The 112,482-nt window shown below is 43.2% G+C and overlaps 3 protein-coding genes and 1 pseudogene across 21 annotated transcripts; 2 read left to right on the top strand and 2 right to left on the bottom strand.

Annotated features, from left to right (window-relative positions):
• The first annotated feature begins 237 nt into the window (after nt 1-237).
• On the top strand, nt 238-16,930 carry LOC308398472 (annotated as a pseudogene). Its single transcript, XR_013974803.1, has 11 exons — nt 238-772; nt 5,057-5,197; nt 6,482-6,582; nt 6,766-6,931; nt 7,029-7,934; nt 8,082-9,137; nt 12,554-12,633; nt 12,795-13,565; nt 13,811-14,355; nt 14,448-14,501; nt 14,587-16,930. The product of XR_013974803.1 is annotated as an uncharacterized misc_RNA (transcript).
• A 470-nt stretch (nt 16,931-17,400) lies between these two features.
• On the bottom strand, nt 17,401-88,102 carry LOC308397822 (bromodomain adjacent to zinc finger domain protein 2B-like). 14 transcript variants are annotated; one of them, XM_080883977.1, is made up of 38 exons: nt 87,869-88,102; nt 74,294-74,336; nt 47,530-47,709; nt 43,669-43,860; nt 43,406-43,567; nt 42,750-42,946; nt 42,435-42,647; nt 41,581-42,207; nt 38,432-39,185; nt 37,709-37,978; nt 37,115-37,175; nt 36,886-36,994; nt 35,922-36,023; nt 35,137-35,359; nt 34,547-34,639; nt 32,790-32,851; nt 32,450-32,515; nt 31,691-31,756; nt 31,429-31,473; nt 31,156-31,182; nt 29,180-29,245; nt 28,711-28,851; nt 28,142-28,396; nt 27,554-27,777; nt 26,082-26,156; nt 25,773-26,004; nt 25,618-25,680; nt 25,075-25,219; nt 23,920-24,743; nt 23,573-23,825; nt 23,277-23,432; nt 22,933-23,093; nt 22,500-22,828; nt 21,046-21,181; nt 20,804-20,950; nt 19,992-20,293; nt 19,134-19,277; nt 17,401-18,966 (listed from the first exon to the last, which is right to left on the bottom strand). In XM_080883977.1, exons 3-38 carry the CDS (start codon nt 47,705-47,707, stop codon nt 18,810-18,812), a joined length of 7,257 nt encoding a protein of 2,418 aa, XP_080740103.1. In that variant the 5' UTR covers nt 47,708-47,709; nt 74,294-74,336; nt 87,869-88,102; the 3' UTR covers nt 17,401-18,809. The 14 variants fall into 14 exon arrangements, with proteins under 14 accessions (XP_080740103.1, XP_080740113.1, XP_080740115.1 ...); XM_080883987.1 differs by having other exon boundaries at nt 22,605-22,828; XM_080883989.1 differs by having other exon boundaries at nt 21,046-21,178; nt 22,605-22,828.
• On the bottom strand, nt 58,087-60,094 carry LOC308397823 (uncharacterized protein). Its single transcript, XM_080883991.1, has 4 exons — nt 60,085-60,094; nt 59,913-60,005; nt 59,506-59,788; nt 58,087-59,373 (listed from the first exon to the last, which is right to left on the bottom strand). Exons 2-4 carry the CDS (start codon nt 60,002-60,004, stop codon nt 58,705-58,707), a joined length of 1,044 nt encoding a protein of 347 aa, XP_080740117.1. The 5' UTR covers nt 60,005; nt 60,085-60,094; the 3' UTR covers nt 58,087-58,704.
• A 13,428-nt stretch (nt 88,103-101,530) lies between the features above and the next one.
• marchf7 (membrane-associated ring finger (C3HC4) 7) lies at nt 101,531-111,547 on the top strand. Of its 5 annotated transcripts, none has more exons than XM_080885430.1 (11): nt 101,535-101,703; nt 103,413-103,627; nt 105,693-105,836; nt 105,984-106,155; nt 106,376-106,567; nt 106,684-107,815; nt 108,010-108,179; nt 109,346-109,449; nt 109,853-109,957; nt 110,670-110,718; nt 110,855-111,547. In XM_080885430.1, exons 2-11 carry the CDS (start codon nt 103,436-103,438, stop codon nt 110,944-110,946), a joined length of 2,352 nt encoding a protein of 783 aa, XP_080741556.1. In that variant the 5' UTR covers nt 101,535-101,703; nt 103,413-103,435; the 3' UTR covers nt 110,947-111,547. The 5 variants fall into 5 exon arrangements, with proteins under 5 accessions (XP_080741560.1, XP_080741556.1, XP_080741559.1 ...); XM_080885433.1 differs by lacking the exon at nt 101,535-101,703 and adding an exon at nt 101,765-101,904; XM_080885432.1 differs by lacking the exon at nt 101,535-101,703 and adding an exon at nt 101,918-102,136.
• The last annotated feature ends 935 nt before the right edge of the window (nt 111,548-112,482 follow it).

The raw sequence follows: 112,482 nt of genomic DNA, 5'->3' as shown, positions 1-112,482 counted from the left end.
AAAAAAATATCAAAGAATCAAAACACCATAGAAAATAAAATGTTGTTTTCTCCTCTCAATTAAAACAGGCTGTAAAAGCCAATATCAATAGAGAAAAAAAATTACAATCCGTGCCTGCATAATTTGAGGCAACAATATGAAACAGTGACAGAAATGATCACCTACGTATTTGCCCTTTAAGTTCACACGTGACAGAGATGCCTGCAAGCCAAATTACGGGGCATCGATCACACACGATATAAAAACCTGTGAGTCAAAGCGCAGGGCACAGGATTCTGGCACACAGCTGCAGAGAGGAGGCGGGAAAACAGCGGCAGCAGAAGGAGGAGGGGTGGATCGCGGATTGGCGATGTGACGGGTCAGCGGCACCAAGTGTAACCGGTGTGATTCTGCGTTGTGTCTGATAAAAAAGGTAAAAGAAAGAAAGACCTCCAAGTAAATAATTTGCCCACTCCAGCTCCTCTCCCACAGGGGAATTGTAGAAAAAGGGGAGAGGCAAAAGGGGTACACTGTATTTATAGTATTGCACCAAAGAAGAAGAAAAGAATGAGGAGGGGCTCTAACTGATAATGAACACAACTACAGGCTTGGAGGTCCTAAAAGTCAGGTATAAAAGGAGAAGTTTGGGGGTTTAGAACACATTTTGTGTAATTATAACAATGTTATTTATGACTCTGTTACACAAGCACGAAAGACAGCACCGCAGAAAACATTTTTTCGGCGAAAGATTAACAAGTTAACATAGCTGGACTAGCCATCGGACGTTTGCATGGTGGGCTGATGACTTATTTATTTATTTATTTATTTATTTATTTATTTATTTATTTGTAACGGCATGAACAATGAGAAGTGGTGGATTGACCAGATGCTGGTTATGTGTAAAAATAACTCAGTTGTTTGGTGGTGGCTATGGGAGAGCTTCCACAGAGGCAACAGGTGGATGAGGGAAGGTGAGGCAGGAGGAGAGACACGAGGCAGCCGCCGGTCCAAGTGTCAGGTGAACTGAACTTCAGGTAAGAAGTTATGACCTGCAGTCTATCTGGGTCTGATATAAACCAAGTTTAGGTGCAGTTTATTTTCGTTGTGCTGACTTTTTACAGTCAGTTACAATACCTCATACTGCCTGAGCTAGCATGAGGAGTTTCTATACAGCTGTTCGGTTGCTATGATGTTACTGATAGTGAACTTTGTTTTATTCATAAGGTTAGTTAGTAGAGTTGCCAACAGCTCCTTAAAAAATGGAATGGTCCCTCATTCAGAGAAAATATTATGTGTTTCGTATTGAGCTGAGAAGAGACGCAGTTTGTCCCGTACTTCAGCTAGGATGGAAAAAGACACAAAGCTGGAGTTATTCTGTCTTTACAGCTGCCTCTTCTATTGCTACTTCAATCATGAAACTGATCAATGATCAGCTGATGTCTCTCTTGTTTGTTTATCGCCCACTTTGCGCCAGAAACAGGAAACCAGCGGATGTCGCGGTAAACAACAGCAGCACGTTTAAGCTTGATCAGCTGTTGTTAGAATGTATTTAATATTAATTTCTAGTATCAGCTGATGTTTGCTGGAGGCACAGCTGTAAAAGCTGCTGGTCATGATGTCGGTTTGGATATGTGGTGAGAGGGAAACATGAGGATGAAACCAGGAGATGTTCTTACTGAATCATCAGAGCTGAACAGTGATGGAGAAACAGGTTTACCTTTTAGGCGACATGAATGAGTTGAAGGGAAGTTATGAACTGTTTCTGAGAGACAAATAACACCAGGATCCTTTTCTAAGTAGCTGACAGCTGGTAACTGTGCAGGGGCGGCTCTAGCAAAGTGTTGCCAGGGGGCCAGGTAGGGCATTAACAGGGAGAGGGGGGCACAAAGAAATACTTTTCTTATTATTCTCATTTAAAATATTTAGCTTTTATTAAATAATTATCTGAATCTTGCGAACAAAGTTTTTATCTGATGTAAAATGTATAGAAATCAAACATATACCAAAAAGACTGTACATCACTGTCACAACAGCACTTGTTTTCATTCAAAGTCTTTATGGCTTTAATACCTGGTGGGCCAGTCTGTAGTCAAAATGCCCAATTTTCTGTCCCAGTCCAGCCCTGCAGGTTAATACTGGCAGTGTCACCATGCCAGCTGACTGTATTTCATCATCAGCCAGTGTTGTTCTTTATACATTAATATTACCAAAGTTTACCATAAGGCAGCATAGAATGTATTTACGTGCTTTCAGGTTTTATTCAAATGTTAGTCTTTTCATTTGTTTCCCCACTTTTTTCCTATTTCAAAATCAAACACCAGTTTGTGAGAAGATTATCTTCTTCTTTTTTTAACAGGCATTGGTTTTGCATTGGCATTGGCTAATTTGCCAATTGTATGTTAAAAATGTTCGTATTTTAATATTCAAAAATGTTTTTGCCCAAAACATGTGCACTACATGTCAGTAAAAATACTATGCAAATATTGATGTCCTTGAATGCTGAGTAAACACTGACTGATTGTATCTCTTGTACTTTATCAACGCAGTATCTAAAAACTTTGCACCGTAGTGGTTAAAATCTCATTCTAATAAGAGTTAAAAGCGCATTTGGTTATTAGGTTTACAGGGTTATTGAATTATGGTTAACGGTTGGTAGAATTGTTTTTAACATTATCTGCCAATTACATCTGCCACCCTTCTCCAAATCTGTGCCCCTACCTGGCCCCCCCAACAAAAATTTTCTAGACACGCCACTGCCGACGTCAGCCAGCGCATATCTGGTTGTTCAATGATGACACGACGAATCCTACTTCCGGGCCTAAAGTAGTCTGCCTTTAATATGGCTTTTGTGTTGTTAACATGTTTAATGTTATGTATTTTCTTCTATTTAATCTCAAAAAGCTCCTAAAACAGTCAGTGATCATTGTTGACCTCCCTCGTCTTTTATTACCGCTAATCATTTATTTAAGCTCAGTTTTTAAAACCTTAGGATGTAACTACAGCCCAGCCCATGCAGCAGTATATGAATGACTAACCTCGTATTATGGATGGATTATCTCAGTTGTTCTCCTGGCTGAAGTTTGGTCCTTTTACAGCATCCTGCCATGCAATTACATTTGTTCCTGACCACCAAGAACACTCACGTTAACTTTTATCGAGTGGAAAAAAAGTTAGCTTGTTTATATTATGCTAACATAGCTGTGTCGCTAGCGGTCACGTAGCACATCATTATATACCAGCTAGCCCAACTTCAGTAACCCTACAAACGTCACTGCTGTTTAGTTTTCTGTCTTCATTTATGCTGGAAGTGATAGCAGAGCTGTACGTTTTAATTTGTTTCCAAAACCCCACAGTCAGGACATGCTATATTGTATTTAGATCGAAGCTAGCGAGCTAACTCCCTGCTAACTTCTAACTCCGTTAAATGTCATAAATTCCGTTTTCATGGATGCCTGGATGTTAAACTCAATTGTTACACCTGGTAGAGCAGAACGCTGATCATTTTATTAAAGATGAAAGACTTTAGACAGTTTTTCAACTCTCAGTAATGCCATAGTGATCGTTTGATATATGGACCTGCAGCGGAGTTTAGGTCCAGACACGGCTAGTGACGTCAGACTGAACAACCGGATTGGGAATGGCATAGGCACCGATCAGTTTTCTATCGCCCATTTGCTGGGAGTAAGGACGCCCTTCGTTTGCGAGGTGCGCCTGCTTAGGGCTGGGTATCGTCACTGATTTCTAGAATCGATTCAATTCCGATTCACAAGGTCCAGGTGTAAGCGTCACAGCAGATGCTTTTGTGTCAAAGTAGCTGAAGATAAAACACAGAAAAACATGATGGTGATTTTCCTGGCCTGGAATTTTATAAAAATATTCTGCAGTACATCAAAAACGAAAGAAAACCATTAATCAACATATGAACATTACCTCTGATGTTACAGCGGTTTTAGTAGAGACACGGTTAAGCGTTTTGCATTTTGAATAATTTTAAAAAGTTTAAATTTGTTCAGTATTGAACAGCAGAAATGAGGTTTTCTTTTCGAAAGAATGTAAAAGGGAAAAAAAACAGCAGCCGACAGCGCTGTAAACAACAGTAGATTTGTGCGTAACAAGCAAGAGATTAATGAAGAAAGGGAAACTGTTCTTGAAGTACAGAGAGAGAGAGAGAGAGAGAGCTGTGCATCGCGGTGGAAGCAAAACAGTAAAAGTCAGAGTGAATTCACGATGATGTTTATGTGAAGCGTTTGGATCTTCTTTTGCTGCTGGTTCGGTCAATACTGTTTGGAGAGAGATCAAACTAACAGCTTTAGAATCAGCGCATAAAGGGCGTGAACACAAAGCGCGGACCCGCCGACAGATCAGAATCAGCGAGCTGTCGGCTTTCAGCCCCGACTGTGAGAAAGGCGACATCTAACTGATTCTGATCCGCGGGTCGCGCTGTGTGTTTAAGTCTATGTGCAGAATCCGTGTACCTGCTCTCATTTACTGTCTTAACTCTTTGCTGGTTCTTGAAATTTTGTGAGATTTCACCTGAGATTCTGGCATTTTGGGCAAAATAAATTTATATAAAAAAATCGATTCAGGATTTTAATGAATCGATTTTACGTTATCCAAGCCAGAATCGATTTTAATCGATGAATCGATTATAAAAACCCACCCCTACGCCTGCTGCTTGCGGCGCAGAGAGGAGAGGGCGGGGCGGCGGGGGATTCTCTGGCTGGCTGGAGCAGCATCCAATAACCAACTCGCAAAATAAAACAAAATAAAAACAAACCAACAAACACGAAAACACCAGACATTATAATACAGACTTATAATTTGCACCGATGTTTTTTCGAAATGCTATACACGAAAAGTGAGCGCGAGAGCCCTCGGTGCACCTGCTTGCTGCTGAAGTCAAAGTAAACTTTATTGTCATCTCCGCTACAGTCCAGTATAAAGAGAGACGAGACGACGAGGCTCCAGTTACAGCAGTGCAAGTGTTCGCCCAGGGCGCCAAATAGGCTAGGACCGCCACTGGCTATCCGGTTGTTCAGTGATGACGTGACGAAATTTTTTGTTTGGTGGTCATCAGGATGTGAAGTATTTGGAGCATCTGGATCTGCGGCCCTTCATGTCTCAGTCCCACGGGGAGCCCCAGCTCTACAGGCTGTATGCTGTGCTGGTTCACTCTGGATTGAGTTGTCATGCTGGACACTATTTCTGCTATATTAAGGTACTGGCTGTGCCCGAATCTCTTTGAATGCTGCTGTTGCTTAGTACAAACAAACACACACCATAAACAACACATTTTAGCAGAAAACTGAATGCAAATGTCACGGGGTGAAACGGGACAAGTTATTTGGAGTTTTTACTGTGCATGTTTTGCGATGTTTTATCTGTTTAATATTTTAATATTGTATATTGGGTTTGTTTGTATGAGTTCTATTGCATGTTTTTATCTTATTTAATTGAACAACTGTCCTGTAAAGACTCCACCCTATCTGATTACTAACTTGATTTCACCTGAGAGGTACCAGAGAGGCCAATAAGAGGGCTGGGTAGACGACAGAAAGGAGCGCTTTTTGAGGACGAGTGAAGAAGGAAAACTTTGCTTTGAGGAGTTGCGCTTGAAGGCTAGAGGCTGAGCGCCTCGGCTTCGGGCTGGAGGCTCGAAGCGGAAGGGACGAGAGAGAGTGACCGGAGTGACTGAGAAGCCGAGCCAGAGATATGGAGAGAAGGCTTGGGCTGTAGAGCTGTGATTGACGGCTGCGCTTGAAGGCTAGAGGCTGAGGGCCTCGGCTTCGGGCTGGAGGCTCGAAATCGCCAGCGGGGAGTGACAACACCAGCGGGGAGAGCGGAGACAGCACCAGCGGAAGGCACGAGACGGCTGTGCCGATTTGCAGTTTTAAAGAAGCGGCGGGCGGAGTTGAGAGCTCTGCCCACCCGGGGTAAGTCTCTGACTTATCCCTTTTTATGAAATAAAACTGTCTAGAAGAATAGTGACTGCCGCTCCTCCCTTTCTCCAGCATATCGGGACGCGAATGCGGAAAGGAAGGAGAGGACTCCGCTGGGTTTCCCTTTTTATACTACTTCGCTGGATTTCTTAGCTCCCTGGGACTTTTAGGTCGTGGCGCAGGCCACTGGACTTTTAATGTTGTGTTTTATTGATTTTTATTGTGTTACCCCTTGGCCAAGGTTGTTTTAATTCATTTTACATTTTTAACTATTTAAATATAATAAATTATATTTTAATTATACAGATTTTATTCGTGTGCTTTCCCTTGGCGGCTCCACTGCTCTGTCCGTTTGGAGGAAGGTTTCCTTCCTTCGCACAAAACCCACTGTGGAAGTAAAACCAGCCTTCCGCCTCCGTTTACACAAACAGAGAAAAATACTTTGTATGCATTGAAAGAAAGAAAAAAAGACCCCTATATAACCATAAGATTCTTCTTTTTAGCTCAAATTCAATTCAGAAACTGAATCTGCTGTGTCACATCTCTCTCATTCTGTCTCACAGGCCAGCAATGGGCACTGGTTTCAGATGAATGACTCGTCCGTGTTAGTCAGTGACATTAGGACCGTCCTAAACCAGCAGACATATGTCCTCTTCTACATCAAGTGAGTAAACATCGGTATTTTTAAACATTCTAGGCTTATTCCTTCAGTAGAACTTTTCCCATCATTATTTAATAATGTAGACATGTTTATTCCCACTTTTCTTGTAGAAAATGTATTATTATAACCTAATTTTATAATGTTGATGCTTTGTCATGGTTAATATTCTTTTTTCCATGTGATCAGGTGCACAGATGTGAAAAAAACTGGGGACTACAGCCACTTGAACCATAACGCTGGCATATCTGGTCAGTCATCTCCCCGGCCGGTGGTGATCCCACGCACCATCGCCACCATGCATCACAACAGTGTTGGCTTCATAGGCCCCCAGCTGCCACCACACATGAACAAGGTACTTCCTCACCTGAGGGTACTGATAATGTTGTTGTTTTGTTAAACCCAGTGTTTCTGTTCTAAAAACCTGTTGTTGTGACTTCTTGTTCCTTCAGAGTTCTCTTCAGCGGCAGTGCGGTGGGGAAACCAAACCATGGACTAGCTTCTTCCGCTTCCTCTGCTTCCATCTCCCACTCAGTAAGCCGGCCCACAATGATTCCAGAGAGCGACAAACAACAGAAGCTTTCATTTTCAGTTGGGCTAAGCAAACCAATTTGCCCATCTGCTTCTTCCTCCTCTTACTGCAAGCCGTCCTCCGCCAGCAGTTCCTCCAGCTCTTTGTCCTCCTCCAGCTCTTTGTCCTCCTCACAGTCTACCTCAGACGTCCAACCAGACGTTCGTTTTATTCCGCGTCCACTAAACCAAGTCAGCGGCATGCCTTTCATCCTGCTGCTAATGAAAGCCAGGATTTCTCCACTCCTGTCACAAGGGCTAAAACTCCATCTGAACCCCTGCCTCACTGTACAGAATCCTCCGCTGTTAGCGCTTCACCCTCAGCTACTGAGGGTCCACTAAACCAAGTCAGCGGCATGCCTTTCAGTAATGGGGATCAGAACCCTGTAGGAAACGGGGCGTCCTTCCTGGTGCCGTACAGCCAAGAGTCTTCAGAGGAATCAGACCAAGAGAACTGTGGCACTCTGGATAACGGCAGTTCATCCAAGTCTCATCCTAATGAAAATAAAGACACAGGAAATGTCTTTGGCGGTTTTGGGAGAATTATCAATGGGAAGTCAGGAGTGAACCATAATGGCAATGGATTAAATGGACAAACGTATGGAGACTTCAAATCCAGCCACAATGGTCATCACAAAGTGAATGGACACAGCGGCCCTGACAAGGTAAATCTTGTCTTTATTTTTATAATGTGTGGCGGAGGTGTGGTCCAGGGCTCAGCTGCAGGGGAGGAGTGGTGCAGTGAGCTCAACGGGGCGGTGCTGGTGAGAACAGCTGATGGCGATTTGGACTGATGGTGGTTTTCCTTCCTTTTATATAGTGAGGTGGAGAGGAGCGGAGGAGGAAGACGCTGCGGGAACCGACCGCTGTCAGACGGTGTTCTGTTATAATTCCGTGGACACTCTCAATAAATGTGGAATCTGATGATAACAACCTGTGTGTGGGTGTATCTGTGCATAGCCTACGTCACAAGTGGTGCCGAAACCCAGGAGCCTGCCGGTGTGGGGATGTCCGACCCGCAGGCTGCGCCGCCCGCCCAGCCTTTGCAGCTTCTGGCGCAGATGCTGGCGGAGATGGCGAAGATGAGCCACGACCATGCGGCAGCCCAGCGAGCTCACCTGGCTGCGCTGCAGGAGCAGACGGACCGGCAGACTCTGGTTCTGGAGCGGCTGGTTGGCGCCGCTGCCCCGCCAAAGTCCCCGCCGCTGTCGGTGGTGGTGCCCCGGATGGGGGACGGGGACGACCCCCAGGTCTTTCTGGAGACTTTTCGTGCCACGGCGGAGGCCTGCCAGTGGCCGCAGGTGGAGTGGGCTCCGCGTTTGCTTCCTCTGCTGTCGGGGGAGGCTCGGACGGCGGCCCTGAGTCTGCCGCCGGCCTCGAGGGGCAGCTTCCAGGACGTGAGCCGGGTGGTGGTGGACAGGTTGGGGCTCACCGCTGAAGATCACCGCCGGCGGTTCCGGGCCTGTCGGCTGGCTGCGGCGGATCGGCCGTTTGCTTGGGCCCGGAAGCTGCATGACGCGGCCGTACGCTGGCTGCAGCCGGGATCATCAGAGGGCGAGACGCTGCCTGCGGAGACGGCGAGATGGGTCAGGTGCCACCGTCCCGCGAGTCTGGAGGTGGCGGTTACGTTGGCGGAGGACCACCTTGCCGCTAGAGCGGGGGAGCCCGGGGACAGCGGCCGGAGGCCGAACAGACAAGCCCCGGTGCCGGCACCAAGGCGCCGGGTGCCTGCACTAGGGCAGGCAGAGCGGGCGCCGGCGCTGAGCCCCACTAATCCTTTTGCTGCGTTTGTGCCTTCCCAGGGATCGGACATGAGCAGTGCTGCCCCTGAGCCACGGAGAACAGCACAGATGCCGGGGCAGGAGTGCTGGAAGTGCGGACAGCCGGGACACCTGAGGAGGGACTGTCCTCTGATGGAGGTGGGGCAGGTGTTCCACGTTGCCGGTGCTCCAGCGCCCTCTCCCGGTCCGGGAGGGACATACAGCATTCCGGTAAGGACTCGAGGGGGTATACGCCAAGCTTTGGTGGACACAGGCTGCACGCAGACCCTCGTGCACCAAGGTTTGGTTCGCCCCGGGGCATTGCTGGAGGCAGAATGGGTGGAGGTGAGGTGTGTTCATGGTGATGTTCACAGGTATCCCATAGTGCCGCTGTTATTAAAGTATAAGGGCAAAACGCATAGAGTAACGGCTGCGGTTAGCCCGCGCCTGTCGCATCCCCTAATTCTGGGCACGAATTGGCCGGGGTTTCATCATCTGTTGGGACAGTACGCGGGGGTGCGATCACGACCGTTAGTAGCATGTAGCGTCTGCGCGGCGCTCAGCGGTGACGCGGGGCCGTCCGACACTGACTCTGGGGAGGGGGAGACGGCGGGTCCTTCACGGGAAGCCCCGCCGGCTCCGGAAGTTCCCCCCACGGGCGATTTCCCACTGGAGCAGGTGGTGACATACACCCAGCTGTTGGTGCCGCAGGGCCGCCGGGAAACGATTTTCCAGGCGGCTCATTATAACCCCATGGCAGGGCATATGGGATACGAAAAAACTCTGGAGCGAATAACGGCCCGATTTTATTGGCCGGGCATCCGAGCGGATGTGCGCCGCTGGTGCGCGTCCTGCCCGGACTGCCAACTTGTTAATCAGCCGGCCATACCAAAAGCGCCTTTGCGTCCGCTTCCACTCATAGAGGTCCCGTTCGAGCGCATCGGCATGGACCTCATCGGGCCGTTTCACCGGAGTGCACGCGGCTACCGCTTTGTGTTAGTCCTGGTGGATTATGCAACGTGGTACCCGGAAGCAGTCCCGCTGCGCACCATCTCTGCAAAGAGTGGTGTTTCAGGTCATCTCCCGAGTCGGAATCCTGAAAGAGATACTGACTGACCAGGGCACGTCGTTTATGTCTCGTACACTGCGGGAACTGTACGAATTACTGGACATTAAATCTATTCGGACCAGCGTCTACCACCCTCAGACGGACGGGCTGGTGGAGCGGCTGAATAAGACTTTGAAGTCTATGATTCGTAAGTTCATTAACGAGGATGAACACAATTGGGACCACTGGCTAGACCCTCTGTTATTCACAGTGCGGGAGGTGCCCCAGGCCTCCACGGGATTTTCTCCCTTTGAACTGCTGTTCGGCAGGAGGCCACGTGGGGTGCTCGACCTGATTAAAGAAAGCTGGGAGGACGGTCCGAGCCCCGCCAAGAATGAGATTCAGTACGTGCTGGACCTGAGAGCGAAACTCCACACTTTGGGGAGGTTGTCACGGGAGAATTTGCTCCAGGCTCAGCAGCGTCAGCAGCGCCTGTATAACAGAGGGGCTAGACTCAGGCAATTTTCACCGGGAGACAAAGTGCTTGTGTTACTCCCTTCCTCCAGCTCAAAGTTGCTCGCCAAGTGGCAAGGGCCCTTTGTGGTCACACGGCGTGTCGGGGACGTTGACTATGAGGTCGCTCGGTCGGACAGGGGTGGGGCCACGCAGATTTATCACCTCAATCTCCTTAAAAAGTGGAGAGAGGTTGAATCCGCGTCGCTGGTGAGCCTGGTTAAGGAGAGAGATGAGTTGGGGCCGGAGGTGCCAAATTCCGTCATCCCCGCCTCCCTCCCTTGTGATGACCATCTCACACAGGCCCAGAGAGCGGACGTTGTCGCGTTACAACAGCGTTTTGCTGACGTGTTCTCCCCCCTGCCCGGCCGGACGTCTGTCATTGAGCATCATTTTGTAACGCAGCCTGGCGTGACGGTGCGTTCACGGCCCTACAGGCTTCCTGAGCATAAACGGCAAATTGTGCAGAGGGAATTGGCTGAAATGCTGAGAATGGGAGTGATCGAAGAGTCGCACAGCGCCTGGTGTAGCCCCATCGTTCTGGTGGTGAAGAAGGATGGGTCTATACGGTTCTGTGTCGACTATCGCAAGGTGAATGAAGTGTCACGTTTTGATGCTTATCCCATGCCCCGGGTCGACGAGCTCCTGGATCGGCTGGGCACGGCCCGTTTTTTCACGACACTGGACTTAACCAAGGGCTACTGGCAGATTCCCTTGTCTGCCGAGTCCAAGGCGAAAACGGCCTTCTCCACTCTGTATGGGTTGTACCAGTTCGTTACGCTTCCGTTCGGCTTGTTCGGGGCCCCTGCCACTTTCCAGCGCCTCATGGACCGGGTGCTGCGCCCGCACGCTGCGTATGCTGCAGCTTACTTGGATGACATGATCATCCATAGCGACACCTGGGCGAAGCATGTGCAGCGGGTGGCCGCGGTCCTGGAGTCCCTGAGGAGGGCGGGGCTCACGGCCAACCCGAAGAAGTGTGCGGTTGGACGGAGGGAGGTACAGTATCTGGGGTACCACTTGGGGGGCGGGCAGGTGCGTCCACAGGTGGAAAAGACGGCGGCTATCGCATCCTGCCCGCACCCAAGACTAAAAAGGAGGTGAGACGGTTTCTGGGGCTGGCAGGTTACTATCGCCGGTTCGTGCCAGGGTTTGCGCAGCTGACCAGCCCCTTAACCGATCTTACCCGGAAGGGTGCTCCAGATCTGTTTCAGTGGACGGGGCCGTGCCAGGCGGCGTTTGTGCAGGTGAAAAAGTCTCTCTGTGGGGAGCCGCTGCTTCACACTCCTAACTTTTCCCTCCCTTTTGTTCTGCAGACTGACGCCTCGAACAGGGGGCTGGGGGCCGTTTTGTCCCAGTAGGTGCGGGGGGCCGACCGTCCCATTCTTTACATCAGCCGGAAGCTGGCAGAGCGTGAAAGACGGGAAAGCACCGTGGAGAAGGAGTGCTTGGCTATCCGGTGGGCGGTCGACTCCGTTCGCTATTACTTTCTGGGGCGCTCATTCACCCTCTGCTCGGACCACGCCCCGCTGCAGTGGCTCCACCGCATGAAAGATGCCAACGCCCGGATCACCCGGTGGTATCTGGCTTTACAGCCCTTTAAGTTCAAGGTGGTCCATAGGCCGGGGGCGCAGATGGCGGTGGCCGATTTCCTCTCTCGCTCGCGGGGGGGGAGTAGGTTCGGCCGGAAGGCTCCCCGGCCTCAGTCGGGCGGTGGGGGTATGTGGCGGAGGTGTGGTCCGGGGCGCGGCTGCAGGGGAGGAGTGGTGCAGTGAGCTCAACGGGGCGGTGCTGATGAGAACAGCTGATGGCGATTTGGACTGATGGTGGTTTTCCTTCCTTTTATATAGTGAGGTGGAGAGGAGTGGAGGAGGAAGACGCTGCGGGAACCGACCACTGTCAGACGGTGTTCTGTTATAATTCCGTGGACACTCTCAATAAATGTGGAATCTGATGATAACAACCTGTGTGTGGGTGTATCTGTGCATAGCCTACGTCACATAATGCTTGTCTGTTTGGGTTTTTGTTTGTTTTTCTTAAAGGGACATATTATTAATATTTCTTTTATTTATTTTGGGCACATCAGATCTCTGGCAGTAATCATGGCAGTTTGACGTCTACGGCTCCTGTTGCTAATGGAATAGGCAGAGACCATAGCCAACCAAAGTAAGCCTAACACTGAACTAAAAAAAACTTATTGCTCTGCTGTCCATTTTATGCATTTAAATTTTTAAGTTTAGAGGAGTGATCTTAAAACTGTGCAGACTTTCCTCTCTGCCAGTGTGACAAAGCATTGCTCATATTGCTTTTGTATTTTATTTTTCCAGCAAAGATGCCTCATCCCAGGCTAGTTCTTCTCAGAGCATTCATCCTGCTGCTAACGAAAGCCAGGATTTCTCCACTCCTGTCACAAGGGCTAAAACTCCATCTGAACCCCTGCCTCACTGTACAGAATCCTCCGCCGTTAGCGCTTCACCCTCAGCTACTGCTACAACTACCCCTTCTGTTGCAGCTAAAGAATCTGCTTCCGCTCTTTCTTCTTCTGGGCAAGATGGCAACCCTGCAGCCTTACCCCCTCAGCCGGGCTGCTCTCAAAGCACCAGTGGGGCTTCTGCAGCTCCACAGAAAGTTAGCGTAAGCAAGGATGAAGCCAAGGATCTACCACAAGATAAATGTGCAACAACAGGGACTGAAGGACGTAAGGATACTAAGGAGCAGTATCAGTCCAAGCCTAGTTCTAGTTGCAATGAAAAACGATCTTCCCGAGACAGGCAAAGACTGTACTCTAGCTCTGGCAGAGATAGAGAAAGACACAACAGGGATAGGAGTCACGAACGAGAAAGCGACGACGATCGTCACCAGTACAGACGGGACTACAAGGAAGGAAATTTCTCACCTTCTACAGCACCAGAAACAAACAAGTTCAAGGGCTCCCCGCCACGGGCTCGCCTTTCCTCTCCAGACAAAGAGGATCAAAATCGCAAGAGGACTCTCAGCAAAGACAGGGACGACAGCTCTGATGCCCGCCACACTAAAAAACACAAAAAGAATAAGAAAAAGAAGAAATCAAAGGATAAAGACAGACACCGTGAGAGTGGGTGAGTATTGCCATCTTTCTCTCGATCCTTTAATGAAAACAGAAGGAAATGTGTTTGTTTTAAGCTAGATTTTGTTTGAAAATAATATGGGGTTAAAGCTCACTATCAGTATTATTATTTTCTTAAAAACGTAAAGAATTTTCATCATTTTATTGATAATGGGTCACTTTTTCTGTCTTAGGCTGGCTGTAAAGCTTGATCTCGGTTTTGTTAAACAATGTCATTGGTTCTCTATCATCCCGTAGAAGTTCTGACGGAGATTCGGACAGAGCTGCGGAAATGAAGAAGAAAAAGAAGAGACATCGGGACAGCGATCCCGACCTGCACAGCCCAGACGCAGCTCGGAGCCACAGAAACAGAAGCAGAGAGGAAGGGGAGAGCTGCAAGCGACACCACTCTGACAGAGACTTTGAACATGACAATGGCTTTCCACCGGAAAAACGTCGCTGCACAGACTACGCTGACGGCAGCGTAGTTCATGTTAATGGGAATGGATCTCTGAGGGACTATCCCACAAGCTCCAAGCCCAGCGGCAGTGCGGTGGGGAAACCAAACCATGGACTAGCTTCTTCTGCTTCCTCTGCTTCCATCTCCCACTCAGTAAGCAGCGAGGAAGGGGAGAGCCGCAAGCGACACCACTTTGACAGAGACTTTGAACGTGACAGTGGCTTTCCACCGGAAAAACGTCGCTGCACAGACTACGCTGACGGCAGAGGTGGCCATCTACTACATTCCAATCAAACCACACCGGCAAACGGTTCAAGTTACGGCCATCTCAATGGACAGCCAGGTATTCATTTATTCTCCAAAATCACAGGAATGCTGAATTAAATGGTGCTGACAAGTTAGTCCAATTTTAAAGCATCAAACCCTGTTTTGTAGGTTACAGCGAAATCAGCGGCAGTGGATTTCCCAGTGACCTGAAACACTGACTCTGTGAGTGGATGTCTTTTTAAATGGTCAGCGTTGATGTAGCTACTAATACTTTCTCTTCACTAAGACCTCATCTTTGTCATTTCAGATCCATCAACCGAATTTTAACAACAGCAGAGGAATGACATCAACTTTTTTGACGTGGTGCTTCTTCATTAGGAATAATATTGTATCTTTACCTTAAGTAAAGTGTTTTAAAATTTAAACTATCCCCCTTTCTTTCTTTTTTTTCTTTTGTTTTCTCAAATGGGCTTATTTATTTGCCGTAATTTCTCCTAGCTATCGGTTAAAGAAACGGTGTTGAACATTTATGATGAAGAATATTAATATATACCGTAATTGTCGGGCTATGCCGCTACTTTTTGCACAAGCTTTGAACCCTGCGGCTTTTAGTCAGGTGCGGCTTTTCTATGGATTGTCCAGGATTTTTGTGATATCGTAAGACGATTTGTTTTGTTTGTTCCGCTGTTGTACGGCACTACGTTGCCTGGCGGAAGGGCATGTAATCAGACACACAGTATCGGGGTTCAAGAGTGGTATGTTGGTCACATGTCCATCCGCCAGGCAACATAGTGCCGTACAAGTAGCGCGAAAAACAAACTTCAAAGTAGCGCTACGCGTTCAGCGGGAGTCGTGGATGACGAGCGGCAATAAACTTGCGAAAAGCAAGTTATGCTCAACTCCACCGGTGGATTCTGACAGCGTGGAAAAGTGTGAAAACATCCACGATCACCAACGGATTTCGAAGGGCTGGACTGCTGCATGATGGCGAGGAGGACACCGCCACGGCCCTTCTGAGGGTGTTCGACTCCGACACTGACAACGAGGATTTCTTTGGTTTTGAAAGTGACAACGAAGGAAAGAAGCTGAGAGTGGATGACGAAGCCATCCTGAGCCTGTTCGTTTCCGACACTGGAGGAGAGGACTTTGGTGGTTTTAGAGCGCAGGAAGAAGAGAAAGATGGTGGTGAATGACTGACTTTTCTTGAGCCTAAAAGGTAGTCCGAATCTATTTTTCTGGTGTGCTGTAGGTTATTGTTATGTACTACATTTGTTACTCATTTATGAAGCACAGTACATGTTTCGTACTTGTAATTACCGCTACTTTTACATATACCTAAAAAGTTGTGCAAATATGTACCCATAACTTGTTTTTCAAAATATTAATAAAAGGGGTGTGTCTCCAAACAGCCATCTCTTTCCTGACAATTCCCTTTGTGCATATTCTCTTACATATGATAAGTCAACATTGAAACACCTGCGGCTTTTAGTCAGTGCGGCTAATGTATGTACAAAACAGGATTTTCCCCTGATTTTAGCTTGTGCGGCTAATATTCAGGTGCGCTTTGTAGTCCGGGAAATACGGTACTTGTATGAACACAAAGCCTGGAGCTTAAACATCTCAACTGCTGCACACTCCACAACTGCTGTGTGTGTGTGTGTGGCGGGGGGGGGCAGAGGGAGTGTTCGCCCAGGGCGCCAAACAGGCTAGGACCGCCACTGGGTCTGGACCTCAAATTGAGAGTTTCAGTGAACAACCACCAAATGCAAATTTAAAATTTTGAATCAGTTCTAGATCTTTTATCTGCTTAATTTGTCCTCAAAATAAATAAATATTAAAAGAAAGAAAGAAAAGGAGGGAATGGGCTTCACAGTGCTATGAAAACTGGTTACCAGTCAATTGCTCAATTACTTTCAAGCATGTGACAATGAAGGCTTGTGTATAAAAATGGCTGTAATTACGCAGCACTTCATGTAAAAGCCTTTTGTACAACCTTTTGAATTAAAGCTGAAAGTCACATCTGGAGTTTGGTAATGTACAGAGGTAAAACTACAAAACACGTCATTAACAACATGCTTATGGACCTAACTGTATGCGTCTAAACTGTGTAGTGCCTCAGGCTATACATACTGTAGCGTGCGGCAGGGTTCATGATTAATATTTTCCCTACAAGAATAAAATGTATAGAAACCTTGGGAATAGGCACTTGCTAAACTTGCACTTGCCAACTGTGTACGGCACACTTAACTTTCCTTTTTATTAACGGTCTTCATTTTATGATCTGTGTGATGGATGCATGCAACCACACAACTGAGATACTTGGGTAATATTCATTTGGTCTTTTGTCTTATGTTTACGTTATGCTCTAAAGCTTCTGTGATCATAAATGCAGAAGCCAATAAAGTGGACTGGACCATCTATTGTGATCATGCAGGGGGAATGGGGTTCTTCTTGAATGATGGTTAGCTGTTATCTCTTTAGTTTTCACCTTTGGTGTATATAATGGTTTATTCATTTGCTATATAACTGGAGCTGTTTCTCATTTGGGCAGGTCAGTTTGTTGAGCTATGTTTTTGTTAAGTGACTTTTGAGTAGCGTTCTGTTAAGTTAACCTCTTTTATGGGCCCACTTGATTCTTAAAAACTTTATTTTTTGTTATTTTGAATTTTTGTAATCGTCTTGTCCTTTTTGGGGGTATAATAAAACCCATTTTTTTGAAGATTACATTTGTGCCTGTGTGTTCCTGGCTGCTTGGATTATGACAATCTGCCACTCGATGAGACAAATAAGGATCTGCTCTTTCTGGATTTTATTGTTAATTTACAGATGTTAAGTTGAATTCAGTTTTGAGACACCGTTTCTGAGATCCTTGAAAAATGTATGTTTCAGAGCAGCTTCTCAGGATCCTGAAAACATTTTACAGTCTGGTCATGAAAGAGGCATTTAACACGATGTAAAGTACAATTGCAGATATTTAGCTAAAAGCACAAACAAAATAAATTTCTCTTTAATCGGGTCACACGTGCAACTTTACATATGACTCGCACTTTGACAGAATAAAGAGTTAAACCGCACTTCTACAGCTGCAGGTCGGACTTGAAATGAAACCAGTTTGAGTCACTTACGTTGAAAAACATCCTTTTAATAGGTCCGTGCCACACACTAGTGAAAAATAAAGCTCCTACAAAAGAATGATACTTTTATTCCACAATATCTTAAATAAAGTAACTTCAAGTACTTTTGACTTGGGTACAAAAAAATCTAGCTGCCTCCATCAGGCCACAACACACAGCAAGGTTCAACACAGTGGTTAAAAATGGCCTTAGGTCCTTGTATTGTGGCAGATTGTGAGGAAATGTATCATGGAAGCATAACTGAATGCTTGTTGTTCCTTTTTTTCTCTTTTTAGTTATTATTATTTATGGGGAGGAATGATTTCTGTGTCACTGTCCAACTTTGGAGGCCTTGTTGGATTGAAATCATATAAAAAAATAATTATCATAAAGAATGAAAACTAAAAACGATAACATCCCCTACATGCCCCTGTTGGAAGGGTAGGCACTACCAAGATTAAGGATACCACAGTGTTTGCAGAGGATATGTATATACTGTACAAACAATATTTATGATAATGTTTTCATCACGTTCACTAAAATAGAATGCTACAATCATTCTAAGGCATAAACAATATCTTAATATTCTTAAACAATTTTTACACATTGTTCCAAACAAGACATAATATAGACATTAATAAACAGTATATACACATGAATCACCACAGCCTAACTGTTCCTCTGCAGTTGCTGTAAATAAATGCAGTTTTACAGATCGAACAATTGAATACAGTCCTCCGATGCCCCAAAGCACTGAACAGTGTAAACAGCTCTTTTTTTTTTCTTTTTTCCTTTTCTTTTTTTTTTGTCTTGGCTTTGTTTGATATTTGGGAGAGAGAGAGAGAAAAAAATTATAACACAATAACACATTCCTTTTCAGAAGTCAAAGCAGTTCGGCTGATTCCTCCTTTTTCATAGAAAATGAAGTGGACCTTGATTCATAAATAATTATTACAAAATTAAATACATTCACTATAATACGATTAAATAACAAACGAACAAAAAAACCCAAATAAACAAAAACAAACTATTTACAAGTAGTGGAAAGTATTCTAGCGCAGACACATCATTGACATTTTTGAGGATTCATTCAGTGCAGTGTTCTGAGACAGGGAATGGTATTGCACTATGACACCCCATTTCTCTGGGACTCTTTGGGGCTTTCATCCCTGTTGTAATAAATCCAGTGCACCTAAACAACTTTTTATTTTTCAAGGTGACACCTCTCCTAAGCACACCACAGGTTCCTTATTAAGGAGTTGGCTTCTTCTTCTACCATCCTGCAAAGCCACGTTCTCCATCACAAAATAAAAAGTAACACCTGGTGCTCCGGTACGAAAAGTTGAATGGGTGTATTGGAGAAGAGTCTGAACAGACTTTTTTTTTTTTTTAATCTTAAGTGTTTTTTTTATTTGTTTTAGTTTGTTTGTTTCAGAAGCTCAGTCCAGCGCTTCTCAAAGAACTTCCTCATGTTATGACCAGCTCGACCAATGTCTGAATTGTCTTCATTGAATTTTTCACAGTTATCAAAGACCAAGTTGACATCGATGATGAACGTCTCCAGGTTTTGATACCTGAAATTTAAAAAAAAAAAGAAGACATATTCAGGTTAGAGAGAACAGCAGACACATCACATAATTCCTGAAAAAAACTAAACAAAACTGAAAACACTGGTCTTGCTTTAACTTCTGCGCGAGGCTTTTAGCAGAAAAAAGAACCGAGAGAAGCGATGGGAACTCACTGGCTGCTCACAAGCTTCTCACGTATGGTGGAGAAGTCCATCGGTTTCTTGATGACCTTCCTGTAGCCAGGCACCGATTTCAGGTTGACAGGTGTGAGAAAAGGCCATGCATCCTGATGCCGCTCCAACTCAGCAAGGAGTACTCTGTAGGACACACAAACACACAGTTAAACTCTGGCCACGACTTTGTGTAAATATAAGCTTTGTGTGTAACACAGAAAAGCTTTCTTTCATAATTTCCTCTTATGTTTAAGCAGCTATAACCAATATTTCTGGATTGACAAGGGATCGGTTACATGTGGGTGAAGGGTGTGAACGAGGCTCCCATTGTGCCTGAATACTGGAAGTTTCTTTTAAATCATTGTTTTGGGTTTATGGTACACAAAGCTAGGACTAGCTGGTGAACAGTGGAGCATTAACAGCTGGAGAATCAGATATTTCCCCAGAAAGCTGAGTAGGCTGAAAGCTGAGGTAAAAGAAAGCTAAGATAGTGCTGCTTTGCCCTAAGTGGTTGTGTAAACAGCATTTCCTAACCAGTTACAGTTTGTTTCTGCTGCTGGTCAAAAATATGTCCATGGAGGTTTAAAGTTTGCATTTAACCCATAATCTTTAGGGTTTTATGAGCTAATAAAACCGCTAAAAAACAAAAGAGAAGCTGACTTTGTGCTGAAAAATTCCAGGAATGAAATACTGCAAGTAAACGTTGATCTGAGGTTTTGTGGCTTTAAACACAACAGAAAATGTAAAACACATCCTCCAACCTTTCCATACAGCTTTGTAGCAGGTGGAAATTACTGTGCAACTACTGAGAAGAAAATGACACAGAAAGACAAGTGCAAACATGCCATGGAGACATACCTGCATAATCCCAGGTCCCTGTTGTTGTCTCGAGCCGTCTTGGCTCGCTTCACACACCCAGTAGTCTCCTGATTGGATGTCGTTAGAGCAGGTGAACTCTCCTCCGTTTTCCTCTTCCTGCTGGTGTCTTTTGCTCCTTTTTTGGGCGTACTGCTGGCACTTGCTGAGTCATCCTCCGACACTTCCCCGTTACCGGCCTGCTTTCCATTCTTCTTTGCCTCTCCGCCCTTCTTGCTACTCCCCCCACTAGATGCTACTGGTTTGGCTGGAGGCTTTTTGCTTTTGGGGGATGGACCACTTGCCTGCAAAAGTACCCAAAATTGCAGCATTTCCTTAGTTCGGGTGCTATTCAAACTGGAACCATTTAGTTTCATCCTCCTAATATTGTCCTTTCCTAAAATGTCATATCAATTTGCCATATCTTAGACAAGCAATAATATTTAGTCCCTTTGCTGACCACATCTGCATCAACACAAATTCTTTAAAGCCTGCGTTAAAAATCGTTACTCAGCTTGTATCAGTATGAGTATGACTTATGAGTTTTACTGTCACTTAATGGGATAAATCCATGCTGCAGACAATAAAAGTGAAGAGCAAGCAATAAAACTCTAGGGGAGGAGCAGCTGATGAGATTTCTTTGAGCGAGCAAGTGTCCTTGCGGTTTAGATGCACAAGATATACTCTACAATGTGTCCTTTTTCTTCTTGCCTTTCTACCATCAACTTTACAAAACAGGAGTAAAATAAGTCCTGAGATGAGTCTAAAAAAATGCACATTAAAAAAAAATCATAAGTAATAAAAGGTTCAGATACCTTGGATATGCAGGCCGGGCAGTACCAGTCTCCTTCTGGGATGCTGGTGATCTTGGGTTTGTGACAGTAAGTGTGGCAGCCTTTGTCACAGCCATCACACAGCAGGAGGAGGTCCTCATTATCCCCCTTCTTACAAATCTGACAGTACTACAAAATAAGTGCGTCCATTAAAAACAAGTACAAACTTTCCTAATAGTTTTCAATTAACATTGTGGACACAGGCTGTTCTTTTATTCTCTTACCACTTTCATTATCGACCTCTCCCAGGCAATGGACTTCTGCAGTTGCTGGATACACATGGCCAGCTGGGCGGCGCTGCGCACTTCGCTCAGGGCCTTCCTCCACACTTTCATACCGTGGGCCACCTCCTCCTCGCTGCTGAGGGAATTTAAGGGAAGGTTATGAGAATCAAAATAGATACACATATGGGAACGTGTGGGGTTATTTACACACAAACTACAACCCGTAACCAATAAAACTAAGGCTGCTGTGTAAAATGTGAATAAAAACAAAATGCAGTGACTTGCAAATAATTTTAAGCTCGTGTTTATAACGTTCAGGGGCATGATCACAGCATTTTACTGTTTATTTTAAGCTCTATGGTCATTTTTGAATTTGATGCCAGCAACATGTTTTAAAAAAAGTTGAGACAGGACAAAGACTGTGTGTGAGACGCTGTAAAGCGTCGTTAGGTTCAGTAGTGAAAAGAGCGCTGATGTGAGGCTGAGTCTCTAAGAAGTCATTCAAGATGGACTGAGGCAAAGTACAAAACTGGTCTCTGGTGTGACAAATCTTAATTTGAAAGTCAGAAATCACTGACTGCAGGCTAAAGAGGGTAAGACCTACCCAACGTCTTATGGTATGGGCACCATTAATGCTAGGGAAAATGCACACAATTTAGAGCAACAAATGCTGGCAGTGTGTCATTCTCAGGGAACGGTTTGCTTATTTCACAGCTCAGAATCAATCTGTAGTAAGATCCTGGCTACAACAATCCACACCTGTCACCCGCTGAAAACATTTGGTGGGCCTGAAACAAAGCTAAACTTTATGTCAAGCAAAAATGGAAAGGTGTAGAAAAAAATTAAGAAAACAGACAAGTTTCAAAATGTGAATTTATCAGTTTCTCGACATTTAACATGTTCCGTTTTTAACTAAACAAATTCTTTTTAATGAGTTTCAAAACACGGCATTTTGTTTTTATTTAAAGTCCACACAACTTTTTATGAAAATGGGTTTGTAGTAAACTGTGTCAGTTGAACCAGATGCTGTAAAAAGCTCCATCTGGGCAGAGACAGGCATGACGTTTTTGGGAGTATAGAGTGCTGGGGAGAGGTACACACGTTTTTTTTATCATGTTAAGGGGGACGCTCATGCAGGAAGGGTAAGTGTATGCTGAATAGCAGGAGCTGTAAGTAAGCCTATAACTGAGGTTGCTGATGCACAACACCATGCAGATGATTTTAGGGGGAAAAAATGGCAGTGAGTGGAGCCCCTCCCACACAAAAAGCTGCACAAGACAAAAAGGAAAAAAAAAAAAAAAAAAAAAAAAAAGCAACAGGCAACCACAAAAATCTGCTGTGAAATCAGCAAAGACCCTCACCCTTTGAGTAATATGGGAAACAAAAAAAGCACACATAGAGAGAGGAAAGGGTCTTAGTGGGAGAGTGGGGAGCTGGTTGGAGAAATGACCTACCCTTCCCTGTCAGCACTAGTAGATGGGGCGGGGGCAGGGACAGTGACCGTACCCACATTATCCAGCCTGATCTGAATGGTGGTACCTAAGGGGCTCCTCAGGTACCTTCTCTCGATGTTGCGCTCCAGATCAGCCAGACGTGTCACTGCAATGTCCAGCGGGTTGTCCGGGTGACGCATCACCCCGCCCTTCTCTCCCCGCTCCTCCAGATGCTCCTTGGATTCCTTGTCTCCCGTGTTTGTCGCCGAGGCCGTGGATTTGGTCAGGGGCTTGTGCTCGTAGTACACCAGGTCCTCACGCTCAGACTGAGGGTCCGGGTACGTCCAGCCCTGTGAGAGGAAATGAGCTGTTGAGTTTATTGGCCTCTAAAAAAAACATAAATTTCACAAACAAAATATGTAGAAATATTTGTGCTAGTGTGTTACTATTTCACCTTAACCTGCAGGCTGGCTGCGGTGACCTTCCTCTCCAGTTCCTCAACCTGCTGCAGTATAGCGATGTCCATTTCCATTGCTTGCTCCTCAACACACCAGCCCCGCACCGACTCCACACTGACCTGGCTCTCCTCCAACTCATGGAGCTCAATCATGGCCACTAGATAAATTACACAGCAGACACATGGGTTAGGCAGTGAAAGACAGTTGTTCATATAAACTTCAATAAACCTCACTGATACAGTATTAGCAATTTTTTGTGGGATTATAAGGAAACGCTTCTAAGCATGAATGAATCTGAGGCACATCATTATGTGCTCAGAGGAGCTGTTTCCAGACTTACCGTCTCTGTGTTTGGTGCAGACCTGGGGGATGATCTCCATGTATTTCTGCATTTGTCTCTGGAGGGCCTTCTCTCTGATTCCTCGGCTGTGGAGAGCATTGACAAGAGCCCTGAGCTCTTCGATGTCAGACACCCGCCACCAACCTGTCAGCATCTCTGAGCACATGGGTGTGAAAGAAAGAAGATGTTTTGTTCAGTTAAGACATGTTACAGTCAAATCAAACTGGGCTTAAGTAAGGATAGCATTGGCTGATCTCATTATATATATACAAAATAATACATCGAGTGTTGCTCACCTTCTGGGATGGGTCGTGGCGTGGCGTGGTCGAGGGATTTGGGCATCTCCAAGGCGGGAGAGGGCATAGAGCAAGTTTTCTCAATGCGAGGTAAAGGCGATTCACTTTTACTGGAGACACTTGCTGCTGTGTTGCCCTCTACAGAGTGACTTGGCATGGGGCTAGGGCTGCTGCACAAAGGCAGGCCGGGACTTATCATTCCACTGGGCCAGCTTGCGAAAGAAACTCCTAGCAAAGAGACACCTGACTTAACCTGTGGAGAAAAGAGGGACAATAGAGGGGTGAGGAAGGTGGTAGTGCACAAAAGGAAATATAATAGCAACATGTTTACCAGCCAGGATTCTCACCTGCAGGGTGGATAGTGGGTAGCTGAGGATGCCAGTTGGGTGGTGTGGGCTGGCAGAGGCTGAGGCAGCAGAAGGGGTGAGAGGGAGAGCAGGGGATGGAGGTGGGGATTTGGGTCTGGCTGGGGTGGAGGATGCCTGAGGAGACACACGGGGCGGTCCTGGTGGTGTTGTGGTGAGGGAGGAGAGGTCACAAGGGTTGCGAGGGAGCAGACTGAACCAGTGCCCGCTCCTTTCTGTTAGCACTCTGAGCAGCTGGTCGTTTGCTTGGAATGAAAGGTGTGGCGATGGAGCCGGGGATGAGGTTGGAGGAGTGTTCCCTGGGCTTTCACGTGCAGCTGGCAGGCACGGGGCAGATAAAGAGGATGAAGCCAGGTGAGGGATGTTTGTTGTGTCGTTAGCAGTCACCATGGAGGGAGCTGTTGCTGCCGCTGTTGCAGGCTCGAGGGTATTGTGAGTGGGGGAGGACGCTGACATAGTGGTTGTAACAGGAGTGCCTAGGGTACTGCCATTCTGTCTCACATGGGGACTCTCCTTGTCTTCTGCCTTCACAGATTCTTTACCAATGTCCTTGCTGACTTCTCTGAGAGCGCACAGCTTGGTTACACAGCCTGGTTGCTGGTAGAAGAGGGTCGGGGAGTTTTTCTTCCCCTCGTGTTTCTTCTCCTCCTCTTTCTGTTGCTCCAAGTCCTGTGTTCGAGTGCTCTGCCCATCGAGGTTGGTGGGTTTCTCCTTCTGCAACTCAATCTCTTGAGGTTCTTCTTTGACCTTGACCTCCTCTGCTGCTCTCCTCCTCCTCTGTCGCTCCTCCTCCAGTTCCTCTGGAGCTGCAGAAAAAAGGAGAAAAACGTACTCCAGTTAGAAAGTGAACTACTGTAACACTGAAACTGGATCCTGATTATTGGACATTACACTAATTCGCTTGCTTTCGGAAGACAGACAGAGCTGTGTTATTAGTGTTGACAGATGCTATCTGCGTATTTCACTCGGCAACAAAACAGCTGAACATGCAGCTACACGAATTATAAAAGGTCTTTCTTTGTCTTCTTGCCGAGCATGTTACCATTACACATTCATTTTCCAAATATTCTCTCAGATAAGCAAAGTGAAGCGTATACGTATTCAGAAAAAAAAAAGTGGGCGGTGTACTGCAACAACCTTCTCCACTCTCCATGGCTTCAATGAAGACCCCTCCACAGTGGGGCAGTACCCAGTATCGGCGGCGGTACCGATCCTGTCCATACATCATAGAGCGTAGGGAATGGGATATCTCATACAGCTTTCTTCTGGTCTGATGATGTTGCTGCAATTGTACAAAACATACATGGAAATTACAGACCTTCAAAAACAGAAGAAATCTGCCCTACCGGTTTTTGTTTTTTTCTGTGCGACATATGAAGCATCACATAAGATGCTAATGAGGTAATTTATCAAACTAATTAGTGCCTTCATTAGTAAACAGACCTATGGCAACACAAATATCCACACAACGTACAAATCACATTGTAGTTTTCGACACATTTTGCAGCTTGAATTCCAAAGTCTAGCATTGCAGGTGTCTGACGTATTACTTCTATTGCAGCAGGAGATTTTTCTTTAATCTCACTTTGTATATTCGAGTATATCCCACATTAACTGGATCAATCAAACACTGATTTTCATGCACTTTAAAGCATTTAAACGTGTTCAAGAAAGACATACCTTGGCCATTTTTTCTATTTGCTTCTCCAGTTCCTCGACACTAGTAGCATGGTCAACTTCATCCTGATAGAAGGAACAAACAAATACAGGAAATGTCTTTGAGCAACTGCACAAACATTTAGCTTCTTTTAATGAAGCTGGCTCTATCACCTTACCTCATCATATGTCTCCACTTTTCTAACCTTCTTTAGTTCTTCCTCCTCCTCTTCCTCCTCTTCCTCCGGTTGGTCGTCACTGTCATCGTCGTCGTCGTCGTCATCTTCGCTGTCTCCACCCAGTTTCCTCTTGCGTTTGGTGGCCGAGGATGGAGTGCCAACAGACTGGTTCTCTTCCACACCCATGCTGGCTTCCCTCTTTCCAGTTCGTTTGGCATAAATGGTTCTCAACCTGTATAAGGACACAGGAGTTTAGTCTGACCTAGTATGGAGAACAAAAACATTATTTTTAGGGTTAAGAAATCTTACTTCTTCAGTTTTCCCTCCATAATAATCTTGTCTTTCCTCATATTTGCCATCTGATCCAGGTTCTTGTCAATCTCACTGCACGAGGAAACACAATTCTGTTAATTATAGCTGTGGCAGTGTACATCCATTGTTTTAGGTAATCTCGGAAACTAATAAATATAATGAGTAAAAGTTCATGGGGGCTGGCTACCATTCACAGCTCAAAAAAAAGCTTAATATAACAGCTGGTATCCCAGAGCACAAATTAATACTTTTATTATTTCCCTACAATAAAAAGGACTGCAAATTACTGCTCCCTGCTGCAGCTTTATTAATTGTTCTCCACCGTATCAATAAAAAAATAACATCACTGGCTCAGATATAATTTCAGCGTTAAACAAAATAAAACCACATATACCGCATTAACTAATTTTTTCCAGTGTGTGGTTGGTGAAAAGGACTGTTAGATTTTTAATTTTGTCTCAGAGGAAGAGACACATCCTACACTGACATATGGTAATGTGCAAAAGTCTTCTTTCTTTTATTCTATTGAAACATGTGCAAACATACATAGAAAAACGGTGTATGAGGCAACAACAATTCTAATGAATGACCACGTTTATTCATTCTTTAACACAGCGTGAACTCTCTTTGGCAGATTTCTTGTCATTTCTTTAAGTTGTCTTTAGGAATAGTTCTCCAGGCTTCTTGTAACACATTCAAAGTTAATCTTTGGATGTTGGTTGCCTTTTGTTCTGTTCTCTGTTCAATAATGACTAATGTTGAGATCCAGGCTCTGTGGAGGCCAATCCATGACTGTGTGTTTTTCGAAGTATGCTTTTACTGCATTGCTGGTGTATTTGGTGTCACTGTCATCAAAGATTATGCTGCTGCCCATCACATCCTTTCCTGATGATACTGCATGATGGATGAAAATCTTACCATACTTTTCCGTGTTCATAATTCCACCAATTTTGGGAAGGGCCCCACCAACACCATCACTTCATCAAACCCGTTGACACTGATTTTCAGTCTAGTTCTTGTGTAATTTGGCAGACCATAGCATTTTATCCCGATTCCTCTTTCTTAAAAATGGCTTCTTGACAGCCACTCTTCCACTGAGACCTTTTTTGATGAGGCTTCAGTGAACAATAGATGGATCAACTGAAAGGCCAGATACACCCCTCAGGTCCTATTCCTTGAGGATATGACTTTCAGATACTGTTCATTTTCTTTAGATAGTTTGTTTGGGGATCACCTTGTTGATGCAAAAAATACTATTTTATGTCATTAAAGGCGTGTTACCTTTGTCATTTAACTAAAAATAAGCTGCTAGTCTTTTAGAAACCCTGGAGAATTATTGCTCAAGACTACTCAAATAAATAAATAAAAGAAAGCTTGGCTCCTTGGAAGTGAAATATGGAGTATTTCCACAGTATTGTGCAAGACTTTTGCACAGTACTGTGAAGTACTCAAAGTGGTCAGTTACCTACCTGATGACAGCTTTGCTGCAGGCCAGCTCATTAGCCAAGAACCCCAAAATTGAGGCCTTCTGAGCAGGCGTGTGAGCCTGAAAGGCCTTTGTCTTCAAACTGAGAGCCAAAGGAGCCAGATCTGTATTTCCACAATGGGCTCCCATGTACATCTGCAGCACCTCGGAGACATTATCTCTGTTGATGCCAACGTTAGTCAGGTGGTCCCCCAGCATGGTTTTTGTCTAAGGATAGGGAAGTTGATGATAGCAAATAAATTATATATATATATATATTTTTTTTTTTAAATAGATGAAAATGTACCCAAGCCTTTAACCTAAAAACAAAAATATCACATTGCTAGTAAAGGCATGGAGGCATCAGCATTAAAATAATGTCAAGTCAAGTGTAAAAACACTGATTTTGAAGTCATTCTAAATGACTTTGTGCAAGATCTTTATAATCCTAAAGTTAGTCCTAAATGTATATGATAAAGCTACATATGGTGGCATTGTTAATGTTTTGTATCTTATGGATCATATTTACTAACTTGATTATGTCTCAGCTACAGTCCTAAAGCAGAATCAGTCAGTTCAAAACGCAGCTCACCTTTTGTCCAGGTGGCAAACCAGGATCACAGACTGCCAGAGAAAGCAGTTTGACCAGAAGGTCTTGAACTTGGCCCATGCTGTCCCCCACATTAAGCAAGCCCTCCTGTAGCATTCCCAGCGTGGGCACATCCGTGTTCACATCGAGTCCCAAAACCTTTCCAAAGCCTCGCAAGAACTGCATAAGCATCAGGCAGTCCGACACGGCACGTCCTGGTAGGATGAGTCCGGGAATCCTGGAGAACTCAGGGAGAGCCTGGATGCAGCAATATCAGTAAAATTATGACTCTTTTTGCTCATATTAGGATCGATTAGTGAAGCTAAGAAAAACATGTGTGTCACATGTTATGTGTATGTTCTCAAAATAGTAGTGACAGCTTAGTTTGTGTATTTTGCAGTATGTTATTTTAACCACTTGAGGGCGCACATTTCCACATAAAAATATTCAGTAACGTGGTCTCAGGAAAAACAGTCCACTCAATAATAATAATAATAATAATAATAATAATAATAATAATAATAATAATAATGATGATGATGATAATAATTATAATAATAATAATAAGATACCTTATGATCAGACAGACACATATCTTCATTTGGTTTCTTCAGTTCCCTCGCTATCTCCAGCTCCAGCCTCCGTTGCTCCAGTTTACGCTCTTTGTTCAGACGCTTCTCATCCCTTTTCTCCTGCCGCAAGCGTTCACGCTCCTAGAGAGTCCAAAATTCAAGGGAGCATTAGGAAAGAAAAATGTGTGTGTGTGTGTGTGTGAGAAAACAGACAAGAAGGTTTACTTGACTTTGCTGAGCTGTGTTAGAATTCAGCCTAATGCTGCTGTGCATTCAAAGGAAAAGTGCTTGAGGGCCAGAATCTTTTGACTTGGTAAGTGTGCAGAAAAAAAAATGAATGAAGGGAAAGAGCGCACATAAAGGAGAGGAAGCAGGAATCCATCGAGGGAATAATGACTTAGGCTCTTTTTATGGAGTGGACTGTGCGCCCGTGTGTGTTTCTGCATTTATTTGCGTGCATATGGGCTACCTCTGCTTTCTTGCGAGCCTCAACAGCCTTCATCAGCATTACATGTTGCCTCCTCCTTTCCCTCTCCTAAAGGGGCAAAAAAAAACAAAAAACAGGCAAACATTAACAAGCACACGTTGTACATACAGTAGTCAAGGCCAGCCTTAGTATAATTGTGCATTAATGTAAAACTGTGATGCACTAAATTCAGTAGAGGCACCATACTTGAACAAACACAGAACAATGCTTCACATGTATACACTTTCACATGTATGGTGGAAGCATAAGTGAAGAGTACAGTAGTACAATGACAACCAAAAAGCAACACATAGATGCGGTACAAAATAGATGTGATGACAGGCTCAAAAAGAGAAGCAGCTGGAATCGGTGACGGCGCCTCTAAACTAGAGCTGACACAACAAAAGCAACAAAACACTAGTTGCCGGAAGTCATCTGACATGCCACATGTCATTAGAGTTATGATAAAAACAATCAATTCTGCTACATGAATCAATGATATCGCCTTTTTTGGGGGGGACACATCACACCTGTAATATTTAGTAGGGGGTTATAAAGAGGAATGGATTGTGAGGTGTAACTACAAACTGAGCAGTTTCACTTCAGTGGTTTTGGCAGCTTAAGTGTTAGCACAGTATGTGACTGCTGAGGATGAGACGTCTGTGTTGTTCTTTGGTGCATGATACACAGTCTACTGCCAAAGGGCACAGGAATCACTGGTGACTGACTATCATTTTATTTGATCTCTTAAGGTTTCCCGCTCCTCCATATCAGGCTGTCATTCCCTCTGTGATCCACCAGAAAGACACAATTGCCACTATTAGGGCTTGCCAAGGACATTTCCAGTTCTCGCTGACTAAAATGGGCTGTTTTGTGAGGACTGTTTTGTCATTGTGATAAACAAAACAGGCTAGATGCCAAGCACTCTGCCGCAATATTTCTTTGTGCTTATTTGTTTGATTTATCTACAAATGGAAAACTTGAAAAACGACAGAAAGCCTGTGGCATTCAGCTTCTTCCAATTCATCAAAAACAACGAAGACGTTAAAGGCTTTTATGATAATAAACTGCAATAAATCAAGTGCGATACGGCCACACGAGACAACTTTAAACACATGGGATTAAACGCGCTTCCTAATTTCAAACACTGTAGTGCACGTGAGGTTGATGCAGTAATCGGCCTGGTCCACGACAGGAAGGCGAACCTTTAGATTCAGCTGCGACTGTGTGTGTGAGTGTGTATGAGTAAGAAGGGCTACAAGCAGGAGAGCCAGGCTAAAATAAAAAGCTACATAGAACCATACAGTCCCCATGGTGAAGATGATTGTATTCTTGTTCTGTTTTTTCCCCCCCAAAGGTCTTTTTTTTTTTTATTCCAAGGTGCCCGCACCAAACTGGTGGGAAATCTGCCTGTAAGTGTCTCCACCATGAAGACGAAATGACTCTCAGTAGCTGTTTTCATTCATTGTGCAGAGTATAGGAACAGTGAATGACAGAGAGGCCGGGATGGGGCAGGTTAAAGTCCAGCACTCTGTGGACTGCAGAACAGATGCACGGACGAACAGACACAAGCTCAACGTCTGAGCCGAAATCGTCAAGCACTCACGGGTAACACAGGCTACTCCAATACAACAGTTAGACAATGTATGTGATGGATGGAAACTCCTCGAGCGCACTTTGAGACAGTGAGTGTGGATTGGCTAGCAGTCTTTGCAATGCATTCTGAGTAGAAGGGGAGGATGGGGGGAGGGGGAAAGAAGCTGCCTGGCCACCGTGACAGGGTCAGTTGTCCCTCAGGACGAGCAGATGGAGGCAGCATACTGACTCTTTCTCTCTTTTGTTGGTTTTGCTGGAAAGCCATGCAGAAGAATGTAGTATGACAGCAGCCAGTGCTACACTTAATGCATTGCTATGACAACCATAACACAACCAGTTACACGATGCAGGTGTTAGATGTACAAAAATAAACATACCCATACCATATCTAGTCTATGCCTCTCCAACTCCTGGCAGAGAGAGTTGGCAAAATATTATGGAACAGAAGTAATATCCAATACCAATAAGCAAGGCGTTTTAAACAGAGAAATACTCACGTACACACACTCACGCATGCCTATATTTAAATTCACAAAGTATAAACACATCCACACGCACACGCACCTTCAAATTTTTATTCAAGTCTGAGGTAAATGGTTTTATTCAGCAGTAACTATGAGGTTCAAGAGGCTCAGTAAGTTGTTTAGAGTGCCTACCTGTTGTTTGAGCATCTCCGCTTGCTGTCTCCTCAACTCTTTCTCCTTGAAGGCGAGAATGAGAAGATGAGAGAAAAATCAATATGCTTCCATTGTATTAATATCGTGAAAAGTACAAATACAGGCTGATGGAAAAGCCCCACAACACGGTAAATGAATTATACAATTCAATGAACAGGATTTTTGAAGACAAATGAATAAATAAATAAAGGTATATCACAGTTTTCCATATTTTTTCCAAGAGTTTCATTTGTAAGCATACCTTTATACGCTTTTCAGCCTCCAGTATTTTGGCGTTGGCGGCTTCTTCCTTCTTTTTCCGTTTGGCCTTTGAATAAAGATTAAAGTCAAGAATCACGGAGATGTATATCATTCAGGCACATCAAGTCCAATCAGACTTGAGCTCTGCAGCACTTTAACTGATTGTTTGCAGTTTTCTGGTTTGAGCAAAGATTTCATGCTCCTGAATGCCAGTCAAATTTGTAAAACACAGCAAATGAATAATGTATCTCTTTAACACGTAATTGTGAAAATGTTGAAGCCTCCTGTTAAGAGTGGCTTGCCAACCGTGTCAACTCAAAATTGATTTAGTCCTGCTAAAACACTTTGAAGCTCCTACAGTATAATTGTGTGGCCCTGCATATGTGTGTGTTTGTGTGAACGTGTCTGCATCCTTGGATGTGTGTTTGTGTGTAGAAAACGGCACCTTTTTTTCCCCCCCTCGACCCACTTATGCTAAACTGTTACTGTTGTCTGATGAAAAAAAAAAAGACTTTTCTGTCCAATTTAAATAAGGTCTGAAGAGGCAGCAACAGCCATTTTAATATTCAACAGCCGTCAACCAAGACCAATTTAGCATTAGTTCCATGTGGAATTATGCCTAAGAAGACGCAACTCCCTCCAATGCATGCTGCTGTTCAGTAATGAGCTTTAGGAAGATTAAAACACTATAGACTGAGGGGCTGTAGCTATCCAGGAATGTTCTGCTTAATCAGAGGTGCTGCTGGATCAGATTCTGTACCTCCAAAATTTGCTGCGCTCTGAGTTCCTTCTCCATCCGAATTTGCTGAATACGCTTGATCTTTTCCTGTAAAAAAAGAAAAACATAATCTCTTAATATTTTAGACATCCCCAGATAAAATCACTTTCCAACCACTCTATTCCAATTGGGCCGGGCAGAAAGTCACAACAACAAGTTTAGCACTACAAGTAATAATGGTAATTGAAAAGTAAGCTTTAAAGGATCAAAAAATAACAATTCAACATTTCCCGCAGTGCTCACAGGGAGTGTGTGTGTCAGGACACTTAGATAAGGAAAAGACGGGAAAAATGCAGTCAGCACACCCACAAAGAAGACCCACCTGCTGCTTGAGAATCTTGATCTGCTCTTTCTGCTTCCTTCTCTCCTCCGCTGCCATGATAGCTACAAGAGTCAAATCAGTGTTACATCAGTGTCTAGAAAAGTGACCTATAAAAACACGGGCTTCCAACTGTATTCATATCTGAGAGACTCGGAGTTGTTCCGCTTTATTTATTTAAGAGGTCTCGCTGAAATCACAATGTATTTTTTTAGCAAGGCACGGAGAAATTCAGGGACTAAATTAAAACAGAGTACTGTAAAAATAAGGCCGTGACTCGAAAACAATCGACATGCATAGACGACCTCGCTAAAATGGCACATTTTATTTAGAATCTAAACAACACTTTACATCTATGGCTTTAGGGTACAGCAGGTCTCTCACTATCATGTCTCAATCCTAATTTTCTGGACGCTGACATTTGTGCTTATTTTTGGTTAATTTGTGAACATTCATGCTTCGCTTATGCAGGAAATCTCAGCGACCTCATGATCACTTTTGTAGGTCAGGTCTGATAATTACAGATGATAGCTCAATTCATCATGAATCGCTTAACTCAAAACAACTCATACAGACACATGGCCACACCGACTGAAAGAGTTACAAAAAAACCTCTCAGAGCTCCTGGAAGGAGCTACAGCTACAGCTCATTCCAGTTTGAAAAGTTATTTTCCGCTTTCATTTATTTGCTTGCTGTCTGTAAACATTAAAACTTGGCCCTGGCTCCTTGTACGAGCCTTCTTCGGTCTGTTGTTGTGGTTATTAGCACTGAAGGGAACTAAGGGTGTTAAATATCCCAGCAGCCGATGCTCTCTTCACGCCAGTAATGACCATCCAACTTTTTCATCAAACTCACAGCAGTAAGGTGGATGAAAATGCTGTCTTGTTTAACAAACTGAATGGCACTGTGATTGGCTTTGTTTAATGCTTTTAAGGAGATCTCCACAATCCAATATAGACAGTTTGGGGGATTTATTGTTTATTACTGTTGTCAAGAGACAAACTGGAGCCCAGCTAGTGCCCAGATCGCCCAAGACATTCTGATCCATGAGAGATCAGCAATCATCGCCCCAACCTAGCTAATCAGTATTCAGAATTACCTTTGAACTTGCAGACAGATACATACACATGAAGGAAAACAAGCTGCCTCAGCGGATTTCTAAGCATTTACAATACTGGACTGCATCTGTCAGATATTATGACATTATGTACAAGGTAAATATCAGCGGGCCTAACATGGATCCTTGAGGGACAAATTCATTAACAACTGGCCCCACACAGATACACAGCAGCTACAGGGTACATCCACAGTTAAGTCACAAGTGGCTGGTATTCATGTTTGGGTCACTCGTGTCAGCACATTTACTCGATGGATTTGAGCTGTCTAGTTGGAAAACTTAAATTAAAAAAATCTAAGTGATCTTCGGGATTGGGATCAAAATTGTTTTCCACTGTTTAAATGTTCTGGTGCATTATACATTTCTGAATGTATAACATGTCTAGCTACATCTCTGAATTTAAGCGAGAGCTAAGCAAACAGTCTTGAGATTGGATGCAATAAAGATTAGAGGAGAAAGAAGATTAAAGCTTAAAAAATGATGAAAACAGTTTTGAACCTACATGCAAACAAAGGCTATACAAGCAATATGAGTTCTTGCTGGGCTTTATACTCTGTTGATTTAGATCAAAGTAGTCTGAAGTGACCGACTGACCAATTAAATAACCTCCGCCAGCATGTTTACAGCCCTGTACTCGCTTACCTTGCTGTTTCCGAGCTTCTTTGGCTGCACGTGCCAGCGCCTGCTTTTCCAGTTTTCTCATCAGTTTCATCTGTGCCGCCTGACGGGCTATTTCTGCAAAGTGGAAACAAAAGCGGTGCCGGTGAGAAACCTCTGTAGTTGTACTGGACATATAAATAACTGGGATCGTTCCTAAGGTTTCATTTATAAAGTTTAGCAATTGCAACAATAAACTTAGAGTGATATATTTATCCGTTAGCATTTTTAAAATACTGCAATACATGTCAAATATTTTTTACATAGGTAGGGCTGAAAAATCAGGTTTGCAGGGCTTTGCTAAGCAACACAAAGGCACAAAAACAAGACATGTTAACAATGGTGATTCATCTTGACAAGTAATTGTTGTTAGTATTATTCAGATAAAGTAGGTGGCTCAAACAAAAAAGCCTGACAAAAAAACAGAAGACAGAAAAAACTTGTCCTTGTGCTAAAAAAAAAATATTTGAAACTGTGACCCCTTCGCTGTCGTTAGCTACCCGAATAATAGCTGGTTGATGAATGGCACACACACTTATGACAAACATATTTCAGGGCTCATTTCCTCTGCTAACCTTGAGCCTCTAGTTTGCGCAGAAGTTTGACCTGACTGGGACTAGGGCCCTCAGGCGCCAGTGGATCGCCTACATTAGGGGGTCGTCCCTTCCTTCGTCGGTTACCTTTGGCACCTTCGCCTGCTAACTGGCGCTCCGAATTTGGGGGACGACCCCTTCGGCCTTCCATTGCCAAAATACGAGGTATGACCTCCTCCTCCTTCAACAGGCTCCACTGTAAACCCTGGAAAAAGGGACAGAAAATAAAGTAGAGAAAGAGAGATTGGGAGGGATGTGGAGAGATGCAACAGTGAATGACTTGCCAGCATGAATCAGTTCATGTGACTAAAGGACAATTAAATCATTAGTTGCTAGGCTCTGCATTCAGCAGAGACTGAAAATGATATATCATTACATTTTAAGTGATTCACAATAAAACACAGGCTAAATAGCAGATTAAATAAGAATTCTGTTTCTCTTGCCCCTCAGCACTGCTGTATTTCTATATTAGCACTTCCTCTATTCTGCTTCCAATTAGAAACACACATCCATTTCCTAGTTTATCTCTTTGTGTCACACACTGACATTACATGGAGTATATCAGTGGTCACCTGTGGAAGTAATGTCAGCTGATTATTACATTTCTCCATGCACAGTGCGAGGTCTATGAACTAGGACTACTGAGGGCTTTGGCTGATTCCTACTCATGCCCTGACAGTGACTGCTGCATGAAGCTTTGTCTGCCGCTAGATGAAAAGATGAAGAGGGATCAGGGAAAGAGAGAGAGAGAGATGAAAGGCAGTCACCTGGGGTCCTTCTCTGGCTTCATAGAAGTCACCAACCCTTATCTTTGCACTGAAGCTAAAATTATCACGCGTGATGCCACTTATTCCATTTCTGGATAGATACTACAGAAGAGAAAATAATAATGGCGTTGGTTTAGGCAGAAAAAAAAGGAAAAATGTGAAAATTAGCGACATTGAAAAGCAACTGGGAGGCACTAGATGGAAGGGAGTCTACGGTTACAGTGCATCGGTGCAGTGCTGCTAATCTTTATAAAAGCCAGGGGACAAAAAAAAAAAAAAAAAAAAAAGAGCAACAGCTCTCAGGAGGGAAAAATGGTTCTGACCTTGGGGTGCACAATTCAGGCCCTTTCTTATTTATCTGTGGCATCGCCAGGCTTTTACTGCCTACTGCCTGCCTGACTAGCAGCGAGTGGATGTTACTGCATGGAGTTTTTTTCTTTTTTGTGTGTGTGTGTGCGCGTGTGTTTGCACGACAACACTCAAAAGGCAGTTCAGACAATCTGTGTGTTTGTGCTTTTGATGAAACAAACAAAGAAGGCCGCAGGTCATATTAAATTGTACAAATGGGGCCAAAGTCGTGCATCCCAACACTAACCATTAATCATTCGGCGGGGAGGGAGAAGGAGAGGTGAAAAAAGTGGCACAAGAAGTGAATCTAAGAATATCATCTGTCACTATTATGGTCACAGAAAGCAGGGAGGGTGGAGGCATGGGGTGGGGGTTTGGAGGGACAGCTGGAGCAGTAGCATAGATAATATAGAACAAATCCTGATACATAAGCATTTCTTTGAGCAATGTGGATGAGCGGTTTTGCTGTTATTAGAGGGGGGAAAAAATCCTTCCGTGATAAATCATAAACCATCCCGCAGTAGTCGCTGTTACAAACAAAACTGCTCATCTTTTTGCCCAAAAGAATCTGTATCACGGATTCAAAGCGTGCTGTGAGGCCATGAGGCCCAGGTACCTTCATCACATCTGGGTACTGCCTCAGTTTCTTGCCACAAGGGGCATAGTAGGCCACCTCGCCCTGCGGCCGTCCAGCCACCGATTTGATTCTAGTTTCCCTCCGCCACCTAGGTTTGGGAGACGGAATAAATAACACTATTTTAACAAAAACAAAAAAATGAGTACATCTGTGGCTGAAGCAAAATGTAACCCGAGTGTGTTTGTTGAAATCTGTCACTTATACGTACCCTAACTCCAGAGGTATCATCAACTCCTTCTCATCCATCACCCTCTTCCGCTTTCCTAAACCTGTGGAGAGATGGTTTAAGTTCAGATTTCCTTAACTTAAGAAATTTACTAACACCATGTCTATGGTATATATATTTACACACATTCATAAGTGTGAGCACAAAACACACATAAGAGAAAATGTCACTTAGAGTAGATGACTGGAAATGTCTGCTTGAAATATTTCTGGCAAGCTGCACTTATATCCTATTTCCTCTGATCTGGGTAATCTCTTTGCATTGAAAAAGGCAGAAATCAACCTTGTTGCTGTACCAAACAAGTTGTCGAGGCTCTCGAGCATGGCCCTGCAGGACCTCAGAGCTCTGGGTAAGCTAAGACAACCAACTGCTTTCTTCCTGCCTTCCTAAATGTAACAATCACTTCATATGAGGCTGATGGGAATATACTCCCTCTGGGAAAAAGAATTTACTCCAGCAGCATACTACAGTGTTGTTTGTGAGACTGAAAAGATCCAGCAAGAGAGAGCCTACTAAAACTCATCCTTCACCTCTTGCATTAATACTTTTCCCAATGCAGCATTTTGAATACATTACCTAACGGAGAGGCTAGGCTGCAGGAGGAAGAGCCTGGAGAGCTGTGATAGGCCAAGGCACTGGAGCTGGTGGCAATGGTGGGAGTCTTGATGACCTGGAGGTTGAGTGGTGAGCAGCTGGTGGTGGTGTGATTCGTTGAGGTGTTCAGTAGTTCTGGGCCTTTGGTTAGCCTGTGGGGAGTCATCTCCTTCTTAGATGATCCAGATGGCAGCAGCTTTAACTCCTTCACCTTCTTCCCAGAGATGTCACTGTCCGAGTTGGTGTCAGACTCTGAAATTGGACACAAGTGTGCAAAGAGAGGTGAGGAGTTAAAAAACAGAGAGGCATCAATTCACCAAAGTGGATTAGCATTTAATATCTTTTTTTAATGACTGGGTTTTTTTTATTTTCTTAACTGCACAGACATAACCAATTATTTGATTAGTTCATCTGCCAAAACAAATTAAACAAGTTATTTTTTTTGTTCAAGCAAAAATGCACACTATTTAAGAATCACAGCTTCTGAGCTGTGAGATTTTAACACTTTTCTTTGTCCTATATGATAGTAACTTCAGCTTGACCTGGGTTTCCTCTCCAGCACTGGTATTAAACTTACTGACTAATCTAAATAATTAGAAGAGTAATCCGTAATTAATATAATGGTTAGCTGTCAGCCCTGATTTTTATCTTTAGCTCCTTTTTTTAATTATGAAAGTTACATTCACTGCCGTAGAAGGTACCAACCTGACAGACTATCATCTGAGTCCTCTTCATCCTCTTCCTCCTCAAGATCATCATCCTCCTCATCATCATCATCTCCTGAGTCATCAGATTCCTTGTTGGCTGGGAGCCCAGCTGTGGGGTTACATGTCCCAGGGATCCCCACTCCAGGAATTCCAACTCCAGGGATACTAACTCCAGGAATCCCAATCCCGGACTCTCCTCCTCGAAACAGATCTACTAGAGACTGCACCAGATGGTTCTGAGAGAAGCCCTTCCAGGCAGCTAAAGGGTCTGCTTGTCCCTGTCCCTGTCCTAGCCCTGGTGTCTGTCCCTTCCCCTTGGCGGTCTTGTTCTTTCTGGATCCATGGCCTGTTGTAGCATGGGGTGAGGTAGTGGAGGGCTGTGACGGAGGCCCAGCCTGGCCGGCTGCCTGGGTCCTGTTTGCCCCTGTGCTCAGATTGACAGGCATCGACCCAGCATCAGTGTCACGCTGAGGGGACTTGCTTTGAGAGGCAGAGTCTTTGCGAGGTTTGGAGATGAGGGCCAAAGGTGCGTCCTGAGTGGTGCTTTGGATGACTCCATTTGGGTGATGGGGTTCAGGGAGCCCCAGCAGGGCACTTGAGAGGAAGAGGTTGGAGTGATTGTTCTGGGGTGGAGGAGGCGGGACGAGTGGCAATGGCGATGAAGACAGAGATGTCCTCTTGGGAGATTTGTTTGGCCCCTGCTGCTGCTTCTTTAGCTCAGCTGGGAACGTCTGCCCTTGGGACATGAGAGTCTGGGAACAGAGGAGGAGGAGAGAGGCAGAGAACAAGGAGAGGTATGGAGTCAGAGGGAGGGACAGAGAGGGAAACAGAATGGGAACAACAAAGAAAGGTTAGGGAAAAAAACAGAAAAGAAATGGGACAAAGTAGAGTTGCTTTAGCTGTCAGTTCACATCACTGCTGATTGTTTGAGCAGGTGACAAAACTACAATGCTGAACACTGGTACAGTTAACTGTGTCTAAGCTTCTTTTAGGGAAACAAAAAGAACATAAATGCAATAACCAAAGGCATTGTTCTCGGCCAAGTTTACAGAAAAGAGACACTGTGTATCTCTCTAAAATTGTAATTACTTGTCTGCACATTTGAAAAGCTCCATCATCATTATCACCATACAGCTAGACATGTTTGCCTTTTGTTTTGGCTTGTTTTTTTTATTTTTATTTTTTATTTTTTTCATAGCGAGGACCAGCTTGGCTCAATCGGTGTTTAAGCAAAGGCAGGTTAGACTTTAATGTTGCACTTTCAACTGGATGTGATATGAAGTGAAACAAATCAATTTCACAGACCATGAAATACAGTAACAGTGCTGAAAACCACAGGGGGAATTCGGCTTGCTGTAAACTTCTCTATACTGGTAAAAACAAAAAGGGAAATGAATACGCTGATCCCAATAAGTTTAGCTTATTGATCACGGTGCTGTCGTTCATATTTCATCTGGAGAAATCGAATTTGTGAAGTGAAAAGTACAAATGTCAAATGTCAATTTTTACAGCATTTCATCTGAAATCAGGAAACCCATAAATAATACAGTGGAATCCGTGCACAAGCAATGGTTGCCTCAGGAAAGTAACAAGACTAAAGGCATTATCTGTGTCATCTCTACAGGAGTATGCTAAACGTACCCAATGCAAATTAGTCAGAAAATTCTGAAAAATCTGATTTAAAAATTTTAAAGTTTAAAATTTTAAAAAGTCAATGTTCATAAAAGAGGAGATTTTAACTTAATAAAGCATGCTTGGCCAGCATCCACTGCAAACTACTGGCTGCGGAAGTGATCATCAAATAAACCAACACACTATGAAAGCTGGAAGGAAATCTTTATCAACATACGTGCTAACTTAAACTGAAAGGTCTCCTGTGCTTTTACTATAACACTGTAGGATAACAGTAAAACTCCTGCATAAAAAATGTTTTGAATACTTCTGATGGTCAGTATAACTGGCAATTACCCCTTTGTACAAATATCATGATTCACAGTAGCAGCGATGACAATAAAGTTTGATGCAAGCATTTTTTCCTCTCGCCACATCATAAGAGAAACTCGTGACATTCGCACAAAAGATAAAAAAGAAACTTCTGGGTAATAACACGAAATAATTGGAAAAACTAGCATAAAGCTACCATAAAGCAAACACTTTGTGCTAGGGTCTACTTAAAAGAAACTCACATATATTCCAAAAGATATTCCACTATTTGGTGTTTTGCACATGTCAGCCCCAAAATCCTTAGAGTTATTCATTTCGATTGAGATCTAGTGACTGTCAAGATCACAGCATATAATTTCACATCATTTTCATACTCTTCAAACCATTCGGTGATGCCTTCTGTCCCATCGAGTGAGAATTGCCATCCTATTCAATTTGTTTTAATGATAGGATAAAGATAACCACTCACAGCAACTTTGTATTGACTCACAGTGACCTTGACGTGCCCTCTAGAAGGACAAGTGGACCACAGTGCCAGCAAAAACCTTCATACCATAAGAGGCTGAACAGATTCCCTTACTGCACAGAATCAATCCCCGTTTTTTTGTTTTCCTTTAATTTGTCACATTTGTATCCAGATAGCTTAGATGTTTAGTTGTTGTTCTATGACAATCCCAGTGCAAAAGTAAAAAGAGAAAAAGAAAAAAAGTAATGCATCTACTATACAAAACAAAGATGCTGACTGATGTCCATTTGCAGCTGTGAGATTCAGCTCCAGGCCATGTTAATTTTGATGAGGCTGTTTGGCACTTGTTTCCCTTTGATATAAAATCCCAGACTGGTATGTAAGAGAAACTGTAACAGTTATGATTTTCTTTTTAATTGACTGCGCAGCTACACTAACAGATCTGTAGCCGTCTGGAAGCTGTTTGGATTCTGTCTTAAAAAAAATTTGAAAACAGCCACCAGATTTTTTTTTAAAAAGAGAGAGAGAGGCTGGTTATGGTATGGTAATGATGAGGGAAAAGAGATAAACAGAACTGCAGATCTGACTGCGTACTCAGCTCCACTGAATAATGTCATTATTGTCAATTTGTTATTAGTAACTTTGATCAGTAAAGCGGAGTGTGAAGCAATATTTTTCTCACAGGATACTGTGTGCGTAAATGACATTATTTAACTGATGTTATCAGGCAGGCTTACCTGTCGCAGCCTGAACTCATTGATCTGCGCTAGTGAAGCTTCCAAAAGTTTCCTTTTGTTGGATTTGGCGGTGCCAGAGACAGAGTGCTTTGGTGGCTTCAGTGAGGACTTCTGGGAGCTTGTTAAAGATGAGGTCAAACCAAAAGGTTTTGGGGAGGTAGGCATCGGGAGAGTCGAGCGGGGTGGAGAGGGAACTGAGAGAGGCTTAGGGGAGGAGCAGAGGGAGAGGGGAAGGTGCGGAGGGGAGTTGGAGGGCAGCAGCTTGGGAGGTTTGGGCGAAGCGGTGCTGGACGGTGCCTTTGGAGATGTGGTGAGAGCTATGGGGGAGGAAGACGGTGACGACTCCCTGCGGGGTTGAGTGAGGAGTGCCAGGGGCTTTGAGTTGGCAGCCAGGCCAGTGGACTGGATCACACTAAAGTGTTGCTGTGGTCCCTCTGTCCGGGACCTGGAGCTGTGAAGAGCCAGCGGTGAGGTTTGGGACAAGGCGGGAGGAGAGACAGAGCAGGGTAAGGGCACAAGGGTCGGGGGATTGGAGGGGACCTTTTGGGCCTGGGTGCCTTTCTTTCTGTTGGCATCCCCAGAGAGTGGTCTGTCATTCTTTGCAGTTCCAGTGCTGGGTATCAAAACCTGGTGCGGGCATGAAATAAAGAACTGTTTGAACAAAGGCTTTCTCTGTGGTATGTGATAATTTATTTTAATTCATTCAACATTGTGGGCACTATTTTAGTGAATGAAAGCACTGCGCACCAAGTGCAGTCAAGTGCACCATGTGGAGCAGCTGAGGGCGCAGTGGCCTCCTTCTTTTCACCTTCACTTTCCTAATGTTTTTACTCATTTTAACTTTTCCTCTTTACCTTTGTTTTCTTCTTTGTCCGCTTCTCTGTGTCAGACAGTTCGCTGTGTTTGTCCTCCTCTTCGTCGTCCTCGTCATCGTCATCATCGTCTTCATCATCCTCTGCTAGGTCTTCCAGATCACTGCTGAGGGACCCATCACTTGAGCTGTCTGATGATGTGCCTGATTCACTATTGCTCACCACAGAAGTGTCAGCTGTCTTCTTCCTTGGTTTCTGAATTGAGAAAAAAAACAAAACATTGTAAAAATCAGCTTCACTATGCAACACAAACTGGCTTATTTCAAATTAAGGAGTAATTTTGATCTCAGCACTGACCTTCTCTTTAGGTTTCTGAGTCGTCTTTTCCACCATCTCTGTGGGATTGTTCTGAGGGCTGCGACGCTGGCTATTAGCAGGATCTGAATTTTTGGTTGGCTTGGTTGGTGCCTGAACAGGAGCTGGACTCGCAGAAAAGCTCCCTGATTGTGTGACAGGAGGGCAGGCCCCGCTTCCATTCACTGCACCATTCACCCCTAGAAACACAAATTCTGCTGTATTACTAATCAGCTTCATCTCTCCTAAGAACTTTCCAACAAGCGATAATGGAATATGTGGAACTAACAGCAGATTGAAATAAGGCTAATAAAAATATTGATTTATACATGTATCTCATCTAACATGCGAGCTGTGCGAGGCACAAGCCCAACACGAGTGGTTTACATAATAAAAGATAAATTAAAAGATACTGTGAAATTAAAAGAGTGCCAGAAACAGAGATTACGAGAGCGAACATGAGGGAAAGAGCGGGGAGATAGAGGTTAACAGAATCACTAAGTGAGGACTGAAAGTCATTAAATCTGGCTCGAAAAAGAGAAATCTCATCATAGGGCAAAGTGGATTTAGGTTGTGGAGGAAGATGCACAGATAGTGATTATGGGAGGGTTAGGGGGAAGACTGAGCAATGAAAATAAGCTCCCAGGACAGCGCTGTACCTTTAGGTGCAGCATGGCTATTCTTGCCGGGCATCCTGATCGGAACAGGACTGGCGCTGTGATTGGACTGAATGTGAGGGGCGAAGAATGGGGGAAAGCCGATGAAAGAGGGGAGAAAGGCAGCAGCTCCCCGTCCATGGGCTTCGGCAGCTCGCCACCACTCTGTCGGGTCAGAAAGTAGAGGAGAGGAGACGAGAGGAGAAGATTAAAGGTATAGTCCCCTTAACCAACTGCTACCCACAATTCAAATGTCATCCTCTTACCAGAGAGGGCTCCTAGTTGGGGATGGGCAGCCAGAGCAGCTGACATGCCTAGAGAGCCCAGGCCTCCAAACTCCGGCCTGCCTGCTCCGGCAGTGTAGAGGGCTCCAAATGCTGGGTGGTTGACCAGAGGGAAGGCACTTGACAATGTGGAGCCAATGAAGGGCTGCTCTCCTGCTGCTCCAAACAGACGGCCTAAGATAGATCCGAACCAAGAAGGACATGTCCAAATGTTTTAAAGTACACTACAAAAGGGTGTGGATAAGAGCTCAGTGGCACAGTGAAACAAAGCAACAGGTGCAGAAATGTTTTCACCATTTGATCTAATTTTAAGTTAAAGATTGACATGTTCCCTTTACCAGAAACTGTCCTGTAAAAGGAGAAATGATGCACTTCCGCCAGATCTTCAGATGTTAAAATAAAACAAAGTAAGTAAACAGCTGTTAAGAGGACAAGTTGCTAATTCGTTACGGGTATTATTCTGTTCCTGATAGCTGATAGTATTAAACAGCTTTTTAAAGCAGTTGTTTCAGTTTGAGATAGTGACAAACAACTCCTATACGACAGGATTAAAAGATGAATTCCACGCAGAAGAATAAATTTTGCTTTGAAGTGACAAAAATGCTTAGGACTAAATTTTTCTACTTGTACATATTTAATACTTTGTGTTACGTAAAGTTCAATTTTGACATTACTGCACAGCTGGTTTGACAGTTATTTATTACACCTTACTGCCCTACTGTTAGCTCTGTGTATGTTTATTTGCACAGACTGAGAAGACTATTCTCAATTACATCTCTGAGCTCTTGATGTAGGAATCGACAGAGTGTAAAAACTAGATTTAAACAGCTTTTGAAGATGTCGCTTCTTATCCACCTGACTATAGAGGAATTAAATACAGAACAACTGCCTTCTGAGTGTGTGGAAGAATTAACTTCAAGTTTTGCTTTCACAAAGTGCTCGTTGCACCTAAATTTAAACGGCAGCCGTACTGTTTCTGAGCCTGACACACCAGCACTTCAATGTGACTCTCACGCATATACCATGAAACATGCACATTTAGATTACAGACCATGCTGTCATAATCCTATTCTGGCATAGAGCCACTTGTTTATAGCAATTTTTTTTTTTTGGTTTAAAATGACTGTCAGAATATGTCACACGGTAACAAAGACTGGATAGTCCCGGTGAGAGAAAGAGGAGCATGCATACGGTGTAAAAAGCTAACCTCCTTCTATCCTTTTGGCATTCAATTTCAGCAGAGAAGAATACTTCATCAACATCATCATCGTCTAGCGTTTTCCTGAGCACAATCATTTCTGGCAGGGGCGACTGCCACGTATTACCTCCTCCCAGAGTCAGATGCAATTTGGTGTGAGCATATTTCATGCAAATTCAATTTCTATTCCAGAAAAGGAGAGCAAGTCTGCTTGATGCCTCTGCATAAGCCAGGTAATACACATGCAAAAAAAAGAAAGAAAGAAAAAAAGGAAGAAAAAGTGATGACTGAAGAAAAGGAAAGTGTTGTGCACAGTGCGGATGAAAATGTCAAACTACTATACACATGCACACAGAAATGTAAAGCAGAGTGACACGGAAGAGGAGTGTTTTCAGAGCTAATGCAGTACATGGTCTATTAGTATGGCCAGTTACATGTGCTTTATAGCACAAAAAAAACAAAACAAAACACTGGAGAAGACTATGAAATGAGTGTGAATCAAATTGTTTGCGCGTATGTGGCCATACCAGGAGAGCTGGCAGGATGAGAGTATAGCCCTTTGTGTTGGTGCCAAGGCCCTTCTCTGCCACAAGACAGCAAAATCTGCCTTTTGAATGGCATTAGAATATGCTGAATATGTAGAGCCCGCCTTGCCAGTGTCAGCTAGTGGATACGAAGATAAACGACTGCAATGCAACCCCCAGAAAGGCCAGCCACAGCATTCGCTTATGCCTGGGGTGCCCACCTCTCTTGCCCCCCCTCCCCCCCGCACACCCCCTTCTTTTCTAGGCAACACAAAGTGACATCTGCAAATGCCTTTTCAATATTAATGCGGGCTTCCAGAAGGCGAATAATTAAATCTAAAAATTTGAATCGAGAAAGAGGCACGGGAAAGACATACCTTGGATTACCTACTCGCTCTTCCTCACCCCCCCCCCCCCCCCCCCTTTCTCCCCCCCCCCCGCTCCCTCGCCCTCTTTCTCATTCTGTTTCAATCCTTCCTCCACTCTGACAAACTGCACCGCCTGCTTTTTTCATGTTTGGATGCTGCCGAAGGGGGATTAATTTGTTGTTTGTTGCAGTCAATCAAATTTCCACAGACAGATTTAAGTTAATTGCATCCGTGAGTTGATCCCAGAAGGAGAGAGTGCTACAAGCGCAGATCAGCTTTTATTCTCCAAGTGATATCCTCATCAATGACACATGCACACACACATAAACAGGAGTCCATGTATTTCTTTTTTTTTTCTTTAACTTTTTCATGCGCTCCTAAGATTCTTTTTCGTAAGTGTTTTTGGCACACAGGCAAAGGACGATGAATCGATGCCCGCACAGTCTGTGATGATTCTATATCGGTATTAACATATATTTATACCGATGGTATCTGCTCACAATATACACTTGACATGTTCTTGCTGTTCTGCATGAGAATGTTTTTGCTTTTAATTGTGATTCAAGTTGCTTTACTCCACTACAAGTTTGAGCTAAAGCGCGCACACACTGAACAAGGCGCTGTGTGTGAAATGAAGACGAACTGCTTGCTTGATTTCCCACAAAGCACAGCAAAAGTTCAGAGCTAACAGTCTGCCTCTCAGCATTTCATTTGATGCTCAGTCCAAAATCGCTTATCTAGAAAATCTGAGCACGCGTAATGGCACACAGGGATAAGAGGGATTTATAATGCATAAGAAGGAGACACTCCTAATGGCTTCTTCTTTGGGGCAACATTGAGGATATGGAGGACAAAACAACAGGCTTCATTTTCTATCCTCTCTACTTCTTCCTTTTCTCGTAACAGAGAGAAAACACGACAATCATGGAGAAAGCTAGATATCCTATTCCCTACTCAGTGCGATGGTGGTTTTGTTTGTGCGTGTGTTTGTGTGTGTGTGTGTACATAACAGGCCTACGAAAAAAAACAGCAAAAACAGCAAGACATTAAGAGATGAGGAAAACGAAAGTATGAGCAAACGATTCACTCGCACACAAGGGATATTTGAAAAACACACTGAGATACAACAGATACACACACTCACACCATATATACACACTCCTCTTTGCCTAATGGCTTTGACCAATACATAGAAAGGCGGCTGGATGCTGGACAGGGATGACTAGACACTGAGTGGCTAACAAATGTTAAATCATGCAGGCAGAGGCTCTTTCTCTCTCTCTTTCTCACACACAGACACACACATACACACATGCATCCATGCACAGTGGCGTGCTGAGCCTGACTCCGAGGCAGCTGGAGCCAGAGAGCTGAAGGTTGTCAGGAGACATGGCGAAGCATGTGTGTGTTTCTCACACAAAAGAGCCCCCTAATTGTTTGGGATTCATTAATGCAGCAGCTTTTCAATTGCAACCCAAGCTGTCAGGAAAAAAAAAAAAGAGAAATCCATGTAACTGGAAGAGAGGTGTATTCACACCGGCTGCAAAATAACTGTGTAATTAACACTGGAAATAACTCATTTTTCATGGTAAAGAAATGAGAAAGATTCTGAATGCTATCGAGACATGAAGGCGGCCATATTTCGGGGCATCTTGTTATGGTTATGTGAAAACTGTTTGCACCATGTGTTGGTATTTTTCCTCCTCTGTACGCACGGTTTCAGAGACAGAAGATTGACACAACTGTTTCTTACCAGAGGCGCTGAGGGTGGATCCCAGTGCTGAGGGGCTCGGGGTCAGGCTGCTCTTAGAGTGCGGAGCAGGTGATGATGAAGAGGAAGAAGAAGAGGATGAGGAAGAGGCCGCAGGGGAGGAGGTGCGAGCAGCAGACAGGGTGGGCGCAGGGGAGACCAGCCGCTCTCCAGACTCCATATCTGTCAAACACAATCCAATCAGCAGGGTTACAATAGGAAAGAACACCCACCCGTACACTGACAAACACACACTTAAATGCGTACACACAACTGCATACTGTGCCCCCCTCCAACACACACATTCGAGCACGCCCATGCACAAGCAACCACACACACACACACCTCCTGACACTTTTCCTTTCACATCTCACTTCCCCTGAACAATATTTCCATTTAGCCATGCTCACTGGCTCCCAGCCTCTATTGATTCAATATGGGGTAGGACGGAGGATGACATGTTTAAGGACTCTGATAAGGGACAACAAAGCAGGTTTCACATTTTGATGCAGGAACATGCCCCTGCTGAGAATCTGTTCCACAGCAGGACGGCCACTTTTTACAAGAAACTTGCTCTGGTGAGTTTGAAGTGGGACAGTTGAAATGACAAAGGTTAGGCAAAATGTCAAACACAACATAGACGAATAACATATTTGTCACTTTTCCTGTCACTCGCGGGGACTCAGAAGTGTGTGCAAACTCACACATGTCTGTACCTGCGTTTTACAAACAGGATCCCTTTACACATCCCTGATAAAAAAAGTTTTTAAAAGTCATTCAAATTAAAAGAGCTCTTTGAGGCCTTTAAAGACAGCATTACTCTCTGCCTCCTTTCACTTGGAACCAGAACTAAATGGATAGGCTTTTAGATGATTGGTGCATTAACCAACACGGTAGCTTTTTTCCCATTATCGGTTTCACAGAGTTACCATGCCAGCCATTATCAACCAACCAACAACACAAACCCTCACAAGAAACATTTGGCCATTCTGCAGTCAAATATTTTACTTACATTATTCAGCTCTAATCCCCTTTTGCTTACAACTGAGAACACAATGTGGCTATGCCCACACAACCGCTGACTTGTGGAGGCAAACAAATATAAAACACACACATTGACACACACACACACACGTTCACACATTACAGCCCCCACTGCAGACAGACACACACATACACAAAAATCACCTCCCCTGTCTATCACATCAACCTGACTCTTTTTCTCTCTTCTCTTTTTCCATATCCCTCTGCCTGACACTAATCCAGGACTGAAAATCCCCTTCAAAAGCACAGTTTGCAGATTGTGTTTTACAGGCAGGCTTTGTTATTGTGTCATTACACATAAACAGTCTCTGCCTCCATCTCTCTTTCCCTCTCTCTTTCGCCTTCTCTCTCGCTCCTGCCACCCCTCCGCCACCCTCCCTCCCTCCCTCTCTCCTCTGCAGTGGGAGCAGAGCCACTGATTAAATCTCTGAGACAAAAGCTGCTATCCTCTGAATATCAAGTATCAGCCTTTCGCCAGGAGCAACACTGACAAGAGAGAGAGAGAGAGAGAGAGAGACGCGGATGACAAGAAAACCTGCTGCAGTCCACAGGGAGGAGGCTGGTGTGCCATCGGACTTGGGCAGCCATCCCCGCCACTGCTGCAGTGAAAAAGAGGTTGGCTGTGCAAATAAGAGCAAGGTCAAAGGTCCTTCGAATTGTATCTCACGCGAGGTGACAGGATGTGGGTTAAAGAGACAAATTATCAACCTAAACGGGCAGTGAATGAATGTTACATGTTAGTTACAAGAATACGTTTCCAGCTGAGTGAAGATGGGGAGTTTATCCTAATTTCAAACCCACCCCACCCGCACCAAAAGAAACTGTTACCTCTGTGCCACACTTTGTTGCATGAATGGCTGTCACACTCTATGCTCCTTCACTCTGGCTGTCACCTTTTAAATGTCAGGTCAGGGTGTAAAGAAAAAAAATGGAAAAAGGATTCTTTCACAAGATTTAAAGAAAAAGTGACTTTTCTGTATTTGCGTCTGGCCAAAAAAAAAAAAAAAAAAAGCAAGTATCATCAAAAGTGTTGTGAAAATGGAGAGGAGCTGTGGCCCTTCATAATTATCATAATGCACATGAAAACAAAAGGCTTGTGTCTCGGAGGACGATCAGGCTTACGTGGTGTCAGCTGGTAAGTGAAGCGGATCATTTCCCTACCTTTTCACAGGAAGGGAGAAACATAGACAGAGGGAGGGAAAGAGAGTTTGAGAGATTGAGAAGGAAAAAGGAATAAGCAAGACAATATACTCTGATTTTGTTGTGGGGTGTAGAGGGGGTATGGGGGGAGGTGGGAAAGGCAGAAGAAAGGGAAAGAGTGGAGAAGATGAAGGACAGCCTGTAAACCATTTCTGTCGTTTCTCAATATCTGCACTTAATGCCTCGCCTTGTCAAAACGTGATGATGTGAACAGAATTGATTTCCCCCCCTAACAAACAACAAAAAAGCAATCCCTTCTTTGCAGAGGTGTAAAGCAGAGCTACCCTCCCCCTCATCTCCTCTCATCTCTCACAATCTCTCAAAGGGCCTCTTCCTGGGATGAGAGACGGAAAGAGAGAGAGAGAAAGGACAGCGGGGGGAAAGAAACGACTGCGGGGCGAGTCCATCTTCCTCTGACAACTACAAACTGATCACTTAGAGCAATTAAATCTAATAACAATAATAAGATTGGGCTCAGCAATGTACCACCAAATGCACAGCAACAACAATGATTGTAACAATAATGGAGCGCCAAGGTATTTAAGGATCCAATCCTGACTTAATTATGAGAAATTAAAATGGATTTAGCATCAGAATTAGCTTGATTTTATAGGTAATTAACGGCACACCACAGTGGCGGTATAAGGCAAGCGTTATAATCTCCGTGAACGGCTAAATCAATTTGACTTGAACAACACCAACCAATCAACAGAGAACGCCGCAACCAGAAACAGCAGGTCTCGCAGATGCAAGGAGAGGGAGAATTTATGCTAATAGCTGAACTATGATTTATAAGATGTGTTCCAGCACCGGATTCGCAGTCACGTCCACAAATACAACACAGCACCCAGCTGTCAACGCATGCGGCTAATAGTGGTTAGACGCAGCGGCCCTTCAGGAGATAGTGTAGCTATAAACAGCTCTGCAGTTTTATGATTGCACTTGGCCTTCATATAGGAGCCTTCACATGTCAGTGTGATCTGAAAGGAGGGCGGAATAGCATAAAGGAGAGATAGTGTGAGTGCATTTGGTGGCCCGTGCTGCTCGGTATCGCGGCCTTACATCATGCATTTGTTTTGTGGTGTTGTGTGTCTGTGCTGCGTGTATGTAGCGGTGCTCTGTTACACATGCGGCGGTTTAACAAAAGACTCCCAATGCATGTGCCTATGGAAGTGTTTGTGGGCACGTATGTGTGTGAGTGTGTGTGTGTCGCATCTTCAAACTATTCAACCTCCTGTGTATGTGTGTCTCCTGCCCCTTTTCTCCTCACCCCTTCAATGCACACACAAAACACACACATACGCATACACACAGTAACAGATGGCTGATACTAACTGAGATAATCCGCCAACAGAGTCATCAGCATGGATCAGTGGTAATCAGAGTGTGGACACAATGTCTCTTCTCCAGCCGTAATGGAAGGAGCGCCTGGCGCAAGAGAAGGGAAATGCATTATTCCCCATGATGCCCTGACCTCATTCAAAGACACACACAGCGGCTCCCAGCTCCCTTTCTTTTTTCTCCTCACCATAGACAACAAAGAGTATATCATCGCTGCTTCTACAACATTCACTCTCCCCTCCAGATCTCTCGCTCCCTACCTTTTATTGTGATGTGCAACTGTGTCTAAAGCAGACCTCTGTGTTCAGTCAGCCAAAAAAAAGAAAGAAAAAATGTCAACATAGCAAGTGTGTCATGATGAAGGTTGTTGGTAACAAAAAGGATTGGAGTGAGTAATCATCAGTTTTACAGTGTTATTTTTTCCTATTATTGCTCAAAACAACCATACTGACTTATCGCATAGCCAGTCAAAGTCTTTCTGAGAATTAATAATGCTTGTTATAAGTCTAATATCAAGACACGTTGGTTATCAGGTAGGGGGAAAACGGCCAGTAAGTAAGTGGTGAATCACTCACTCCAAAAGGCATAGCACACACAAAGCAGTACTTTCTGTTGCGCTAGTGTTCGCCAAAGTGAGATCATTGACACTGTCTGAATCAGCAACAAGATCTCTTATTTCTGATCTTGTGAAGCTGCTGTTCAGCCTCACTGCTTGAACTTCCCATCTGTCCGTGTGTTCCTATAGGTTCGTGTGGGTGTATGTTTTTGTAGGCACGACATGTTCGTATGGATGTGGATGCCTGCGCTTTGCATGCTTGTTGGCAATGAATGCTGACCGAATGCACGCACAAGCTTGCTTGACCCCATTTCTCCTCCCTTTGCTCTCCCCCACCACCACCCCTCCCCTTCCTTCTCCGCATACATACCATCAGCCAGGAAATGACATAATCAGGGATCTTGGCAAAAAAAAAAAAAAAGTGACAACCTTTGTCCCATGTCAAACATCAACTCAGAGAACATTTAAAGAGACAGTGTGTACTCTGTTACATCATGGTTTAGCACTGATTGTGTGGCTTTATTAATCAGCTAATTGTTATAGCTCTATTTTACTTGGAGTGTTTTATCACTGAGACACTCCATTACACACACTTTTTTTTCTTTTTTAATTAATGAAGTACAAAAAGTAAAGAACACTGAATAACTGAATAATCATATTAAACTGGTTTTGCACAAAAACTGCATAACTGCATGGTGAACTCACAGAGCATTGTGCCAATGCCTGAAAGGGAGTACAAAGAGACAGCATGCCCCAGTGTGGCCTGTCTAGGTGACAACAACTAGAGTGACTCAGACCCCTCCCTCGGCACCACTCCTGCCCAGTGACAGATGGCAGAGCGGGGCATGTAGGGGATGGGCACCATCTCTCACCCTTCCTCAGCTAGCCTTGGCAGTGGTGCTGGCCACAGGTCTTATTACAGCCACACCACTGCCTGCCTGCTTTCATGTAACACTGAAGCTTACCACGCTAGAGCTGCTTACTGCCTGCCAGGTAAAAAAGGTAATGATATGGTCCTGTGTGTAACAAATGGTAGAGTGTGGCGTGTGACAGAAGAGTTTCCAGACTTAGTATTTACCAGGCCCTGGTGTAACCTCTACACATACGCGCATCCATGCAGTGGTAAGAGGCTTTAGATAAAATATAAAACCAAATGGCGTGCCACACGCATTCTGTATATTTTTGAAATGACAAGAAATCAGCTCTTGCCAAATGGCTTTATTTGCCTTTTCAAGCATAGTGTAGATGCCAAAGGCTGGAATCAACACCCCTACTCACCATCCGTCTCTGCTGGGTTCCCAGTGACAATAATGTGATTTTGGGACATGGTGATGACTCGGTGGAGAGGAATAGGATAGGCTTGTCACTTGTGTTTGATGTCAAACCTATGTGTGACAGAATAGTGTTACTCAGCTCAACCAGACATAGCACTACTCCCATTTCCTGGCCATAAATAGAAGAGAAAGAGATGATAGTGAGTGTGTCTATGTGCAAGTGTTGCAAAAAAAGAGGATAATCTGTGTGTATCTGTGTGCACACAAGCACACCCTTATGCACCATTCTAAGTATCATAAAGTAAGCTCAATAAGAAAATTCCCATCTCTTATGCTCATTCGCATCTGCATCCACCCAAAGCTAATTATTCTCCCCATGGTAACCTAGCAGGGTCTTCACATCAAAAAACCAGAAGTGTGTATCAGGCAATCATCCCTGATGAATCTGCCCTTCTCCCTCTGCTAGCCACTCACACTCATCTGCCAGTCTCAATGCTCATTACTGTTTTTCTGTAGACTGAACCAGATCTGCTCGCCACTGGCTGCATGTGTCTACAAGAATCTATAATGACTTCGAAGGACTTTGGAAGCACAGAATAACAAAAAAAATGCAACGCACATGCACAAACAGACACCCAACAGATGCAGCAGAGGCAAAGTGAGTAGTGAGCCAATGCCTTTTAAGGTTAATTATGATTTAAAACACTTTTTTAAATTACATTTGTGCTAGTTCACCTTTCACTACAGAGCTTTGTATGTAACTCAGTGCACAGCCAAACTGATGATGTGCAAAAAAATGTACCTCGAGGCCTAAAACATTGAGCTCAGATTCTAGAATAACAATTCACTTCACAAAATACATCCTGCATATCAAATCCAGCAGATGCAATTCTCCGGTATTTAAAGAGACCTTTGCAGACGTTTGCACAATTCTGAAGTCGCAAACCATCTCAAAATCTAATAATCATATCTAATTTTTCTCACGAAATTTCCAAAGAGAGCAGTGCAAAAATACTATAATTGCTGTAAATATTAACTTTGATTGTAGTTAATGCCGTTAAATCCTGTGTTTTGAATGCAGAGAAAAAAAAACTACAGCAAAACTGATCCAAAACAGAAGAGCCACAGCAAACCGACGCTGAGTAGCAAAGTATTTAAGCAGAGATTCACCATTTATTGGGCCAGTAAGTGGAATTAGCTCAACTGTATTGCATTCTCCGATGATCTGATTGGTCAACATCCTGAAAAGATGTTTCTACCATAAAACGAAATGGTATGTATACATAAAGGACTTTAATTTTATCTGACCTACTTCGTAATGCTAATGCTGCATCCAATAATCTGTCAGTGAAGCGATTGGTGGGTTCCCTGTTTTTACACTTATAAAAATTCATGTATGAACAGGTCAGGTTTGCAGGAGGATCTCTTCTTCAAACTTAGCATGATCCCAGCTCAATCCACACTTTTCAAGGTACAAGAAACAGCTGAACACAGTCTCACAGTGACCCACCCCCCTTAGTTTTTGGGGGTTTTTTTTGTTTTCCAGATTTATTTACAAACCTAAAGACACTTTACATGATAGAAATGGGAGATATTGCAGTTCATTTTCACCTGGACTGAGATGTCTAGCCTCCATTCAATGCTTTAATATTAATTATTATGAACAGAAAGGTCACAAAAATGACTGCAAATGCTGTCAATTAAAACTTCTAGAACGAAAATCAGAATCAACCCAGGAAATTGCAAAGGCTGTAAAATCTAACATCCAGTCATTTTTCTTTAATCTTAACAGACACTGTGTCAATAGTGCAATGTGTAATCTCCCTCAGACTAAGTTGATCAGTGCAAGCTTTGATTCTCTGTTTTGTAATGATGGCATTCCTCAATAACATGTGATGTAATGGCTTAACTGAATACAAAATGTAATAGATGAGATTGCACGTATTTTAAAAGTGTACTATTTCACTGATTTGTTGCATGTTGTTGAGCTCATGTTATGTATGACACCAGTGATGTGAAATGACACACAATCTATGCCATAAAACAAGGTTTACCCACATTGACTACTATTTAACTGACAAAATCTTAATAAGACAAACGTACATATTTAAATGAATGCAGGAAATAATTTTAACTACCAGGAAATAACATCAGTTATTAGAGAATAGCAAGCAAAAAAGGAGCGCGTGAGAGAGAAGAAGATGGGGGGAGGAGAGAAAATGAGCGCAGTACTCCAGATATGCATAATGCAAATGACATGCATGTCAAATAGCAAAACAAACTGACAGTGACAGAACAATGGAATAGCCAGAGAGCGGCCAGTCGTGCTAGAGCAATTGTTTGAGGCCCTCCTGTCCATTTCCATGGGAAGAAAAACATTTAGAGTTCTGTTCGGCTGAAACTTTACTTGCAAGAGATAACTGATATCACTGTGCAAATGTGACAGAATTCGGATAAGTGGTGCGATGGCTGGAATAGCTTATCCAAGACTACCAGTCACTTTTTTTTTGTTTAATGCTGCTACTGCAGCACATAATGTGTTATTTGACAGAAATGAAAAGACATGTATAGTCACAAACCCTAATTTTTCACTCTTCCTCTCAACCACACAAAGCTGCTGCAGTCTTCAGTTTCCTTCCTTTGCTGATTGCAGGGCTCAGAAAATAAGTGTCCATGAAAAGAATAAATTAATTTGGTTTAAATGACCGTTATGGCCAGTAAAAACTAAAAAACTCTTATGGGTGAACCATGCAGCCAGTGGCATCCCAGATCATAGATTTTCTATATAGTTAGCAGCTCACTTAGCAATTACTGCTTAATGAAATGACTGCTCACATCTCTGGCTTATCTCTTCTCCAAATCCCCACCTTAACACCTTTCTCCTGCCCAGTCCTTCTCCCCTTGTGCTCCACTGTTCACACTTCCTCTTATTTCTTGCTTTTATTAAAAACATTACCAACACCTGACAAATTGACTTCATTAACTGCTTTCTTCTCAACACAAACAGACAAATGCTAAAGTGCAAATGAGGTTCGAGGTGCTCTTAACAGAAGGGAGCAGAAAAGAAAGCATGTTTACAGGTATTTAAAGTGGCGAGCAATCCATGGTGTTGCATCTGTGTTTGAACACTGCAATCAGGTGAAGGTCTAAAAAGCCACAGAGTAGTCTTCAGAGCAACAATCTGGCAACCTACAGTAAGCTGTGATGGGAGAAAATCCACCAGCATTAAACTCAATATGTCAATCAGCTGTATTCCTCTGTTCAAATGTGTGCTTTACTTAATGTTAAACATGTGAAAATGACTGGCTGGAGGAGAATGGTGCTGTATTGACAGAGAGGGAGGCAAAGCAGCAGGCAGTCAGCCACTCTGTTCTGCTTCACTGCAACATGGGAGGGAGGCCAGCGTGGACACATACACACACGCACGCACGCACGCATGCACACACGCACAGATGTAAAAACACACATACAGGCATGTACACAGGAGCAAGCACACGCTCGCACAAATGAACACACACTTACACTCTTCCTCTCTCGCTCAGTCTCTCTCTCGCTCTCTAACAAACACATGCACACACTCGCACACAGTGCAGCAGGTGAGGTGCCAGCACATCACAGCGCTGCCATTTTTCAGTGTCTTGCTCAGGGAGAAGCGCTCTGACATTTTATGAAGCACTCTGCAGAAATCAGCAGCTTGTAATGGCGGCTGGACTGTCACTCCTTTCCACTCTTCACACTCCCTCTATCTCCTTTCCTCACACTGCTTTTAAGATATTATCTCCACTGATTAGCATAATCTAATCAATTTTACAAAATTGGCTTTTAATTACAAAGAAAAATCTTTCTTCTCACAGTTACTGGTTAACCCTTTGTTTTTGCAAAAAAAAAAAAAAAAGAAAGAAAAAAACTCAAACTGAGGCAAGAAGTAAAACCTCAGCGAAAGGTTAGAAAATGCTACCTATCACACTTGAGTGGGAGAAACAGACTAAGACTGATGTGTTAAGGGTATAAGTGGCAGAAATATCACCGGCTCATCTTCAATATGCTAGACAGCATGACAATATGAAATTAATACATTATGATTCAACAACCTAGTAAATGTCCCTGGTTGTACATGTAATGGTAAACAATTCTTTTAGATATGTGCATTTTAAAGCAGCTGTTTACTCGCTTCTTGTTTTTCTCTCTCTTTTTGACCCTTGGAATCATGGCTGCTAATATGACTGTACGTGCTTACTGGAAAGGCCAAGTGATTAGAAACTCAGCTGTTAAATATGTCCTCTGCATAAAAGAAGGGATCTATAACTATGATTAACTCTCTGGCATGTTGTTGTGCCTGACAAGCTCTCTGTTGAGCAATGATTAACAGCTTGTGACTCTACAAACCGCTGCTTGCACATTACCACAATGTTTACATTAGCCAGACCCTCACTGAAGCCATTACTGCTGTTGCTAAGCTAGCACTCATCATTGGAAGCTGAGCAGCGGGCAGCCTGTGGCCCAACAATTTACAATGATGACAAAGGTTGGCAAACGTGGCCTAAAGTTTACCTCTGAAGTTTCACTCAGGGCCAGTTTAACTCAGAACTGTATGCCCACAGGAAAAAAAAATGTGATTCAACTTGAAATATGTGGGAAGTGTCAAGGCCAAATCTCTCAGTGTAGGCTACGCTATAAACCTTAAACTAAGCCGATTTCATTAATGTGACATTAGCATTTGTAATGAGAAAAGGGGGGAAAAACCCTTGGGACATCTTTGTGCTGTTACCACACACACATGAATGTGCATGCCCACGTACAGGCACACACACACACACACACACACGTGCAAACACAAACACACGCAAACACATAAGCTGCGATATCAGCCACTAATTTACATCCATATTACACAAGAATCACAAAATGCAGCCAAAGCACAGAGGGGAGAAAATGTTTGTATGTGCGTAGGTTTTCTAATGAACACCACAGATTAGTTGCTGTAAACTAACTGTGACAGTTAGTTCAACCTTTCCTGATGAGCTGGGCAAATAGTTCCAGACAAATAAAGCCTGGCATTCATTCCCGCTTTATCCTGCTCCAGACGGAAAGGAAGGAAGGAAGACTGTATCAAGAGCAAATCTTCAACAATCCCATCACTTTATTTATAACTTGCCAACGCACAACTCGGAGCTCATGTGATGCGTGACAACACTCCTTGTTTTTTTCTTTGACAAACCAAGCAATACATTAAGCTGACTTGTTTTCTATGTCCCTTTTACAGTTTTTCTCAAATGCTAAAACACATGTCACAAACGTTACCACCAGGTCCCCCAATGTCCAAACACAACACCCTTCTCTAAAGCTACATAAACACAACCACACCTTCCCACTGCAAAACTCAAACTCCCACACCAAGAGAGCAGCTCGAAGCTGTCAAAACTGTAAACACTATACACAGCATTACACACTACAGCAAAACAATTGAAAACACAATGCTCAATTTGTGAGAAGGTTCTTTGGTTCATAACTGCCAATGCATATTTTTATAAACTGTACAGTAACGGATCGTCATAGAACCCTGCAGAGGATTAGGCATTTAGATTTGTGAGTTTCACATGAAGACTATAAATCTATAAAAACATCCTGCATGTACGTACACTACTGTAACACAACTCAATGCAAAAACAGAATCTATCGCACACAACAGTACTCTCGGAAACATGATCAGGGTGTGAAGTCTTTTTTATTGTCTACACGGTCATTTTACAGTATTACACACAGTCACTGTGCGGCATCATGTCGCCGAGCTGCATTGGGCCACATCACCTCATCCACATCACAGGCTATATTGTCCCTTGCTAGGCACCGCGGGAAAAACGCCCTGGAATGGCGAATCCATCCCTGGAAGGCCTCCACTGGGATGTCAGCACAGGCCAGCTCCATTGCCCGTACGAGGTTCTCTCTTGTGTATGGCTGTCTGTCATACACCTTCCATCTCCATGATGAGAAGAACTCCTCTATAGGGTTCAGGAAAGGGGAGTAGGGTGGCAGACAGACGTTTAAAAAGTGGTCACTGTTTGTGGTGAACCACTCTCTGATTTGGTGTGTCTTGTGGAAGCGGACGTTGTCCCAAATGATCACATACATGTGATGTGCTAGCCTAGGATGGTGTTGTTGACGGTCCAGGAGGATGTCTTTTAGCTCCTCTAGGAAGGTGAGGAGACGTTGGGTGTTGTAAGACCCAAGGACAGCATGCCGGTGGACAAGCCCCTCCGTACCCATAGCTGCACAAAGAGTAATATTACCCCCCCGTTGGCCAGGAACCTCAGTGATGGCTCTCTGGCCAATGATGTTACGGCCTCTTCGCCTTCGTTTCTGGAGGTTGAAGCCAGCCTCATTCAGGAAGAGGTACTCATGGGGTCTGGCCATCGCGTCCAACTGCATTATCCTCTGTGAACATGGGAAAGCGTACAGGTGTTCAGAACGGTCAATCAGGTAGCACAGGTAGTCCAGAAGTAATGTAGGCCACTAAGCAACACAGTATGTCCACTAACTGTACTGTGGACATGGATGTATACGTACTTGCACATACTCGTAACGTTGTCCTATGTGTCGCGCAGAGTTGCGCTCAAAGGGAACCCTGTAGACCTGTTTCATCCTCATCTGTTGGCGCCGGAGAACTCGGTCTATTGTGGACACGCTGACAGCATCAATGTTCTCAAAGTTTACATTATCTGCAATGACTTTGTCTCTGATCTCTCGGAGTCTAATGCAGTTGTTCTCACGGACCATATCTGCAATGAGGGTTTCTTGTGCCGCTGTGAATATGGCAACCCTCCCACCTCTATGTGGCATTCTTTCAGCTCTAAAGAAAGAAACATGTGTTGTCAATTGACTGATTTATATGTAAAACTACATGTAAGGTAACAGACCACTTTCACAGGCCTGTAAAACTGTAGTGTGACAAAGAAAGCAATAGCGTACTATACCTGTTGTGTTGTCTAAATGCCTTGATAATGGTGGCCACGGTGGACCTACTCAGGTTTGGATGTACTCTTCGTCCCGCTTCAGCCATTGTCATGCTATGGACAATGACATGATCAATTACTGTTGCTCGCATATCATCTGTTATGATGGAGCGAGGTTGTCTTCTTCTCCCACCTGGACCTTGTCTTCCTCCTCTACTCCGAACTCCTCTTCTTCTTAGGCCTTCACCTCTTCCTCCTCTGATCTCAACCCCTCTTCCTCTTTGGCCTGCAGCTCTTCTCCTTCCGCACGCTCGAATGCCTTCATCCATTGTGATTGTTTGGCATCTTCACCAAACTATGCTTTCATAGGTGGGGTCACATCATTAGCAACAGGTGTCTTCAATTTTGAGTCGTTGTGTGTAGTGACTGACGCCAAGTGTGTTCCCTGTGTTCACAGATTGGTGACTGTGGCAAGCATTTTGCATCACATGAGCTTTCATTTGAGAATATGTGCAGAGTTGTTTTGCAACATGTGTTTTGGCAAGGAAAAATGTGTTTAGATTTATGAGTACAGAGGGTTGTGTTTTGTGAATTGTGTCTTCATGTGACATGTGTTTATGGTACTGGTATATGGTGGCTACATTTAGTAAATGTGTTTAGACTACTGGTCATTTGGGTTACAGGATTGGCTTTTGTGTTTTAACATTTGAGAAAAACTGTAAGACTTCACAGATGTCCTGGCAAGCGTGTGCATGTTGATTTGCTGGGCAAGTGACTGTAAGGTTTTTGTTTATTCAATATTGAGCTACATGTTTTCAGCGTAACTTTAGGGACCAACGGCCCTGTGCAATTAATGACTGGGTGAGCTGGTTAAAAATCATTTTAAAAAAGCTTGTCGAATCACAATGACATGACACACAATAATATTATTAATAGAAGAATATGCAACTTTGTATTTGTAGAAGTCTTGAGCCACCCCTCGTTTCTTTACATTTTGTTAGAAAAAATAGAAAGTAGGTGCAGTGATTTATAAGCATGTGCCAACATAAATATAATTACAGCACAAAGGAAAAAAACAAAAAAGGTGTTGTACAACTGTAACAACCTTGAAAGTCAATATCTAGTTTAACACAGCCTGAACTCTCATAGAAAAGTCCTCTGTCCTCTAGTTTCTTTAAGTAGTCTTCAGGAATAGTTCCCCAGGCTTCTCGAAGGATATTCAAAGCTCTTATTTGTATGTTGGCTGAGTTTGTTCTGTTCTTTGTCGAGATGACTCTTTCAATAATGGTGAGGTCTGGACTCTGGGAAGGTCGATCCATGACTGAAATTGTTCCCTTGTGTGTCTGTTTCTATCCAGGTATGCTTTTCTGCATCAGTAGTGTGTTTAAGATCACTGGCAAGATGTTGCCAATCAGATGCTTTCCAGATGGTAGTGGATGCTTGATCAAAATCTGACAGCACTTTTCTGTGTTCATAATTCCATCAACTTTTTCAAGATCTCCAACATCACTGGCTGTAATGCAGCCCCAAACCATGACAGAGCCTCCGCCTGTTTTACACATGGCCACAGACATTCACTGTGGTACCTTTCTCCTGACCTTCTTTGTGGAAACTGAAACAATTTCAAACAGAAGTTTAAAATTCGGATTCCCTCCATGAGACCTGTTGTCAGTGATTTTCAGTCCAGTTCTTGTTTAATTTGGCATAGCTCAGTCTTTTCTCATGTGCTGTAGATAGTCTTTAGGCCTGTCAGCCCGTCTTTTGTCCTCCACTTGTTTCGTTTTTTTAAAAGACGCACTGCACATCATGCTGAAGTATCACATGTTTTCAGTTGTTTAACCCTAGAACACTATTGCTACAAATAGTAACACGATCACTAATGCCGGGTGATTTTTACCCGATATAATATAACCAATGAAACGTAATCAAATATATCAAAATATGACAACACATGACAAATTAGAGTGGTCTTCTTTTACTTTCAACTGTGCCATGTCTAACAAAATGAAAAATAAAACTTCTAAAACAAAATAATGACTCTGGAAAGCTGGTCTTTGGTCCACCATTCCTGGGACATTTGAGACTTCCCTGGTGATGGCACAGGCTCCTCGACACGCAAACAGCTGCAGGAGAGAGAAATCATGTAAATGTATTTTCTCGGGTGTAAATCACCCAGCGATAGTGTTCTAGGGTTAAGAATCACCTTTTTGATGCACTAGTAGTTTATGGCTCTCAAACTATTCTTTGGCATTTTTCATAGATTCAACTAAAGAAATGGGAACAAATTATGAGGGCTGCTAGTAAGAAAGTGCCTAAATCTCAATTTAAAAATTGGATCTTTGGTAAACACTTGGTTACCCTTTGTGTGATTCCATTTTTATGCTTGAATGATTCATAGGTCAGTGTTACGTGGCTCAATAAACAAACAAACAAACAAACAAACACATTTTTTAATCTACTTATTCCTTATCTTTTCACTGTTTATATGAGTGATGGATCAAATATTGTGATGTGAGACAACGCTGAAATGGTTTGGCTCTGATGTGCTGTAAAATATAAACATATGGATAAGTACAAAGATATGAATATCTTGCTAAATTTCTGTTTTAGAAGAAAGAAGAATGTAATTTTCACCTTCAAAAAAGTGAAAACTACAAATTATACAACATGGGATATCTGTGGAGATAAAAAAAAAAACCCTTGGTGGTGCTAACACATTATTACACGAGTGTTAACGATGATATGAAAAGATGTTATAAGAGAACAAAAAAACCCACTACTATACTGTAACAACAACACGCTATGTGATTAGGCGAGGTCATGATAACATAAACAGCAATCTAAATATATTTTAATGAGGACCAGGCAGCAAATAGTCACTATGCTTACTGCTGGCTGTAGTGTCATAAAGACTTGTAATGTTGTCTGCTGCCCCCAATAATGAGAGCGGTTTGTAAAGACAAGAGGTTTTTTTTTTAGACTATAACGCCCAAACATATTGGAGGGGGGTTAGATGGAACAAAGGACCCGAGCCAGGATTAAATCAGAGACGTTGTGCACACTTGGAACGCATCTTGGCCATAAACGGGCATCAAGACTAACCAAATGTTGTTTATTTTCACACGTGCCTGTAATTGCAACAATAAGATATGTTGGTGAAAAAAGTATGTGTTTTCTGTTTTTATGACTGTTGAGAAAAATAATTCAAGTTGCTATGTAACTTGCCAAAATGCACGCAGCTGGCAAGCATGTGACCAACGAAAAACAATTTTCACTTGTTCCAAATTCAAAATAAAAGATATCGTCCTTTTTCTTTTCTTTCTTTTAACCACATCAAAAAAAAAAACAAAGAAACTTAGTGTGACCTTCAAGAAACTGTAAAAGGTACATGTTCAACAAAAGATAGCAAGAAACTGACACGAAAACAAGACCATACTATTATAAGACCTCTTTGTTTCTGCATCTGAGCTGGCTTAAAATGAGACAACTCAAGGAAATTCACAGTTCAGTGAGCTGAGATTAAGACCAGAACTGTACAACACTGTGGTCACCACAGTTTGCCTCGAGGCATGCATAATGTTACTCTGACATGGTTTGTTCTGTCTTTCTGTGCTGTTATTGTGACATCTGATGCCATGCAGTTTGGAATAAATGGTCATGGCAAAAAAGAAAAAAGAATCAAGGCATGACATTTGACAAGTGCTATCATCCAATCCTTGTGTTCTTGTAAATGTGACCCTGCCTATACCCTTCCAGTGTTATCAAATGGCAAAATTGGGACATCATGTGCCAAAAACCTCTATTTTTTTCTACACCCAAGCAAAATTTGTACTAAATTTCATTAAACATTTCACATGAATTAGGGGGAAAAAGCACTTTCCTTTCAGTGCAGTTCAAAGTGTGATAAAACATGACACTTATATAACAAAAGCAGTATCATAATGGGAAACAGCTTCATTTTTCCAGTATCACCTTTCTGTGGCTCTATCCAGGACATTTTCCTCCCTCCTGGGGGCAAATGTTGAAGACCCTTTTAAAAGTCCAGCTGTGCCTTAAAAGAGTTAGTCACACCAGCAATGGGGTGCTTTGAAATGGTGTGCAGAATATCCACCAAGTAGTGCTCCTTTTTTCCCCCCCTTGACATGGCCCTATTTCCTGTATCACCACACTTCCCCTGTGTGATTTCATATAAAAAGCCAAAATATTTGAGTCTCCATTGTCGACTGTGTCAAACCCAGCTTTGACATTACTGCGCTGCAACTGCACTCCCCCAGGTGGATCTACACATGACATACGCACACACACTCATATGCACTTGCACACACTCACACTGACACTCGCAGTTACCTGTGTTCAACTGTCTTTTCATGTGAAACTAGACCCATAACTCCACCCTCTGGATCCTAACACTTCCTTTTAGTTGAGCCAATCGCAAAGCTTGCCATCAGCCCCCGTCTTGTTACCTGATATTATTTCAGGAGGAGTTAAGGAGAGCAAAGAATAGTGTTGGCTCTACATGAATGTCTGCTTGTTTTTTTTGTGCGCGTGTGTGTGTGTGTGTATCTGTGCTTGTGTCATGACGAGTAGATTCCTTGTATAGCGAGGCTGAAACCGAAGCTGCCTGGGCCTGTTGTTGATAGCTGTGTCTCACCCACTCAGTGCCCCAGAGGGAGTCAGGACCAAGACCACTGCTCAGGGTCTGTCTGTTCACACACATGAAACACGGGCTTAGATTACACAGAGCTCAAATATGACTCATCCCAAGGAGGGGGTGGAGGAAGGCCTTCTCTGTTGTTTTGCACAAAAAGCGTGCGCACACGCAGACACACACTGCCCGCAATGATAGCTACATCACAGGCTCAGGAAGAAAGGACCTTGTGGTTCCACACACCTGCCAAAGACAGATGTTAAGAATAAATCAGAGAGAAGCTCAGAGTGAAGAGAAACTCCACACAGCCGTAACTCCACTAACTCACTGCACACTACACTAACTGGAGAGCAAACAGCTGCACATGACAACACACACCAGTGATGAAAGTAACAATAGCATGCATGCACCTGACATGCATACAGAAAGAGGCTACAACAAGGGTGGGAGAAAGAGTGTATTCAAAGTTTCTGTCTCACGGGCTCCGCTGGTGTTTTTTAGCGCTACTTTGCCGCCGTGTAACCAGCTCCCGTCCTCTCTGGAACTGAGGGTGTTTAAGTGCAATTGTTCTGGAAGAAGTCAAAATCCTCCAACGACAGACAAACAAGTCACAACAAGGCTGAAAGCGGTGTGGGTGGTTTTGGAGAGGAAGCTCGTTTTTCCGCTGCTGACTAAGTGAATTTCATGATTTCTTCATGTAAATATAGCACCACTGGGTTATGGAGAATCAACACTTACAAAGCCTGCCCTTTAACTAGTTGCAACGCAGAATAATATGCTCAAAATCTATTTTAAGGGCACCGTGACCTCTAAAAGCACAATTTAAACACCTACACAATATCATCCTACATCCTGTCAGTCATTGTGGCATACTTCCTGGTTCCAGAAATGATGTGTCAAAAAAAGAAAACTTAGATGCATTCACAGACAAGACTGCGGCTTTTGTCTGTGCTGGCACCTATGTCTAGGAGCAGCCGTGTTACTCTTTTTTTTATTATCAATTGACTAGCAAAGGCAGAGTGGCGTATGTAAGTGATGCGTACATGGCATGCATGGGTGTCATAAACAGACACCCTTTATGCTCTGTGGCCCAGAAATAGTGAGTTAACCAACGACAATTTGACTTTATCTCTCTGCGTGCTATCCTGAAATTCCAGCCTACTGGTAAACGCCAACTATGTGGCATCCTGTCACACTACAAAATGCATCTACGTGTACACGTGCGGTTGTTCGGACGTGCGCCGACTCAGGAAAGAAGAAGCGAGTGTGCGTGCTTTGCTTTCTCAAGGGGGACTTTTAAATTACGTTTGTGCAGAACTGAAAAACCGATGCAAGGAGAGTTAAAATTCATTCACAAAGAGTATCACTGGAGGTATTTAAATATCCAGTTAAAAAAAAAGTTTACTCCTGTCCACCATGCTTACAATTATTTGGCAGGATAAATCCCAACTCTGTCCCCTGCGATGCCGATGAGTCTAACATCCATGACTCAAGAGGTCAGGCGGCCCATGCAGGCTGGGAATTACGGGGTTAAGGGGATGAAACCAAGTGTGTAATGTGAGAAGACATGCCAACATGGCTTCTCAGGCAACAAACAGAAAGGCGACAAACATATCTCGGTGATTACGGGGAACGTGAGGTATGTTGGGAAGAAAGACTGTCACGTCATCCATGAGGGCAAGCTGGAAGAAGAATTGCAGTGGCTTTTTGAACTGGCTGAGTTTAGACATGTTAATCAGTAACAGCCTGTTGTACTTCAGACGGGAGGAGAGTGAGCACTGGGGTGTGTTTGCGTGTGTGTTTGTGTGTATCTGGCACGTCCAACACCACTTGGATTTGAGCTGGGTTGAAGAAAGCGAAAGCTCCAGACCAAGAGATGATCCATCTGGACTGTTTCTTTACAAAACATATGGAAAAATGCAGAAGCTTTTTTTTTTTTCCCTTTTTCCGCCCACAATAGCTATTAATATCGAGCACAGAGCATTTGCTCATGCCCCACTAAGGATTGGAATCCCTTCTGAAACACAGTCATCTTGGAGGATTAGAAAAAAGTGGCCAGGCATTTTCACACACTCACCACATGTATTCTCTGTGTGCAAATATTATAATATAGTCCCATAAACGCTTACAGTAAACTAATTGATGGAACTAAACATATTATTCTCCCAGACACACACACATACACACACACACACACACACACACACACACACACACACACACACACACACAGACAGGATTTAGGTAAACTGAAATGACGTAATCTGAACCCACAGACATGACATGACTTATTTTGCTCAAGTCATCTGAACAAAGATAGCTTTTCTTTTCCGCTTTGGAAATAATTCTCGCGTGCATCAGCAAGGACCCCTAAATAATCACACCAACTACCTGACAGCAATTGTCCACAGCAGCGCTGAAACCTGTGTTACAATGACAGCTCTGTAAATTGTTTTAATTATAGCCAACACAGATAACAGCCTGTGGAAACATCACCCTTTTCTTCAAGTCTTTTTGTGCAAGATGCAAACATACAGTATTCCCTGAAAATCGCAGCTTGTTATGTGTGTATGTGTGTGCACGTATATGCGTGTGTGTGTGTGCGCGCGCGCATGTGAATACAATATTCATTTTGCTGCAGGAGGACAATCTATGCATAACAATGAGAAGCGCTAATGAAATCAGCCATCAACCTGCGATACATACATATTAAAGCAGGACCTCAGAGTGTCATTCGCTTAGTGCATCATTTGTTCCCAGTCGGTTTTTTCTCTCTGCCACCTGACCTTTAGAGTATGTACCCCCCCCCCCCCCCCCCCACACCCCCTTCACTTCTCCACGCTAAAAATAGGAAGTGTACCTGCAGTACTGTGGCATTAAGCATACACATGTGTGTGTGCATGTCATTGCAGCACTGCACGAACATCATGACAATTCATTTAGAAATGTATACAGCACTGATTTTGGCACAAATGTTCGTTTTTAGGATTCATACACAGACAACTAGTGACTGTCTCCTCCAAGTTGAGAGATCTGACGATCACCTCTTAACGGATGATGTCAGCATTACAAATGTTAACCACTGTCAGAGCTGAATCTTTAGTATAATGTCATATCATCCCAACTGCCAGGCGATCATGCTCCTCCCTTCCCTCTAAGCGTGCTTCGTGGCTATGGTCCCTCTGTCTCTCCCTCTCTCTCCCTAACCCCCACCCCCACGCTGGCAGGGAAATGGATCCCTCCACCTGACAGTGGCCATTTTGAGGCTTCTCTCCTCTCCTCTCTACCCCTGCTTCCTGGTAAACAATGGGAGAGGGATAATTGATCAAACAGCCAGGGAACCCTCCGAGCAGGGGAAGGTCACCGCCCGCCAGCCTAGCTCACTGTGAAGGAGGAGGGGTGTGTGTGTGTGTGTGTGTGTGTGTGTGTGTGTGTGTGTGTGTGTGTGTGTGTGTGTGTTTGGGGGGGGGTGTCAGTATGTGTATGAACATTTGTCTGTGTGTATATGTTTTGTGTGTATGATTGTATTGCATCTATGAATGTTTTGTTGTGTATGGCCAACTGTGCAAAAAGGACACAGAGTATTTAGTGTCTATGTACAGTGTGTGTGTGTGTGCGTGTGTGTGGGGTGGGGGGGTGAAGGGGGTCTTTCTGACGCTCTTGAGCTGCCATTTTTCTTCCCTGACAAAGACTCCATCTGCCACAGAGCCATTTGCTGCCTCCCGAGTCGGCAGAGCATTCTGCACGCCGCGTTCACCTTGATGTCACCTCTACACAGCTCACGCCTTGCTGACGCTGTAGACACACACACACACACACACACACACACGCACGTACACACACTTGAACACACAACAACACACATTACCTTTTCTCTCATCTAACCAAAGATATATATGCTTATTGTCTCTCACTCACAAACACACACTTTCAGTTTTTGTCATGCACATATTATCTTGGCACTCTCTCTTCACACACACACACACACACACACACACACACACACACACACACATTGAATGTGTATGTGTCAAGACAGCGGCCCTCCCTTTTCCTCTGCATGGCTGATATCACTGTGCAACCATCAGCGCTGTGCATTGTGGGAGTGTCTGTTGGGGCAGAGAGACGCGACAGGGGCTGAGGGATTCACACGCCTCTGAAAGACAGCCAGAGGGAGAGAGAGAGAGAGGGAGGGAGACAGGAGGGGAGGGAGGCAGAGAAAAGAGAGAGAGATACGAAGGGGGCCGGTAACTGGAAATGAGAGATGGCATTTTAAAGAGGAAGCTGAATTTCACCTGCAATTACCGTAGCTCCGGGGCACATGGCTCGGTTAAGAGACATTTCATTCCAAAGCCACTGCATATAGCTGCCGCACTGAGCCCTGAGAGGCGCATAAAGAAGCAGGGAGAGAGAAAATAGAGCGGTGGAAAACTCTCCTCTGCCCTAGATGGCCCTCAGCAGATGCAGTGATGAAAGAGTGGAGGCAGTCAGGGATGTTAACTGGTAAATGAAACCTAGCAGAAAGAGGTAGCATAGAAAGGAAAACAAAACAGAACTAAAGTAAGGAAAAACAGACAGATAAAGAGACAGAGAAAAGAAAATGGGTATCACATTCAGCAGGCCTCAACTCAACCATCTGCACACCAGACCAGACGGTTGAACTGGGACTCAGAGCACACACGCACACGCACGCACAAACACATGTACACCCACTGAACAAAGAGAAAATCAAATCCAATAATCATAGACACTCACTCTCTCACAGTTAACTACAGGGAAAGCTGGCTATGTTTAATGATTAATATCATTCTTAGTATTCATTCTACTCTTTCGATGAAACCTAAACCCTCTCCCTCTATCTCTTCCTCTTTCTTTCTCTCAGAACTCCAAATCAAGCCATAATGGTTTCCCTGAGGCTCAGTGTCCTGGCTAGTTTCACCAGGCACACTGCTGTGTTTCATAGGAGAAGTGTGACTGCACAGAAACCGTAATGAGCTCTCACTGGGAGCTGGGGGCCTCCTGGCACAGCTAATGGCTTCTCCTGACTACAGCTGTATCCAGGTTACAACCTGGCCTGGCACAACAGGCCCTGGGATGCACAGGCCCAGTAGGGACAAACTATTCCCAGCCACAGGCACACAACGTAGGCAGAAAACGCATCCATAGCAGTGGACTGTGTTTAGTGTGTGGGTGTTTGAAGTAGAGAAGGAGGAAAGAAGACCTGGGGAAGAGAGTAAGGGGGCAGGAAGTGGGAGAGGATGTTGAGAGACAAGGGGTTGAGCAGAAACACAGACCAAGGAATACAGACAGTTGAAGACATGTGGTTTGACCATAAATGCGGCAGATAGACCCAATAAACCTGAAAGCTTTCATAAGGGAAACAGCTGGTGTGTGTGTGTTGTGTGTGTGTGTGTGTGTGTGTGTGTGTGTGTGTGTGTGTGTGTGTGTGTGTGTGTGTGTGTGTGTGTGTGTGTGTGTGTGTGTGTGTGTGTCTAAGACTGGCATGATATCAGATTTTCAACAAAATTATCATGTCCTATCTATCTATAAAGGTTAATATATGCTTGCATAATATAAACATTAGGTCACCATGTCATTTTTGAGTACAGATCTCACCAACACTCCTTTCACAACCACAATGTGCAGACATGTCTTCCTTATTGGGGACAGAAAGGCAAGTCCTCATAATGTAAATCATTAAATTTTAAAGTGATGACATGTTGTCCAGTTAAGGTTAGGTTAAAGTACAGGGGAGTAAGGCAAAGCTAAGCTTGGAATTACTCTCCAGGAAAAGAATGGAAGTCAATGCAAGGCACTGTGGATGTTTATGTGTGTATGTAAGAGAAAGAGATGAGGAAACTCTGTGTGTGTGTGTGTGTGTGTGTGTGTGTGTGTGTGTGTGTGTGTGTGTGTGTGTGTGTGTGTGTGTGTTTGACTTGGTGGGGGGTGTGGGGGGGTCTGCTTAATTATCTCCATAAGACAGTAACCCTGCATTTTCTAACAGCGCATGCATGCACAGACTAAGTACAGACAATAATGATGGCTTTTTATAATAACAACTCTGCTAATGATAACCAATTACTAATAGTCATATTAACCCATTTGGCTAAGCTTCCAAAATTAAAGCAAAACAAAACACAAAATCAGAACAATCAAGGACAAACAAACATCAAATTTAGAACATAATTGGCTTTAAAACCTTTAAATCTGGTGAACCATGTGACCCACAGAAAAAAAGACAACATCTGGGTTAGGCTGATGAAAGGGCCAAATGCTCTAAGATGACGTCGACAACTTTGCAAAAATGTCTTAGATACCATTTTCTACTCAGGGTGAGGGTAATGTGATTGGTAGGTTGGTAAGTAAGTGCAAGAGATGGCAAAGGATGGATCATCACTTGTTTTCAAACCTAACAGTGAAACAGGCATTAGAGCTGCGTCCAAGGAGCTCAAATTGCAATCCCGTTTGTATGCGGCTAAAAGGTTTGTGATGCATGGGGTTTAAAGGTCTACTCCTAATGTTTCATAAATTACTGGTATACAATTATGTTGCATTATGACACCCAGAACTCAGCATTGTATAGCCAACATCAAGCCCGTACTACAACAAATACAACACAGAGACATACACACACACTCCTGTTGTTGCCCTCTCTAGGAAAGCTCACAGCTTGGGTTCTTTAGCTCCTGTTTTGTCTGGCCTCCATTCAAAATGGCCCCCTCATGACCACGCACATTATGGTCCGGGCAGGCAGCCCCTGAGTGGACTGAGGCTCCCTGGGTGTAAGCAGTGATTCATGGCACAAGTGTCTGTAAAAGAGCAGCCTCACCCCACGCTGCAGCCCTTCATGGGGACAAGAAGAGCAGAGGCTGTTTGGCAGTGGGGGTGAATCAAAAGTCTGGCTACAGGACTGAGCCCTGTCGAGATCCTGCGGGCCAAGAGAGGCAGAAGGGGAACAGCCAGTGTGTTTCCTCATGTGCGTGTGTGTGTGTAGAAAGCATGAGTTTGAGTGAAAGCGACACAAAGACATGGATGGCTAAGCCCAAAGTAATGCTAGAGTGTGTCTGCTGAATCTACTCTGCTCCCTATCCCGAGGACAATCACACAGTAGCTTTTTAACAATCTTAGCTTCGAGGCAAGTACAAAGTACTATATGTTTAGGAGTTATCTCTAACACTTCCCCAATCTAACAGAGCACCAGTTTAAAGGGCACTGGGAAAAAAGACACTGTGAGAAACAAAGAGGGCTCATGAATAAGAGCTGAAAAATGATAGTAGTTGCTAGGATTGATGAAACCCTATTCAGGTTTTGTGACAGGCAACGAGACACACAAATTCTTTCCCCTCAGGCTAGAAGGTGTAATTTCCCCTTCCACTGCCACAAGAGTCATGTAAAAAATTATCTATAGCTCAGTGACTGACTGCTTCGAAGTAATTCCAAGCAGTAATTTGTCCTTCTATCTATCTATCTATCTATCTATCTATCTATCTATCTATCTATCTATCTATCTATCTTTTCAGAGACACTCAGAATAGAAACACTGGCATGCTACTCTGTTGTAACACACGGTGGGATGCAGATGGAAATGCTGGCCCCACAGGACACACACACACACACACACACACACACACACACACACACACACACACACACACACACACACACACACACACACATAAAGAACGGACTGCTGTGGGGCTGACGCAAGACTATCTCTGTCTCACGTGTCTCTCCCCTACGGCCGCCCGCTGCTCCTGACCTTCGAGATGTTTTTCTCTCTCCTTCTCCCTCTCCCTTTATTCCTCTCTATTTCACACTCACATAACACACACACACACACACACACACACACACACACACACACACACACACACACACACACACACACACGCCTCCTTTTTCTGCACAGCTCCCAGCCACTCAGTATTTTGTCATTAAAAAGCATTGCATTTCAAGCTTGGATCAAGCAGATGGGGCTGCGTAAGCATTGCTGCTCCTTCGCACAGCACCTTGGCTTAAGTACAGATAGTTTACATGCAGTACGGCACTCTCGCTTAAACACGCGCACACAAACAGACATGCGAGCGCACACATGCACACGCACAACCTTCCTGGAACCGGAGAATCAGCCCGTTTGTGGATGGCTGCTTCACTCGGGTACTGTGCATCTCACTTGTGTGATGCCTAGCTGATGTGGCTGAATACTTTAAGACATGCTCTAAAAAATAACAGCGCTACACAGCAGACGAGGGTATCGTCTCTTAGCAGAGAAAGCCTCATTCTTATCCTAACATATTTTGTAGTCCTTTCCGTAGACCAGTGGTTCGTGCCTTGCAGTGGCAAAACACTGACATAAATACTCACATAAAGTTCAATGGGTTCATAACACACACAATTACACACCCACATGCGTACGTGAATGTAATATAATTATATCTCTGTGCCATTAGACACATTTCTCTGTCTTTCTTTCATTTTCTCTCACCCTCAACATTTGCATATTCCTTTGGGTGTTTGAGTTGAGCAGCTCTTTCCTTTTTCCTTCTCTTGTCTTCCAAGCAACAAATGTCAGCTAATTACACCATAGCTGTTTGGATGAGCTCCATCTTTCCCCTGTGCTCTGCTGTGCTTGTTCTCTATGGGGCTGCAGGAAGAGTCAGGCAGCCAAGACACCAGTTAGGAGCAGCCAGCTGTGGGGGTTGAGCTAGAAGGCTACCCCCCCCCCCCCCCCCCCCCCCCCACACACACACACACACACACACACCCCACCACCACTACCCACCCCTAGAAATTGATTCCCCAAGAGAGGACTCATCAATACTTATCACAAATGATACAAGCAGCCTGCACCAACCTGCAGGGGATATAATGTATCATTCACAGCCAGAGATGAAGCAGTAATGGTTAGACCTGATAGAATCGGGTCTGCTAACGCACAAGGCTAAAAAGACAGTCACGGGCGAAACAAGTATTTCACTGAGCTCTGCATTCAGCAAAAACCTTCTTTTAAAAGATCCAATTTGATCTGGTGACACACTCACAGGCACAAGGCCATCAAGTCAGGCAGGAGAGAAAGTGCAAGTCATTGTCTGTGTGTGTGGAACAATAAACTGGCACACCACTTGGTGTGTGTGAAGTGAAGCCTTGAGGACGCAGCCGCGCCCCTGAGTACAGCTTGCTCTCACACACAGACACAGCGAGAAAACAGAGAAGGAAGAAAGAAAGGGTCTCAAAAAGGAGAAGATTAATGCTACACGCAGAAAGACACACAAACAACTAAACCCAATCCAAGATCCTAACCCAGAAGCACTGTCGGGCACAGTTAACACCCATTTACATTCAGTGTTGGGTCTGAAGAGATAGCAAACTCAAAGGATGTTTATTAGGCGCGTACGTTTCATACAAATATTCTGATTAGAATGGGAGAAATCTAATTAATTGCTTGATTCACTGAATGAACCCCGAATTTGTAATGTAATCATAACAACTGCTTTTCAAGGGGCTCTTGTTAAATTTAATTGGGGGAGAAGAAAAAAAACATCCTCTTTCGCTGAATGAATGAAAATCAAATTAGGCCTGAAACTGGAGGAGTCTGCAAGTTTGTTCTGTTGCGCCATAAAAAAAAAAGAAATAATTTTTTAAAAACCACTGTAAAAGCAGAAGTGTGTGACAATGTATATTTTCAAAAGTCACGCATCAACTATTTTGTAACATGCATTTTGGGCAGTGTGAGAGATTTTAGAGATGCACTTACTGTTACAGGTGTCTTCAGCTCTTTGACATCACTGCTGTAACACCTGGGGAAAAGCAGAAACAAGAGATCACTGTGGTTCGGGCCGAATACAACAATCTGACTCATAAGAAGAGCAGCATTCTCAAAACGGGCAATTTTGATATAGTACTATGAAGCTTTTTTCTCTTCTTCTTTCATTTCACGACCTGAAAGCTGGCGGAGGCCCTAAAAACTACTTGCACTTCAAAGTTACAGTTACACAGCTTAGTATTTGTGGTTTTCCAGACACATCAAAGGAAAAAAATACAGTGACGTCTGAAACACAGCTGTGGCTACACACACACACACACACACACACACACACACACACACACACACACACACACACACACACACACACACACACACAAACAGAAAGATATTCACACCCACAAAAAGTCTCTTTCTCCCTGAGCCCGTTCTTGCAAAACCTGTTTGTTAGAACTGAATCTAGACATTGGAGCTTCAAGTGTGAGGATATTTTCCCTAAACACAAGACAGTTCTTGCAGAGAACCAAGCCTTACCAGCGTTCTCACGCCCATCTCTCATGCATTGTCTCTAAGGCCCTCCTGTGCACTTACAGACCGGGCTTAATCTGAGCAGCTCACCATAACAGACAACACCCTGCTTTGTATATCACACTACAGTGCAGTTTTTACAACTTTCATTTACGCTGATATAACCTCGTGTTGAATAAAAAGAACAGCTGAAGGACAGCTTTCGATTATGAGTTATAACTGGTGTCAGCAAGGTTAGGTGGGATCAGAATGCAGTACCTACAAATGTCACGGCTCCCTGTACACATGCACACAGACTCAGGGAAGCAGACATTTCCAGACACGGCAACACACAAGCAGTGTTACAGCATGTGTGGGTAGCTATCTAACAAGGTTTTGTTGTCAGTAAACACATCCATCTGGTCAACAGCAACTGAATCAAGTCTGGTGGATGCCTCAGCGGCACGGATGTGGTCAGATATTACAATAATAGTTAAAGCTATCCTTTTTCCTACAAAGTTCCCGTCTTTTCTGTTAACGTCACTTGCTCAAATGGTAAAAAGAAAGGGAGTATGTTACAAGTAAGTAAGTCATTTTGTCTGTCCAGATGCCTTCAAGTGTTTCCAAAGTCTGTGGTACACAGTGCAACGCATGTCTGTCATTACAACTCAATGTATCACTGAACAGAAATCACCTAGACTGACTGTGTTGGTAATAACCGAACTGATCGAACTGTAATGGTTCCCCTCATTATCTGTTCTCTTACACAAACACACACACACACACACACACACACACACACACACACACACACACACACACACACACACACACAAACTACAGGCACACACAAATACTTTGATAACTCATCGCAGTGATAATGATAACAGAGAGCCAGGTAGGCTGAATTCATCTTCAGCTTTTTTCATAAAGGCCTATTAGTGGATGATTAAAGGATCTCTGCTCACAGGACTTCACCACAGAAAATTATTTGCCAGCCACGAGGCAGGTGAATTACACTGGATAAGAAAGCCAGTGCTGTCTGCCATCATTTGCCTCACTGAGAATCAGGCTGTTAGTCTATTAACCTCATTTTATGGTAGGATCTTACCAGTTTTACATCAAAAATTACAAAACACTCTTTTCCTGTGACTGCAGCCTTGTTCCGCTGCTATGTCCTCATAAATTATGTCAGGGCATTGTATTAAGTCTGCAGCAAACAATTAATTAATTATGGATTCATCTTTTTCAATTAGCTAATAGTTAATTTGGCATATAAAATATTGAAAGGGTGTAATAAATATACATTAAAATCTTCATAAAGTCCAATATGACATAAATAAAACTGCTTGCCCAAGCCCTTTAGATGGATTTTACTACAACAGAAAGACAAAAAGAAAGAAGGCAGAAAAAGTACAAAACAGTTGAAGCCAAAGTCAATGCCAAGCAAAACATTAATCAACTACAAGTTTGAGTGAAACATGATGTGAAAACTTCAAAGCGCTATTTACAGTTGAACAAATACAAATCATCACGAATGCAAAAAGGTTCACCTCAGCATTAATTTAGTGTGACAGAATTCACATAGCCGTGCTTTCTGAGTAACACCGAGATATTTGAATGTCTATATATACAAGTGATCCAACAAAATCGGTGCCCTAAGTTATGCCGGTGAATTTATTACTTTTTGAGTAACAATCCGAATGTCAATTTAATAATAGCCATGATTGCTTAGTCATTTCCATTTAATTAATGTGAAGGCAAATAAAACCAAACACACATACACACACAAAGAACTATCTCCAAAGTAATAATTACCAGCATTTAAACTCCAGGCATGCTTGCACATGGACAGCGTACAACCTAACTGCTATGATGTCTCCCTGAATCGTCTTGTTTGGTTACTCTAATCTACCCCTGTTGCCTCAGCCAAACAGATGTTGACTTTACTTTAAGATTCATACAACCGCTCTCAGGCATCCACACAGGGTTAAATAGAGGGGTCAAAAGAAAGAAAGAAAGAAAGAAAGAAAGAAAGAAAGAAAGAAAGAAAGAAAGAAAGAAAGAAAGAAAGAAAGAAAGAAAGAGTCACGTGAGCCTTCATTTATGAACAAGCTGCTGGTATTTGAGCACGGAAAACAAGTGTACTCTGAAAATATACATATTGAGATTGGCCTAAAATCCCCTGCTTTTTAATATTTGATGCATTGTTAGACGAGCGACACTGGCGAGGTGTTTGTCTCTGTTGTCTCTGCTGATCTCTGGCACACCGGGCCCTGTGGGAGTGAGTTAGTGAGACTTGGCCGCAGACATTTTCCTGAAGCCCCCAGAACAAAACAGGCAAGTCTTGACAGTCTGTCCGCCACCGAGTCGTCACACAATCAGTTGCAGGAAACCAATCCCTAAATAGCAGTGATTCATCTCTTCATCACACACAATGCCAGTACACAGTGCACAAAGAAGCTCTCTCTTCCTCTCTCCCTCTCTCTCTCTCTGTCTTACCCTATCTGCCCCCCTTCCCTCCCTCCCTCCCTCAGTATGGTCTCTCATGCTGCTTAAAAATAAGTGCTTCTCCCAGCTTTCTTTGCCCTGTGATTTACTGGCAGTGTTTAACTGCAGGGCAGCATCTTTTATCGTTACATGATCTGGGGCTGAAAGCTGACAAAATGGAATCTCTGCGCAAGTACTTTTGTATGTGAGCAAGTGTACGTTCAGGGGAAAGATGGGAACGAGACGAGGAATAAAGAACTTATGTGAGAAACGTTTGCCTAAGTGCAATTCAAATCCCTCCAGCCTCCCAGTGCTGCGTGTATGTGTGAATATACGTGTGTGTTTATCATTCCCCTAAATGGTTTCTTCCTTGACTTGATGGAGCAAGTGCCATCTCGAGGGAACGGGTTACACCACACACTGGAGTAAAGCCCTTTGAGACCAATGAAAAGCTCTGAACATTAGTGCAATCCATTTGTGTGAGCTAGAATATATATATATATATATATGTGTGTGTGTGCGTGTGTAATTCCAGTCTTGATTGTATGCTTCGCCCTTTTAGTGCCATGTATGCGCGCATGTTTTTGTGTTGCCATGATAACTTTTCTCTTCGCTGCATTAAGCAATACACCTCCATTTCCTGCTTTTCTTTGCAGGATCTGTCATTACTGAGTACTGACTTCAGTTGCACTTTGATACCAAAAATGCAAGCAGCTGAATGCTGGTGCATGCTCATGGTAGCGCAGGCCTACACAACAGGTTTAGCGTATCGCCACAGCCTTGATGATCCATCAGGATGACGTGTGAAGGTCAGAGTAGCCGTGACCAACACAGCTGTCACATCTCCTCCCAGCACCCTCTTGGCTAACTGGCCTTCCAAAACACTCAGCACAAAACATGGCCAACTGGGGGAGTACAGGGGCCAGGGCCAACAGAACATGCCTATAACCCTGACTGGGCTTGCATTCGCACTCCATGCTGTAACACAAGATGCTGCAAAGAGGCAAATCAGAGCTGTTTTTCTGCAACGGCAATGCAACTATGACAAGAGAAACCGGCAATGGAAAAACATTATGACATCTATTAGTAGTGGCTTTTAAAATTTAATTCAACAGCCGATAAAGCCGCAGTTTTAAATGACTACCAGAGGAAGATACAGTGGAGCTGTGTGGAGAGCAGATGTGAATCCACTTTGATTTCCGTGCCTGTGTGTGTGTGCGCGTGCGCTCGTGTGTGTGTGCGTGTAGCTTCTATTAAATGGATCTGCTGTCTCCTTGATCAAGGGAGTCAATAAAGGGCCAGTGCTGTCAAACCCTCAGGGGTAAGTGTGTATGCACATGTGTGTTCATGTTTGTCCATGCATGCATGTGTGGCTGTGTGTGGTTGTGTGTACTTGTGTGTTACGGACAGATTTTGAAGTACTCTGACAGGTGAGTGATTGAGTGCTTTCATTTCCCTCCAGCGACAACAAGACACTCACACACAAACACCTGCGCAGCACACACACACACACACACACACACACACACACACACACACACACACACACACACACACACACACACACACACACACACACAGTGGTGGATGAAGAGAGAAAGAGAGAGAGCTGTTGTTTCCTAAAGGATGCTGCTCCTGCCTGCATGCTTAAATTAGCTCTAAATGTTTGGATTACACACGGGAGCTCTCACAGAGGATTTAGCAGCCATAGCCTAGAGTCCAGGGGATGTGTGGATGTTTCCATCTACGCACACGCACACACGTGCACACACACACACAAACACATGCACAAAACGAGTCCACACACAGATCACAAACATAAGTCACTCAAATATTACTCCATACATTCTGTAAACACTTGACAACACAATTTAAGTTTCATCCAGTGTGGACTAAAGATGGAGGGATGCTAGCAATTTAAAAAGCAACACACAGCTTTAAATGGTGTAAACAGGAACAACACACATCATTTCATTCATCAGGTTTTTTTTTTTTTTGCTATGGGCAGAAAATGTTTTCTCATTACGCTTTTTTTTTAGTGCAGTCTCGGCTTCTGTTGGTGGGGGGAGGATGGAGTATGCCAGCAGACGCAGAGACGGGGAGAGAAAAGGAGGAGAGAAAAAGAAGGGGAATGAGGGAGGTCAGCGCCCCCAGTCTCAGATAAAGGCCCTCTCCCTCCCTTCTGCCTCAGCTTTTCGAAGCCCCTGCCAGGATCGAGAGGCGTCTCACGTTACAGCTGTCTCTCAGTGTCATCGTTCAGAAAGAGAGCGCACAAGCAAAGAGCGGGAGAGAGACAGAGAGAGGGAAGGACAGACAGAGACACAGAGAAAAAGAAAGTGGGACAATGCCACAGACTGAGCAGGGCTAGGCTTTCGTAGCTGGACAAGAAAGGAAAAAACAAACCAAAAAAACAGCAGCAGCAGGTTAAACCGGATGAGGAAACCTTTGTGATTTGTAATGTTAATGCAACATAGATTTTCAGTACAATGTAAGAGCATTTCGAAATCACTGATATGTGCTTTGACCTTTTCAAGACAAATTATTTCAAAATGTAGTGTGAACGCAGCTAGTCAGATCATTTCCTCTATGCCACCTGGGACTAACTGAACACTCACAATTTCCTAAGAAGAAGAAAAGGGGGAAATTATTGCCTTTAATACCTGGTGTCGTGTGCAGTGAGACGAGAGAAAGAGAAACACGCTGTCCTTAAGAAAAGAACAGGGCTATAAGAATGCATGCTAAAGGGCTTTTGCAGATTAGCCATTGGTGAGTTGCCTCTCTGCTCACGAGTATCCCTTTTTAACCTTAAAATGCTAAAAACAGCCGCTTGTTCCAGGTCCAGTAATGACTAATCCAATGACTGCCAGCATTTTCAGCTTGCACTACAAACACTGTAAGGCCTTGCAGTTCAGTTCTGAGTTAAGTTACATTTAGAGTCGATGATCATTTCTTCTCCACAATTTTGTTTTCTGAAGAAAAACACAGGATAGCCCCCTCAATTCATAAAAACTTTATGAAGGAAAAGGTGCTGTATGCGCACATTTTTACTCCAAACTATAGCGCTTACACAGCCGACTCAGTGCGAGGTGATCCTATCAGCGTGTTTTACATAAAACACGGTTCTCAACAAATGCACATATAGCTACTGCACAGCTCCAAACTGCTTTTCTATTTGTTTTTCCTCTCTCCTTGTCATTTCTCATGGCGTTTGTGTAGGAGTTAAATATTTTAAATTCTGGCTTAGCTTCAAGCACGCTTTGCCAGCGCAGCTAAAATAAAAAGCCTTTGTGGCAGCAGTGACCAGATTTTAAATGCTGAAGAAGATCAATAAATGGGGGGCTGTCGAGGCGCAATCTCATGCATTTGTGTGTACACGTTAGTGTATGTGTGTACTGTCCCTATACATAAATGCCTGTGTTGTGACAGCAAGTGTGTGTGCGTGTGCCTGTGTACGTGCGCCTTAACACCCACCGAAGCTCACAGCTCCCCTGCCTGCAACAAGCTAGTCTATAGTATCATCAAAAACCCCACTGACCCAGGAGGCACACCAATAGAGAAACCAATTCCGACATCCGAAACATTCTTCCCATTTCTTTTCCCATTCCCAGTATCCTTCCCCATCCAAGCACAGCCAGCATGGGAGAATGCAAGAGAAATGTGTAAGTATAGGCCCCCTGCTGCAGATGTCAAGGTGTGGAAAACATCAGACTAAATAGCAGGTTTTCCAGACCTCAATGCCAATTCCATAATCAAGTCCCTGCGCAAGAAAATGTTGGTAAGCGAGACAGGGAGGACAAGGTGGGAGAAAAATGACAGAAAAATCCAATCCAGCCTCCTTCAGCTAATGTTAAGAGACTCTGAATGTATCTATTTCACAAAGCCAAGAAACACTGATGTGATTTCTTTTCAAGAAAATAAATGCTTTCATTATGCTGCCATCTTTCTTGCCACTCTTGCTTTTTATAAAGGCCACCTTAAATGGATGCTTTCAGCTCACATAAAGTGATAACCTTCTTTGCTACGTCTTTAGCACATGCAGCACAGACACACAATTATGAGGACTTGCATGCTCGCCGCTGTGTGGCACGGAGATACACACAAAGTACATCTGTATTTTTCGCATCCTCACTAATGTATAAAACAAAAACAGCCATGAAGTGGAAAAATCATCAGGACCTTTAGAGACTTCATTAAAAGAAACTAGCCTGGACTTCCCAAACAAGGCATCTCTTTGGAGGGGGAAAATCAACCTTTTCACCTTGCTGGTGGAAAAACAGGCATCCCAACGAGACAGAGCATGCACAAACAACCTTGACTTTCATCAAGGAAATTCTCACATTGAATGATAAATAGAGGCCCAGGGGACGAACAGCAAAGAAGCAGCTTATCGCCTTTCCCTCCCAAATTTGGCCGCTCTGTCTTCTGTCTCCTGAAAGTCAACGCCGGGTGACCCACTTGCACTTTACACTGCTTATTGTTCGGTAATTAATCCACCATATGTAATCCACACAGAAATGTAGAAAAAATAAAATGGGTGTTGATTTGTTTAGTCTTAATTAAGAGTTGAGATTGTTTACTTGCTTCTACAACAGAAAGGCATATGCCCAATCTCATTAGTCTGTTTTTTTTTTTTAAACGTAGCTGCATTTCTCACTGTACAGATGGATGCAGATAACTCAGCAAAAGGACAGGCACAATATTAGAAGAGGCTCACTTTAAAAGCTGCTGTCACCAAGCATGCACTTTAGACAATTATTTGTGGATCCTGATGACTATCGGGACGTTCAGAGAACAGGCAGTGTTACCAAAATAGCAAGGTAACATAAGGTTAGGTAGATCAACTGAGAGCTCACCAACTTCCCAGCTGAGAGGACATTAACCTGCGAGGCCATGTGGACACGTATCAATAAGTGATCTGCCTGCATGGGCCTCTAACACACGGCTCACAGCACTAGACCGAGACGAGGACAGAGAAGCTTCAATTTGATCTGTAACAATATGACGCATTGTTAATCTAATGCATGGAAGCTTTTAAGGCTTTTGCTAAAATGCTGCTTCTTCTCAAAGGACCATTAGTCTTTCCAGGATTAATGTCTACTTCAAAAACATCTGTTAAAGTCCTCAGTTTCTTGGTGCATTATTTCATTTGTCATTATTTTATTTTTTTGCTTGTGCATGCACATTCACGAGTAAAAGACTGACCGACGACTGGGAGTGTGTCTTGCATTAGTTCTTGAAGGATCTGGTTAACACAGAGCAGATCTCTACTTCCTCTTTAAATTTCACAGCTCTGTGTCAGCGCTAACATGCAGAGATTTGACAGGGCTCCCAGATGGCCATTATTATCGATAGATTGTTTGCAGATCTTATTAATCTCTGACTAAATATAACTTACTGACATCAATGCATTGAAACATTTAGGCTGACTGAAGCACTTCAGACAGAGCTTAGTAAATATTTCAGTAATATACATGTGTATGGTAATGTGAAAGTTTATTTTTGTCTTTCATTATCAGTTCAGCCTCCTGCTGTTGTGGTTAAAGAATGCATAAATCAGCCACTTTGTCATATCTTGTCACACAGAAACTACAAAGCATGAGCCCAGAGTAAAATCATGTAATCAGTGAGGGGAGACGCAGTAACCGAATGCACAATATTGAAATAGTCGCAAGAATTTCAAATAACCCTTTTTTTCTTTTTTCTTTTATCGTCAGGATCTGCATTACCCCTAAAAAACACTGCTTGATTCATTTTAAGTCTTGATTTGAAGCATAACGCCACTTTTCTAAAGGGCTGTACAAACAGGAAGAGACTGGCAGAGATGTGGCAACATGAAATGTCAATGAAATTCAGAGACCGTTAGCGATGCAAAGTGGGCGGGCCCTGAGTTAAACTTATCTCAAGTTTGAGGCGAGCATTACAAGCGACTGCAAGTGAAACAGCTGACTGACATATAACGGGGAGGTAAATTCTGTGTTAGACCTGCAACAGACCGCCGACCTGTCCAAGGTGTACCCTGCCTTTCAGTCTATGACATCTGGGAAAGGCTCCAGCCCCCAGCCATCACCTACAACCAACCATCATTTACAACGTGCAAAGAGCAAAATACTTCATATGTGAACGAGGCTCTGGGATGGCACAATCAGCCAAGGGGACAGGGACACTTTTCATATTTTGCATTAAAGGATTTACTTTGTTAATCACCAATGATAGTGACATCAAGGAAAAAGAATTTGAGGTTAAAATCAAAATCTGCAACTAAAACCCTATTCACACCTGGCATTACTAGATGTTGTAGTGATCCAATACGAAGTGCACTGCTCTAAGTAAAGGTCTGAGCCACACAGGAAAAGAGCACCTTGGGTCACACTGAAGGACCAGCTATTTAACTGATGTCCTCGGTGTAAGCAGAAGCAGGTATTCATTTGGGCGCCAATTAAAATGTGCAACAGCAGGCGCCAACAATATCAGGCAAAATAGATTCTCTTAGATTGAAAACGCTTTGATTTCCAATTGGGCCAAAGAGTCAATCAGCCAGTCGGAAAGCGGAAGATTAGAGACATCATCGAGCTAGACTGTATAGCATTTCTTATTCTATTAATTCCAGCACATTATTCAAGGGAAGTACATTAGAGACGGCAACACATTTCAGTCCCTGTACGTGTTCAGTGTTAAAGTGAGACCTGATCACAAGTGGTCGCATGGGACGAATGTGGAGGCATATTCAAATATACAAGGTGTGAACCTAAGCTGACATAAGCTGCACGATACACTCCTGATATACACACTAAGAAACTGTACATGCTGTAAGTTATAACATCACCCATGTTGTAAGACTTTCATTTTATACACTTGTACATTCTGCACATAACACTATGTTTTTGCACATCGGGTTGAATTATCACTGCATTTCATTCGCTTTGTCCCAGTGCTTCCCACCATGGTGATAAAGTTAATTCTACTCTAATCACACAAAATGCATGTTAAACAACAAGATCTAAGCTCTACTCACTCATCACAGAAGTTTTTAGGAACACAAACAAAATAGTGTGTTAGCTTTTCTCATTCAAAACAGGTTAGTGCTCAGCATATTTAGGAGGAAAGCCGTTAAACTAAAATCTAAAAGCATACATGATATGAATAATAACCCATTTATATTATTGCCCGTTGTAATAAGGCACCATTTAAATTATCAACATATCTCATAGTCGTGTTTGATTTTTGTTCCTTTGCCTTTACTGTATTCACACCAGTCAGACTTAAATGACAGTCTGTAACCGAGGAAAACCCTGGTTTATGCGTGCGCGTTTGTTGTTATTTTGTTTTTATTTCTCCCTCTTGCTGAACTGTTTGTCCAATTAACCAGCATGACACTGATGTGACCCAACAGATAAAGACCAGCCACTGCCATTGGTAAATGTAATCTCATTTGCTGATAGGCTCATATCTGTCAACGAGGCTGTGATTGGCTCAGTGTTCAGCCGATATATGGAAGCATCCCTAATAGAGTGGACGTATTTTTTTTTATCTCATATTAAAGTTTTAAGCAAGAGCTGCCTCATACCAATGACTTGATCATTCCTATCATGCACACCTAATAAATCGCACTTCATTTCATCTGTCAAAGAACACAAGGATGGGTTTCCTTCAAAAAAGAGAAAAAAAATAGATAGCCCCCATATTCAATAGCAAGGGATTATAGAGAATTCAGCCTTGTGTGCACATGGGATTGTCTTCTCAAAAGCTGTCCAAGTTCTGTCAGATTCAGCACCCCCAGACATAGAGCTCGTGAACCTAATTTCACCTAATCAGCTTAGTCAATAGCAACCGTTTGCTGTGACTTTGGTAGACATGCAAATAGGGCTTAACTATGTCTATCCTTAATTCCTGAATGTTCAAGTCAAGCAGAAGTCCTCCTTTATCTCTTCAAAAACAACAGTTCCAATTTGAGAGGGAGAAGCAGAGAAAGAATAAAACTCCAGCCGCGAGTTGACTTTTTTTTCTTCCCCTTGGCCTGGCAAGGAGAGACATCTCTGATTTGAGTGTGCTTGAGGTAGCACAGTGTGCTTTCATTTCAAACCAACATGGCAAACAAACTCTGACAGATTTGTTCCCCTTTTTTCACTTTTGCTCTTGCTCAGTCTCTCTCAAATTATGAGAAAACACGCTGCACAAATATATTACCACTTCTTGTCGGTTTGTATGTTCAGCTGCAGCATTTGCGCGCACACACACACACGCGCATACGTACACGGGAGCACAAACACTCACACATATATTCAAACAAATCCGCACCAAAAAAAAAGATGCCAACAAAAGAGAGTTGTGATAGAAAACTGGGAGACACTGTTCCGTTTCAATTCACTGATACCACTAATGGCTTCTTAGCAGCTCCATGAAATCAAGCAGCTGTCATGTCGATGCATCAGCAGTGAGAGGAGGGAGAGCCATCCCCATAAGGACAGAGGCACCGCGCCTTCATGTTTGGCTAAACATCTGCTCCTCTGCACTCCAGCTTTTGCAGCAATAAACGGGCAAACAAAAGAGGTGGGAGGTGAAATGATCTGATTTTCCATTTCAAAGCATTTGTTCAGTTTGTTTTCTTTGTCCCCCTCCTTCCACTACACCCTCCAACCCTAAACACCCTCCTTTTTCTCAAACTGCTTTACAGGACATGGGGAAGAAAAGTGAGATCAAGTTGTAACTGTAAGGGGCAGGGACACATTTTTTGTGTGAGATGGATGACACAAAATAAATAAGGTCACCATTTTCCAGTCTGCTAAAAGTCTTCAGTCTAAACTGTTGCAAGCAAGTATCATGGCTCAGCTAAGAGATAATCCAAAGGAAGGCTAGAGGTGCATGTGTGCCAGTGTGCACGTCTTAAACCTGTCAATCTAGCAAACTTATCGCTCACAGATCTATTCAGCTAAACCACAACAGCTGAAGGAAGAAGGAAGGACCTGTTTTTTTTTAACATAATACTATTTATATAACTTTTGTGAGTCTAATCATACCTAATCACTTTTTTATACTGAAATCCAATTAAAATCCAATGAAAATTATATTTTTTAAAAATAATCTTCCCTTAATATCATTCCAAGTAATTTGCCCTTATATCATTCCTTCCTTCCTTTCTTTCTTCCTTCCCCCCTCCTTCCTTCATTCATTCATTCATGTTTAGCTGCAAAGACAAACATTGGGCAGCACCGAGTAAACGCCGATCTCACATTTATCAACAGTATTATCTTAAAACATCACAAATGCGCCTGTTTATCGACGCCTGTCTCAAAACACCAGCCTCTCCACTTACGTCTCAAAACAAGAGAATCCTGACATGTAACCACACGTCACTTTGTATTTGCTTTTTTAAAGCACCAAACATCGAAGTAAAACTGCCTTAAAATGATCGTCTGCGACTCTATCAGCCACCTTAATTTCCTTTCAAAAAGGAAAATAAAAGAACACACACGGGACGCGATCCCCCGTCTCGTTTTTTCCCCCTCTACCAAGTCTAAAACTTTGGTAAAACTTGAGGAAAAAAACGTCCATTTCCTTTTAAAGTAGCCTGGATGTTTGTATATGTGTGTGTGTGAGAGAGAGAGAGGGGTGGGGGTGGGGGTGCTTTGGTGTGGGGTGGGGGGGGCGGTGGACGAATTTAAAATAACCAAGATGGCGAGAGGCTTGTTGTTTTGGAAGGGGCAGAAAAAATGGAGGATATTGTAATATACACAAAGGGATAAATTTCAACAACTCGGCCAAGCGGCTGCTAGCTTGCCTGCACGCCTCTCGGTTTGAGGAAGCGACCGCGATAACAGCTCCCCAGCAGGCTGGCCAGCAATACGACTAGCGACACGACAGGGAAAAAAAGCTCAAACTCTGAACCGCTGTACAAAGAGAAATTAATATTATACGTACAAGTTAATCCAAACTGAAGGGGGATATTTATGTATTTGTCGCCTAATTGTTTTATTTTCGCGTCGGGGGACTGTTAAACTGGATGGCTTTTTAACGGACGGACTAGCGAGGACCAACGGCAGTCCAGTGCCTCGTAGTTGCCCCCCCCCCCCCCCCCTTTAGGTTACAACATCCACTACACTGAATAGGCAGCCAAAACAGCCAACAACTGTACATTTTCACGGTTGATAAATTAAAAGAAAAAAAGAACAACACAAACAAAACCACGAAGCTTTCGAAAAAGTTTAATTTCGCTATCAAATTGCGACCGCCGGAGTGAACGGTGCGAGAGAGAAAAGGGAAAAGAGGGACACAAAAGACGATTTCCACTATCAGGTCAACACTCCGAAGAAGGAGAGGAGGAAAAAAACACTTCGTTTTTTTCATAAAAAGGAGAAAAAACTTTAACCAAACGTATCGCTAACGACTACGGGACACACGGACTGAATGAATTACACCGCAACGAGAAAACAGGAAAGTATGTATAAAGCAGTTTACACGAGCTGAAAAAAGCCAAGAAACTAGAAACGAAGCCAAGCGAGCTCTCTCCGTACGCAGCTCATCGCCTGTTCTGTGACGGGGCGAAAACAGCGTCAGTGAAAATAAAACACTTACCTTTTTTTAGTTTCGACACTTTACTTATTTCCAGCGTGGTTTTTTAGTTCAACTAACACTTCGGCTCGGTCTTCTTCTCGCCTCTTTTTTTCCTTGGTCGGTTTTGGTTATGAAAGAGGTCGGGGACGAATGATAAAGAAGGGAATTGGGCAGTAATTGAGTCTCGGTGTGTGAGTGTGTGTGTTAGTTACTAACAGCAGATTGAAGGAGACTCTTCTCAAGGTTTATTCAGCTCCACTTCAAGGAACCGACCTGACGTCAGCTCACTACTGCCACACAAAGAAAACTTATTATTTGTGCAGCGGCCGTAGTAAAGGAAGGATACAGTAATTGACCGTTATTACTTTAAATGCGACATTGTCATTAGGTCCACGGCATGACAGGGATGTAGCGGGAACTTTATTTATGATGTTGTTAGCGCCTTATCCGCTGATGGTGTAAGAAATAAACAAACCTTTAAAAAAATTAAAATAAAATAACTTTTATACATTCTTAACCATTTTAATTAATTACTATAACTTGGATTATAGCTTAAATTTTATGATTTTTTTTTAAAGAAAAGTTGCCTAAATCCTCTCATTTTGTCTTATTTGTGGATTTATTTTGAAAGGTGAAAGATGATTAAAGTTGTAGGCACTTTTAGAATATCGCCAAACCTAATGATAAAGGGTGTTTTTTCTTGATTAGGCAGTATTCAACATAGTTACAGATGATCTATCTGTTTGTCTCTCTTTAAGCCCCCACAAGATGTTACATGATCAAGCAAATACAAGCCAGTTACATAAAGGCTCCAACTTAGGGGAGGCATTTGTGAAACAAAACCAGAAAACGGGGCAGCCCTTCATCGGGTTTGGATCAATACATTGCCTGGCAAAGACAGCCATCTGTGCCTAATTGTATGCTTTACATCCTCTTCTAAACACACAATAAGCAACAGGCTGAACGTAGGCCCTCTGACCCAGACTGGGTTTCCAGACGGGGGAAGATTATTTCATTCAACTGGAAAACAACAAGGGGGTGGGGTGGAGAGGTGGTGGTGGGGAGTTTTTTTTTTGCAGATGGAGTGGGCAACTGTTCTTATGTGCCCCACCCTGATGAGGATGAGGATGGGTCACAGCAGAGCTGACTGGTGTGTGTATGTGTGTGCGCGGGTCTGTCTCTCTTGCTGCGTGTCACATCACCACTGGTTGTATCCATTTTAACAGGTATTATAGTGGATTAACAAACTGTTCACTGTTAGTTTATAGACACCTCATAAATCACACACAAACAATGAACTCATTGTTAGCAGAGTGATGGAGTATTGGTTTACGGGCACATTCATATTAATGCTTCATAAACATTATAAATGACCATAAATGTATCCTGATTCCTCTCTCGCTCTCTCTCTCTTTCTCTCTCCCTTTCTTCCTCTCTCCCCCACCCCCTCCGTCTTTCTCCTCTCTGTTCTTATGTCACAGCGTCTAAAAGTGTCACCCCAGTGTTTTTGATGCTATTGCAAGAATTGCAAAGATGTTACTCAGAAGTCAGTCATTTTTAGGTGTAATATTAAAAGAGAGAAAAAAGAAAGGTGAGGTGGTGTTCAGGTGGAAGATCCGATACGGCATTCACTCGAGTTTTTGGAGGATGGACACAGAACCCCTTATTCAGCTTGTGGTGTGCAGTTAAAGCCATTTCATAAGCGTGCTCTCCATGTTCTTTGGTCATTGATTTTTTTTCTCTCTGCCCCTTTCCATTACCTGTTGAGATTGGGGGGGGGGGGCTCTTCTTCAAACACACACACAAACACACTCTCAAAATCCTCTCTATCTGTCTCTCTAGCCACTGGCACCCTGGTGTATTTCTCCATCTCCTCCGCCTCCTGTAGCAGGAATGACAGGCCATGAGGAATGACAGTGGCTGTGTTTGTCATACAGTAGCAGCAAGAAGCAAGGATTTTTAATTGCATTGGAGAATCTTCATTAAAGAGAGCACATGGGGGCGGGAATGGTGGGCTGGGGGGTGGGGTGGCGTGTGTGCTGGTGGTGGGTGGGTGAGTGGGGGGGCACTCTGAGCATCGTCATTAGGAGAAGGCGCTAGTAGCATAGAAGGGTGGGCCCTCTTTGCATGCACACTGAGAATGCCTGCCGTACCTCGGTCATTTGTAACATAATAAGTGCCAGCACAATGACTGCAATGCGAGAAAGCACACCACAGGGAAGAGAAGGGGGAAGGGAGACAGCATGTCTGTCTAAAAGAGGGACTTTTTTTTTTTTTGTCTTGATTAGAAAGTATAATGAGCCACTAAAGAAACAGGAAAAAAAAAGAGGATCTCTCCTGAGACTGATGGAAAACAAATTAATCTGGTGATTTAAATTTAATTATTATTTTTCTATTAGTCCAGCATGCAAAGACAGGGACAGCCATCACAAGCGAGGAGCTGTGCTTGCATTTATTGATTTTCGCCCAGACACATTCAGGGAATACAGATTGCTCTCTTCCCCACACAATCCGCTATGTGGGATTCCATTAACACGAGAAGCTTCCAGCAACTCTGAGATGTTTAATTTGAACACCATAAATGGAGCTTAAAATAGTGTTCACACACAAGAAAAGTGGCCTAAGGATGTCTTTTTATGCAATTGAATTAGTCCTCACTTATTGTTGTGTCCTACATAATAAGTATTAAATAAACACCCAATAAATTAAATTAAGACAATGTTCTGCTGTATGAAGTGAATCGAGCGCTATTGTTCCTCCCTGCCTCCGATTATCTTGCACTGCTATAACAGTTGAGTTTAATTTAATCTTTTGTTTTGGATTAATGTAAGAACCCTGCAACCGGACAGTAATTACTCTTCCCATCCGTGCAGGATCCTCTCTTTGTAGCATCCTTTCAATACATCAGTGGTCTTGAGCACAATGCTGTGTGAGATGTAATGATTTGAAAAGTCAATGATTTGAACCGCCTGTGCGATTAAAGCACAAGGGACCAATTTTTGGCTGCTATATGTAGAATATCTGTGTGTGCACCTCAAGTAACACTCATATTCCCTGGCTGGCATAAAAATTCAGCAGTTACGCCACGTGAGCGCTGTTATTGATTGCTATCTCTTACCAATAAAGGTTTATCAGAGATATTCTGAAAGCCTCACTATAGAGCTTACGGTATATGGGAATCCACATCCATCAATGCATGACCTTCAGTGCCAGAGACACCTACAGAAAAGGATGTTACAGGTGTTCTCATCCATCCCGGTGTCAGCTTAAGGAAATCCTGTGCTTTTACTTGTACACAAAACTTACCCCAAAAGTGATTTGGAAGATCAAATAAATGTTTTCCTTGCAAGGTTGACTGAAATCCCCACACAGTCTAAATGAGTGCACTCAGAGAGTGTTTATTGTGGCGAATGTAACTGAGCAGAACCCTCTGTTGCATGATGTAATACACAGAAGGGAGAAATCATCATAATAGCAGAGTAGTAGAGTGACTCATTCGTTGATGAGGTACATTCACACTGTCATTCACTGAGGAGATGCAGTCTGTGTGCACATGTTGTCAGTGTGTGACCGATAGAGAGAGAAAGAGAGGAGAGAGAGATAGCATGTTCCTTTTCTGGGAATGAGGAGTCATTTGTGCCAGGAAAAGTGGAGAAACAACTCTCAGCTCCACGGTGATGCATCTCTCCATGAAGAATGAGATCACAAGCAAATGTCACCCCAACCTGAGCAAAGCCAAATGACCTTGAATCAAATAAAAACATCTTCACCCGCGTCACTGTGTACACACGCCACACAAAATGTCAGCAGATTTTCCATTTGCTAAATCTGCGCCTAAGTGCAGGGGTTTAGCTACGGTAATCAACCCAGTACTTTCCTTCAAGTCCATATGAATATCGCCCTGGAGAAACCCTGCTGTTAAATACAGCTAACTGCAGTCGACCTCCTAGTTTTTATAATTTCATCAACGTGAGAACAGCATTTCCCCCTCCAATCATAAGGCCACTAATGACACTAAGACAGAAAAGAAGGGAAAACAGATGTGCACACTAAAAACAGGCGTTACTTGCGTCCTGCGACTGTAAGATTTCTCTTGTTTTCTGCATTTTGTGACAGATGAAGCAGAGGGGGATTTTTCAAGGGAAATGACTTTCACAGTTGAAGGAATTTCAAGCTTCAGTGCCTTGCTTTATCATAGTTTACATATAACTAGCTTTGATTTCTGTCCACGGCAGACATATCTTTGACAGCTGAGCATACGCTGATAGATAACTGACTGGTGCACTTGCCGTTGTTCTGTTATTATTTTAAGTCAGGATTCAGTGTTTTTCCTCTTTTCTCTGACCTACATAGAAAGCCCAGTATTAGTTATAGTTTTGGTACACGTCACACAGTTTGTCTTGTGTCTAATTTTCTTACTACAAAGTTTACACAGCCTTACACATAAATGCACAAACCTTACTTTAATAATGTACGATTAAAAAAATAAAATAAACCAGGAACATTATTGTAATTCCACAGAGACTTTTTTTAAAATCACCTGCTAGTGATTTGTAACTGAAAGCTAAAGCTTCCTTTCATGAGATTCCACTCAAGTGCTAATTCCTGTGAAGCTCTCGGTTCATATTGACAGACGTCACTGTCATCAGATTCAACAGTGTTCAGCTTCTGCATGCAAAGTGCTTTGTTTTGTTTCTCTTTAGGCAGTGACTTTGACAAGTTTGATTTGGCAGATTTACCTGAAAATTTTAGATCAAAGCAAGGAAAATAAATTTTTTTTTTTTTTTTTTTTACACTCCACTGTATTTAAGCTGGAACTCATAATTAATGTGAAAGGAGCTAAGCTTCGTGCTATGTGATTTAATCTATTTAGTGCAAACACTTACTTTTGGGACAAAGCAAAAAGTCACAAGAAATCAGCACCTTTTTTAAATGAAGATTATGCAACATTGTGCAATGCACTTCTGGCATTAAAAAAAATATGAAGACATAATCATTGCAGTTTTGGCAGTGTAGCGTCTCTCACACTATCAAGAAAATTACACAGTGGAAAGAGTCAAGCTGAAACTGCCAACAGTCAAAGTTTTTTTTCTTTTTTAATTGTGAAACTGGCTGGTTCCTTTTATTCTGGAAAAAAAAATCCAGAGAGAAACTTCTCAAATCTTTGAGTTTATCTCGCAGATGTAATTTGATCGGTGTAAGCGTTTGTGCGATATGGATTACTGTTTTGTCAACAGGCTGAGTTTGGTTCGCACGCACCGCAGCAAGAAAACAATATGTCAAACGTGGCTCATTCGCCCCTTTCATTTGCTCCACATTCAGAACAAAACAAGATAACGATAGACACTTTTGTAAATATCTATAAATATATAATATGTCTCATACATATTTGGTGTGACTGCAGTTATGTCTCATGCCTAAATCATGGAATGAGCTGCCTGACACACAAGTGCTTTCAGGACCTACATGTGACCACATCTGAAGCATTCCTTTTAAGGACGAAATACCTCTGTGTATCTTGGTGTGGAAAACTTTAAGAGACCATATTTGTGGCTTCAGGCTTCAGTCTGTCCTCCGTGTTGGTCTCCTTTACCTTTTCTTGTCGCCTCTCTGGTATAGAAATAAAAGCACAAAAACAAATCCGGTGTGCTAAAATGCTACCTTCAGGTTATTTTAAGACCCTAACATCTAATTTAAATACAGCAATAACGTCAACGCATATCACATGAGCTATTTTCAGGTGGTATGTGTCAAGGTCTTCAGAAATCCTGACACCGAATGAGCTTTCATTTTCATTCCAGGGGTGTGTTTGAACTACATAAACCCTTAAGAGCTGTTATAAAATGTGTGAGAAAAAAAGAAAAAGATAGATCCCCTTCCAGGCATAATGTCCACATAACCATGGCTGGCCGGCAACAGTGCTCTTTTTAATCAGCAAATGGATAAACAAAGACAAAATGTTTTGGAGAGCGGGCTGTGGTTTTAGTGTTTGGAGGAGTTCCTGTTGCTTGTGATGTCACACGTTTGCTGTTGTTTGTCTTAAACATCAGAGAAATGTGTGGCTTTACAATTTTGATGTCGCAACATGCGACACGTGAGAGTTGCTAATTGAGCCATTTTTCCCATAACAACATCCATTAAACTTATTGAAGAAATTTCCTACTTTAGGACTTTATTTTCACATTATTTCAAAGAAAATCAACAATAAACCATGCAAAAGACAAAACAAGTTAACAGCCATCACTTGAGTGATAGATATAGTGATAGATAACGCACAGACATACATAGAGAGAAGAGCTTTTTGAATTGGTCACATACTTCGAGCACATTTTACACTGCGGTTGATATATTTTTGGCGATTTCTCCGTAAGAACATCTTTAATGCCTCAGAGAAACAAAATCTTGGTTTGTGTGCGTCATGCACCGATATCTGCCTTTGAGCCTGATTGCTCAGTGTTTTAGAGGACTTCATCCAAAACACTGAGACACTGGGTGTAAAAATACACCTCTAATTGTGCCCAACAGCTTACTCCAATTCCCAACTTTTCCTCAGCTCACAGAGCCTTTATTATTGTTTATTTTTTAAATTGAAAATCAAAATAGAAAGCTTCAAGACTACATCTGTAGTTCAAGAATTTCTGCGTGCTAATAATTAGTGAGCAAATGAAATGACCTTTAGGAGGGGAAAAAAAATCCCCAATTTTCTTTATAAAAAGCCAGATGCTAGAAAAGAACTTCAACAATCAAGTGTAAGTTATGAAGTGTAAGTCGGTTATAAAATGCAAGTAAGATGTGGAATGCTAAAGTCAAAAGGTGATAACATCTGTCGGTTCATCACACCTGCATGTTTGAAAGTTTTGCTATGAGCACAAAAGGTCAGTGAACCCTTAAAGCATGGTGGCGTCACTATGATGTAAAAATAAAACCTGCATTTTGACTCCGCATTGATCTGCTTTACTATACCGATACAAATACGCATCAAATACCTTCCAGGATCACAGTTAGTTTAGCTTTAACACTGAACACACACTCAGACTACTATTCTGTTAATCCTACCTTGCATGTTTGTATTATTTTATCAGAGTCTCGCTTACGTTCCTCAACAGGCTAAATGAATTATGCAGCTCACGTGTTTATACTTAGGTGGAGTCTACCACAGATGGGCAGGAGTAGTCATTAGTTACTCAATAGCCATAAATGCCGAATTCAAGCTTGACGTTATTGAAAGCAAACAGGCAGGAAGCACATGCACAAGTAGTGAGGATATGTCCACAGAAGAGTAGGCTGAATAAATAATTCACTTGCAAGGCCCAGACAAGGAAAGGAAGCCAAACGGTGCCCAAAACAAAGGACCGCGAGGTAAAAAAACACATGCGCAAACCTTCGTCGGCGAGCTCAAATTATGCATGTGTTGATGAGCATGTGCACTTAGACTTAGGTGGGCCTGTGGGGGTGGTCTTAAGACGGATGCAAACAGGCCCTGTGTTAATTAACACTGGCAGGCCGCTGTTCCTCCTGGCAGTGTGCAGGCAGACATTCTGGCCTGCCCTCAGTGACGCCTGGTCAAAAATAGGGCACCACACAGCACAGTAATGATCACAATGGTGACATCATCGTTGCCTTCAATGTGCTCTCCCCTCAGTGCTCTTTTGAACAAAGAGCAGCAGGCATGCAGAGAGCGAGGCAGATGTCACTTTGTGTCTGGGGAACATTAAGAACAACAAATGTTCTTGGAGTTCTCGGTGAAACCTCTGCGTGTTTTTTGTGTTCGTGTGGGGTTAAATTTGTATTGTTGTTATTTGTCTGGTTTTTTTGTTGTTGTTTTTTTAAAGATTTTGGTAAAAGTCCCAAACTAAATCAATGACGTGTAAGGTTTTTTTTTGTTGTTGTTTTGTTTGGCATTGGCGTTTTTTTAGCATATGATGTTGTGAATGCGTGCGAATTAAAATAAAAGGCCTGTTCTCGCTAATTGGTGAAGAGCATGCTGAGAGAAGAGTGTCCACAAATAGCATACAAGTATTTTTGATGTTGCCCCCACAAAACATGTGACCTAAAGTGCTAACACATGTGGCCTTGCTTCCCCCCCCTATTGTTACTGATCTGTTCAGACGTCTGGCAGTGTGTGTGTGTGTGTGTGTGTGTGTGTGTGTGTGTGTGTGTGTGTGTGTGTGTGTGTGTGTGTGTGTGTGTGTGTGTGTGTGAACTAGGCTTTTAAAGCACCTTAAATGCAGCCTACCATCACCTAAAACCAGGCAAACTCTGATGAACTAAATGCAGTTTGGCTGTTTTCCAAATTGTCATTAAATTTGTCACAATTCTTTATGTGGTTTTTGTGTGTGGGAGGGGGGGGCATTCTAAATAATTTCCCAGTTTTAGAAAATAACTTCTTAAAAACTTTCTGATTCCCCCTCTAGACAGCAAGATAAGGGTGTGTGCTTATCAGTTTGTTTGTGTCTGTGAATCCAGCTTTTCATTCAGGCTACAGGGGAAAAAAATAAAATAAACAACAACAACTCAGAAACCTTGGCCTGCATGTTTCCTCCAAGAGGTTTCTCAGAAGGCAAGGACTCTTGCTCTTTGTGCTCTTGACGACACTGGGCTTGCATTGTGCAGTCCTCCTATAAACCAGCCTTTGTGGTGTCCACAAACAGAGGCACAGAACAAGAGAGAGGGAGGAAGGGAGAGAGCACGAGGGAGAGAGAGCGAGAGAGAGACAGGAAACGGATTCTCAAGACCTGGACGAGCCGTGGGAAAAGAGGGGTCTTGTAGAGGAAAAGCAGAAATGTCTCAGGACATTCCTTTGCGATTACACAGTGCTGGACAAATCCAGACATTCTTGCAGTTATTCTGTGCCTTAATTCTCCAGTTAAAGTCAGTCTCATGAGGGGAGTGTAAACATCTGCATCTCCATATTCCAGCAGATGTTGTTAGACACTGTTAATGTCTTTGAGCACTCTGAATTCGACAAACACAGTCCGGAAGAAACCTGAGGCGGAGACCCACCGTCAATTTGTAATAATAATTTGCATTTCCTTTCTACACCATGAAACTTTGATGTTGCACCAGCCTGTAGCGCTGGGTAAAGAACGAAGAAAAAGAGCAGCTCACAGAGACAGGTAAGTATCCATCTCATATCCACTGCACACACATAAGAGGATTCAAGAAAGAGGAGGGCAAATCTCAGGTTACATGCATGGGATCTGAAAGAGTTAGCTGCCCCCAGTGGATAGAAAGCATGTTCCTCCCTTGTCACAGCCACCATGAATGAGAAACAGCTCCAAGGAATGCTCCATTATCATCCTATCAGCAGCACTGGGGGGGATGAAGAGCTTCAAGTCTCCCTTCACTTAGCAGTGTGCAGAATCACGTGTGCGAAGGAGCAAAGTGGGGAGAAGGTAGGGGGGACACTGGCCTACAGACCTTCGACTGGGATTGCGAGGCCTCCTCCCCAACTCACCAGACCTTGCACTTTCTCATTTGTCTAGGTCAGGCATCCTTTTTGTCAGCAATTAATCTGCAGCTCCACCCTCCTATATTTATCCCTTTCCCTATATTTATCACTGGTTCTCCTTCACCTCTTGTTCAGTTGGCCTTGGGCAGATTTACACTTGGTTTGATCACTGTTCACCGTTGTACACATGCAAGCAATAATGGATTGCTGGGCCCTTTAAGCGCTACATTTTACCGGGCACGACGAGCATCTTGTTGACCTTCACATTATTATGCATCTGCTGTGCAACAATGCTCCCACTCTGCTCCACGCTGACCTTCCTGGACCCCCCACACACTTAACACGAGTCCTGCGCTCGTGATTTTAAATGAATCTTACGCAAATGCAAAAAAAAAAAAAAAATAAGCAAAAGAAATAAATACAATTACCTCATGGTACAAAACAAAACGAATAAAAAAGGTTTGTGTTAAGGCTTATCTCTCATCAGTGCTTCCTGAGGTCTACTAAATTAGACGTGAGTTAAAAGTATGTAAATCATTTGAATGCTCCTAATCCTGGATTTACTGTGATCCACAATGCCTTTCAAAGCAATTATTCAAATCAATCTAATTAAACCGGTTGAAATTGGCTTTAATTGCCTCCCTGACTAAACAAACACCAAGTTATGGCATACAAACAACAGCGCAGTTCAAAGAGGCCATGGAAGAAAGTGTGAGCTACAGCGCCCCTTAGTGGTTATTAGCTGCCTGTGTGGCTTTCATAATGACGTCAGCCCCCTCTCTCGCTCTCTGTCCGTGCATCATGCGTGTGTATCTCCAAGAAATGATCAACTCTGAAGTGATGGAAACACGACTGTAACTGTATATTTGGGTGTTTATATAAATGTGTGTGTGTGTGTGTGTGTGTGTGTGTGTGTGTGTGTGTGTGTGTGTGTGTGTGTGTGTGTGTGTGTGTGTGTGTGTGTGTGTTACCTCAGCTGTAAAGTAAAGCTTTCAGGCATTGGGAGTAAGTGATGTTTAAAATAACAATTTGTCCAGTACCTTATTAAAATGTACTGTTCTTTATAATTACCCACTTCCTTCTGTGCTCCAGGTAAACAAGAAAATCAAGCTCAAATTCCATCATACAAATGCATGTAAGTGGATCTCAAAGATAAGGAACCCAAACATACATGTAAAAAGAAAGTTTTCATTTGGTCGTATGCAGTCCTCTGAAAAAAAGTCCACCTTTACTGCTTACATATGAATTAAGAGGGTAAGTAGTAGCCATGTGCTGATAATAAAATGCACTTGATCACAGCGGGGAAGCTTATAAGGACATTTGCAAACAATATGAAGTCTGTCATTCCACAGTGCAAAAGATTATTCACCAGTGAAAAATATTCAGGACAGCTGCCAATCTTCCAAATTCACTTCAAGGTCAGATCGTGCAATGCTGAGAGAAACTGAAAAGAAAAACAACAGCTACATCTCAGACTCTACAGGCCTCTGCGGGCATATTAAATGCCCAGAAAAATTAGAAAAAGACTGAACATGTATGGCTTGTTTGGAAGAGTCGCCAGGAGAAAGCCGCTTTCCCTAGAAGCATGGCTGCACAGCTTAGGTTTACAAAGTTGCATCTGAACAAACCGCAAGCCTTCTGGAACAATGTCCTTTGATCAGATGAGACCAAAGTGCGGATGTCTTTTCTTAGTGCACATAATGCATGTTTGGATAAAATCAACCACAGCACATCAGCACAAACACCTCACAGCAACTGTGGTGAAGGAGTAATGCAAGGACCTGGGCACCTTCCAGTCACTGAATCGACCACAAACTCCTCTGCATTCCAAAGTATCCTAGTCAAATTCGAGGCTATCTGTCCAACAGCTAAAGCTTGGCTTAAACTGGGTCACGCAAAAGGACAATGATTTCTACAACAAAACTACAACAGAATGGCTGAAAAAGAAAAGAATCGAGGGGTTGAAATTGCCTAGTCAAAGCCCAGACCTCAACTCATCTGAAATGCTCAAGAGAGCTGTGTATAAACAAATGCCCACAATCTCAATGAACTGCAGCAATGCTGTAAAGAAAAGTGGGCCAATTTCCTCTGCATTGCTGTGAGAGACTAATTAAGTCATACAGAAAATGACTGCACACAGTTATGTGAAAATGTTGTTATTCACAACAGATTAACATTAGTCAGCAGTCAATAAGCTTTATAACAGCTAATACTAACATTTGGGTGTCAAACCATCAATTTAAAAAGATCTCAAGAGACATATTCCTATATAAATATAACTACCCAGTCAAAAGGAATAATCAGAAAGAGCCTTGGCCATAAAAGCCAATCTAGAACTCTGTAGAATCAGGTCCAGATTTCCTTTTGTGGAGGTGGAAGAACATTACAGAAGGACAACTGTTTGTGCATCACTCATTCCAGTCCTTAGTTAAAACCACGTGTCAGCACACTGGGTATTTGACAGAAAGTAATTAAATGACTCTCAGATCACGAAAAGCAAAATTCCCAGGTCTGGAGACACAAAAAACTGACCTATTTGACCCTTATTCCCATCATTATGTGTCAAGGACACTAGGCAATGAGTATCAGCTCATCAATACCTTGCCAGAAGCCAAACACAGTGGTAGGGGTATCAGACTGTGAGGTTACTCTTCTGTGACATGGACTGGGAGACTGGTGAGGATAAAATGTGCATGCAGTAAAATATATGTCAATCTTAAGTGAATACCTGTTTCACAGTACTCGGGATTTAAGAATTCAAAAAAGGTTATACTTCATCAACACAACCTGAAAAATACTGCTGTGGAAACACAGGAGAGGATTTCAGCAAACTCCTGAATGCTAACACAACTCAACACTACAGTGTCAGAGTACCTGAACCAAAACAGAGCATCTCTGAAGAGACCTGCTTATCCCTGTACACTGACACGCTCCATCCAAACTGGTTGTGTCACGTGCACTTCTGAAAATCCCTTTTCCTCCATCTGCCCTGCGATTCTGCCCGCTTCATCTCCAACCCCTGCTCTCCACTTCTTGTCTGCGCCAAAGCTCCTCTGTCACTGGAACAAACACAGCACACCAACACTCAGCTCTGCTTCCCCCAGATAGACTTAACTTTCTGTACTCTCTTTACTCTGCTGTGCCTAGCTCCCCCCTACCCCCACCCCCCTTTCCCTGCTCCATCTGCCCCAGACTTATGCCCAGTCTAAATATTTCTCCAGCAACCTTGCCACCCTCACTTAAAAATAAGCCAAAGTTTTCTTGCAACCATGCCTCCCATTGTCTGTCTGCTTCGTGGCTTATTAGTTTAGGAGAATGGGCTCGAACAATAGTGTTGTGCAATACTCCAAATTTTGGTATCAGTCCGATATTGGCTGGATCTGGAAATTACGCCCCTGGATGAAACAAAGCATCGATCCTATCACGCCAGTATGGTCCAATACAAATACCAGCGTTGGTATTGATACCATCCATATTTGCATATTAATCAAACAATTCAACAAGCTGGAACTAGGATTGCTCCTTAGAACTTTCCCCAGTGAAAGCACTTTGTTTTTGCTTTGTCACTGTGGACCACTCTGTGTGGACCAAGAAACATACATTTCCGTCATTTCTGAGATGAATCTGAAAGGATGTTAAAAACTTGTATGATATGGAGATCTGAAATATTGTTCATTTTTTCTTGACCCTGCCTTGTCTCAGACGTGAAATGGAGATGGAAACATAATTGATGCAAAAACACTTAATTACAAGCAGAAGAAATCATGAGTTAAGTCAGCAGCATTAAATATTAAAGGCTAAAGTGCTCATCAGTCATAACTGCTGAATGATCCCTAGTTGAAACTTTTTTTACAGCGGTATTAGTGCTTTAACAGCATTTTAACATTACTGATTGATTTGTATGGATGTCATAAACAATGGTGTACTGTCTTTAATCATTTATTTATTAATTCATTTCTATTTTTTTCTATGTGCGTCTTAATTTGTAAAGTAACTGTAAACAGATTTTAAGAAGTCTGCTTTAGTGAAGTAAATCTCATTATAAGTAGAGAGAAGTCGTTACATCAGTCTGAGCACTAAAACATTAAAAACAGGACTGAATTGTCGGCCACACGGGGGTGTTGTTCGGCTCTGCCTGGATACTTTTGACGTTACAAAGTCGCACCAGGTTTGATTTAATTAGTGCCATAAATACTCTTGTGTTCTTCTCAGGCCGCACAATTGTAGCTGGCTCAGAGGTGGCAGAAAAAAAGGGGGTGGATGCAGGTGGATGCTCCAACAACCACCTAAAAACAACCTTTCAGTCAGACCACTCCCTCCGGGTCACGGTAAAGTCACTTAACAGTCTGCGTCGACAGCAGACGCCATCGCTCCTGTTGTGCGAAAAGCAAGCTTGAAACTAAAGGTGAGGTGGGAATGTTTTGGGAATTTAGCTGACGCAACCTGGCGTTTAAAACGTAAAAAGAGGGAAGAAGAAGAAGAAGAAGCAGAAAAGAAGAAGCGAGTGACTGTCGTGAAGTGGGGGTTATGGGGGAGCTAAGCAGCTAGCTTCGAAGCTAACAGGGCTGTCTGCTGAGTCGTCGGAAAACAGCAGCTGAACTGCTCGGTAACCGAGTCTGAACGACTGCTAGCGAGATAAACAAGATTTGTAAATAGCCAGCGACGGCTAACCTGCTAATGTAAACACGGAAAGTGACATCCCTTTTAACCCGGGTGTCGGTTAAACTGCTAACGTCGTTTGTCGTGCAAGTGCAGCGGAATGTAATAAGTTGGTGAAGACAATTAGCGACGCGGAGTTCCGAGCATCCAGCGTAAATGGAAATACGCGGCAAGCGCAGGTTAACGGAAATTCATGAAAGTTTGAACGCTACCTATCGCACAGCTAAAGCTAAACGGCTGTCAGACGGCTAACTATTAGATGGATTAAGGGTTTTGGTGGCGAGGAGGGCGTTCCTTGATAAATTCAACAAAGCAAGACGTCAAGCAGTCGGGGTTAGTCATGGCTCATCTCGAAAACACAGGCCGCTGCCGAGTCTGTGCAGCCACACGATTGTTTAAATTCTTTGGTAGGGTTGTGGTGACTAATGAGGTTTTGTCGACGGGTGTTGGGGTTTCAGGTCCTCATTATGCTAGTTCCCCATTTGTCCAAAAACGTAACCTGCAGATAAGTTAGCCATAAATAAAGCGAGGGCCTTGCTTATGCAAACGTATTAAAGACAGATTGGGGGGAAATCCAGCTAAACTGCATTGCCTTTTAATAGGATGCACCTTCACGCTTTTTTTTGTCGTTGTTGTGCAAAATTTGCAGAAAGTTCCAATGTTTCTGCTTTTAGGCTTCATATTTATTTTGGACTGTTTTGGGGATTTCAGTGGGAGTTTTACTAATTAATCTGTTTAACAGGTTTCAGTGCTGTGTTTTGGTTTCAATGTTTTTGTCTTCTGGCCTGATTTACTGCCCTTCATTTCGGACCTGACAGGCTGCTGGCTGGCTGTACTATCTGTGACCACAGGTGCTGTAGCTAATCTCAGTGTCAATACCAGGAAGTAACTCATACTGTACAAGTTTATGCCATGAAGGCTCGACTCTGTTTTTAGGTCGGCTGGTACATCTAGAGTTCAGCTGGTGCTGAAAGTTAAAATACAGTTTATTTGGCTGTGCTCACTGTGCTGCTGTTGTAATGGTGTTTAATAATAAATGAGTGTCTTATAAGTGTTGCAGAGCATCTTGTTTGCTTAGAGGCTCAGCTCACAGTGCTGAATTGGCTCCTTGGTAGTATCATGTTCCTGTAACAGAGTTCACAGTCCTTAAGATAGGCACTGTGTCTTTGATACCAAGACCAGGAAGTGGCTGGGTGGTAAGTTTTTAGTGTTTACAGACACACTGTCACATGTGCTCCATCAACAAATCAGAGGTCTTGCAACACCACCCGGCACAGCATGGTTGCTTAACAGATTGAAGTTGCAGGCCCTTTAAAAGTTTGTGCTGAGAGGTGTGGACTTCATGTCCTGTCTTGTGTTTAGGTGGAATAATGGGCACTTGTGAAAGGAAGTTAACATTGAAAAGACATCTGTGGTATTACAGCAACAATATCTCTCTCTTCCCCCCCCCGTCAGCTTTATTTTCAAGGCAATCCACAATGGACTCGAGGTCTCGCAGGCTTCCGTTTTGTCTGTCCAGCTCAAGGTCGTCCTACATATCCAGTCCTGCGCATTCAACAGTCCCATCCTCATCGCTGGGCTCCAGTAGACTATACAGCAGGGAAACGGTGCTGAATAATGACCGCTTCCCAAGGGCGTCATCGTCTTACAAGGCAGATGTCGACAAACAGGTAGGTAGGCTGATGGCACAGCAAAAAATGGCTAATGCAGGGAATCGTACACTTCATTTTACGCCATGCACACCCCCTTCCAGACCTTTTGCTTACAATATGTACAGCCAAGTGCTAAGTTAAAGAAAGAACCTGAATTCTTGATTGCTAAGTGAGGGGTGATTACGTTATCGGTTGTATTTTGCTCTCATGGTTTGGTGCACTTAGGGAGTCAGCAGCTTTTACCCTATGAAGTACTTCTCTCTCTCTCTGTGTGTGTGTGTGTGTGTGTGTGTGTGTGTGTGTGTGTGTGTGTGTGTGTGTGTGTGTGTGTTATTATTTTATTTCTTTGAATACAGCAGTTAAATGTCACCATTTTATCCCAATTGGGTGAAATTTCAGCGGGAAAGCTGCTGGTTTAAAATTGGATACAACGATCGGTTACAACAGCAGCTGCTCCTAAAATCTGCCTCCCTACTCTCTCCTCTACTACCTGGGGCTCTAGTGAGCTGCCTTTCTAGCGTATTCCATGGCATTCAAGTCAGCTCTTTTTCTCACAGGTTCCCTTTAGTGCATGATCCAAACTACGTTTAACAGTAGTGCAACAGGAGACACTCTGGAGGTCTTTTTATAGGGTAGCCTAGATTCCTTGACACATGATGTGCGTATTTCAGTCCCAATGCTCGTCAAAGACCATCTCAAAAGAGAGTGTTACTATTGGCTCTGGCTGTGTCTAGCTTTTGTTGTTTTTTTTTTTTCTTTTTTCAAGGGACTCTTGGTGCTTTCACCCTACAAACTACCTTGTGTATGTTAATGTTATTGCTCATGAAGCGAGATAAGCAATCATTTCAGTTAACATTCACTTAAATCTGCACAAGTTCTTCTTCCAACCTAAGACACATGAACATGTTTTGTTAGCCTAAAGAAAGATTGTTAAATTTTTTTTAAAAAGGGTGTTAAAGCGGACATGAATACATTCTCATTTTCTTTTTTTGGCCTGTCACTTCAAACTACTTGAGTCATTGTCCTTCCTGTATGAGATATCTAAAGGCAGGCTGTTGACATGTAGGTCTGCTCACGTTTGTCTTCCTTTTCAGTTTAGCACTAAGTTTCTTATGTCTGATTTAGACTTCTACAGGAAATTGCATCATAACTTGCGATGTAACCAGAAACCTCTTTTAACCTTATGCCACAACCTTCCACATAGGGCTGTTCGATATAATGATATGTATCGGATGACAATATAAAAACATCTATCGTTTCATTTCACGCTATCGTTTGTTTTGTGGTGTCACAAAATAAACTGTTTACGGCAATATTTTTTCACAGTTTTGATGGTCACTGTAGTGGCTATAATTTCTTAAAGATCTCTCTTTCTCTTATATTTAATATGACCACACTACAGATGGACAAGCGCCTGTTTTTAGCAACAACGACGGTAAAACCATTGCGTGTCCGCTTGTTTATTTTCCACATAAACCTTATGTGGAAAATTACATCTGGACGTCCAGATGAACAGAATCAACTTTTGGAGATTTACTTACCTGGATGATTGAGCATGCATCAAGACTCCCTTTCACAATAAAGCTCAAGATCCTGTTGAGACTCTTCAAAATAAACGGAATCACGTGAAAGAGTATGCAGAGTATTTATGGATGAGAAGCAAAAAAGAGCCGTCAGGTGCTAAAAAATAAACCTTAGACAAAAACGGTAGAACAGGCTTTTCCCCGCAGCACGCCGTGTAATAAATACTCACAAAGAAAACGGCGGCCGTTACAACTTAAGTCTAAAAATTTATAGTATCATGTATCGGTTAAAACATTCGACTAAACGTAGGGTCAACACTGCCAACACAGCTAAATGGGATGGAAGGTTGTGGTGTAGAGTTAGAAGGGGTTTATGGTTTTGACATAGATTTCCCACCAATATCTAAATCAGGGATTAACCTTTAGATAAAACACATATGTATACACATGTGTATATATGTTTGTGCTGCTAGAGCACAAGTTGCGAACCACTCATCAAAACAATGCGCAGACAATGGTCTAACTAATGCTAAAGTTATTTACCTTGTCTCCTTTCAAAGAGTTCTCGTCTCCTGAGCTCGACAAGAGACTACAGTAACTCTGACAGTCGCTCCAGTAGCTGGAAGTTGCCCTCTCTGACATCGTCCAGCAGATCGCATGATTGCCAGTGGGCCGATTCCTCTCTCAGCAGCAGGAGCAAACTGGTACTGATGATGTTCTGTGCCATTTTCTAACAGCAGGCACAAAAAAGCAGCCTGGTTAAATGTATTTTCTGAAAGACTGCAAGGTAGAGGACTGGTGAATGCTATTGAAGTATTTTATTCTCTGATGTTTGCCTTCATTATTTCCAGACTGACTCTGAGGCGAGGTTTGGGATGCGCTCGGGTATGTTGAATGCCGTTGACGATGGTGACTCTAAAAGGGCCAAACTGTCAAGCACCAACAGAGGAATTTACTCAAGAATGGCCAGCAGTTCAGTTACAGGATCCACCTACTCCAGTAATGGGCTTAGCAGTGGCAGAGGTACGTTATAGCAGTTCACGGTGCTGTTTCCTCATTACCAGCTGAAAGTAATACAAAGGCTATGAAGTAAAAAAAGAACCTAGCATCATGATGGCGAATAGGAAAAACAAATGTGAAATGAAAGAAACGTTGCATTCAGGGAGAATTGATTAAATTCTACTTCCCATCAGCATTAATTTGATTTGGAACATTTGTATACCCTCTTTCTTAAAATGTATAGGAGAAAAACCAAATGACTCTCTTGATTCTTCGTGGAGCTCATGCCGATTACTCTCACGGTCATCATCGTCATCATCCTCTTCATCTTCCAATCCTTTATTGTCCAGAAGAGACCAAGAGACAAAGAATGAGCCCAGTCTCTCAGGTTTGGGAGAAAGAAGAGTTAGGACGCCTGGATTAGTTTCCTCATTATGTAGGCTTCGTTTTTCTTTCTTTTCTTTTCTTTTTTTGGATAATTTGAACACATAATACCCTGTCGACTTGGCGCCAGTCTTACACACACTACTCTTTTCTTTACCCTTGTTTCAGATCACACAGACCGGGTGACCTCCACATATGCACAGGGAGCTCGTCCTAAAGAAACTTCCTACTCTCCCTCATCGTCTTCTTCTACTCGAGAAAGCTCCCACTTGAATCACCACTTCTCCTCTTCTCACGGGACTTCTCCTCAGGTGCATAACTTCAGGAACAGAAGCGCAACCCGTTTTTCGAATGGCTCATCAACCCTCAACTCATCTCAGGAACAAACGGAAAGGCCCGAATCCTCCTCTCATACCACCACCTCTTATTCCTCCAACGCCCCCTGGTATGCCACTCCCGTGCCCAGACCAGAGCCTACGCTGCCGAGGCCGATCCCTGAAGGCGCTGAACCGGAGAGCCGTCGCTCTACACGCCGCCTTTTGTCCCGTCTCTTTTCACGACGCTCCAGCCAGGACTCTTCAAGCGGATCTTCCAGTGTTCGTTCAGTTGATGACGACAGCCCGTCAACTGGTGGGGAGTCCGTGGACAGCGATGAAGGAACCAGGATGTCTAGTGTGGACCCTGATACTGGAAGGTCAATCATGGGTAGCCTCAGGAAAAACAGAGCAGATCTCAGCTCTATCCAGGAAAGCAATTGCAGTGACTATCACAGTGGCCTGCCTCGACCACGAATGGCGTCGTGGAGAGAGCCTGGTGTCAGCAATGGAGGCGGCAGCGGCTCCTCCTGGCTTTCTTCCTCCTTCCGAGGCCGCTGTCCTCCTCTCCTCTCTCGCCTCAGAAGGCATGCCAGGGATGAAAGCACGCAGTCGACCGTGGCCTCAGAAGAAGGTTACAGACGGCCTCAGCGTTTACTGAGAAGGTGGGATGATCTTGAGCTTAAAACCTCACAGGATGATGGAGACGATGATAATGAAGAGGATGAAGAGGAGAATGAAGAAGAGGAAGGAGCAGTTGGTTTAGAGGCCTTTGGTGCTGGGCGTACTTATACAATCGAGAATGAAACATTACCTGAACTCGAAGATGCCTCAGTTGAAATTTCACCACGCCGTAGAGTCAGGGTGTATGAAAACATTTCAGTTTCTGTTGGTCCTCTGGGTGGGGCTGAGAGCCAGTCTGACGACCAGAAAGAGAAGAACATTTCCAGTAGGGATCAAGAGAAGCTGCGCAAGATCAAAGAAAGGTAATGGCTTTTGATCTGTCTGCGCATGACTGATCTCACTTATTTTGTAGTGATCAGTGTCAGATCTTTAACACAGCTCTATTTTCTCAAGGTGTTTATCAGCAGCTCTGTGCTAATTAATTCACTATGTAAAACAGAAAAAATTAAGTTATACATTGTATCGAGTAGATCTGAACGCCCTGTTTCCTGTTTAGACTGTTGCTGGAGGATTCTGACGAGGAAGAAGGTGATCTGTGCCGAATCTGCCAGATGGGGGAGGAATCTTCATCAAACCCTCTGATTCAGCCGTGCCGCTGTACGGGCAGTCTGCAATATGTCCACCAGGAATGCATCAAGAGGTGGCTTCTCTCCAAAATTGGCTCAGGTAATCACAGGCTTCTCATATGGGTGCAGCTTTTATGAATAAATCTGTGAAGGTTCTCAGTCATCCAGGTCATCGTAGTCAAAGGAGCTTGCAAAGAAAAGCGTCTGGACTTCTTTAAGTTGCTTGAAGATGTTTCACCTCTCATCCGAGAAGCTTCTTCAGTTCTAAGGTCAAATGGTGGAGAGTCCCAGATATAAACCTAGTGGGAGTTTCCCCCCACAGAGGGACAAAGGACCCCCTGATGATCCTCTAATCGCCTGAGCCAAGGTGTGAAACTGGGTGTGGGTCCCGATCAGCCAGAGTTTCGGGTGTGTTCATTGTGAAATCTGGCCCCACCTTATCATGCGAATTCCTGAGGTCAGATGGCCCAGGATGTGAGTGGGCGTTAAGGCGTCTGGGAAGGGATCTCAAAACTGGATTATAGATGGCAGAGAGTTGGTGTCGTAAACCCCCGCCTCTGTTCAAAGATGGTCACTCACAGTGGACATAGATGGCTTCTTTCACTCCTCTTTCAAACCATCTGTCCTCTCTGTCCAAAATGTGAACATTGGCATCCTCGAAAGAGTGTCCTTTATCCTTAAGATGCAGATGGACTGCTGAGTCTTGTCCTGTGGAGGTGGCTCTTCTGTGTTGTGCCATGCGCCTGTGAAGTGGCTGTTTGGTCTCTCCAATGTAGAGGTCTGAGCATTCCTCGCTGCACTGTACAGCATACACCACATTGTTAAGTTTGTGTTTTGGCGTTTTGTCTTTCGGGTGAACCAGTTTCTGTCTGAGCGTGTTGCTGGGTCTGAAATGCACCGGGATGTCATGCTTGGAGAAAACTCTCCTGAGTTTCTCTGATACACCGGCTATCATCCCTATGTAGCCGAAACTCTGGCTGATTGGGACCCACACCCAGTTTCACACCTTGGCTCAGGCGATTAGAGGATCATCAGGGGGTCCTTTTATCCCTCTGTGGGGGGGTTTCTCTCACTAGGTTTATATCTGGGACTCTCCACCATTTGACCTTAGAACTGAAGAAGCTTCTCGGATGAGAGGTGAAACGTCTTCAAGCAACTTAAAGAAGTCCAGACGCTTTTCTTTGCAAGCTCCTTTGACTTTTATGAATAAAGTGTCTCATAATTACTACTTTCTGTCTTTTCTTTTGTTTTTTCCTTCCTGCTCAGGTGCAAACCTCGAAGGCATCACAACGTGTGAACTCTGTAAGGAGAAGCTGCGTTTGAACATCGATAACTTTGACATTCAGGAGCTGTACAGGACGCATGTGCAAGTGAGTTATTTCACCTCACTTGGAGGAAAAAAATCAGAATTTCCAAACCCAAAAGCTCTAATTGAAATGAATAAAGAAGCAGTTTTCATTTACTGTGACTGTTTTAATTAATTATGCAAATGTATTAATAACATAATCAAGGGGTTCTCTGCCCTTTTTAATTTGAGTGGATTTAAAACATGTCATTGTACCGAGTTTAAAAAAACAAACAAAAAACCCACAAAGCACAATGAGTGCTGGTGTAATTGAAGTGATTCCTCTGTTATGTTTGCTGCAGTTGGATCTGAACAAAGTTGAACTATGTTGGATTAAACACAGACAAGCAGCATTGAAGCTGCTCTTGGGTTTACCTATTTCAGTATGCTGGGAAAACGCCCTTACAAGTGTTTTTCATGCTCTGCAGTCTGAATATGACGAGTTCATCAGTAGCGGTCTCTACCTAGTGGTCCTGCTACATTTCTGTGAGCAAAGGTTCTCAGATGTCCTCGGAGCGGTCGATACAGCTGGGGTGAGAAACCGAACAAATTCACCTGTGGTGTTTATTAGCTTGAACGCTGAAAGACTCATTTATTGTCCAATTATGTTAGAGCACAGCTATAAGAAAATGCTTATGAACCTGTGAGGATTTCTGCTGTGATTTTAATCAAAGAAAACATGCTGCTGTCATCTGAGTCAGTCACAGACAAACACAAATTCATCCAGACTAATCTCACACAATGATTTTTAAAGCATCTGGTCCCTGATTCACAGAAGCAGTCCCAAAACAAGACTCTGCCTTCACTGTGCTTCAGTTAGGATGAGCATTTGTTGTGATGGGCCAAACATAGTGATGCCGAGTTTAACATTTATTCCATCTGTGCGTATAACGGCTTTGGCTAGACTATGGGAGAAGCTAATTAGATGTTACTATGAACTTAAAAAAAAAGAAGACACATAAATGTGTCTTAAGTCTTTTCCACATTTTGATAATGAATGTAATATTTGGTGTGATCTTTTACATGATACCCACTCCTCAGTTATCTTTTGATGGCCATCCAGATAACCAATGGAGGTTCACAGGGTTCACAAATGTTTTCTTGAATTTGAGCAGCACATTGAGTTTGCCCATTCGCTGTGCGCAGTTGAGCAAAAACACTTGCACAATTTCAAAAATGTTGAAGCGATGAATTGTGGCTGACTTGAAATCTTGAAAAGAGACGCATCTTCCCTTTCTCACCTAGTTATTCAACCTGGTGAGAATTCTTCATGAACACATGGACAATCTTGAAAGTATGTTGCTCTTCCCTTTTGTCGCAAACAAGCTTTTGTCTGATTGTTTTTGTCTAAAGCTACCAGCTTTGTGTTGACAAATGCATGAGGGATCTTTTGTGGCTACATAATTTGACTTGATGTCTGTGGATTGCAGTTCCCCATGGAGAAAGTGACGAGGAGGTGCGAGACAACAGACCGTCCATCGAGTTTTCGGACCTGGATGACGATCTCGAAGAGGAGTACTAAATATGTGGGAAAGAATAAAAGTAGGTCAGACGATCTGCAGTTACAGGGCTTCTCATTCCAGGGGGCTCACCAGGTTTCACACAGGCTTTGACATCTGAAATGCAACAGCGGCTACAGATACCAAGTGCACAGAACATGTCGACTTTTCTGCAGATATGCAAACTTGGAATGAATTAGTACAAAATATTTAGGTTAATACCACTATATTTGTTTCCCTGAGAGTGCACTTTAATTCAGTTATAATTCAATTAAAATGCAAGTTTTTTTTCTTTTCTCTTTTTTCAAATTGTTATACCACAAGTGCTTTAATGTTGAGATGAAAAAGCAGAAATAGAATGGGACTGTGGTAACAAGTGATATGTACTTGGTGTGATGGCGAGTGCGAGCTTTTGGGGGGGAAAATAACAATAATAATAAAAAATATTCTTTTGTGTTTTTCTCTGATTATTTTTGTTTCCCAGTTAGGAATATGTTAAAAATAGAGAAGTGGGGGGCGTACAAGGCAAGGACAGTTTGTCAATGGTGTATCATAATTTCTTTGTGTATGTACACATCTCGTTTAATGCTTCTAATTTTGGGAATAAAGAATAATTGCACACTTCCTTACTTTCAGTCCTCTTTACTATCAAGCATGAGAAACTTTTTTTTTTTTTTTTTTTTTTTTTTTTTTGGTAGCTGTGTTGCAGGTGAAGTGCAGGGACGTTGGATCCTGGCAGACTTCTAGATGAGGGTCACTTACAGCAAAGCTTCTCTGTTATCACAGCTAGTGGTAAATTGCAGCATACAACTGCACACACTGCTCGTATGGGATCACCCTTAAATGAGTGTTTTCATATCTGCCATGTTTGGGAATTTAGTGACAAATGGCAGCATGCTTTGACTTTCCAAGTGTTTTATTTTAAAAAGATCTTTTGGCCATAATTCATAACTACATGTTTAAAGCTCACTGTGACATGAGGTTCTGGCCCAACCGTTTACTTTTCTGCCTGTTTCTCATCACTATAAATTAAGAACAAAAGAGAAGACTGACCCTTAAAAAAAAAAAATCACATTTATTTATTGAATTGGAGATATCAAAATCAGCCACACCTTGGCATTGTTGATTCTTTAGATCTTGAGGGGTGATTCAAGACTTTTCCACAGTGCTGTATTTGAAATTATTTAAATGATTTGTGGTGATGTAGGGATTTTTATCCCATACTGTTCCAGACTAATCAAGAACTGTTGGCGGAGATGACACAAGCTATAGCATTTAAAAAGATCTCTCAGATGATTGGGAAGACCGGATAATTATTTTAGAAAAGGGCACAAATCTACGTCTTTATTTGGAGGACATGTCACAAGGTATGGAGAGATCTTTGTTTTGTAGCAATGGCCATGTTTATGTTTAGTCTGCCTGATGAATGCATGAGCGATGACTGGAAGGACAGTGTATGGTTTCATGTGTTGTCTTCTTGTGATGATACGTCCCTTCCTCTGTATTTTGTGTGTTTGAAGTATAAATAAACTAATGGTAGTGGCCACAATGGTAACTGA

Source organism: Rhamphochromis sp. 'chilingali' (genome assembly GCF_963969265.1).
Source record: "Rhamphochromis sp. 'chilingali' genome assembly, chromosome: 6".
Lineage (NCBI taxonomy): Eukaryota > Metazoa > Chordata > Actinopteri > Cichliformes > Cichlidae > Rhamphochromis > Rhamphochromis sp. 'chilingali'.
The sequence above is the reverse complement of the archived record's forward strand: the minus strand, read 5'-3'. Positions and strand labels throughout refer to the sequence as shown.

Coding starts and splice junctions, on each gene's coding strand:
- marchf7 (XM_080885430.1), top strand. CDS start 103,436: ATGGACTCGAGGTCTCGCAGGCTTCCGTTTTGTCTGTCCAGCTCAAGG. Junction 107,816..108,009: donor CTGCGCAAGATCAAAGAAAG/GTAATGGCTTTT, acceptor TTTCCTGTTTAG/ACTGTTGCTGGAGGATTCTG. Junction 110,719..110,854: donor ACACATGGACAATCTTGAAA/GTATGTTGCTCT, acceptor TGTGGATTGCAG/TTCCCCATGGAGAAAGTGAC.
- LOC308397822 (XM_080883977.1), bottom strand. CDS start 47,707: ATGGAGTCTGGAGAGCGGCTGGTCTCCCCTGCGCCCACCCTGTCTGCT. Junction 39,186..41,580: donor ATGAGTTCAGGCTGCGACAG/GTAAGCCTGCCT, acceptor CTCTGTTCCCAG/ACTCTCATGTCCCAAGGGCA. Junction 26,157..27,553: donor TGCAGCAAAGCTGTCATCAG/GTAGGTAACTGA, acceptor TTCCTCGTGCAG/TGAGATTGACAAGAACCTGG.
- LOC308397823 (XM_080883991.1), bottom strand. CDS start 60,004: ATGACAATGGCTGAAGCGGGACGAAGAGTACATCCAAACCTGAGTAGG. Junction 59,789..59,912: donor GCATTTAGACAACACAACAG/GTATAGTACGCT, acceptor TTCTTTCTTTAG/AGCTGAAAGAATGCCACATA. Junction 59,374..59,505: donor AACGTTACGAGTATGTGCAA/GTACGTATACAT, acceptor CCATGTTCACAG/AGGATAATGCAGTTGGACGC.